Source organism: Salmo trutta, chromosome 12 (assembly GCF_901001165.1).
Source record: "Salmo trutta chromosome 12, fSalTru1.1, whole genome shotgun sequence".
NCBI lineage: Eukaryota > Metazoa > Chordata > Actinopteri > Salmoniformes > Salmonidae > Salmo > Salmo trutta.
The window spans coordinates 84,365,011-84,486,906 of record NC_042968.1 but is presented as its reverse complement, the minus strand read 5'-3'; the positions used below and the strand labels follow the sequence as shown (position 1 = coordinate 84,486,906).

Sequence of the window (121,896 nt, the reverse complement as noted above, 5' to 3'; positions counted from 1 at the left end):
TTCACTCATTTACATTTAAGTCATTTAGCAGACGCTCTTATCCAGAGCGACTTACAAATTGGTGCGTTCACCTTATGATATCCAGTGGAACAACCACTTTACAATAGTGCATCTAAATCTTTTAGGGGGGGGGGATTAGAAGGATTACTTTATCCTATCCTAGGTATTCCTTAAAGAGGTGGGGTTTCAGGTCTCCGGAAGGTGGTGATTGACTCCGCTGTCCTGGCGTCGTGAGGGAGCTTGTTCCACCATAGGGGTGCCAGAGCAGCGAACAGTTTTGACTGGGCTGAGCGGGAACTGTGCTTCCTCAGAGGTAGGGAGGCGAGCAGGCCAGCGGTGGATGAGCGCAGTGCCCTCGTTTGGGTGTAGGGACTGATCAGAGCCTGAAGGTATGGAGGTGCCGATGTTCAAAACCCAAATTGTTGCTTTTTTCCCCCTCATTACTTCAATCTACTGTTCAGAAGAGCGAACTGGAGCCTAACTACATAACAGAAATATGTTTCCCTGTTCCCCCCACAAATTATGAATAGTTAGGGATGAAATTAAACTAGGACGAGAGAACAGCCTATCCCAGCAGATCTCATTTATTGGCTGATGAGTCACTCCCTGGTTATACATGGCCTTTCTGTGTGCCGCAAAATGGACGTCATGGTTTCAAATATTACACTCACTGTCAGTACGAGACACACATTATATTCTCTGTGACATGAGCACATTCATAGTCGTTGGCTTGGAGGAACGGTACATTCCATACTAGTTTCTTTCCCCTAGCTCCTAACATTACTACGTTAATGTACACTCAACTGAAAGATCTTGATACAGTATGTGCCAGATGGCACTACACGCGTTACTTAGCAGAGTAATGTAGCGCCATCGTCATACTCCTTAAACCCATCTTCCCAGGGTTGGGAGAGTCATGGAAAAATGCTTTGAGATTTTTCATTCAATAATCGGAGGCAAATACGTAGCCTACTTATACAATCAACCTTTTATCTAATCGTCCTACTGCATCATGTGTGATCCTTTACACCGATACGGTAATTCTGTTGGTTTTACCAGCTCATACACAAACTGACAAAACAGGATAAATGAGTCGTGACAGCTTGTGACGGTTTCTTTCATTTTTATTTCAAGTTTGAGGACTTGCTTGCAAAATACTCAGTGCAGATAGCAAACAAGTGTCTTTAGGATGAACTGAGCTGATGCTGAAAAGATTGAGTCCCCCTCCCTCCAAACAAAGACATTACTTCAAACAATAATCATTCCCCCCCCCATCAGACATCATTGCACACATGATAGAACAGCAGAATGTCACTTTATTACCAGGACTCAGAATGCTCCTCTGCCCAGTTTAAAAACCCATAATGCACCTGCGGCACCCAGTGGTGCAGTTTCACCTAATCTGGATCCCAGCTTTGAGTTCTTTCATAAATAAAAAAATCTTTATTTTATGCCAAATTACAAACCAGACCAACAAATTACTTTTCCCTCAAAAACAAACAAACAAACATTTGCTTTGTAAAAATGCTATACACCATTCTGTATCCTTGAAATAAAAGTTCTGATTTAAACCCCCCTGGCTCAATCAGAAATCATCTGTTAAAGCCTCAATCAGTAGTTGAAACAAAGCGCTTTCCACCGTTTCATTAAAAAGATGATATGGGGTTGGAGAAATGTAACCACTGTCAAAAAGTCAGACAGCGGTATGGCTGCAAGGACAAACAATCCATGATATCAAAATGATAGTTCTACCAATGCTCTGAGGCTATAGTGTTAGTTTCCATTTACTTTGTTTACAAACATTGGAGTAAAATAAGTTCATATTTCAGGTTCTGATGGGGTACGACAGTTGAACTAAGCTCATGAGGCATTTATACATTATATTTTTCAATAATTAATGGGTACATATCATTCATTTATAAGTCACAAAATGGATGTAACAAGTACAGATTGAGTTATTCAGAACGTGGCTGACTCCAACAACAAATACAAGTTAGTTACGGTACATTGAATATTGAGCGATGACTTGGCCACAAGTTTGACGCTGGGAATGCATTTGAAAGGGTAGGACTGGAGTTGCAGAATTGGGGAGAGAGCAGTTGTTGAATAGGGGTCATGGACAATCACTCTGCTTTGGTACGCTTCAAAGCCCCAGGAAGCTTATCTTGAAGCCTGAAAAGGGGAAATAATGCTGTACTTCTCACATGTATGTACACTGCTACATTAGAGGTCACACTGCATCTAAATACTGCTACACTAGAGGTCACACTGCATCTAAATACTGCTACACTAGAGGTCACACTGCATCTAAATACTGCTACACTAGAGGTCACACTGCACCTGGTAAGACGAATCCTTTCAGATGGTTTAACCAAGACGAAGCTACTGATGCTGTGTGCTCCTGCATGCCATGTAGAAATTCTATTGCCAAAAAACAGAACATGGGAGTTCTGTGATTTCACCTCATCTACATATTGATGGTTAGAAAAAGAGGTGCCCTTACTTTGCAAGTGTGACTTCAACTCTGGTGCGAATCAGTTCAATGTATTTATCAATCTGGGTCTGAAAGAAAACAAACTGTTATACAACAGGTTCATAACAAACAGTAATTGTATGTAAAAACTTTCATTCTTACTTTATTTTTGTCATAAACCGGAGGCGTGCTGAATAAGATGACATCAGCTGTCAATGAGAAACAGAGTGAACTCTGGTTAGGAACATTTGTATCTCTGGAGGTTTCCAGATAGCATGGGACACCTCTAACATGCCCTTTCAACAAAGCTACAGTATTCATTGAATACTATGGACCTGTTTAAAGAGCAATATGTTACTGTACCTCAAGGCAATTTTAACCATGTCTACTGTACATCGTTCAGACCTTGTCCCCTCCCCACCCATCTTTAGAGTAAATGTAAGTCTGATTGCTCCTCACAAACGAGCAATTACTTAGGCAGAAGTACAGATCTGTACAATACAAGAACATAGACCAGGGATGGGCAACTTTGATGGGGTGCCCCCCAAAAAATCTGAACTCATGAGGGGCTGCTGTTGGCGTGTCTGAGTACCCACATGTGCATACACCCCATTTTTTACATTTACATTTTAGTCATTTAGCAGACGCTCTTATCCAGAGCGACTTACAGTAGTGAATACATTTCATGCATTTTTTTTTTTTTGTACCCCCACATTGCGAGCGAAACATTTTAGGAACCCCCCGCTTGACAGCAGGGAGAAATGTTTGAGTTAACTTTGAGCAATTCTACACATTCTGCCATGGGGTGAAGAGAAAATGTGGCCATTTTAAAGCAAGTTTCCTGCAAGTCTAGCCATTTCGCCATAGGGTGGAGACAAATGATTGCAGTTTTTAAATATGATACCCGAGTGAGACTGACTAACAAAAGCAAATGGGGGGCCCCCCAGACAGTAATTCAACCATGATAACAAGTTTAGATTGCTGACCGCTAGAATAATTTAAAATGTAAAAATGTTTAGCTGACAATGGGCTAAATGAGTGACTATCAGTGACTGCCATAAGAGAAACACCACAGATGCACAGGCATATTTCCACCTTGTGTATTCTACTATTCTAACTAAGCTGAAACCCCGACGGAGTAAAACATTTAAGCGGTAAGTTAATTTTTTGTTGTTGTTTAATCTGAGGGCAGCCAGTTGCCCATCCCTGACACAGGACAACCTACACAGCCCCAATAGTTATTAAAACATGACATGTAATGAGAAGTCTAGGTTCCTAGAGGACCGTAAAAAAAAGCAGATGTGCATTATTAGAACATCAAGTGTCTACGTGACCGGGTGCAGAACACTCATTTGTGAGCATTAGACAAATGGAAGACTGGACAGTGTGATTCTTACCCAGTATGAGGATTGTGATACCATTGAAGACAGCTCCCACATAAGTCATCAGCCACATAAAACCAGCCAGCTGCAACAGAGAAGGACCAGAACATTTCAGAAAACTACCACACCTTATGGATAAACGTCATGACAAGAATAAGGACCACATTTTCCTTGGCCACTATAGATCAATTGAATTATTATCTTCTTATTCAAACATTGACTGTGTTTGATATGAGCGTCCCACAATGTTTAGCCTCTATAGGAACTTACTGTTGGAAAAACACACTAGCTGCCTTCAGCTGTGTAATCCACTCCTTCCTTCATCTGATAAACTCTTAATCCCTCATTTGAACATCTGCCAGACATTTCTTTCTCTGCCACCACATGACAACTTTTCAGGCTTTCTTAGTAACAATACATAATAGAGACAGACTTCAGTGTTGTGAAAAAATATCTCCAAAGACAACAACTGACCACAGTTTATATAGACCAACAGCTCTTAAGGTGTGCAAAACACTACTTTTTATTTTTTACAATTCTAAGCACCTTTAAGTCAATTTCCCATCCAGTCAACATAAACCCTAATTTTGTCCCAAGAGCATTACCATTCAGCCCAGTAGATGAAACTGGTGAGATTCACAGAACTACTCCCCTTGCTGTACATGCCTGACAGAAGATTCTACATCAAGCACTTCTAGAATGAATCATTTAGAGCCAATTGAAGACCATAGCATTGGAAATCTCCCAGACTGCAGTAGCTTATAGCCTGATGAACGTTACCTTGAGTGAGTCCACCAGGTCCTCCACCAGCAGCAAGTGTCTGACCTGTTTAACGACTCGGTTCACATAGGTCAGGAACACATCCACATATTTACGGAACATCTCAGGCTGAACAGTTAAGTCCTGCTCCATCAGACCCCTGTGGGAGAGAAAGCATCACAGTCATCACCTAACAATCTAATCAGACAATGACTCCAAGGGGTCAAGTTCAATACGAGTAGACTCAGTTGTAATAATATATCCTTGTTTCCCCAAGCTGAGCGGTCATACTTGAAGGGGTGGCCCTCTCCAGACTTCTGCACTGCCTGAATGACAGACTTGTAGATGCGGAAGGTGATTGTGACACAGAGCAGGGCAAGGAGCAGGTAGGACAACACACTGATGACGCTGAAGGTGGCCAGGGACAGAAGGACCAGCAGGGACATGCCAAAGGCCACCGCAGACTTCTTGGGATCCCGCCAGTACACCAGCTCCATCACTGGATGAGGGACAAATAGGATGGAACAGGGGAGAGAGACAATTAATTCAAGCCAAACCTGACTGTCAGATGATCACAGATGTCATTTATAAATCCTAATACTGAAGGAAAGTTTTGATGAGAAACCTGAGAGCATAAAGTACCCAATTTCCCTCATATGATCTCAGGTATGACCATGATAATGTCAACATGCAGTTAATTCTAGTTGAATGGGTCATGGCTGTGAGGATTATCCATGTTACAACACACAGATCTCAGATTTTCTCAGGGTTCAAAAGACATGTTCAACTCCTTTTCTCCTTGAGGAACAATTGACAGTGCTCCATTAGTTGGTCACGTCATGTTAGTCTAATTCTCCATAGCACCAGGGCATCAGTCCACAATCAACACTGAAAAATTATTTCCCTCAGTTTTCGGGTGAGCGCAACTGGTGGCAAATGGTTATTATTATCCTGAAAAATTGGTAATCCAGTGGACGGTCTCATATCTAGTGAAATTTAGTGGGGACCTTCATTTCATTCATAGCTGTCCTATTTCAGGAGTTGTTCACACTTTCCCAATGGGCTGTAGCCTGCAGCCAGGGTTTTAGTAGTCTAGTGTCAAGTTGTTAGGAATGGTGCAAAAAACACGCGCTTCGACACAAAATGGCCCCTCATCTGTTAACTTGATGCCAGTTCAGGAAGCACTAGGCTACATCAATAGCTGGGTTTCCATGTGAATATTCTAAAATCCACATTAAGAAGATAAACACATTGTCCCACCATTGGTGTGTTTCCACTAGGGTTGCAAAGGGTCAGAAATGACCTGGTAAATTCCCTGAAATTTTCCATGGGAAGGTAATCCCTGAAATTTCTGAACTTTTGCTTAAATTCATCAAACAAGTTAGCGTATAACAGTAAACCTTTTTTGTGGGATACACAAGGCAATTCTAGGTCTTGTGGCATATTTTGGTTAAACTATCCCCAATTCGATGGAATTGCAACCCTCTGCATGCACAGTGCATTCTTCCATCACATGTGCAGTGCACTCTTCCATCACATGTACAGCTGATTCTCAAGATCTTGCACACTAATGAGATGCTACAGAGCCCACACTACTACACTGTCTGAGCCAAGGACTACATGCTTTCTGGTAAGTTTTCATTACAATACTGGGTGGGGTGAATATATTTTATATTACATGTTTTTTTGTTAACTAGTAAATAGTAGCCTACAGCAAAGTTTGTTTAAATCAATTCTAATTTGTTAACAATTTCTGCTAGTTAGTTTTTGCTACCATGTGGGTTTTAGCTTGCTTGAGCCTGCTAACCGAGGAGTGTTAATTCACCCGTTTCCATACGTTTCATTTTAAAACATTTATCTTACAAAAGGAGTTGTTTACTCTAACTGCTTAAGTATTTATCTGTACATGGAATTATTATTATTTTTTTACTCATTGTTTCCTAATCTTCACAGGAAAATGCCACAGGCATTATCTGATGTGTGGAGACATTTCACTGCAGCTAATGTAGAAGGAAAAGCTGTGTACATTTGCAAATACTGTGCCAAATTCTGTGAAGAATGCAACAAAGATGCAGAATCATCTGGCCAAGTGCATAAAGTTCCATAAGCGCTCACAACAAGCAACCTCTGACAAAAGTCCCTCTACTTCTATTTGAGGTGAAAATGATGAATCAGACACCTTATCGATAGCAACAGCTCATGGTCCTCCTGGAATCAGAATTTTTTTTGGACTCAATGGAGGAACGTAGTCAGAAATGCTGATGAACGTCTTGCTCGAGCGGTGTATGCAACTGGTTCACCTCTGATGCTCACATGCAATGTGTATTGGAAGAGATTTCTGAATGTTCTTCGCCCAGCATACACCCTTCCAACCAGACATGCTTTAGCTACTCATTTGCTGGATGCAGAGTTCAACAGAGTTCAAGTGAAGGTCAAGCAAATCATAGAGAAAGCATACTGTATTGCAATCACCTCTGATTGGTGGTCGAATGTTCATGGGCAACGAATAATGAACTACATCTTGTATTCTACAAGAGCAGACACAAGGGACAACAGACACACCAGTCTCTACATTGATGACTGCCTTCAGCTCATCTGCAATGACCTAAGACCACAGAAGGTATTTGCACTGGTGACAGACCAAGCAGCTTTCATGTTCGCAGCATTGTCTAAAGCGGAGGAGTCCTACCCTCACTGGTGTTATCATGTTTGACAGTCTCTTGGAGGGGAAGGAGTCTCTCCAGGAAACGGCCATATCAGTCAGCTGATATGGACAGCCGCATCAAGAGGATCCTCCTGGATTATGCATTTTGGGAGAGTGGTAAGCAGCCTGAAACCTATAGCAGTAGCCATTGCACGGATTGAGGGAGACAATGCCATCCTGTCTGATGTTCAGATTGCTTGCAGATGTAAGAGAAGAAAGCCGTACTGCCCTGCCCATTTCACTGTTGCTCCAAGCAGAAGAAACTGCAGTTCTGAAATACATAAAAAGCATGAAGACTTCTGCCTGAAGACCATACATGCCGCAGTGTACATGTTGGAGCCCAAGTATGCTGGCAAGAGCATCCTGTCTGGTGCAGAGATCAACAAGGCCTATGGTGTCATCACTACCATGTCTCGCCACCTTGGCCTGGATGAGGGCAAGGTTCTTGCCAGTCTGGCGAAGTACACTTCCAAGCAAGGGCTTTGGGATGGAGATGCAATATGGCAGTCGTGCCAACATATCTCATCAGCCACCTGGTAGAAGGGACTTTGTGGATCTGAGTCTTACCCCTGTTGCCTCCATCATCCTACAAATCCCACCAACATCAGCTGCCTCAGAGCGCAACTGGTCCTTGTTTGGGAACACCCACAAAAGCACGCAACAGACTGACCAATACAAGGGTTGAAAAATTGGTGGCCATCTGGGCAAATGTGAGGCTTTTTGAGCCTGACAACAAGCCATCCTCAACAAGGTTGGAAAGTGAGTGAAGATGAGGCCTCAAAAGTCTGATGTTCAAGAGGTGTGGACATTGAGGAGGTTCAGGGAGAAGACATGGAAGCCTGAGAGGAAGACAACCAAAGCTTTAGTTTCTAGACTATCATTTTACAGATGTATGTTGAAAATGTTTTTTGGGAGATGCGATGGATCATTGGGGATCATTCAATATTCCCTTTTGTTGTTCAGTGAAGTCATCCCATGTGAAGAGTCAACTCAATTAAAAGTTAAATTCGTAACTAAATAGTTTTTATTTCTATTGGAAGGATTTAATAATTTGCAATTATGTCTACTTAACACAAGGTAAAAGGATTATGTTTGTCTCCATATGATATGGTAAATAAACTCAGCAAAAAGAAATGTCCCCTTTTCAAGACGCTGTCTTTCAAAGATAATTCATAAAAACCCAAATAACTTCACAGATCTTCATTGTAAAGGGTTTAAACACCATTTCCCATGCTTGTTCAATGAACCATAAACAATTAATGAACATGCACAGGTGGAACAGTCATTAAGACACTAACAGCTTACAGATGGTAGGCAATTAAGTTTTCATAACTGTGACCTTAGGACACTAAAGAGGCCTTTCTACAGACTGATAAACACCAAAATAAAGATGCCCAGGGTCCCTGCTCATCTGGGTGAACGTGCCTTAGGCATGCTGCAAGGAGGCATGACTGCAGATGTGGCCAGGGCAATAAATTGCAATGTCCGTACTGTGAGACGCCTAAGAAAGCGCTACAGGGAGACAGGACGGTCAGCTGATCGTCCTCGCAGTGGCAGACCACGTGTAACACTTGCACAGGATCGGTACATCCGAACATCACACCTGCGGGACAGGTACACACCGTCCCTCCATCAGTGCCCAGACTCAACGCAATAGGCTGAGAGAGGCTGGACTAAGGGCTTGTAAGGCCTCTTGTAAGGCAGGTCCTCACCAGACATCAGCGGCAACAACATCGCCGACGGGCATAAACCCACCATCGCTGGACCAGACAGGACTGGCAAAAAGTGCTCTTCGCTGACGAGTCGCAGGTTGTCTCACCAGGGGTGATGGTCGAATTCGCATTATTTTCAAAGGAATGAGCGTTACACCAAGGCCTGTACTCTGGAGCGGGATCAATTTGGAGGTGGAGGGTCCGTCATGTTCTGGGGCGGTGTGTCACAGTATCATTGGACTGAGCTTGTTGTCATTGCAGGCAATGTCAACGCTGGGCGTTACAGGGAAGACATCCTCCTCCCTCATGTGGTACCCTTCCTGCAGGCTCATCTGGACATGCTGCCAGCCATACAGTAGTGCTCGTTCTGTGCGTGATTTCCTGCAAGACAGGAATGTCAGTGCTCTGCCATGGCCAGCGAAGTGCCCGGATCCTGTTGGATCAGAGGGTGAGGGCTAGGGCCATTCCCCCCCAGAAATGTCCAGGAACTTGCAGATGCCTTGGTGGAAGAGTGGGGTAACATCTCACAGCAAGAACTGGCAAATCTGGTGCAGTCCATGAGGAGATGCACTGCAGTACTTAATGCAGCTGGTGGCCACACCAGATACTCACTGTTACTTTTGATTTTGACCCACCCTTTGTTCAGGGATACATTATTCCATTTCTATTAGTCACATGTCTGTGGAACTTGTTCAGGTTATGTCCCAGTTGCTGAATCTTATGTTGATACAAATATTTACACATGTTAAGTTTGCTGAAAATAAACGCAGTTGACAGTGAGGGGACATTTCTTTTTTTGCCAAGTTTATATCCAATGCAAAAAACCTCTACATTTAGATGCGAGGTAATATTAATTCCCATATATTCCCACGGAAAGTTTCCACCTCTAAATATTCCCAAAATGTGCAACCCTAGTTTCCACCAAATGGACTTGTTGCAGATAAAAACCAGTGCGTGATGACGTAGTGCATGCAAAAATTTACTTCTCCTATTAAGTTCTCATATACCGAATAAAGTTCTCAAGTTCAATCTGTTTCCATCGTATTTTCAACTATTTCCCGATAGTTGTCACAAAAAAAACTGTTACATTAAATAGCAAATGTGCCTATTCTGGTCTTGGCACGTGTGCTCTAGCCTACAGCTTGCAGATAATGTGCGGGTAGGCAGTGTGGGTAGGCTAGCCTACATGAGATTACTATGGCTAAGAGCAAGAATATTTTTTTTGTTTCAAAACGGTTGCCAAGCATCAAGTCACCAGAATAAGACCCGCAGATATTGGAAAGCAGCATCAAGCTCATCACTGTGAACATTCACCACCCTGTGAAGTCCATAAATTATATAATCTTAGTCTAATAAACTGCATGGTTTTCAAGTCGTGGGAGGACCACACGCCATATCGTCGCATGACTCCCAAATTTACGATATGATGGTTATTATATCAATATTTGTGCATTAAAGCATTTCCACCGACCATATTTCACTTTTTTTTTTTAAATAAAATAATTGACACAGAAAGATACCACCACGCCTAATGAACAAATTCTGTCAGCATTTATAAAATTGTACCAAAACTTTGTTTTATATGGTATGACTTTACTCCAGGGGTGAAAGGCGGTCCAGTACAGCATCCCGGCAAAATACATAGTGGGGGTACACTTTTTGGTGTTGTCTAACAGATGTCCATTTCCATTCACCACTGTTCAACCAAGATCTCAGCAATCACTGCCTGCATCCGTAATGGGTCAGCGGTCAAACGACCTCCACTCATCAGTGTCAAACACTCCCTGAAACATTTCAGCGAGCAAGCCTTTCTAATCGACCTGGCCCTGGTATCCTGGAAGGATATTGACCTCATCCCGTCAGTAGAGGATGCCTGGTTATTTTTTTAAAATGTCTTCCTCATCATCTTAAATAAGCATGCCCCATTCAAAAAAATGTAGAACCAGGAACAGATATAGCCCTTGGTTCTCCCCAGACCTGACTGCCCTTAACCAACACAAAAACATCCTGTGGCGTTCTGCATTAGCATCGAACAGCCCCCGTGATATGCAACTTTTCATGGAAGTCAGAAACCAATATACACAGGCAGTTAGAAAAGCCAAGGCTAGCTGTTTCAAGCAGAAATTTGCTTCCTGCAACACAAATTCAAAAAAGTTCTGGGACATTGTAAAGTACATGGAGAATAAGAACACCTCCTCCCAACTGCACTGAGGATAGGAAACTCTGTCACCACGATAAACCCACTATAATTGAATATTTCAATAAGCATTTTTCTACGGCTGGCCATGCTTTCCACCTGGCTACCCTTACTGCAGTCAACAGCACTGCACCCCCCACAGCTACTCGCCCAAGCCTTCCCCTTTTCTCCTTCTCCAAAATCCATTCAGCTGATGTTCTGAAAGAGCTGCAAAATCTGGACCCCTAAATCAGCCGGGCTAGACAATCTGGACCCTTTCTTTCTAAAATTATCTGCCGAAATTATTGCAACCCCTATTACTAGCCTGTTCAACCTCTCGTGTCGTCTGAGATTCCCATAGATTGGAAAGCAGCTGCCGTCATCCCCTTCTTCAAAGGAGGGGACACTCTTGACCAAAATTGCTACAGACCTATATCCATCCTACCCTGCATTTCTAAGGTCTTCGAAAGCCAAGTCAACAAACAGATTACCGACCATTTCGAATCCCACCGCACCTTCTCCGCTATGCAATCTGGGTTCAGAGCTGGTCATGGGTGCACCTCAGCCACGCTCAAGGTCCTAAACGATATCGTAACCGCCATCGATAAGAAACAATACTGTGCTGCCATATTCATTGACCTGGCCAAAGCTTTCGACTCTGTCAATCACCACATCGGCAGACTCAATAGCCTTGGTTTCTCAAATGATTGCGTCCACTGGTTCACCAACTACTTCTCTGATAGAGTTCAGTGTGTCAAATCGGAGGGCCTGTTGTCCGGACCTCTGGCAGTCTCTATGGGGGTGCCACAGGGTTCAATTCTTGGGCCAACTCTTTTCTCTGTATACATCAATGATGTCGCTCTTGCTGCTGGTGAGTCTCTGATCCACCTCTACGCAGACGACACCATTCTGTATACTTCTGGCCTTTCTTTGGACACTGTTAACAACCCTCCAGAGGAGCTTCAATGCCATACAACTCTCCTTCCGTGGCCTCCAACTGCTCTTAAATACAAGTAAAACTAAATGCATGCTCTTCAACCGATCGCTGCCTGCACCTGCCCGCCTGTCCAGCATCACTACTCTGGACGGTTCTGACTTAGAATATGTGGACAACTACAAATACCTAGGTGTCTGGTTAGACTGTAAACTCTCCTTCCAGACTCACATCAAACATCTCCAATCCAAAGTTAAATCTATAATTAGCTTCCTATTTCACAACAAAGCATCCTTTACTCATGCTGCCAAACATACCCTCGTAAAACTGACCATCCTATCGATCCTCGACTTCGGCGATGTCATTTACAAAATAGCCTCCAATACCCTACTCAACAAACTGGATGCAGTCTATCACAGTGCCATCCATTTTGTCACCAAAGCCCCATATACTACCCACCACTGAGACCTGTACACTCTCGTTGGCTGGCCTTCGCTTCATAATCGTCGCCAAACCCACTGGCTCCAGGTCATCTACAAGACCCTGCTAGGTAAAGTCCCACCTTATCTCCGCTCACTGGTTACCATAGCAGCACCCACCTGTAGCACGCGCTCCAGCAAGTATATCTCTCTGGTCACCCCCAAAGCCAATTCCTCCTTTGGCCGTCTCTCCTTCCAGTTCTCTGCTGCCAAAGACTGGAACGAACTACAAAAATCTATGAAACTGGAAACACTTATCTCCCTCACTAGCTTTAAGCACCAGCTGTCAGAGCAGCTCACGGATCACTGCACCTGTACATAGCCCATCTATAATTTAGCCCAAACAACTACCTCTTCCCCTACTGTATTTATTTATTTTATTTATTTTGCTCCTTCGCACACCATTATTTATTTCTACTTTGCACTTTCTTCTACTACAAATTTACCATTCCAGTGTTTTACTTGCTATATTGTATTTACTTTGCCACCATGGCCTTTTTTGCCTTTACCTCCCTTATCTCACCTCATTTGCTCTAATTGTATATAGACTTATTTTTCTACTGTATGTTTGTTTTACTCCATGTGTAACTGTGTTGTTGTATGTTGTCGAACTGCTTTGCTTTATCTTGGCCAGGTCGCAATTGTAAATCAGAACTTGCTCTCAACTTGCCTACCTGGTTAAATAATGGTGAAATAAATAAATTTAATTAAAAATATGTAGACCTGTTTCTAGCTAGCAGGAGCAAATAGCTTTATCACTACTTGCATGTCATTTTGGGACAGGGAGCTTTAGCTATCATTATTCTAAGTAATAATTTAAGACTGCAATAATCTATAGGACAAGTAGTGTAAAGCTAATACAGTCATCAAGGCAAGACTCACTAACTTCATTCATACTGACAAATAACAAATGCCACATTATCCCTGTCAATAGGCCTAGTTGCAGTAGGATGCAGAGCACCCTGCCTCTCTCCTGATTCTAGTAGCCTGGTTGTAGTTTGTTTTAGACTGACAGGATTTTCATTTCTGGCTCAAACTACAATCGTTTGCTCAGATGTTGTGTGTGATTAATTCTTGTCTCTATGATCTATTTAACTCTCCTCTCCTGTGTGCTGCTCCCAGAGATCAACTAAGTGCTATTCACCAAGCATGGACTCAGCTGATTCGCTCTTGTGAGAAGAACCATCCTACTGCAGTTTGAACTAGCCCTGCCGTCACTATTAAATAATGAAACATGTTCAATTTGGTTTAAATAATGCAAAAACAAAGTGTTGGAGAAGAAAGTAAAAATGCAATATGTGCCATGTAAGAAAGCTGACGTTTAAGTTCCTTGCTCAGAACATGGGAACATATGAAAGCTGGTGGTTCCTTTTAAAATAAGTCTTCAATATTCCCAGGTAAGAAGTTTTAGGTTGTAGTTATTATAGGACTATTTCTCTCTATACGATTTGTATTTCATATACTATTGGATGTTCTTATAGGCACTTTAGTATTGCCAGTGTAACAGTATAGCTTCCGTCCCTCTCCTCGCTCCTACGTGTGCTCGAACCAGGAACACATCGACAACAGCCACCCTCGAAGCAGCGTTACCCATGTAGAGCAAGGGGAACAACTACTCCAAGTCTCAGAGCGAGTGACGTTTCAAACGCTATTAGCGCGCACCCGCTAACTAGCTAGCCATTTCACATCGGTTACACCAGCCTAAATCTTGGGAGTTGACAGGCTTGAAGTCATAAACAGCGCAACGCATTGCCAAGAGCTGCTGGCAACACGCACGAAAGTGCTGTTTGAATGAATGCTTACGAGCCTGCTGGTGCCTACCACCGCTCAGTCAGACTGCTCTATCAAATCATAGACTTAATTATAACATAATAACACAGAAATACGAGCCTTAGGTCATTAATATGGTCGAATCTGGAAACTATCATCTCGAAAACAAAACGTTTTTCCTTTCAGTGAAATACAGAACCGGTCCGTATTTTTATCTAACGGGTGGCATCCCTAAGTCTAAATATTCCTGTTACATTGCACAACCTTCAATGGCATGTCATAATTACGTAAAATTCTGGCAAATTAGTTTGCAACGAGCCAGGCAATGAATGCAAGAGCAGTGACAATTTCCTGTTAGCAGGCAATATTAACTAAATATGCAGGTTTAAAAATATATACTTGTGTATTGATTTTAACGAAAGGCATTGATGTTTATGGTTAGGTACATTGGTGCAACGACAGTGCTTTTTTTGCAAATGCGCTTGTTAAATCATCACCCGTTTGTCGAAGTAGGCTGTGATTTGATGAGAAATGAACAGGCACCGCATCGATTATATGCAACGCAGGACACGCTAGATAAACTAGTAATATCATCAACCATGTGTAGTTAACTAGTGATTATGTTAAGATTGATAGTTTTTTATAAGATAAGTTTAATGCTAGCTAGCAACTTACCTTGGCTTCTTGCTGCCCTCGCGTAACAGGCAGTCAGCCTGCCATACAGGCTCCTCGTGGAGTGCAATGTAAGGCAGGTGGTTAGAGCGTTGGACTTGTAACCAGAAGGTTGCAAAAACGAATCCCCCCTGAACAAGGCAGTTAACCCCCGTTCCTAGGCTGTCATTGAAAATAAGAATGTGTTCTTAATCTGACTTGCCTAGTTAAATAAAGGTGTACATTTTTTTATTTTAAAACAAAAAGGACTAAAAAATTATGTTTAAAAAAAAATTGGAAAAAAATGTAAAAACAAAACGGCTAATCGGTGGCCAAAAATACCGATTGTTATGAAAACTTGAAATCGGCCATTCCGTTTAATCGGTCGAACTCTAGTCCTGATTGGCCAAATAGTGTTAGTTGACACGCCAAAGTGTTATTTGACACACAAAGACCCAAACGGCATTCCATAGTATGAGAAATCGTGGTTGAGAATGAAACGATTGAACAAATGAACAAAACAGCACAGCAAGTAAGTGAAAGAAGGTTTTGATTATGTTTTACTGATAATGGGGACATACATAAATGCCAACAAAATAACTTTTTGGTCAGTGTGGTGTGTGTAACCTTTATTTAGCTAGGCAAGTCAGTTAAGAACAAATTCTTATTTAAAATGGACGGCCTACCCTGGCCAAACCCGGACAACGCTGGGCCAATTGTGCGCCGCCCTATGGGACTCCCAGTCACGGCCGGATGTGATACAGCCTGGATTCTGAAGCATGCGTTGATGGCTTTTGGCATAGATGGAAAAGCGTTTATTTCTGGACTGCAACATTGTATGATTTCTCCCCCCACAGCACTATATTTAGTGTAACCTACCTATATTTACACTATCCTTCAAATACTATGCAACACATTTACCATTTGTCTCTGTACTCCATAAGTGGCGAAACACTAAAATATGATGATCTTTGTTCAAATGTATATGCATGAAACATACATTATGGAACACATGCTTCACACTCAGTCATAGTTAGAGGAAATCAAAAGCTGACAATCTTATTGTAGAGCACATTGTGTACATTTTGCCAAGCTGTTTTTAGCTTCTGAAGCAGCCAAATGGACTTTCACAATAGCTGGCTAGGCTAGTCAAACTGTAACATGGGAGAGACTACATGGACATGCCTGGTGCCCAAAATGATGACATTTGTAGCAAGAGTCGAGTGGAGAAGAATGAATTCGGTTCAGTTCAGTCAGTCCTCCTGATGACCCCTTCCCAGCTAGTTAGTTATGCCTGTGCCTCGAAACTTCAGTGATTTTGAAACTTGTCTGCCAAAGTTGGGACTGTACAGAATCATTCATTTTGTGGGAATAATAGTTTTACAAAAAAGTTTAAGCCAGACGTTAATCCCGTAGTTGTGATTGTCACCTAATGTACTACAAAAAGTGCTTTAGCCGTCATCCTGGCCTGATATCGGCTACACCATCTTAGCTACTTCCCTCCCCTTAATGCGGAGCGAAGGACACTGTGCCCCAGGAGTTGCAGCGCAAACTCTCCCCATTGAGCAGTAGACCATCAGTGACATCCAGATGCTTACTACCAATACTACAAGTTATTTATCGTGTAGGCTGCTATCTTACTAAAAATAAAATCAAGTGGGATGGAACAGATTTGAGATTGTGACCAATACTACAAGGTATTTCTCCCTCGCTCATCAAAATAAACATCACTTACTTTTCCACGTAACTAGTGCCATGCTGCTGCCAGTAGTTCTAGCTGGAAGGGCTGATCAGAACGACTGACTGAACCCAATCCATTCGTCTCCACACTCAGCTGCATGACACACCCCATCCATTTGGGCACCAGGCCTGTCCATATAGCCTCTCCCCTGTAGTACTGGCTAGCTTTCAATAAATTGGCTAAGCGGTCAAGAGAGTTACCTCTACATACGATCAAGTCTAGTCACATTCCATGCTGCATGTTTCAGGTGCACTCGAGCTGATCAGAGGAGAGGCATGGGGCATGATGGGAAAAGGCATAGAGCCTGATATTTATCTTATTTCTGTCATCAGCTCGGGTTTTACGTTTAGATAAAAGCAGGACATTGGCCAACTTCATGACGAGTGGTATGTACAGGAGTTCTGACTGGTTCCAAGTTTAGGAGTTCAGCAAATTTGCCTAGAGTATACAGTGTTGAAATTTACTAATGAGAAAAATGATGTCATAAGATGGTTTTTACCGTATATACAAAAAACATCGTTTCTTGGCTCACCACTTACATTTCCTTGACGAAACCACTGAGCTGACAAGGTTGGTTTGATTAATGAAAGTAACCATGCCTTCCTTGGTCCAATCCTTGTCAAGGTGACTAGAACCATTTTTAAAGCATTCAAATAGGGCCATGTGCTCGCGGTCGTTGCTACCCGGGATCCTCGGTATGTCCCTACACTGATAATACACTGATAATACCGTGGCTACATAACGTTGGTCAGAGATCAACTCGGTGAACAAACGACCTATTGTGGGCTACGGAGCTACTCCAAAATACAAAAGGCTTTCTCTGGTCTTCGGCCTTTGCTAGCTACCAAATTATCCAAACAATTGCTTTATGGTATGGGCAGTTCACAACACTGCTAACCAGCATAGAGGGACTAACGTTACCTAGAATATAATAAACCAATAACTAGCTAACGTTAGCCAACATGAGTCCTGTTCAACATGTGATCAAATCGCTCTGAGGCATCGTTAGCATTCACACACACACGTAAACCCCCCACGACATCAATTGTTTGAACATGAATTGCATACGAGTGTATTTGAGCTGAGCTCGAGCTATTACGGTCAAAATGTTTGCATTCAAAATAAAACTATTCAACAAAAATAATTTTCCTACCGGAATATGTAGTTTCTTTTGTCGATGAAGCGTTCAGAGAGGACGAGATCTGTCCAGACTGTGTCATCGGATCTGCCATTTTTGGGATGATTTCTACCCAGACAACGTTGTAAAATCGAAGTGCGTAGTTAGCTAATATGTTCTGTTTAAAATTCTTTCGGATTTTTAATAGATGACTGATGCTAAATTGACTCCTCAAGCCCGTTTGACGCCTTGAAAATGATGTTTCTGAGCACAACGACGGACGTGCCTTCACCACGAAGGGGGGCTTGGCTATAAAGGTGTGGTCTCAATATGGTCTAGTCAGTACCATTACCTTATACCGCATATTTATACAGTGGCTTACTTATGCTACTCTTTTATAAATCACTGTTTAAAAATTCCTGAGTTCGTTTTTCCTATATCCATAAAATAACCTTACTAATCACCCAGTCAATCAACCAATCACCTCAAGAACCCCAGGGGCTCTCCCAAGTATATTCCCAGGGTTTACTACCTACCCCCTTGTGTGTGTGTGTGTGTGTGTGTGTGTGTGAGAGAGAGAGAGAGAGTGAGAGAGTGTGTGTGAGAGAGAGTGAGTGCGAGAGAGGGGATTATTATCACAAATATTTTTTACTGAAATAGAAAGAAAATATATAATTTAAACAAAAACCGAAATGGGGACCAATGACTATTTTTTTGACAAGGCTTTGGGTCACTGAAAAACCCAGAATGTAGATTCTGTTCTTCATTCAGGGGCAACAACAATGCCTTATTATTTACAAAAATGTCATGGCACCGGTAGGCTGCCGTTCTCTGAGCATCACAAGGCTGTATAGCTGCCATTTTTATTTCAGCTTTTGCTTCTGATGGTTTGTTGCAGAGGAAGTGCAGACATCTGGATAGGAATCATATAATTAGTGGCTAGAAAGCAGTAGTCGAGACATACAGTGCTGCGATGGATGCAATTGGTGTTTCCTACTCGAACCCATTGGAGGACTACGAGATGATTCACCGAATCGGTAGTGGTACATACGGAGACGTATTTAAGGTAGGCCTATTTGAAATAAACCATGCTTTGATATTTTGCAGTCCTTTAGTGAGAATTATGTCTCCTTCGTAGGCTACGGGATTTGTATCCACCCCCTGAATTCTAAGATAGTTTTGATATGGCTGTATTGGTATACCTGAACAGACGCACCTGTTTGAGTAAATGGTTAGTCATATCCGGAGTCTGTTCTATGTTGACGGGTTGCAGTCAACGTTTAAAAACAGAATGTGATGGTTTTATTAATCAAGAGTGATAACTTGTTTTGTCATTAAAAATGTTTGAAAAAATCCTGATATAATGTTGCCAGAAAAGTGATATTTCACCATCGTGGGTGTCATCAATTTGTGCATGGAGGCAGGCTGCATGGTCCCTCTCCATAACTGTATTGAATGTTTGGTTGTCATGTGCACAGAGTTTAACATCAGAATGGCTCATGTCAAAACAAGGCTCATTGAAATGCTGAAAAAGCCGTTTCTCTAGGTCTATGTGGTCATTTGTTGAAAAAGGTCCAGTACACCAAATTCTGAAATGCACTGTTATCTTACAGTATGGTTAGCTGAGATGGTGACTAGGAGGGAGCAGTTGGTAACAGGAAACTAACAATGAGTTGAGAACGGAAGAAGTGTCATCTGTGGGGAAACTCACTGTACACACGAAGCCAGTACCCTGACCTATAGCATAATATTTGGAAAGGCCAGCAAATATATAGGATTTTCACTGCAGCTTCACTGTCATAGCACATGACACCCAAGACACCCTTGTAAAGTATTGGAGAGAGTTCTGTAATGAATGTACTTTTTCTCATTGAAAAAATAAAATGAGTAGATCATTATGAAATTAGGGAAGGATTGGTTGCCTAGGTCCTGTTTGGTAAATGATCTTGATCAGACATTTGCAATAATAACCGATGAGGTAAAAGTTCTGCTGCAATATGATACATCCCTTACATCTCCGGAAATCTTTTACTACAGAAACAAAACAGGAAGTGAGTACCGCTCCGTAACAGATGTCTTTTTTTCAAAGGTAGCAGTTCTTCTATCGGTGACTGACACGAGCCTCATTGTTCCCGGGTGTCGGTTTGCTGCTTTGCTTGGTAACAGAAGCATTGTGTCTGTATGATCTGTAGACCAGTGGAAGCTGCAGAGGAGAGGACGGCGTATAATAATGTCTGAATGAAGCTAATGGAATGGCATCATGATCTGTAGACCAGTGGAAGCTGCAGAGGAGAGGACGGCGTATAATAATGTCTGAATGAAGCTAATGGAATGGCATCATGATCTGTAGACCAGTGGAAGCTGCAGAGGAGAGGACGGCGTATAATAATGTCTGAATGAAGCTAATGGAATGGCATCATGATCTGTAGACCAGTGGAGGCTGCAGAGGGAAGGACAGCTCATAATACTGGCTGGAACAGAGCTAATGAAATGGCATCAAACACATAGAAACCATGTGTTTGATACCATTCCACATATTCTGCTCCAGCCATTACCACAAGCCCATCCTCCCCAATTAAGGTGCCACCAACCTCCAGTGCTGTAGCCATACAGTGAGGGTGTTCTTTCCTTTATCACCCATGTTTTCTCAGAAAAAGAAAGTGTGAGCACAAGGCCCACAAATAGGATAATATATCTGGAACTCCTTTTAACTAGTGATGTGTGGTAGGCTGCTATTCCTTTTCCCATTGTAGAACTGAGAGGCTGTGACACTCATGACTTCAAAGGTCATGTCACTACCCATAATGTTCACAGCATGAAGTGAAATCACAATGTCATATGATCAGAAAAACATCAAACTTTTTTTGTACTTCTCTATAGGCACGAAACATCAAGACATCTGTGATCTCTGCAATCAAAGTTGTTAAACTAGATCCTGGTAGGATATTTATCCCAAAATGTGATTGTGTTTTTTTATCTTAAAGGCCCAGTGATTCTCCTGTGTTTAATATATATTTACACACTATGAGTTTGGAATAACAGTGCGAAATTATGACAATGCCCTTTTATAGAGTTGTTTGAAAGGACTGCCTGAAATTTCTGCCTGTTCTGATGGGATGGAGTTTTGGCCTGCCTGGTGACATCACCAGGCAATACGTTAGTTAATACACCAACAAGAAAAAGGGCTCCAAACCTATCTGCCAATAACAGCTAGTTTTCAGTTTCCCCCTCCCCACTCAGACCACTCCCAGACAGTCCTAGCTAAATTCTTGCTTGAAAAATTATCTTTGCTAAAAAGCTATTTTTGGTTATTGTTTTCAATTAAAATGGTCAAAAAATCACAGTAAGGTACTTAATTGTTACCCAGAAATGATATGATACTGAGAGAAACATTTCTGCATTGGACCTTTAATCACATTGTGATGAAGTAGTGATATTCCAGAATTTGTCTTTTCTCATCTCGCTCTTCAGGTGATGACATCTTATCTATCCAGCAGGAGATCACCATGATTAAAGAATGCACTCACAAGAACATTGTGGCCTATTTCGGCAGCTACCTCAGGTTTGGTCTGCAATCAAACATTACATTGAAACTTGATATGAAATGCAATGAGGTATTCCTTTAATAGTGGTGGGAAAAGTACCCAATTGTCATACTTGAGTAAAGGTACTGTACTTTAATATAAAATGACTCAAGTGAAAGTCACCCAGTAAAAGTCTAAAAGTATTTGGGTTTTAAATATACTTAAGTATCAAAAGTAAAAGTATAAGTAATTTGAAATTCCTTATATTAATCAAACCAGGCGGTTTATTTATCAATAGCCAGGGGTACACTCAAACACTCAGACATAATTTACAAACAAAGCATTTGTGTTTAGTGAGTCTGTCAAATCAGAGGCAGTAGGGATGACCAGGGTTGTTCTCTTGATAAGTGTGTGAATTTGACCATTTTCCTGTCCTGCTAAGCATTCAAAATGTAACAAGTACTTTTGGGTGTCAGGGAAAATGTATGGAGTATAACATACATTATTATCTTTAGGAATGTAGTGAAGTAAAAGTTGTAAAAAATACCCCCCAAAACTACTTAAATAGTACTTTAAAGTATTTTTACTTAAGTACTTTACACCACTGTCCTTTAACGGTATGCCTCTTCCTTTGGTAGAAATAACAAGCTGTGGATTTGCATGGAGTATTGCGGAGGAGGTTCCCTGCAGGACATTTATCATGGTAGTTGGAGAACAAGTCACACTCTTTTTTTTGGGGGGGGGGGGGGGGCATATTCATTTTCTCCAAATCATATATAAATACATGGCTCTGGTGTATATGAATGGCATCATCCAGTGTTCAAGTAAAGATTCAACCCGGAAAATATGTAAAAAATGTATATATTTACCCCCAAAATATGGGGGATTGGAAATGATGCAGACAATTACATTGTTGGAATCCACAATATTACAGCTGATCTATCCCTTAAAATAAACAAATGATATCAGTTACTACTGTGTACATCATTCATTTTTTAAAATGATGGCCCTGACATACTTAATTTGTATGTTTCCATAGTTACTGGCCCCCTGAATGAGAGGCAGATTGCATATGTGTGCAGGGAAACACTACAGGTAAGCATGAAATTATATGCAGCTTTATTCATTGGCTGAGGCGTTCAACCATTTTCTATTGTGAAACTTTCCATTTGGATATAACATTATTCACATTATAAATGCAGACATCATGCTTGACTGTTGCTCTGAGGTACAGTGCCATAGTCTAAAAAATAAAGGTGCAAGTTGGAACCAAATAAGGTTCTTGAGAGCAATGCCATAGGGCATGGGTATTCAACTCTTACCCTACGAGGTCTGGAGCCTGCTGGTTTTTTCTTCTACCTGATAATTAATTGTACCCACCTGGTGTCTCAGGACTAAATCAGTCCCTGATTAGAGGGGAACAGTGAAAAAAAGCAGTGGAACTGGCTTTGAGGTCCAGAGTTGAGTTTGAGGGCCATAGGGTAACCATTTTAGGGTCTCCGAAGAACCATGCAAAAATCCAAACCAGAAATGTTTCGGCCCTCCAGGACTGGAATTGAATAGACCTGCTGTAGTGTTTTAAGCCTTATTTGCATATTTCTCAGAGTGCCTTTTGAATGAATTTTTGAGTTACCAGTACCACCCATGACTGTGTTTGCAAATGAGACATGGTTGTTGCATTCATTCATTTACAGTCCTGTGGCCTTCACAAAGTGACAAAACAATACATATTTCGTAAGGACTTCTTTTAAGGGCCTAGTTTTACCCTAATACAGTGGCCTGAAACTCATAGTTTACAGGCCACATCAGGCCTTTTAAATGACATTAAGCTGGCTTTCAAAGTGACATGTAATTCCTATTGGAATCCAGCCAGAGTGGGGATATCCAACATTTGGAATTTTTATTCACATGCAACCTGCATTCAGAATGACTACCAGGGTTGAGAAGATTAAGGTATGAGACTACCTTAAACATCTTAACTGGAACACTAACTGATGCAATAAGTCCAAGTAACAGATTGGAATAGTTTAGGAAAATGAATGCTATATATTTGAGTAGCATGTGATTCAATTAATCAATCAATGTGCATGCAAAAACATAGATATTGAAACAAACAATTCTAAAAACCAACCTGCAATAGAGCATGCTGGGAAATATAATAATTATGAGCGTGGTTTTGGTTCAACTCTGGTTATTAACACCAACACTTAATGTATTTTACACCAGTGTGTTGTACTTTAACTCTTTACAGTGTTAAATAAACTTTTGAATCAACACTAGAAATGTTACACTGAAAAATCAACATTAGTTAAGACTGCCAAACTTGCTGTATGCTATGAAAGGAACACATCTGCAGGCTTCCATACATTTCAAGAACCTTTTAGAATTCTAAAGAATCATAGATGCCATGTCAGGAATTCCCCCCCCCCCCCCCCCCCTTAAATCAATGGTTCTTTATGGGGCAAGAGTTCTCCATTTATCCCCATTTAACAACATTCTTTTATTTCAGTGCAGTGTTATAGGGTTTTCTGTGTTTGCAGGGACTGCATCACTTACATGAGACTGGGAAAATGCATAGAGACATAAAGGTAATGTATAGAATCCTGTTGGATATAAAACATGTAAACAATTTATTCTACCCCTCATCTGAATTGAATCATTTTGGTCTGGCGCGTTGGAACTACTCCTTCATACTTACTGAAATCGAATATTTAAGTGTAGATGTGTGTGTGTATTTGGAGCTGTGGACGGTCCTCATGAGAGGGCATGAGACAGTGCACTCATTGTGTCACTGTGGGTTTTTCACAGGGAGCAAATGTTCTTCTGACAGAGCGAGGAGATGTCAAACTGGGTCTGTCAACCACCCTCACACTGTCACTCACTCTCACACATCCTCTCTGCCTCTCCCATAGACACACTCAAAAACAGATTTACAAAAATACTTTTTCTCCAACTCTCTCATGGCATCTTTTTTTCCCCAGCGGATTTTGGCGTTGCAGCTGAGATCAACGCCTCTGTTGCCAAGAGGAAGTCATTCATAGGCACGCCTTACTGGTGAGTGATCTAAGTTCATCCATGGTACCAAAACAAGGCCATTGATCGTGGTTTACCATAGTTATCCACGGGCAGCTTTGCTCTTCTAGGATGGCACCTGAGGTTGCAGCAGTGGAGAAGAAAGGTGGCTACAACCAGCTATGTGACATCTGGGCAGTGGGCATCACAGCTATCGAGCTGGCAGAGCTTCAGCCTCCCATGTTTGACCTGCACCCCATGAGGTGAGGGCACCGTTGCTGGGATGTCACCTCTCATTGTTATAATTATACAGATTAAATCTAGTTTCATCTATCCAGTCATATTAACAGATCAAATTTTGATAATTATCACTGCATCATGTTTCATCAACAGGTTAAGTACATAAGATTTTGTTGTTTTCTTCCAGGGCCTTGATGATGATGTCAAAGAGCAGCTTCCAGCCACCCAAACTAAAGGACAAGACCAAATGGTATAAGTTACTTCATAGTTAAAAAGTCATGAGCTACAGAACCGAAAGTATATACTGTATGTTACTGTGAGTGTCTAGGAGCTGTCGTGTCTTTGGGCACCGTTAAACTGAAGACATGTTTATCAAAATAACTCCCTGTTATCATTATTACGTGATTAAACTGATTCATCGTTTAACTGTAATTAACTAGGAGATCGGGGCACCAAGGAAAATATTCAGATTACAAAGTTATCATTTTCCTAATATAACTTTCCTATATTATAACATTATATATTATAGTATAGGCTGATTATCTTCTGGTTTAAATGATGTATTTTACCTCGCGTCCAGTCTCATTCCAAACGTCGTAAATTGTTGTATCTGCACGAACCCAGTCTTTACTAAAAGTCATCCATACATCAATTGTCTTAAAATCATTTATTTACTAAACTAAGTAATTCACAGAAAGCATACAAACAGTAGTTATCGTTACAAAGAAATGGTAGAGGAATGTGCCCTAGTGGGCTAAACCGGCATGGCGGCTTGTTAAACAAAGGGTGGTGGGGGTCAGCTGAGAAGACACTACAGAGTTGATAAATATTAACAATTGATATGCTAATCCTTTGCACATGAACGCTCACTCATTCGGAAACAATTGCAATCAATATATATATTTACGCTCAGTGTGTTGTCGTGATCTTCGTTGGAAAGGTCGTTCTGTTGGAGAGTTCTCTCTCTCTCTCTCTCTCGGTTAGAATGGATCTTTCAAAGCGACATTCAATAATGTCGTTATAGAATAGATGTTTCGTCGGTCTTCGCGCTCAATGATAGAATTTCTAGCTGCAGACTATTAATTAATATCAAAGACTTGTTATTATTCTGTCGGTATCGATAGTCTAAAAGTTTAACCACGTGGTATAGTTAAAGTTAAGTAGAGGGATGCAGGGTCAAACCTATTGGCCAACTCGTAATGGAGTGGAGGCCTGGTCTGAAGAAAGTAACCCTGGGTGGGGGTTTTATTCAGAATGACAGAAAAAGGCTGTCTCATGACGCCAGGTCTTGTCTGTGTCCCTGGGGGCGTGCCGATGACTGAGTTAAGCTTTGAACAGAAATACAATTCTATCACATTAACATCAGTACATAGCCTCTCAACATATTCCAAATAGCTTTAATCTTATTAAATCATTGTATACAACCATTTAGATGCAAGTCCCATAGCTGAGGCTATTATATAAACCTTAGTATGGTAATATGGCACTATTGTCTTCAATGAGTATCACAAAATTGTACCAAGCGGACCAGTTCAAAGCTGGGTTCTTCACCGATCTTTTATACCTTCTCCAGAACATAAATGTCGTTCGGTTCCCCAATTCTGTGAGTTGGAAGAATGTCCTTTGTCTCTCTATGAAACCCCTCTCTGTCTCGACTGGGCCATGCGGCAGGACATTCTCCTTTAGAATTTTTACGACCCCTCTCACCACAGCAGTGTCAGAAGTATAGAGGTCGGGGGATGGTGCATAGAAAAGGCCTGGTGCAGAGGGAGGAGGTTCAACTGTGATCTCTGTACCCAGAGAGAGGGCAACGTCATGACAGAGCCCATGTGGTAATAACCAATAACTATCTGTTTAGGTCTGCAGACTTTCACGGCTTTGTGAAAATATCCCTCACCAAGAACCCTCGCAAGAGGCCCAGTTCGGAGAAACTGTTACAGGTACTACCTCAGAGTTCTATCCTTTTAGAGGAGAGCAACAAGATAGCATCAACGTTAATAAAAAACTGGTGAATTCATGTCCCTAGTGGAAAAACTGTCGGGTAGTCCTTCGGGTGACAGACACTCCCCACATTATCTATGTTTTCTCCTCAGCACCCCTTTGTGAGTCAGCTGCTGACCAGGACCCTGGCCATTGAACTGCTGGACATGGCCAGCAACCCTGTTCTGCAAACCACACACACTATGGATGAGAGTGATCTTGACGTGAGCTTGTCCCCCTCCTCTATCCTATCCTATCCTCACCTTTCCTTTCCTGAAATGTATGCTTGGGCACAACAATATATGATATGGATTACTATACTACTAAGATGAATACGTCACTAATGATCTGTATGTGCTGTGTATGTTGTTGTGTGGTTTTGCAGATGTGCAGTGCATTCCCTGATAAGATCCATTCCTTAGCGAAACACCTGCCGGTCCAAAGGACTCAGTCTGAGGAGCAGTGTGAGTAACTACAGATGTAGGATCTTAATTTGATCACCCTGTTCTGGGAGAACATTCCTGCAATGCAGGAAATGTAAAACATGTAGTGTATTTGAGGTTCAAAAAGGCTTCTGAAGTTTGTGATTTCGCTTAAAAATTTCAGAATTGATTTTCCCTTACGAAAAATGTATCAACCTCTACAAATATGTCCATGTAATTATATTCCACATAATAACTAACATCCTGTTGCTGCAGGATTGTTTTCCTGAAGTAGCAAACTCACCTACTCAAATTAAGATACAGCATTTGTATAGCCTTTCAGATCCATGCCCTCTAAGCACAGCTCCTGAAGGACTCTGTTACTGATGAGCCATTGTTATGGCCAATGTAGCATTACATTACAGCATGCAGGGGCAAGCAGCCAAGGTCAGTAGAACACGAGGGGATAGTCACTGGCACCAAGACTAAGCATCTATTCACAGAAAATTAAAGAAGGTAGTGTGAGAACAAGTGTGTTTTTTGTTTACCGGTATCTCATATCATTGTCAGAACAAAAATATATGATTATAATGATGATGATGGTAATGATGATTATCTACTAGAGAGTTTATTTCAAACTCAGCAAAAAAAGAAACGTCCTCTCACTGTCAACTGCGTTTATTTTCAGCAAACTTAACATGTGTAAATATTTGTATAAACATAACAAGATTCAGCAACTGAGACATAAACCGAACAAGTTCCACAGACATGTGACTAACAGAAATGGAATAATGTGTCCCTGAACAAAGGGGGGATCAAAATCAAAAGTAACAGTCAGCATCTGGTGTGGCCACCAGCTACATTAAGTACTGCAGTGCATCTCCTCCTCATGGACTGCACCAGATTTGCCAGTTCTTGCTGTGAGATGTCACCCCACTCTTCCACCAAGGCACTTGCAAGTTCCCAGACATTTCTGGGGGGAATGGCCCTAGCCCTCACCCTCTGATCCACCAGGTCCCAGATACGTGCTCAATGGGATTGAGATCCATGCTCTTCGCTGGCCATGGCAGAACACTGATATTCCTGTCTTGCAGGAAATCACGCACAGAATGAGCACTATGGCTGGTGGCATTGTCATGCTGGAGGGTCATGTCAGGATGAGCATGTAGGAAGGGTACCACATGAGGGAGGAGGATGTCTTCCCTGTAATGCACACCGCCCCAGACCATGACGGACCCTCCACCTCCAAATCGATCTCGCTACAGAATATAGGCCTCGGTGTAACGCTCATTCCTTCGACGATAAATGCGAATCCGACCATCACCCCTGGTGAGACATAACTGCGACTCGTCAGTGAAGAGCATTTTTTGCCAGTCCTGTCTGGTCTAGCAACGGTGGGTTTGTGCCCATAGGCGACGTTGTTGCCGGTGATGTCTGGTGAGGACCTGCCTTACAACAGGCCCTCAGTTCAGCCTCTCTCAGCCTATTGTGGACAGTCTGAGCACTGATGAAGGGATTGTGCGTTCCTGGTGTAACTCGGGCAGTTGTTGTTGCCATCCTGTACCTGTCCCGCAGGTGTGATGTTCGGATGTACCAATCCTGTGCAGGTGTTGTTACACGTGGTCGGCTACTGCGAGGACAATCAGCTGTCTGTCCTGTAGCGCTGTAGCTCTGTCTTAGGCGTCTCACAGTACGGACATTGCAGTTTATTGCCCTGGCCACATCTGCAGTCCTCATGCTTTCTTGCAGCATGCCTAAGGCACATTCACGCAGATGAGCAGGGACCCTGGGCATCTTTCTTTTGGTGTTTTTCAATGTCAGTAGAAAGGCCTCTTTAGTGTCCTAAGTTTTCATAACTGTGACCTTAATTGCCTACCGTCTGTAAGCTGTTAGTCTTAAGGACCGTTCCACAGGTGCATGTTCATTTTAATTGTTTATGGTTCATTGAACAAGCATGGGAAATAGAGTTTAAACCCTTTACAATGAAGATCTGTGAAGTCATTTGGATTTTTACGAATTATCTTTGAAAGACGGGGTCCTGAAAAAGGGACGTTTCTTGTTTTTTTTTTGCTGAGTTTATTTTAAAGGTGGTTCTTCTGGATCATAATTGTATATGTGTTTTCCAGTTGATCTGCTGAAATTTGGGCCTCCCATGAGGAAGGAAACTGAGCTCTCTCCTGACCTGGTGAGAATTATCTGTCTAACCTCTATGTTCTACAAACAGCATGTTGAACATAGAAAAGCAATTCATTTATTTGTCATATTGTCAGTACATTAACATATTTTCCCCAATAGGGATCGTATGACGAATGGAGCATTACAGGAGATGAGGAGAACTCACCGTAAGCTATTATTTCTCACACTTCCTATGTGATGTCAGCCGTAATAAATCACTAATGAAAGCAATAATAACCGAATCTACTCTACATTTGAGGTGCAGAAGTCTACTGGAGTGTGTTGAGGAAGCGTTACTTGAAAGGTGAGGCTATAAGACATTCCATATACATCTCTTTATAGCACTTACCTACCTACTGTGTTGTGTCTGGAAGGTGAAATACCTAATACCTACTGTGTTGTGTCTGGAAGGTGAAATACCTAATACCTACTGTGTTGTGTCTGGAAGGTAAAATACCTAATACCTACTGTGTTGTGTCTGGAAGGTGAAATACCTAATACCTACTGTGTTGTGTCTGGAAGGTGAAATACCTAATACCTACTGTGTTGTGTCTGGAAGGTGAAATACCTAATACCTACTGTATTGTGTCTGGAAGGTGAAATACCTAATACCTACTGTGTTGTGTCTGGAAGGTGAAATACCTAATACCTACTGTGTTGTGTCTGGAAGGTGAAATACCTAATACCTACTGTGTTGTGTCTGGAAGGTGAAGTACCTAATACCTACTGTGTTGTGTCTGGAAGGTAAAATACCTAATACCTACTGTGTTGTGTCTGGAAGGTGAAATACCTAATACCTACTGTGTTGTGTCTGGAAGGTAAAATACCTAATACCTACTGTGTTGTGTCTGGAAGGTAAAATGCCTAATACCTACTGTGTTGTGTCTGGAAGGTGAAATACCTAATACCTACTGTGTTGTGTCTGGAAGGTGAAATACCTAATACCTACTGTATTGTGTCTGGAAGGTGAAATACCTAATACCTACTGTGTTGTGTCTGGAAGGTGAAATACCTAATACCTACTGTATTGTGTCTGGAAGGTGAAATACCTAATACCTACTGTGTTGTGTCTGGAAGGTGAAATACCTAATACCTACTGTGTTGTGTCTGGAAGGTGAAATACCTAATACCTACTGTGTTGTCTGGAAGGTAAAATACCTAATACCTACTGTATTGTGTCTGGAAGGTAAAATACCTAATACCTACTGTATTGTGTCTGGAAGGTGAAATACCTAATACCTACTGTGTTGTGTCTGGAAGGTGAAATACCTACTGTATTGTGTCTGGAAGGTGAAATACCTAATACCTACTGTATTGTATCTGGAAGGTGAAATACCTAATACCTACTGTGTTGTGTCTGGAAGGTAAAATACCTAATACCTACTGTATTGTGTCTGGAAGGTGAAATACCTAATACCTACTGTATTGTGTCTGGAAGGTGAAATACCTAATACCTACTGTGTTGTGTCTGGAAGGTGAAATACCTAATACCTACTGTGTTGTGTCTGGAAGGTGAAATACCTAATACCTACTGTGTTGTGTCTGGAAGGTAAAATACCTAATACCTACTGTGTTGTGTCTGGAAGGTAAAATACCTAATACCTACTGTGTTGTGTCTGGAAGGTGAAATACCTAATACCTACTGTATTGTGTCTGGAAGGTAAAATACCTAATACCTACTGTATTGTGTCTGGAAGGTGAAATACCTACTGTGTTGTGTCTGGAAGGTGAAATACCTACTGTGTTGTGTCTGGAAGGTAAAATACCTAATACCTACTATGTTGTATCTGGAAGGTGAACTACCTAATACCTACTGTGTTGTGTCTGGAAGGTAAAATACCTAATACCTACTGTGTTGTGTCTGGAAGGTAAAATACCTAATACCTACTGTGTTGTGTCTGGAAGGTGAAATACCTAATACCTACTGTGTTGTGTCTGGAAGGTGAAATACCTAATACCTACTGTGTTGTGTCTGGAAGGTGAAATACCTAATACCTACTGTATTGTGTCTGGAAGGTGAAATACCTAATACCTACTGTATTGTGTCTGGAAGGTGAAATACCTAATACCTACTGTATTGTGTCTGGAAGGTGAAATACCTAATACCTACTGTGTTGTGTCTGGAAGGTGAAATACCTAATACCTACTGTGTTGTGTCTGGAAGGTGAAATACCTAATACCTACTGTATTGTGTCTGGAAGGTGAAATACCTAATAACTACTGTGTTGTGTCTGGAAGGTGAAATACCTAATACCTACTGTGTTGTGTCTGGAAGGTAAAATACCTAATACCTACTGTGTTGTGTCTGGAAGGTGAAATACCTAATACCTACTGTGTTGTGTCTGGAAGGTGAAATACCTAATACCTACTGTGTTGTGTCTGGAAGGTAAAATACCTAATACCTACTGTGTTGTGTCTGGAAGGTGAAATACCTAATACCTACTGTGTTGTGTCTGGAAGGTGAAATACCTAATACCTACTGTGTTGTGTCTGGAAGGTGAAATACCTAATACCTACTGTGTTGTGTCTGGAAGGTGAAATACCTAATACCTACTGTGTTGTGTCTGGAAGGTGAAATACCTAATACCTACTGTGTTGTGTCTGGAAGGTGAAATACCTAATACCTACTGTGTTGTGTCTGGAAGGTGAAATACCTAATACCTACTGTGTTGTGTCTGGAAGGTGAAATACCTAATACCTACTGTGTTGTGTCTGGAAGGTAAAATACCTAATACCTACTGTGTTGTGTCTGGAAGGTAAAATACCTAATACCTACTGTGTTGTGTCTGGAAGGTGAAATACCTAATACCTACTGTGTTGTGTCTGGAAGGTGAAATACCTAATACCTACTGTGTTGTATCTGGAAGGTGAAATACCTAATACCTACTGTGTTGTGTCTGGAAGGTGAAATACCTAATACCTACTGTGTTGTGTCTGGAAGGTGAAATACCTAATACCTACTGTGTTGTGTCTGGAAGGTGAAATACCTAATACCTACTGTGTTGTGTCTGGAAGGTGAAATACCTAATACCTACTGTGTTGTGTCTGGAAGGTGAAATACCTAATACCTACTGTGTTGTGTCTGGAAGGTGAAATACCTAATACCTACTGTGTTGTGTCTGGAAGGTGAAATACCTAATACCTACTGTGTTGTGTCTGGAAGGTGAAATACCTAATACCTACTGTGTTGTGTCTGGAAGGTGAAATACCTAATACCTACTGTGTTGTGTCTGGAAGGTGAAATACCTAATACCTACTGTGTTGTGTCTGGAAGGTGAAATACCTAATACCTACTGTGTTGTGTCTGGAAGGTGAAATACCTAATACCTACTGTGTTGTGTCTGGAAGGTGAAATACCTAATACCTACTGTGTTGTGTCTGGAAGGTGAAATACCTAATACCTACTGTGTTGTGTCTGGAAGGTGAAATACCTAATACCTACTGTGTTGTGTCTGGAAGGTGAAATACCTAATACCTACTGTGTTGTGTCTGGAAGGTAAAATACCTAATACCTACTGTGTTGTGTCTGGAAGGTGAAATACCTAATACCTACTGTGTTGTGTCTGGAAGGTGAAATACCTAATACCTACTGTGTTGTGTCTGGAAGGTGAAATACCTAATACCTACTGTGTTGTGTCTGGAAGGTGAAATACCTAATACCTACTGTGTTGTGTCTGGAAGGTGAAATACCTAATACCTACTGTGTTGTGTCTGGAAGGTGAAATACCTAATACCTACTGTGTTGTGTCTGGAAGGTGAAATACCTAATACCTACTGTGTTGTGTCTGGAAGGTGAAATACCTAATACCTACTGTGTTGTGTCTGGAAGGTGAAATACCTAATACCTACTGTGTTGTGTCTGGAAGGTAAAATACCTAATACCTACTGTGTTGTGTCTGGAAGGTGAAATACCTAATACCTACTGTGTTGTGTCTGGAAGGTGAAATACCTAATACCTACTGTGTTGTGTCTGGAAGGTGAAATACCTAATACCTACTGTGTTGTGTCTGGAAGGTGAAATACCTAATACCTACTGTGTTGTGTCTGGAAGGTGAAATACCTAATACCTACTGTGTTGTGTCTGGAAGGTGAAATACCTAATACCTACTGTGTTGTGTCTGGAAGGTAAAATACCTAATACCTACTGTGTTGTGTCTGGAAGGTGAAATACCTAATACCTACTGTGTTGTGTCTGGAAGGTGAAATACCTAATACCTACTGTGTTGTGTCTGGAAGGTAAAATACCTAATACCTACTGTGTTGTGTCTGGAAGGTAAAATACCTAATACCTACTGTGTTGTGTCTGGAAGGTGAAATACCTAATACCTACTGTGTTGTGTCTGGAAGGTGAAATACCTAATACCTACTGTGTTGTGTCTGGAAGGTGAAATACCTAATACCTACTGTGTTGTGTCTGGAAGGTGAAATACCTACTGTGTTGTGTCTGGAAGGCAATAACACACCAAAGGAACAAAATATAATTTCCATTACAAACAAACCTACCAAGTAAAACAATACTGCACATTCACACCACTAGACATGTTTAATTCCCATAACATAGTATATTTGTGTCTGTTTGATGTTCTTTGCAGGAGGTTAACCATAAAGGGAGCGCCCTCTGCTGAGGTAAGAGAGAACTACAGACTATCATCAGCCTCTCAGGCACTCAACAATGTTTCTTTGGAACCACACCAGTGTCTGTGTTCATCTGTTGCAGCACTCTCCTGAAGATGAGGATATGGATAAAAGTGGTACCGTGAAGCGGAGTGGGGTCCTCAGCCCTGCCTTAAGGCATAACATCTCCCCATCCACTGACTCGACTCCTCCCACTGTCACACATCCAGACACAGACTCTGCCCTGGCTGAACCCTCTCTCTTCAACTCCACCATCTTCTCTGACCTCTCACTTTCCTCCAACTGCTCGTTTGAAGGTACAGCACCGCACACAACACATCCAGGAACGCTAAAACAATCTATGACATCATCGCGGAACAAGTAGTGAAATCAACTGCTTTTCATGTATACTCTCTGCATGACCAATTAAGAATAGTCTCAAACCCATAATCCTGAGACGCTATGCCGCACTGATGGGTCTGTGTGTTCCTGCAGAGGGCAGTGAGCCAGAGGGACTTTGGCCGGGAGAGACACCCTACATGGCCCTGGGGCCCCCACTGTCTCCAGAATGGAGCACACTGAGGAGGAAAACTGAGGACTCGGTGAGACACCATCAACAAGTCACTGACAACACTTTTCAATTAATATTTTGTGCACACATAATGACAGATTATCTATCGTGGAATTTGTTTTTTCTTCAGAGAGGTGATTGCCATGGACTTCCACCCACGCCCAAAGTCCATGTAAGTCAAGATGTCTGGATATACAGCCACCAAAAAAGAAAATACCTGTTTAGTTTTAATGTCATGTGCAAAAGTACAGTGAAACGCCTTTCTTGCAAACTCAAAACCCCAAAATGCAATGATCTATAACAATTTAATACTAGGGAAAAAAACACGTGACATAAGAACACAATAAGTAATTAAGCATACTACATCCAGGGTCAGTTCAATACCATATTTACAATGTGCAGGGATCCTGGAGGGATGGAGGTAGATATGTATAGGGATAAGCATACTATATCCAGGGTCAGTTCAATACCATATTTACAATGTGCAGGGATCCTGGAGGGATGGAGGTAGATATGTATAGGGATAAGCATACTATATCCAGGGTCAGTTCCAATACCATATTTACAATGTGCAGGGATCCTGGAGGGATGGAGGTAGATATGTATAGGGATAAGCATACTATATCCAGGGTCAGTTCCAATACCATATTTACAATGTGCAGGGATCCTGGACCTAATATTGTGTATAAGAGGTCATACAATACGTTTTTTTGTAGTGATTAATATGTTGATGATGTAAAGAATATTTGCTGGTCTGTGGTGTGTAATGAGGAGCAAGCAGATGCTGCGCTTGACACATTTATGAAATTGCTTATTCCAGTTACTAATAAGCACGCACCCGTTAAGAAAATAACAAAAAACTGTTAAATCTCCTTGAATTGATGAGGAATTGAAAATTTGTATGGTTGAGGGGGATGAAGCAAAAGGTATGGCAAATAAGTCTGGCAGCCCGACTGATTGGCAAACGTACTGCAAATTAGGAAATCATGTGACTAAGCTAAAGAAAAATAATCTATACAGTGGGGGAAAAAAGTATTTGATCCCCTGCTGATTTTGTACGTTTGCCCACTGACAAAGAAAGGATCAGTCTATAATTTTAATGGTAGGTTTATTTGAACAGTGAGAGACAGAATAAAAACAAAAATATCCAGAAAAACACGTCAGAAATGTTATAAATTGGTTTGCATTTTAATGAGGGAAATAAGTATTTGACCCCCTCTCAATCAGAAAGATTTCTGGATCCCAGGAGTCTTTTATACAGGTAACGAGCTGAGATTAGGAGCACACTCTTAAAGGGAGTGCTCCTAACCGCAGCTTGTTACCTGTAAAAAAGACACCTGTCCACAGAAGCAATCAATCAATCAGATTCCAAACTCTCCACCATGGCCAAGACCAAAGAGCTCTCCAAGGATGTGAGGGACAAGATTGTAGACCTACACAAGGCTGGAATGGGCTACAAGACCATCGCCAAGCAGCTTAGTGAGAAGGTGACAACATTTGGTGCGATTATTCGCAAATGGAAGAAACACAAAAGAACTGTCAATATCCCTCGGCCTGGGGCTCCATGCAAGATCTCACCTTGTGGAGTTGCAATGATCATGAGAACGGTGAGGAATCAGCCAAGAACTACACGGGAGGATCTTGTCAATGATTTCAAGGCAGCTGGGACCATAGTCACCAAGAAAACAATTGGTAACACCCTACGCCGTGAAGGACTGAAATCCTGCAAGGTCCCCCTGCTCAAGAATACATATACATGCCCGTCTGAAGTCTGCCAATGAACATCTGAATGACTCAGAGGACAACTGGGTGAAAGTGTTGTGGTCAGATGAGACCAAAATGGAGCTCTTTGGCATCAACTCAACTCACCGTGTTTGGAGGAGGAGGAATGCTGCCTATGACCCCAAGAACACCATCTCCACCGTCAAACATGGAGGTGGAAACATTATTATGCTTTTGGGGTGTTTTTCTGCTAAGGGGACAGGACAACTTCACCGGACGATGGACGGGGCCATGTACCGTCAAATCTTGGGTGAGAACCTCCTTCCCTCAGCCAGGGCATTGAAAATGGGTCGTGGATGGGTATTCCAGCATGACAATGACCCAAAACACACGGCAAAGGCAACAAAGGAGTGGCTCAAGAAGAAGCACATTAAGGTCCTGGAGTGGCCTAGCCAGTCTCCAGACCTTAATCCCATAGAAAATCTGTGGAGGGAGCTGAAGGTTCGAGTTGCCAAACGTCAGCCTTGAAACCTTAATGACTTGGAGAAGATCTGCAAAGAGGAGTGGGACAAAATCCCTCCTGAGATGTGTGCAAACCTGGTGGCCAACTACAAGAATCGTCTGACCTCTGTGATTGCCAACAAGGGTTTTGCCACCAAGTACTAAGTCATGTTTTGCAGAGGGGTCAAATACTTATTTCCCTCATTAAAATGCAAATAATTTTATAACATTTTTGACATGCGTTTTTCTGGATTTTTGTTGTTGTTATTCTGTCTCTCACTGTTCAAATAAACCTACTATTAAAATTATAGACTGATCATTTCTTTGTAAGTGGGCAAACGTACAAAATCAGCAGGCGATCAAATACTCCCTCCCCCCCCCCACTCTACTATGAAACAATGATAAATTATATAAAGAATGATAGTAATAAGCTTTGGGGAACCTTAAATGAAATTTTTGGGAAAAAAGCCAACTCGGCTCCTTCATTCATTGAATCAGATGGCTAATTTATCTCAAAACCCACTGATATTGCCAACTACTTTAATGACTTTTTCATTGGCAAGATAAGCAAACTTGGGGATGACATGCCAGCAACAAACGCTGACACTACACATCCAAGGAAATCTGACCAAATTATGAAAGACAAGAATTGTACTTTAGAATTCTGTAAAGTCAGTGTGGAAGAGGTGAAAAGATTGTCTATCAACAATGACAAGCCACTGGGGTCTGACATTCTGGATGGAAAATTACTGAGGATAATAGTGGATGATATTGCCACTCCTATTTGCCACATCTTCGATTTAAGCCTGATAGAAAGTGTCTGCCCTCAGACCTGGAGGGAAGCTAAAGTCATTCTGGTCCTTTGAATAGTAAAACCCCCTTTACTGGCTCAAATAACTGACCAATCAGCCTGTTACCAACCCTTAGTAAACTTCTGGAAAAATTAGTTTGACCAGATGCAATGCTATTTCACAGTAAACAAATTGAAAACAGACTTTCAGCACGCATATAAAGAAGGACACTCAACAAGCACAGCAATTACACAAATTACGGATGACTGGCTGAGAGAAATGTATGATAAAATGATTGTTGGGGCTGTCTTGTTAGACTTCAGTGCAGCTTTTGACATTATTGATCATAGTCTGCTGCTGGAAAAAACTGATGTGTTATGGCTTCATATCCCCTGCTATAATGTGTATAAAGAGTTGCTTGTCTAACAGAACACAGAGGGTGTTCTTTAATGGAAGCCTCTCAAACATAATCCAGGTAGAAGCAGGAATTCCCCAGGGTAACTATTTAGGCCCCTTGCTTTTTTCAATCTTTACTAACAACATGCCTCTGGCTTTGAATAAGGCCAGTGTGTCTATGTATGCGGATGACTCAACACTATACACGTCAGCTACTACAGCAACTGAAATGACTGCAACACTTAGCAAAGAGCTGCAGTTCATTTCGGAATGGGTAGCAAGGAATAAGTTAGTCTAAATATTTCCAAAACTAAAAGCATTGTATTTGGGACAAATCATTCACTAAACCCTAAACCTCAACTACATCTCGTAATGAATAATGTGGAAATTGAGAAAGTTGAGGTGACTAAACTGCTTGGAGTTACCCTGGATTGTAAACTGTCATGGTCAAAACATATTGATACATCAGTAGCTAAGATGGGGAGAAGTCTATCAATAATAAAGCGCTGCTCTGCCTTCTTAACAACACTATCAACAATGCATATCCTACAGGCCCTGGTTTTGTCGCACCTGGACTACTGTTCAGTCGTGTGGTCAGGTGCCACAAAAAAGGACTTGGGAAAATTGCAGTTGACTTAGGGTTAGGGCCAGCAAGGCTGGCCCTTGAAAGTACACGGAGAGCTAACATTAATGACATGCATGTCAATCTCTTATGGCTCAAAGTGGAAGAGAGATTGCATCATCATTACTTGTTTTCGTAAGAAGTGTTGACAAGCTGCATGTACCAAGCTGTCTGTTTAAAATACTAGCACACAGCTTGGACACTCATGCATACCCCACAAGACATGCCACCAGAGGTCTCTTCACAGTCCCCAAGTCCAGAACAGACTATGGGAGGCGAACAGTACTACATAGAGCCATGACTACATGGAACTCTATTCCACATCAGATAACTGACGCAAGCAGTAGAATCAGATTTAAAAAGCAGGTAAAAAAACAGCTTATAGAACAGCGGGGACTGTGAAGTAACACAAACAGAGGCACAGACACATGTACACACACACAATAACATGCACACAGGTACACATATTTAGTGTTGTAGATATGTGGTAGTGGAGTGTGGGCCTGAGGACACACACTTAGTGTGTTGTGAATAACTGCCTTAATTCTGCCGGAACCCAGGAAGAGTAGCTGAATGGGAATCCATAATAAATACATATATATGGAGTAAGGGGACTAGGTAACAGGATATAAGAAACAGAGTAGCAGCAGCTTGCATCTGAGTGGGTGTTTAGAGTCAGTATAAATGTCTTTGCATATTATGTGTGAGTGAGCAAATGATGGCGTGAGTGTTCGTGTGTCTGTTGGAGTGACAGTGTGTGGAGTGTGTGTGTGTGTGTGTAGGGCCCTGCGAGTGTGCATAGATGCAGTCTGTGTAGCTAGTTATCAGTCTTATTGCTTGGGGATAGAAGTTGTTCAAGAGCCTGTTGGTATCAAGAGAGAATAGTCTATGGCTTGGGTGGTTGGAATCTTTAACAATTTTCCGGGCCTTCCTACCACACCCCCTGATATAGATGTCTTGGATGGCAGGGAGTTTGGCCCCGGTGATGCACTGGGCTGTCTGCACCACCCACTGTAGCGCCATGTAATCGAGGGCGGTGCTATTGCCATACCACGCGGTGATGCAGCCAGTCAAGATGCTCTCAATGGTATAGATTTTTGAGGATATGAGGGCCCATGCCAAACTTTTTCAGCCTCCTGAGGGGGAAGAGGCGCTGTTGCGCATTCTTCATGACTGTGCGCGTGTTTGGACAATTTTAAATCTTCAGTGATTTGAACACCGAGGAACTTGAAGCTCTCGACCTGCTCCACTGCAGCCCCATCGATGTGGATGGGGGCGTGCTCGCCACCCCACGATCAGCTCCTTGGTCTTTCTGATGTTGAGGGAGAGGTTGTTGTTCTGGCACCACACTGCCAGGTCACTGACCTCTTCACTGTAGGCTGATTTATTGTCGCCAGTGATCAGGCCTACTACCGTCATGTCGTCAGCAAACTTGATGACGGTGTTTGAGTCGTGCGTGGCCACGCAGTCGTGGGTGAACAGGCATTAACGAAGGCGACTAAGCACACACCCCTATGGGGCCCCTGTGTTGAGGGTCAGCGTGGCAGAGGTGATGTTGCCTACCCTCACCACCTGGGGTCGGCCCATCAGGAAGTCCACGATCCAGTTGCAGAGGGAGGTGTTCAAACCCAAAGTCCTAAGCTTGGTGACGAGCTTGGAGGGGACAAGGGTGTTTTAACGCTGAGCTGTAGTCAATGAATAGCATTCTCACATAGGTATTCCTCTTGATTAGGTGGGTGAGGGCAGCGTGGAGAGCAATTGAGATTGCATCGTCTATGGATCTGTTGGGGCAGTATGCAAATTGGAGTGGATCTAGGGTGTCTGGGATGGTGGGGTTAATGTGTGCCATAACCAGCCTCTCAAAGCACTTCATGACCACAGAAGTGAGTGCTACAGGGCGGTAGTCATTGTGGCAGGAAGTCTTAGAGTTCTTGAGGACAGGAATGATGGTGGTCATTTTAAAACATGTGGGGATTACAGACTGGGACAAAAAGAGGTTGAAAATGACCGTGAATATGCCTGCCAGCTTATTCTGAGCATGCTCTGAGAACGCGCCCTGGAATAACCTCGGGACCAGCGGCCGTGCAGGTGTTGACCTGATTAAAGACCTTTCTCACATTGGCATTGGAGAGCAAGATAACCCAATCCTCTGGGTCGGTGACGGCCTTCACACCCAGCACAATGTTGTTGTCAAAGCGTGCATAAAATGCATTGAGTTCGTCAGCCTTCCCTGTGGCTCAGTTGGTAGAGCATGGTGTTTGCGACGCCAGGGTTGTGGGTTCGATTCCCACGGGGGGCCAGTAGGAAAAATAAAATAAAAATGTATGAAATGTATACATTCACTACTGTAAGTCGCTCTGGATAAGAGCGTCTGCTAAATGACTAAAATGTCAAATGTAAATGTCTGGTAGTGTCATTGTTGGGCAGATCACGGTTGGGTCTTCCTTTGTAATCCGTAACAGACTGTATCCCCTACCACATGCGGCTTACATTGGAGCCTGTGTAGTATGATTCCACCTTATTCCTATATTGCCTTTTTCTCGTTTGATGACCCTGCGAAGGTCATAGCGGGACTGAAATGATGCATATTGACCCACACAATCTTTTCCAGATGGGGGCTTGTTTTTCCAAGGTGTTTAATGGCTGTCCATTGAAGATTCACTGTGCTGTCACATGGGTCCTGCCAAAGACTAAAGGTACGCACAGGTTATAAAGACAAACGATAGGTAAATGGAGCTTCTGTCAAACCAGTCAGATCTCAGGGATAATGTCTGACTTTCCTCCCTCAGATCAACACCTCATCCTGGGGACGGAGGAGGGCATCTACACCCTGAACCTCAACGAGCTTCATGAGGACACCATGGAGAAGGTAGCTACCATCATTGTACAATTGGTTTAACACAAAAAGCAGTGTTGCTCTACCTGTCATTTGTTTTGTAATGTATTTTTATGTATATTATTTTTCAGTTACTACCCCAGAGGTGCAGCTGGCTGTATGTCATGAACAACGTGCTTATGTCTATCTCAGGTAGGGCCCTCCGTGTCTCCACAACACCCTAATACTTATGTTCTATCTAGATGTGTGTTGACTGTCTTTGTGCTCCATAGGGAAATCATCCCAGCTGTGCTCCCAGAGGCTGACCACCCTGTTTGACCGTAGACACCTGCAGAAGAGGCAGGGCCACCTGTACATCAACGCCCACCGCCTCACTGAGAGGATCAACTCAAGGTAGGGACACCCCACCACTGGTCAGAAGGAGGCTGTAGTGAAAATACCAATGGTTTATATATATACACTAGATAACTAAGCCACTGTTACTCCATCTTGGCATTCTCCCAATGTTCACAAAAATATTTTGGAAGCTATAGAAATCCATGTCTACATTTGGGTTTTCCACATTTATTCCATTACAGACACTTTTTAATGCATACTTTTAAATTATATTATGTGAGCTAAACATACAAATAGAAAATGAAAAAACATATACAAACATTTTCCTTAGTGTAATTTGTTTTAAATTAATGTAACTGCCCCCACTACAACAAGAACATACTAAATACATGTAATTTGGACCTTGAAACATTTAATTGGAATACAATAGAATTTCGTTCATTCCTATGGTGGACTACTCCTACTGGGGAGTGCCATTATGGCCAACAGGTGGCTTCAAATCCTCTCAATGGCCAATACATTGCATCAACATTCCAGGGTTTAAATACATCATTGGAAAATACCCGAGCACTGTTGCTTTTCACTGATACTAACATGAGAGGAAGGGAAATCATCCTGGAAATTGTACCAAAAAATGTCATGTTAATGTGTTTTCTGTTTTAGAAAGTTTTCTGTGTCTGGGAAGATATCAGACACCAAAGGCTGTCGACGCTGCAGTGTTGGTAAGAAACATGTTATTTTAGTCTAAAATGGAGGTGTACTGCACAGTATCTATTACAACATCTCTCTCTCCCCCTCTTCCTTTCTTTCTGTCTCCCTTCTGCCTTATCGATGCTTCTCAGTGCATAACCCGTACACTGATAGCACATTTTTGTGTGCTGTTGTACCAACTGGCCTTGTCCTACTTCTATGGTATGAGCCTCTTCAGAAGTTCATGCAACTCAAGGTGTGTGATCCCAATGCACATCTATACAATGTTAGCATAGCTTTTTTTATATATATATATATAACACATATGGAATCGTGTAGTAACCAAAAAAGTGTTAAACAAATCAAAATATTTTTTTATATTTGAGATTCTTCAAAGTAGCCACCCGTTGCCTTGATGACAGCTTTGCACACTCTTGGCATTCTCTCAACCAGCTTCATGAGGTAGTCACCTGGAATGCATTTCACTTAACAGGTGTGCCTTTTTCAAAGTTAATTTGTGGAATTTCTTTCCTTAATGCAAATCAGTTGTGTTGTGACAAGGTAGGGGTGGTATACAGAAGATAGCTCTATTTGGTCAAATACCAAGTCCATATTATGGCCAGAACAGCTCAAATAAGCAAAGAGAAACGACAGTCCATCATTACTTTAAGACATGAAGGTCAGTCAATCCAGTAAATTAAGAACTTGAAAGTTTCTTCAAGTGCAGTCGCAAAAACCATCAAGCACTATGATGAAACTGGCTCTCATGAGAACCACCACAGGAAGACCCAAAGTTACATCTGCTGCAGAGGATAAGTTCATTAGAGTTACCAGCCTCAGAAATTGCAGCCCAAATAAATGCTTCACAGAGTTCAAGTAACAGAAACGCATCTCAACAGCAACTGTTCAGAGGAGAATATGTGAATCAGGCCTTCATGGTCGAATTGCTGCGAAGAAACCACTACTACAGGAAACAAATAAAATGAAGAGACTTGCTTGGGCTAAGAAACACGAGCAATGTACATTAGACCGGTGGAAATCTGTCCTTTGGTCTGATGAGTCCAAATGTGAGATTTTTGGTTTTAACCGCAGTGTCTTTGTGAGATGCAGAGTAGGTGAACGGATGATCTCTGCATGTGTAGTTCCCACCGTGAAGCATGGAGAACGAGGTGTGGGGGTGCTTTGTTGGTGACACTGTCTGTGATTTTTTAATTAGAATTCATGGCACACTTAACCATCATGGCTACCACAGCATTCTGCAGCAATACCCCATCCCATCTGGTTTGCGCTTAGTGGGAGTTTCATTTGTTTTTCAACAGGACAATAACCCAACACACCTCCAGGTTTTGTAAGGGCTATTTGACCAAGAAGGAGAGTGATGCAGTGCTGCATCAGATGACATGGGCTCCACAATAACCCAACCTCAACCCAATTGAGATGGTTTGGGATGAGTTGGACCGCAGAGTGAAGGAAAAACAGCCAACAAGTGCTCAGCATATGTGGGAACTCCTTCACGACTGTTGGAAAAGCAATCCAGGTGAAGTTGGTTGAGAGAACGCCAAGAGTGTTGTCGTGTCTTTACTATCATTAAATGTAAAGACTGTTATTTTGTCAAATCAATTCTCTGTGTAATTATTATTATTTTGTGATGAAACTAATCATGTAAACTTTAATGAACTAGGAAGTCGGGCACCACGTGAAAATGTTTTTAGTCTCGATTTCCCGAATCGACTCTTCAGCTATTTTCATATCTTATCGAGTACAGTCTTCTTTTAATGATTGTTAATCTTTATCTTCTGTTAGTTTCGTTCCAAACGTCGTAAAATTCTTGGTTATCTGCACGAACCCTAGCTTAAATTATGAATCAGCGATATACAAATTGGCTTAATTATTTATTTACTAACTAATCAAATCACAGAAATACATGAAAACACACAATTAGTTCATACATTGGGTTACTACATGATACAAAGAAAAAGTACCTAGCGGGCTAAGCCGATATGACAGCTTGGTAGACAAAAAGATAGGGGTGGGACTGAGAGAGCAGGAAAGACAAATGGATTCACTACACACAGTCTATAATTATATTCATTAAAATGCTAATCCTTTGCACATGAACGGCCGCTCACTCGAGAATAATTGCAATATACAGTTGAAGTCGGAAATTTACATACACTTAGGTTGGAGTCATTAAAACTTGTTTTTCAACCACTCCACAAATGTCTTGTTAACAAACCTATAGTTTTGGCAAGTCGGTTAGGACATCTACTTTGTGCATGACACAAGTAATTTTTCCAACAATTGTTTACAGTCAGATTATTCCACTTATAATTCACTGTATCACAATTCCAGTGGGTCAGAAGTTTACATACACTAAGTTGACTGTGCCTATAATCAGCTTGGAAAATTCCAGAAAATGATGTCATGGCTTTAGAAGCTTCTGATAGGCTTATTGACATCATTTGAGTCAATTGGAGGTGTATCTGTGGATGTATTTCAAGGCCTACCTTCAAACTCAGTCCCTCTTTGCTTGACATCATGGGAAAATCAAAAGAAATCAACCAAGACCTCAGAAAAACAATTGTAGACCTCCACAAGTCTGGTTCATCCTTGGAAGCAATTTCCAAATGCCTGAACGTACCACGTTCATCTGTACAAACAATAGTACGCAAGTATAAACAACAAGGGACCATGCAGCCATCATACTGCTCAGGATGGAGATGCGTTCTGTCTCCTAGAGATGAACGCACTTTGGTGCAAATCAATCCCAGAACAACAGCAAAGGACCTTGTGAAGATGCTGGAGGAAACGGGTACACAAGTATCTATATCCACAGTAAAACGAGTCCTATATCGACATAGCCTGAAAGGCCGCTTAGCAAGGAAGAAGCCACTGCTCCAAAACCGCCATAAAAAAACAGACTATGGTTTGCAACTGCACATGGGGACAAAGATTGTAGTTTTTGGAGAAATGTCCTCTGGTCTGATGAAACAAAAATAGAACTCATTGGCCATAATGACCCTCATTATGTTTGGAGGAAAAACGGGGAGGCTTGCAAGCCGAAGAACACCATCCCAACCGTGAAGCACGGGGGTGGCAAGCGTCATGTTGTGGGGGTGCGTTGCTGCAAGAGGGACTGGTGCACTTCACAAAATAGATGGCATCATGAGGAAAATAAAAGGATGTGGATATATTGAAGCAACATCTCAAGACATCAGTCAGGAAGTTAAAGCTTAGTTCTTGGGTCTTCTAAATGGACAATGACCCCAAGCATACTTCCAAAGTTGTGGCAAAATGGGTTAAGGACAACAAAGTCAAGGTGTTGGAGTGGCCATCACAAAGCCCTGACCTTAATCCTATAGAAAATGTGTGGACAGAACTGTGTGTGTGAGCAAGGAGGGCTACAAACCTGACTCAGTTACACTAGCTCTGTCAGGAGGAATGGGCCAAAATTCACCCAACTTATTTTTGGAAGCTTGTGGAAGGCTACCTGAAATGTTGACCCCAGTTAAACCATTTAAAGGCAATGCTACCAAACACTTGTTGAGTATATGTAAACTTCTGACCCACTGGGAATGTGATGAAAGAAATAAAACCTGAAATAAATAATTCTCTCTACTATTATTCTGACATTTCGCTTTCTTAAAATAAAGTGGTGATCCTAACTGACCTAAGATGGAATTTTTACTTGGTTTAAATGTCAGGAATTGTGAAACTGAGTTTAAATGGATTTGGCTAATGTGTATGTAAACTTCCGACTTCAACTATATGTATGTATGTATGTATGTATGTATGTATGTATGTATGTATGTATGTATGTATGTATGTATGTATATACTGCTCAAAAAAATAAAGGGAACACTTAAACAACACAATGTAACTCCAAGTCAATCACACTTCTGTGAAATCAAACTGTCCACTTAGGAAGCAACACTGATTAACAATACATTTCACATGCTGTTGTGCAAATGGAATAGACAACAGGTGGAAATTATAGGCAATTAGCATGACACCCCCAATAAAGGAGTGGTTCTGCAGGTGGGGACCACAGACCACTTCTCAGTTCCTATGCTTCCTGGCTGATGTTTTGGTCACTTTTTTGAATGCTGGCGGTGCTTTCACTCTAGTGGTAGCATGAGACGGAGTCTGCAACCCACACAAGTGGCTCAGGTAGTGCAGCTCATCCAGGATGGCACATCAATGCGAGCTGTGGCAAGAAGGTTTGCTGTGTCTGTCAGCGTAGTGTCCAGAGCATGGAGGCGCTACCAGGAGACAGGCCAGTACATCAGGAGACGTGGAGGAGGCTGTAGGAGGGCAACAACCCAGCAGCAGGACCGCTACCTCCGCCTTTGTGCAAGGAGGAGCTGGAGAAGCACTGCCAGAGCCCTGCAAAATGACCTCCAGCAGGCCACAAACGTGCATGTGTCTGCTCAAACGGTCAGAAACAGAGTCCATGAGGGTGGTATGAGGGCCCGACGTCCACAGGTGGGGGTTGTGCTTACAGCCCAACACCGTGCAGGACGTTTGGCATTCGCCAGAGAACACCAAGATTGGCAAATACGCCACTGGCGCCCTGTGCTCTTCACAGATTCACACTGAGCACGTGACAGACGTGACAGAGTCTGGAGACGCCGTGGAGAACGTTCTGCTGCCTGCAACATCCTCCAGCATGACCGGTTTGGCGGTGGGTCAGTCATGGTGTGGGGTGGCATTTCTTTGGGGGGGCCGCACAGCCCTCCATGTGCTCGCCAGAGGTAGCCTGGCTGCCATTAGGTACCGAGATGAGATCCTCAGGCCCCTTGTGAGACCATATGCTGGTGCGGTTGGCCCTGGGTTCCTCCTAATGCAAGACAATGCTAGACCTCATGTGGCTGGAGTGTGTCAGCAGTTCCTGCAAGAGGAAGGCATTGATGCTATGGACTGGCCCGCCTGTTCCCCAGACCTGAATCAGAAACAGACTCCATGAGGGTGGTATGAGGGCCCGACGTCCACAGGTGGGGGTTGTGCTTACAGCCCAACACCGTGCAGGACGTTTGGCATTTGCCAGAGAACACCAAGATTGGCAAATTCGCCACTGGTGCTCTGTGCTCTTCACAGATGAAAGCAGGTTCACACTGAGCCACATTGCACCACAGACTGTCCAGGAGTTGGCGGATGCTTTAGTCCAGGTCTGGGAGGAGATCCCTCAGGAGACCATCCGCCACCTCATCAGCAGCATGCCCAGGCATTGTAGGGAGGTCATACAGGCACGTGGAGGCCACACACACTACTGAGCCTCATTTTGACTTGTTTTAAGGACATTACATCAAAGTTGGATCAGCCTGTAGTGTGGTTTTCCACTTTAATTTTGAGTGTGACTCCAAATCCAGACCTCCATGGGTTGATAAATTGGATTTCCATTGATTATTTTTGTGATTATTTTATTTTTTTTTGTCAGCACATTCAACTATGTAAAGAAAAAAGTATTTAATAAGATTATTTATTTCATTCAGATCTAGGATGTGTTGTTTAAGTTTTCCCTTGATTTTTTTGAGCAGCATATATATATATATATAATGAGAGAGGATCTACACCCAAAAAGGACCATGTCATGACAGTGTGTAAAACTTTCATCAAGGCATTGAAAATCAAAAATCTTTTTTTTTTTTTTTTGTTACTACATGATTCCATATGTGTTTTTTCAAAGTTTTGATGTCTTCACTATTATTCTATAATGTAAAATAAAGAAAAACCCTTGAATGAGATGGGGTGTCCAAACTTTTGACTGGTACTGTATATAGAAAAGCATCGCAAAGCATTCCGACGATGTCCATCCCACTCTCTCCTTCCCCTCTCAGTACATAGCTGTGAGTCTCCCAGAAACCCTCCCCATCTTTGAGCTGCTTGTCCTGGAGACTGATGAGCTGCCACAGGTGTGTGTAGGTGTGAGCAGGCTACAGACCCCTGTCAAGACCTGTGAGCGGGTCCACTTTGACATCATCCACCTGAATGACACACCAAGAGCCCAGTCAGGTACTGTAGATGGAATCGATGTCATTATTATGATAATACCCTCCATCACTAATTGGATATTTTAATGTAGTTTTAATCTAGACAAACACCAGCAGAGTGTACAAGCTGTGATGCTATTGTTTGTGACGTTTTCACAGATAGTCGATCTATGAAGGTGATGCAGGTAACCCAGCTGGACAGAGACACAGTCCTGATCGGTCTGGAGAGTGAGTTCATTCTTTTTTCATTTTTTTTTTCAATAGTCTTCTGTCAGTATCATTTGGTCAGGAACATTGGATGTGCTAGTGTTCTATTCAGAGCGATAAAGACCCTTGAATGAAAGAAAAAAAGCAATGATTGAATTGTGACTGTTTTTCCGTTGTACCTTTGCAGATACTGTGAACATTGTGCACCTGGATGGCAGCCCAAGCAAAGGGATGACCTCAATGTTGACCTTTGACTTTACCATTGAGACTCTTGGTAAGGGAATAGATGCGTTCTGCATTCTAATCATTTAGCTTGGTGTCTGGATTGGAGCAGAAGAGGCTGCTGGGGAGGGAGGGGGGGGCTCATAATGGCTGGAATGGAATGGTTTCAAACATGTGGTTGAGACCATTCCATTGACTCCTTTCCAGCCATTACTATGAGCTGCCCTCCCCTCAGTAGCCTCAAAAGGATTGGAGGTGATTAAATTGTTATTTGCAGTATGTTTGCAGGACAGTGTTCTGGCCTTCTGGAAGCATGGGCTTAAAGGTAGAAGCCTACATAGTGATGAGGTAAGGCAGAACAAGTTTTTCATGCCAGGCCAGCTTTTCAGTATTGTCAGACTCTCCTATTGACAATAAAATGATGTCGTGACGTCTGTGATATTTTTCATAGGTTACACAAGAGATCACGGATGAAAGTCGAATATTCAGAGTCTTGGGAACCTCAAGGCATGTCTCTTAATTATAGGAGTTTGATAGCAATTTGATAACAAAACATTTCTGTCAAATCATTGAAGCAAAATGTAAAAAATGTGTTGCACATTAACATATACTTTCATTCCTCAGGGACATTATCTTGCAGAGTACTCCCACAGACAATCCATCAGCTTTAAGCAACTTGTACATCCTGACAGGTCATGAGAGTAGCTACTGAAGAAATCAGATAATGGAGGACATTCTGTCTCGAGGAAGTACACAGCAGTCTCCTGCTACTCCTAAAAGGACAAGCGCAAAGTCAATAAGGATGGAACAAGGAGCAAAGCTGCTTACAATGGCGAGTTGTTTGCAGAAGAGACACTGCAGGAACTGTCTGAGTTGTGATTGGAGTGGGTCTCCTCAGGCTCTCTTCACATCCATGTGTCAAATGGACCTGTGAATATCAGTGGTTCTTAACATTACCAGTGGTCTAGGCTACATAAAGATCATGGCAAGGATTTAAAACCACACTTGTGTGCATTCATCTGACTGGTTGTGACTGGGAGAGGTTTTTTCCCCAACTGTATCTCAAGACTGTCTAAGTCTGCAGTAACCCAGTACCAGTCTTGACAATACTTCCCATAGGGCTGTGGTGTCAGCACTGAAGGGAAGAAAAGTAGAGGACACAGTGTCCATGGTGTGAGGTGGAAAGCAATGTTATCATGTAGTAGCAGCTCTGTGTGTAGGCTACCTGAGAAGAAGTTATATGCAGTGAAAAACACTTATTCACCATGGGTTGATGCATAGGAGGCTACTGAGGGAAGAATGGCTCATAATAGTGGCCAGAACGGAGCAAATGAATGGCATTAAACACCTGGAAACCATGTGTTTGATGTATTTGATACCATTCTACTGATTCCGCTCCAGTCATTAACACAAGCCCGTTCTCCCAGATTAAGGTTCCACCAACCTCCTGTGGCTGATAGAGAATAAATATGGAAAACATAACAGTGACAGCAATTTATTTTTATTTTTTTAGGGTTCTAATTAACAGTATCAAATGTCAACAATGTAATTTATAGAGGCCTATTAGATTTGTTGTGCTGTGAAGCTGGCTGCTATACTGAAAATAATAAAACTGACCAGATGGATATTTGGTTCCCTGTCAAGCAGGAACAAATCATTCATATACATATGTTTATTTTTTGTCCATATGTTTAAATATAGTCAATTGTTTTGTGCAATAGAAAGAGAAGTAGAGAGTTACTTCGACAACCCCCCAAAAGGTGACAGAAACAGTGACGCAAGTGTCTCTGTACATTCAGTATTCGGCTCCACCCAACTGCTGATAACTTCAGCCAGCCACATCAACGCAGGTCTGACTGACAAGTCGTCGACTGCGTTTGTACTCGCTAAATCCACAGATGAATAGCCTGTCGTAACATCTAAGACATTGCTTTACAACTATTAATTATATATTTTTAACATCTAGGTCGATTGTCATCATGGAACGAAATAGTCGCCTGTTGTTTTGAAGTAGCTAGCTGGGTAACGTTAGCTAGCAGTTAGCTACGACGACTTATTAGCAGTCAAAGATACTGGTAACTAGCTCCTATTTGAGGTTACGTTGTTTTTCCAAAGGAAAAAAAGGTTGCTACGTCTAACTAGCGAATAACAAAAAGCTAACTACGTTAGCTAGCTAGTCTAGCTAGCTAAAACTATTCAATTGGTTGGCTTTCTGTTATTCCTTTGGATGCGGAAGATGGCCCAGTCACCGGGTGCGGTGCAAGTGCCTGGGATGCAGGTAAGTGGAGGCCTCCAACTTTTTCTACAACGAAACCAGTTAGCTAGCTTGTGGCTAGCTGTGAAGCTAGTTAGCCAACGTTAGCTAACTTTCAAGGCGTTGCTAGTTAGTTCTAAAGTTACACACTAGTTAACTAACGTTACATTTTGTAACTAGCTGTCTCGGTGGTTGGCTTGCTAGATCGGTTTTGAGGGGCATTATGACACAAACAAATCAAAGTCAACTTGCTACCTTTTATTAGCACTCAGGACCGCAGGTATTCAACGACAGTTCAGTGGAAGGAATGACAAATGTCTGCCATTGTGTAACAGGTGAGCTAAATGACCTAACGTTAGCTTAGCTTGCGTGGACTATCTGCTTGCCATGTTTAGTATCTAGTTAACGTTAGTTGTCTAGAGAAGAAGTACCAGAGGTCTTTAGCTATATATTTTGAGGGTGGCGTTGGTCATCTTGGTAATCAAGGAAAGGTTAGTTGGCTAATTGGTAGGTGACGTTTCATAAAGGCACAAGTGTTCACCTCTGGTCGCCTGAAATTATATTTTGTGTATTCCTTGCCTTGGCAAATTTAGCTATACATGTCATTGTTTAGGCGGTCATAAGGTCACCGTTCCCTAGATTTGTGACTTGAAATAGGCCTAAGCCACTAGCTACAACTGCTGCTCTCCATTTACAGCCTGTAATCTGACATGGGTGAGAACCTTTAAGTGCAATAATGTTAGCGACATTATTTGGGCCCGTCTGTCATTGATGTGAACATCAGAGGGAAGATTGCTCCATGAGAACATGTGTGTGGAGCTATAAGACTACAGTTGAAACTGGAGCAGCAGTATGACAAGGTAGCATGTCAGGTGAACAGGTCAGGGTTCCATAGCCACAGGCAAAACAGTTGAAACTGGAGCAGCAACATGACCAGGTGGGACAGGGACAGCCAGGAGTCATCAGGCCAGGTAGTCCTGAGGCATGGCCCTAGGGCTCAGGTCCTCGGGGAGAGATGGGAGAAATAGAGGGAGCATACTCAAGTTCACACAGGACACAAGATAAGACAGGAGAAATTCACCAGATAGGACAGACTGACCCGAGACCCCCGGCACATAGACTATTGCAGCATAGATACCAGAGGCTGAGACGGGGGTCAGGGCAGACTGTTGCCCTGTGATGATACCCCCGGACAGGGCCAACCAATATAACCCTGCCCACTTTGCCAAAGCACAGCAAATGAATTCCTATCCAACTGTCTGTCTCCAGGGAGATCAGCAGCTCCCCTCTCCCATATGATTTCCTGTTGTTTTCTCATGTAGCCTGGTCATTAAGGCCTACCCGGAGTCCAAAGTCTGACGCTAAATCAGGCAGCAAGCCTTAATGTCTTGTGAAACTGGTATGATACTGCCAACTATGACCAGTAGCATTGGTCATGTTGAAGTGTTGTTCTGTAAGCTTGTAGAGGGTGTGGCCTGAGTTGAAGTATTCCTTACCCTCTTGTCATCACCCTGGCTTCCTGTGGGTAACACCTGAGGTGGAGCTAGGCTAGTTGTCAACAGTGCAGGAAAATTGAAACGGCTCATTAGGACTGTTTGTGCACGTGTGTATGTTAGGCTAAATGTTTAGCATGCTGCATATTCTCTCCACAGTGTGCATAGGGGCCTGTTCTCTAAAGCTTTTAGTTTTGAATATATAAAAAAAGTTGATGCGTGAGACAAGGGGGCAGGCAGGATACAGCCTCCTATCGCTGCTCTGGCCCTCTGTGACGCCATGAGCCGCGCTCTGCTCATCCAGACGTTGACACTGGTGCCATTCTAGGTAGTGCTGTCACACTGGAGCACAACACGCCCAAAGGTGTTGAAAGACAAGGAAGTCCTCTAGCCCTGCCTCTGTGCCAGGCAGTGCTATTAATAGTCAGGGCAGGGCTAAATCAAGGCTGATGCCTCTGACTTCTTCCACACTATCCAGATGAATAAATACACTAAGTCTGCCTTCTGGAACTGGAACCTCATTCTTCCTGTGTCAGGCGAGGTAGAGGGGTCGTGATGGTGTCATGATGATATCAAGAGACGTCTGCTTCCCAGTGTTCTCAAGGCAGCACTCTCTCACCTTTGCTGAATTTGAAATGTTCCACATTTTGAACGAGGAAAGTTTTTTTTATAATAAGCTTAACAGAGAAGAAAGTGTGTCATTTATTTGGATCCACCAGGCTCCTTTTGGAAACAGTGCAGATTTATATGGATTTTCCTAATTGGGTATTTTTTATAAAATAGTTGATCATCAGTTTTATGTAATGGCCTATCAATAAAATGTCTTATTTTTTTTAAACCTGATCCAACAGTATAAACTAGCTACATAACTTGTATGTCCTCGTCTCTCGACCTTCAGAACAGCCGGACGGACCCTGAGGAGCTGTTCACCAAGCTGGAGCGTATTGGGAAGGGCTCCTTTGGCGAGGTGTTCAAGGGCATCGACAACCGTACCCAGAAAGTGGTGGCCATCAAGACCATAGACTTGGAGGAAGCTGAGGATGAGATGGAGGACATCCAGCAGGAGATCACCGTGCTCAGCCAGTGTGACAGCCCCTACGTCACCAAGTACTACGGCTCCTATCTCAAGGTAACACACACTGCTTACTAGGAATTGATTGACAAATACCTGAACACAAGCAGTTAACAAAGCGTAGGCCCCACAGACTCTAGCATACAGCTTGCTGTTGCTTGGTGGAATGTTATCTCATACTTGGAGACCTCGGGCAATATTACACTCACAGCTGGGAGTGTAAATCAGCTACAATTCAACAGGTGTTAATGTCTGTTCCTTCAAAATGATAGTGGATCAGTCTGTACCACAGAAATACAGTGTCACTTATCAGAAGACCCCTCTTTTACTATTTTACAATACCTGTATTTCTAGAAGAGGGAGATGTGATTTAACCCTGGTTAAATACCCCAGGGCCTTGAAATTTTACAATAACTCAGTGGAGGCTTTCATAAAAATATTTTTTTATATAAAACTATTCTAAATATATTGTCACCAAATAACTGATTTAAAACACACTGTTGTACAATGGTCTACAGTAGCCTCAACAGCAGTCTGTAGGGTAGCGCAATGGTGTAGCCGGAGGACAGCTATTTTACATCCTCCTCTGGGTACATAGACTTCAATATAAAACCTAGGAGGCTCATGGTTCTCACCCCCTTCCATAGACTTGCACAGTAATTATGACAACTTCCGGAGGACGTCCTCCAACCTATCAGAGCTCTTGCAGCATGAACTGACATGTTGTCCATCCAATCAAAGGATCAGAGAAGGAATCTAGTACTGAAAGCACAAGCTACACCTAGCTACTGTAGCACTGCAGTGCATAAAATGTGGTGAGTAGTAGACTCAAAGAGAGAGCGGGACAATAGTTGAACAGTTTTTAACAAATTCCTTAAATTGAGGAGCAGCAGGAGTTTCATTTTCACACTGTGCTAGCTAATGCAGCTAATTTAGCCTACTCAACAACCTGACTCAGAGGAATGATATTTGTTAGCTAGATGGCTAATGTTATCCAACACTCCAACTTTTCCAAATCATTAAGTCCATGTAAGCTTTCGGTTTTATAAATGTATTGCCACCAGGGCCCGCTGGTGTAACTGCTTGTTGTACACTACTGCGTGATTGTACACATGGATTGGATTGTGGGTTTACTAACTCGTTAGTTTTAGTAGCTATTTTGACTATGATGGTGACTATCTAGGCTGTGTAGCGGTTATGGTATGAAGGTTTGGCTTATAGAGGTTTGTTCGCCTGGTCACAGACAGCTGTTGTGTTGTGCACAGAATTCCACAAGCAAAGGAAAAATGTGAGAGGCGAGCAGGTGGATGTGGTGTTGCTGTTTTATGACTATGAACGTGAACTGTGGGTGTATTCCACCAATTCTGTTGCAAAACATTTCTTGAATGAAATGAAATGGGAATGGATCTACCTGAATTTGTCCAAAATAAACTTGTTTGGACTAATGATTACATCCTAGATCTGCTAAATGCAGGCAAGAGTGTGCAAGGCGCTATTCAATGTGTCAATGTCTGTCACCTTGATTACTCCAATTTTTGTCGCGGCCTATTTTTATAAACATTAATTTGTAGGCTAGGTTGTAGCACCCTCATGATGTGTATAGGCAGGCCTGGCATTTTGTTATTTTTAGGGACAAGGGGATTTGGCCTTCTAGAGGTGCCCATCTGCTAGGGCACCAAGGCCATTAACCAAAATAGCCAATTAATTTGATTTGGAAAAACAGTAGTAATTCTTTTAAAAACATAAGCATATGTAAATGTCCATAAATAATTAGCCTACATGTTGAAGTGTAGGTGATAGCCTGTGTTGGCTACAGCCTGTCATGTCCAGACCAACGCTTACATGAGGGAGGCACCAGAAAATGTAGCCAGACTTTAAGGAGACTTTTAATTACATACAGTGCATTCGGAAAGTATTCAGATGCCTTCACTTTTTCCACATTTGTTTCATTTGTCTTATTCTAAAATGGATCAAATAATTTATCTACACACAATACCCCATAATGACATAGCGAAAACAGGTTATTAGAAATTTTTGCAAATATATATATATATATTTTTTAAGTATTTACATATTTATTCAGACCCTTTTCTATGAGACTTGAAATTGAGCTCAGGTGCATCCTTTTTCCATTGATCATCCTTGAGATGTTTCTACAGCTTAATTGGAGTCCGCCTGTGGTAAATTCAATTGATTGGACAGGCACACACCTCTCTCTATATAAGGTCCAAACGTTGACCGTGCATGTCAGAGGAATAACCAAGCCGTGAGGTTGAAGGAATTGTCCGTAGAGCTCCGAGACAGGATTGTGTCAAGGCACAGATCTGGGGAAGGGTACCAAAAAATTTCTGCAGCATTGAAGGTCCCTAAGAACACAGTGGCCTCCATCATTCTTAAAAGGAAGACGTTTGAAACCACTAAGGCTCTTCCTAGAGCTGGCTGCCCGGCCAAACTGCGTAATCGGGGAAGAAGGGCCTTGCTCAGGGAGGTGACCAAGAACCCGATGGTCACTCTGACAGAGCTCCAGAGTTCCTCTGTGGAGATGGGAGAGCTTTCCAGAAGGACAACCATCTCTGCAATACTCCACCAACCAGGCCTTTATGGTAGAGTGGCCAGACGGAAGCCACTCCTCAGTAAAAGGCACATGACAGCCTGCTTGGAGTTTGCCAAAAGGCACTTAAAGACTCTCAGACCATGAGAAACAAGAGTCTCTGGTCTGATGAAACCAAGATTGAACTGCATCAGCCTCATTGCCTTTTAAAATGTTATTGTATTTTTTTTTATGTACAGTGGTTGTATGAATTAGGGATCTATCACATCCCACAACTGTCCCAGTGTATGTTTTGGAATATTTGTTTCTCACACAGAAGGACAAGCTGATCAATAGAACCTGTTTTTTTTGTTTGTACTATGCAGGATAGTAGATTGACACAGGCTAGTGCTTTTTGCTGTTCTTTACTCATCTTGTTGGTTGACAGTCATGTGGACAGTTTTTCTAACATCTTCAATATGCGTATCGGAAATCTAGAAGGACACGTGCCTTTGCATCCCTATTGTCTGGCTTCGCTAGTCGCCTGCTTTGGCTTCGCTAGTCGCCTGCTTTGGCTTCGCTAGTCGCCTGCTTTGGCTTCGCTAGTCGCCTGCTTTGGCTTCGCTAGTCGCCTGCTTTGGCTTCGCTAGTCGCCTGCTTTGGCTTCGCTAGTCGCCTGCTTCGGAGTTGCAATGCCTGTGAGAAGAACTCAATCACGTGACTGGCGTTGGCTAATAAGAAGTGAGATATCTAAGAGAGCCGAGTGAGTGAGTGGTGCTTCGGAGCACAGCGATTGGCAGCTGGGAGAAGGGAATTCAAATTATTATATTCAGCCCCAGGGCATAACGGCCACTTTTTGGCCGCAAGGCCTAGATTTTATTTTTGAGGGCATTACGGTGATGCTGGGAAATTCGGGACTCATGTAGTACCCTAAACTCGATGTTACATTCAGCTGGGTGTATGGAAAATGAATGCCAGTCATCCAACATACTGTAGTAGAAGGCCATGCTCATCAAAAAGTAAATCGTCCTCCCTAATCTTAAACAGCACCGACTGCAACACCTGTATTTCTAGAAGAGGGAGATGTGACTCACCCCTGGTTAAATACCCCAGGGCCTTGAAATGTTACAATAACTGTATTTCTAGGAGAGGGAGATGTGACTCACCCCTGGTTAAATACACCAGGGCCTTGGAATGTTACAATACCTGTATTTCTAGAAGAGGGAGATGTGACTCACCCCTGTATGCTTCATTTTATAGCTAGAGGACTCCTGATATCTCCAGGAGTGATACGTATCTGTTGTTCAGTACTGCCTTTTTGATAGCTAGGGCCATCTACTTTAAGTGCTGCCTGTCTTCCCTGTAGCCTACTTGGTGTGTGAACTGCTGACTGTTCATGAATTGCAGATTGTTGACACATGAATCAAGGGGCAGGGCAGTTTGTGACTTGTTTTGGTAATCAGTGGCGGTTTTGGAGGGGGAGTGGTTTCTTCTCTACTACTTCAGTCTCCCCTGGTTTTTCAGCGGTAGGTGTAAGCAGCAGTCGTGTCAGTGGTGGTCTCATCTGCAAAACTAAGACCATCTTCAAAACAAAGATGGTTCTGCCTTAGTAGTTCGAGGAAGGAACGCGAGGAAGGCGCCACACCACTCTCACATCTTACCTAGTTATTTTCTGATCTCATTTTGCACTTTTGCCGCTTTGACAACTGTGTGGTTTCTAAACCTGTTCACTCCTCTCCCTGTAGGCTTTACAGATGCTCCCCACCCCTTGACTGTAAACCTTCTAATTTAGTGTACTCCGCACACAACCCATGTGGAATTACGGGTCTCTGGCAGTATTTGGAACTGCCGATCTGCGGTAAAGAACGCAGAGTTCATCTCGGCCTATGCTGCCCTTCGGTCCATTGACTTTTTTGGCCCTAATGGAGACATGGATCATCCCAGAGAACACTGCTACTCCAGCTGCTCTCTCTTCATCTGACTATGTTTTATCTCACAGTCCGAGAGCATCTGGTTGTTGCGGTGGTGGTACATGGCTACTAATTTCTCCCTCTATCACCTGTCCATCTCCTCATTTGAATTCCATACTGCCACTAACTTGTCCACTCAAGCTTAACATTGTCATCTCACCCACCAGGTGACCTTGAGTTACTCAATAAGCTTGACACCTTGATGAGCTAATTTCTTGACAACGGCTCACCGCTCTTTGTACTTAGCGACTTCAACCTCCCGACGTCTGCCTTCGACTAATTTATTTTTGAACTCACCCTTTCCCAATCCCCTCCAAATCACAAGGCAGGCAATACGCTAGAGGTTGTTGGCCTACTAATCTCACTGCAACCCCACTCCAGGTCTCTGATTACTACTTAGTTTCCTTTTCTGTCTCCCTTTCCTCCAACCCTAACCACTCAACCCCTACCCAGATGGTTATGCCCCGTCGCAATCTACTTTCTCCTCTCATATCCTATCATCTCTCCCTTCTACTAATTTCCCTCCCGTCTCCTCATTCTGCCTCTTCAAACCTACTCTCCTCCTTTTCCGCATCCTATCACTCGCACTGGCCCCTTTCCTCCCAGCCAGCTTGGCACTATGACAGAATGACTCATTGCGAGCTTACAGAACAGGACTGCAGGCAGCTGAGTGAAAACGGAGGGAAACAAACCATTTTGGAGGACCTAGCAAGCAGACTTGCTTGGGCCAAGAAACATGAGCAATGGACATTAGACCGGTGGAAATCTGTCCAAATGTGAGATTTTTGGTTCCAACCGCTGTGCCTTTGTGAGACGCGGAGTAGGTGAACGGATGATCTCTGCATGTGTGGTTCCCACTGTGAAGCATGGAGGAGGTGAGATGGTGTGGGGGTGCTTTGTTGGTGATGCTGTCAGTGATTTGTTTAGAATTGAAGGCACACTTAAGCAGCATGGCTACCACAGCCTTCTTCAGCGATACGCCATCCCATCTGGTTTGCGCTTAGCGGGACTATCATTTTTTCCCCAGCAGGACAATGACCCAAAACACACCTTCAGGCTGTGTAAGGGCTATTTGACCAAAAAGAGTGATGGTGTGCTGCATCAGATGACTTGGCCTCCACAATCACCCGACCGCAACCTTATTGAGATGGTTTGGGATGAGTTGGACCGCAGAGTGAAGGAAAAGAAGCTAACAAGTGCTTGGCATATGTGTGAACTCCTTCAAGTCTGTTGAAAAAGCATTCCATGTGAAGCTGGTTGAGAGAATGCAGAGTGGTTACTTTGAAGAATCTCAAAGATAAAATATTTTTGGATGGATCACTTGTTTTGGCTACTACATGATTCTATATGTGTTATTTAATCGTTTTGATGTCTTCACTATTATTCTACATTGTAGAAAATAGTACAAATAAGCAATGTCCAAACTAGATTGGTTCTGTTTATATGGAGACTGTTTGGTGCAAAAAATATTGGGTTAAATGCATGTCGAAAAATAAAAAAACAAATGTTTCCCGATCTTTCAGATTTAGGACAGACACTTCAGAACAAACTTCCTTTTTATAATTTTTAAGGTAAGGGGGTTTTATCAGTTCCAATGCAGGGACTCTGTGTATCTGGGCTTCGGTAGAGGGCATTGGTGAGGTTGCCACAGGTTATTTCTATTTGCACGTAAAATAATCTGAATGAATAATAACATCCCCAAACCACTAATTCCTACGATTTAATGGTGTTAAATAAGTGTGAATCAAATTTATTTATGAAGCCCTTACATCAGCTGATGTAAAAGTGCTGTACTGAAACCCAGCCTTAAACCCCAAACGGCAAGCAATACAGGTGTAGAAGCACGGTGGCTAGGAAAAACTCCCTAGAAAGGCCAAAACCTAGGAAGAAACCTAGAGGAACCAGGCTATGAGGGGTGGCCAGTCCTCTTCTGGCTGTGCCGGGTGGAGATTATAACGGAACGTGGCCAAGATGTTCATAGATGACCAGCAGAGTCAAATAATAATAATCATAGTGGTTGTCGAGGGTGCAACCGGTCAGCACCTCGGGAGTAAATGTCCGTTGGCTTTTCATAGCCGATCATTCAGAGAATCTCTACCGCTCCTGCTGTCTCTAGAGAGTTGAAAAAGTAGGTCTGGGACAGGTAGCGTGTCCGGTGAACAGGTCAGGGTTCCATAGCCGCAGGCAGAACAGTTGAAACTGGAGCAGCAGCACAACCAGGTGGACTGGGGACAGCAAGGAGTCATCAGGCCAGGTAGTCCTGAGGCATGGTCCTAGGGCTCATGTCCTCCGAGAATGAGAGAGAATTAGAGAGGGCATACTTAAATTCACACAGTACACCGGATAAGACAGGAGAAATACTCCAGATATAACTGACTGACACTAGCCCCGACACACAAACTATTGCAGCATAAATACTGGAGGCTGAGGCCGAGTATAGCCCACGAAGATCTCCTCCCCCACGGCACAACCCAAGGGGGGGGGTGCCAACCCGGACAGGAAGATCACCTCAGTGACTCAACCCACAAGTGACGCGCCCCTCCTAGGGACGGCATGGAAGAGCGCCAGTAAAGTAGAGAATCCCAGTGGAGAGAGGGGAACCGGCCAGGCAGAGACAGCAAGGGTGGTTCGTTCCTCCAGTGGCTTTCTATTCACCTTCACACCCCTGGGCCAGACTACACTCAATCATAGGACCTACTGAAGAGATGAGTCTTCAATAAAGACTTAAAGGTTAAGACCAAGTCTGCGTCTCTCACATGGGTAGGCAGACCATTCCATAAAAATGGAGCTCTATAGGAGAAAGCCCTACCTCCAGCCATTTGCTTAGAAATTCTAAGGACAATTAGGAGGCCTGCGTCTTGTGACCGTAGCGTACGTGTAGGTATGTACGGCAGGACCAAATCGGGAAGATGGGTAGGAGCAAGCCCACGTAATGATTTGTAGGTTAGCAGTAAAACCTTAATCAGCCCTAGCCTTAACAGGAAACCAGTGTAGAGAGGCTAGCACTGGAGTAATATGATCAATATTTGGGTTCTAGTCCAAGATTCTAGCAGCCGTGTTTAGCACTAACTGAAGTTTATTTAGTGCTTTATCCGGGTAGCCGGAAAGTAGAGCATTGCAGTACTCTAACCTAGAAGTGACAAAAGCATGGATACATTTTTCTGCATGATTTTTGTTATGCTACGTAGATGGAAAAAAAAAGTGGTCCTTGAAACAGTCTTGATTTGTTCGTCAAAAGAGCGATCAGGGTCCAGAGTAACCCAGTTTTATTTGAGACCACTGTACAACCATCAAGATTCATTGTCAGATTCAACAGATGCTTGTTTCTTGGGATCTAAAATGAGCATCTCTGTTTTGTCTGAGTTTAAAAGTAGAACATTTGTCTGAAACACAGGCTTCCAGGGAGGGCAATTTTGGAGCTTCACCATGTTTCATTGAAATATACAGCTGTGTGTCATCCGCATAGCAGTGAAAGTTTACATTGTGTTTCAGAATGACGTCACCAAGAGGTAAAATATATAATGAAAACAATAGTGGTCCTAAAATGGAGCCTTGAGGAACACTGAAATTTACAGTTGATTTGTCAGAGGACAAACCATCCACAGAGACAAACTGATATCTTTCCAACAGACAAGATCTGGCCTGGTTTAGATCTTATCTGTGTAGACCAATTTGGGTTTCCAATCTCTCCAAAAGAATGTGGTGAACGATGGTATTTAAAGCAGCACTAAGGTCTAGGAGCACGAGGACAGATGCAGAGCCTCGGTCTGACGCCATTAAAAGGTAATTTACCACCTTCACAAGTGCAGTCTCAGTGCTATGATGGGGTCTAAAACCAGACTGAAGCGTTTCGTATACATTGTCTCCAGGAAGGCAGTGAGTTGCTGCGCAACAGCTTTTTCTAACATTTTTGAGAGGAATGGGGGATTCGATATAGGCCAATAGTTTTTATATTTTCTTGGTCAATGTTTGGCTTTTTCAAGAGAGGCTTTATTACTGCCACTTTTAGTGGATAGGGAGCCGTTTGTGTTCAACATAGGAGGGCCAAGCACAGGAAGAAGCTCTTTCAGTAGTTTAGTTGGAATAGGGTCCAGTATGCAGCTTGAAGGTTTAGAGGCCATGATTATTTTCATCACTGTGTCAAGAGATATATAGTATTAAAAAACCTGAGTGTCTCCCTTGATCCTAGGTCCTGGCAGAGTTGTGCAGACTCAGGACAACTGAGCTTGGGAGGAATATGCAGATTTAAAGAGGAGTCCGTAATTTGCGTTCTAATGATCTTTTCGTCAAAGAACTTCATGAATTTGTCACTGCTGAAGTGAAAGCTATCCTCTCTTGGGGAATGCTGCTTTTTAGTTAGCTTTGCGACAGTATTAAAAATCCATTTTGGATTGTTCTTATTTTCCTCAATTAAGTTGGAAAAATAGGATGATCGAGCAGCAGTGAGGGTTCTTCGATACTGCATGGTACTATCTTTTCAAGCTAGTCGGATGACTTCTAGTTCAGTGAACTATTTTGTTATAGCAAAGTTGGTAGCAACATGAAAATCTGTTGCAGCTCAAGTTGACTACGAAACCCGCAATGCTTTCTCTGGGCTGACTGGCTAGCTAACGTAGCTACACACAATACCATAGTTAATATCAGCATGTGAAGTAGCTAACTAGCTAGACAAACTGCACTTATAATTTAGGAGTCATCTCAGAGTTCAAGTTGCAGTTCGTGTATGCCCAGAGCTTCATGTGTGTATATATATAGTCATTGGCCCAGAGCCAGTGCAGAGTATGTTGCTATGGCAACTACATCCCTTTTCCCACGTTTCCCATAGACACACAGGGCTCATTGAGACATGGTACTTGGAAGGAGAAACTGAGTTGAATAATTTGGTACAATGTTTAGGTTGAGCACATCTAAACCAAATATATATTTTGTCAGGTCGTAAACGGGTGGATGTGTTCTAGACAGTATGCCCATACCATCTAAGTTATTGGCTAATTATGGGGATCTGGAGTGCAGGTAATTGTTTTAAACGTTATGAAATGGGATACAACACTGTCCAGTGACGAGAATCATATGGCTATGACAGGTTCCTATACAATTTCCTGATTTTCAGACTGATCACTTAGCGGCAGGTAGCCTAGTGGTTAGAGCGTTGGACTAGTAACTGAAAGGTTGCAAGATCAAATCCCCGAGCTGACAAGGTAAAAATCTGTCATTCTGCCCCAGAACAAGGCACTTAACCCACTGTTCCTAGGCCGTCATTGAAAATAAGAATTTGTTCTTAACTGACTTGCCTGGTAAAATAAAAAAATATCATGGGCATTTTTATTTTACCCAAATTGACAGAAGTTTCATGATTTTTATTTCTGGGGGTGGTTTATCCCTTTGTCATTTTATGTTTATTGAATAGAGAGGTAGAGATGGCGTGGGCTGGATTCAAACCCATGCTGCAGCGGTACATTGTGTACCAGAGGCAACTGCCTAGACCTCTAGGCCATCCTAAGACATTCTGCATGGAACAACATGTTTACAGCCATGTGTATCCCCTAGGAAGAGGTTGGTATTAGAATGTCTAATGAGTCTCTCTCTCTCTCTGTACAGGGCAGTAAACTATGGATCATTATGGAGTACCTTGGTGGTGGCTCAGCTCTGGACCTGGTAAGAGATGCAATATGTGAACATGTACAATGTCTGTCGGTGGATTTGTCTACTGGGTGTGTTCACTGTGTTTTGTGTGTAGCTGCGAGCAGGGCCCTTTGATGAGTTCCAGATTGCCACCATGCTGAAGGAGATCTTGAAGGGCCTGGACTACCTCCACTCCGAGAGGAAGATCCACAGAGATATCAAAGGTGCGTGTCATCAGCATATAGGATATCTCGGACAGAGGCGAGCTACAGCAGTACAGGGTTAAAGCTGCCATGTCCGTTTTCCATATTGAAACAACAAGGACATTACTTCAAACAATGAACATGTTTTTTTCCTCCCCATCAGACATCATTGCACGGTAGAACAGCAGAATGTCCACATTTTTTGACCACGATTCAGAATCTAACTGCCCAGTTTAAAAACCCATAAGATGTACCTGTGGCGACCAGTGGTGCAGTTTCACCTAATCCTGGACCCGGTTCACACTATTCAACAGCCAGTGAAAAATCAGAGCGCCAAATTCAAAACAACAAAATGTCATAATTCAAAGTTCTCAAACATACGACTATTTTACACCATTTTAAAGGTACACTTCTCCTTAATGTAACCACATTGTCCGATTTCAAAAAGGCTTTACGGCGAAAGCATAAAGTTAGATTATGTTAGGACAGGTACAACACAAGAAAAAACACAGCCATTTTCCAAGCATGAGAGGGGTCACAAATACCAGAAATTCAGCTAAAATTCAGCACTAACCTTTGACGATCTTCATCAGATGACACTCCTAGGACTCAATGTTAGACAATGCATGTATGTTTTGTTCGATAAAGTTCATATTTATATCCAAAAACAACATTTTACATTGGCGCGTGATGTTCAGAAAATATTTTGCCTCCAATACTGCCGGTGAATCAGCACAACAGTTTACAAAAATACTCATCATAAACATTGATAAAATATTAAACTGTTATTCAAATAATTATAGATAACCATCTCCTTTATGCAACTGCTGTAACAGATTTCTAAAAAGCTTCACGGGGAAAGCACACTTTGCAATAATCTGAGTACGGCGCTCAAACATACACCAGGCAATACAGATACCCGCCAAAATCATAAATAGCATTATAAATATTCACTTACCTTTGATCTTCATCAGAAGGCACTTCCAGTAATCCCAGGTCCACAATAAATGTTGTTTTCTTCGATGAAGTCCATCATTTATGTCCACATACCTCCTTGTTGTTTGCGCGTTCAGTTAGCTGCTCCAAATGTAGGAAGCGCGCTCAAAATTTCACGACAAAAAGTTTTAAAAAAGTTCTATTTACGTTCATTGAAACATGTCAAACGTTGTATAGCATCAATCTTTAGGGCCTTTTTAACATAACTTCAATAATATTCCAATGTCTTGGGAAAAAAAAACGTTTTGGAACACATACCTCATCACGTGAATGCGCACCACAAAACTCATGTCATTTTGTCAGTCGCCAACTTCCCGGCCTCCTTGTTTGCTCTCTGTTCACTGCAAAAGCCTGAAACTAGGTTCTAAAGACTGTTGACATCTAGTGGAAGCCTTAGGAAGTGCAAAATGAACCCTAAGTCACTGTGTGTTAGATAGGCAATGACTTGAAAAGACTACAAGAACCAGATTTCCAACATCCTGGTTGGATTTTTCTCAGGTTTTTGCCTGCCATATGAGTTCTGTTATACTCACAGACATCATTCAAACAGTTTTAGAAACTTCTGAGTGTTTTATATCCAAAGCCCGAGTAGTAGGCCGTTTAATTTGGGTACGTTTTTCATCCGGCCGTGAAAATACTGCCCCCTACCCAAGAGAGGTTAATATATCAGGTTGTCTCACCTTTTGTGCCAGTAGTGTGTTTATTAATGTCAGTAATTGCTGTTGACATCATGACTGTGTGTGGTTTGGCAGCGGCCAACGTTCTTCTGTCAGAGTGTGGCGAGGTGAAACTAGCAGACTTTGGCGTGGCGGGCCAGCTGACAGACACCCAGATCAAGCGGGAGACGTTTGTGGGAACGCCCTTCTGGATGGCCCCCGAGGTCATCCAACAGTCTGCCTACGACCACAAGGTTACCAGCTTTCTGTTCTCTTTAGTTTCTTCCTAAATAGTGTCCTACAGATATAAATGATTCGTACAGACATCGACTTGGAGACATAACGCAGCTCTAAGCTCATGAAGGAAGGATAATGCACTAAGCTAACTATTGATTATACTATTAGGGGAAATAGATTGGGGTCATCGCGAGAGGTTGGGACTGCTTATCTAGGGGACTGGAGAGAAGAATGGGCTTGTGTTTAGTGGAAGACACTTAAGTTGAACTCTTTACTTTTCTACAACATAATGATGCTGCCAAATACTGCAATCTTACTCCCACACAATGACTACCTAACACACACTCCCTCCTCCAGGCTGATATCTGGTCTCTGGGCATCACTGCCATCGAGCTGGCCAAGGGTGAGCCTCCCAACTCAGACATGCACCCCATGCGGGTCCTCTTCCTCATACCAAAGAACACACCACCCACACTCAGCGGAGACTTCTCCAAGACCTTCAAAGACTTTATAGACTCCTGCCTCAACAAAGACCCTTCATTTGTAAGTAAAATGCCCAGCTTCCTCCCCACTTTGCGTTATTGAGTGGTAGTCCATTTGGTTGTTCTTGGTAAGCCTGCCTTTAATTGTGGGCTGATTGTCCCTCTGTATAGAGGCCAACAGCTAAGGAGCTGTTGAAGCACAAGTTCATAGTGAAGAATGCCAAGAGGACGTCCTACCTCACTGAGCTGATCGACCGGTTGAAACGCTGGAAGGCCGAGGGACACAGTGATGGAGACTCCAGCTCTGATGACTCTGACTCGTGAGTAGAGAAGGCTCTAAACAATGTATCACTGACTGACGGTTGGTAGAAATGTGATCGAAGACCCTGTCTGAACTAGAGTAAAGTTAAACCTGTAGATGATCCTTCCTGCTGTCTGTCGGTATGTTTCCAGGGAGTCCAGTAACAAGGAGAACAACTCCTCCCAGCCAGGCTGGTCCTTTACTACTGTTCGCAAGAAGAAAGACCCTAAGAAGGTGTCCAATGGAACGGTGAGTTGGCCTCTGTGGGAGGAGTACGAAGAGAATGTTGTGTGTCTATAATGTTGTCCTCTGCTCTCCATTTGATGACAGGACCAAGACCTCCTGAAGAAATCTACCAGCTTGACCACGCTGATTGCCCCAGTATTCACTGAGGTAGGGAAGGGTGAACTCTACATCCGCACTCTTTTATAAGTTGTAACGATGAGTAAATCCTCTATTGTTGTCTGTTTCCACCCCTTCTAGCTGAAGCTGCAGCGCAGGGATGGAGAGATGAAGGGAGTGATGGAGGATTTGGAGAAAAGCATCCACCTGGCTGAGGACATCTGCCCCGGAGTCACAGACAAGATGGTCAACCGCATCGTCGACAAGTTCCAGAGGTGAGTTGGGGGACAGGAGGGGAGTTGGGGGACAGGAGGGGAGTTGGGGGACAGGAGGGGAGTTGGGGGACAGGAGTTAGAGATATAGTGCCATAGACTAGGAGTGGTTGGGAGCTGTGGAGATGACATGTTATAACTTGGAGCAGGTGGCCTTCAACTGTGTTCTTCCTGTGGACTTTCCCATCAGATTGTCTGTCAGTTAGTGGCATGTGGAGGACAGGTTTAGACGCTTGATGAGGACCACGCCTCCAGAGTGCATCATCAGCCTCTATGCCTTTTCCCATCATCCCCCATTCCTTTTCCCATCATCCCCCATGCCTCTCCTCTGATCAGCTCCCCCAGGACCAATGGATGCAGGGAAAGAGGGAGGACTCCTGCTGTGCACACTCACTGATCTTATAACCAAAAGGATATTTTTTAAATGTATATTTGTTGAAATATGTTTTGTTATGCTATTTTATTTAATCCCTTTAAAGTAGGCTCAAGCTAGTGCCCAAAGCAGAGCCTGTTACTGTTATGGTAGTCAATAGTATTTTAGTTTTGTAATATTTTAAGTCTGAGACAAAAAATAAACTCTAAGGTTGCAACATCAATCTTCTGCTGAGTATAAGACATAGCTACTTAAAGATATTTCAATTTTGAATTTATTTTTTACTGCTACTAAAAATGTTTAAGTAGCTATATTTTAGATGTTCAGTGTACTGCACTTGTTTCTGATGTCTAGCTTACCATCTTCATCATGTCACTTGTAGCATTTAGAAACCTGCTGTTTGGAGAACTGCATATCTAGTCAAACCACAGGAGTTCAGTACCTCTCTGCTGAGAGCAAGCCATGGTTGAGGAAAGACTCACACCAGTGAATGTCCAGAGAATCAAAACTTCTGTTTGTGACAATTTGGAAAGGGGTCACTTGTTTGGGCATTGGGGAAAGATTGTATAGGAAATGGGTGGAGGACTTTGCTGCGCAAAAATGTATCACGCCCTCTCATTCCAAAAGATACAAATCATATCTATCTTATGGGATCTTAGCTCTATAAGGGGCAATCCTATTGGAACCTTCAGAGATCTGCTTCTGAAGGAAATATGCACTGCACACACTTTGAAGGGAGTGGAGCTTTTTCTAAATATGCTTGCTAGTTATTTCCCTGTTTCAGACTAGATCTCAAGGGAGACGGGGTACTTTTCTGTCTTAAAGACAATATGCTCTCCCTCTACCAAAAAATACTTGACGAGTGCTCAAGTGAAATGGCAATGTCGGTATTGTGGACGTGTAATGTTTGAAACATTGGTATGAGTCCTTGAGTACTCTCTACTGGGGAGTCGTGTATCTTTGAACAAATCCCAAATAAAGACTTTATTGGGAATTTTATCAGCCAAGCTCAAATGCATACAAAAGGGTGCCATCTTTGGTGTGGTGATGACACTGCCCCTTTTGGAGGAAGTATGCCAACTTAACATCCAACAGTGCCTAAAACTTAAGAATTGCAGTGATATTCTCTATTTAATTGTGGTCATGTATCATCAAATGCATTAAATGGTAATAATACATTTTGCCAGAGTGTTTCAAGTTTTTAAAAGCAATAAGGTATTTGATCATTGCATATTTTTATATTTCCTCAAATGACATGCAGATGGCAAAACTACGATAATTTTTTTTGTTTATATTTCTGTATCTGAACTTTATAATGGAAACCGTGTTGACTTAGCTTTACAGGAAGCTGTCAAATGTATATATTGGATAGTCATTGCTTCAATCGTTAAATTCATTTTGGTTTGGTCTTGAAAAATAAATATTTAAATTATGAATTCCTGTGTTTTATTGATGTAATACCCTTGTTAAAACCAAGTATTACGTTTATTTGTTATAATTAATTGGTTTTAGATTTAAAAGGTGATCGAATTGCTCCTGAATTGTAGTGTTAATGCGTTTCTTTTGAATAAATATTTCTTTAATGTACATGTGAATAGGTTGGTTTAAGTTTTGACCAATAAGGTAGTTTGTTAAGCTGTGGCCAATGGAAGAGTTGACCTGGTTAACAGGAGGCCTGGGAAAGAGAAGTTGAAGAAAGATGGAGAGATATCAGTGTTGGTGAAGAAAAACTATGAAAGAAGACTATAAAAATGGAACAAAACCCATATCTACTGAGATTTGAAGGGAAATACTGATTTTATTGTGTAGAAGAGTATAATTATTTTGTTAATTAAGAAGGACTTCGTAGAGACTGAAGCTACTGTCTCACATTGGAGGTATTTGACAGCTCGAGGTAAGCCTAGCATCGTGTGAGACTGGGAGAGAATTGCTTGTGGAAGATTAACGACTTTGTTTCCATGGGATATCTGTTGCTGCTTAGGAGTACTGTCTGTTCATTGATAGCTGTGGATCTTGTGAGGACACCTGCACGGAACTGCTTTACTTTGCTGAGGAAATATCTCCAAGTAATATAACCACAACGGTGGGGTGCTTCGGGACTTCGTGTATGTCGTTTTTTAGCTCCAACGTGCGCCAACAGGTTTAAGCAAGCTTGCCAGAAATTTGGACATGGGTTGTGAGAAGTAATTGGGGTTTATTTTTTTATTTTATTTTGTGGTACATGTACTATGTCTGTTTACAATAGGGATTCTTATTGGAGATGTCCTCACCTAATAGCCCATGCTGTTGCATCAGTGTCTTTGACATTCAACAGCTATGGTGGACAAGTCTAGTATTCACATTTGTATCTGTAGTCAGTACACTTTTCCTGTGCTGCTAAGTAATTCACAAAAATAAGTCCTTGTTTCTTCCACAATCCTTGCAGTTTTTGGAACCAATGTCTATGCAGAAACTCCATCAGGAATTATTCCAACAGTTTGATTCCCTAACAGCAAAATTCTCGTGACAACAGTATCTCAATGGTTGAACTCAACTATTACTCAAGCTTTGTCTATTTCCCAGAGGTCATAAATCTCCGGTTAATAAAGAATTAGACAAAGTCTCAGATTCTGCAATAGATCAGTCCTTTATTCAGAGAGCGCTCTGACTTCAAAATGAGAACAATCTTTTTATAGCACACACACACACACATTAACTCGCATCAATAGAAACCACCTCTTTTTAGGTGGGCTGTATTTTTCCAAAGTTCACATACATTATCACCCTTCTGCAACATGTTTCATCATCTTCTGCAAGACTAGCCATTTCTAACAGTTTTTCTCCTCCCTAGTGTGGGGAGGCCTCTTTCCAGTTATTAATTTCACCGTTATCACATGTCGACAGTTCAGTTGTCCTTGAATGTCTCAACTATACCCAGCTCATATTGCGAAATAGTAACACAATGGCCTAGTCACACACATTATTGAATTATGACTCTTAACACATTTTATACAATTATATGGTTTCAGGGTGGAATACTTTAGTCATTATCTTAAACATACAAATTATTCTATCAATTGTTGGTGAGGTTAGACCTGTACAGTAGCCCATAGGGGCTATCCATAGGGGCTATCCAAATCCTGTGGTGAGATGGTAAGAGTCAGGGAAGCAGGGCTATTTAGCTTTCATCCCAGTACTCATTCTATGTGTACAAGGAATTGTTGCAAACTATACCATTTGTTCATGTCAATTTTGTTCACCAAAATGTTATGTCTGACAGGGTTTCTTCAAGGCGTCCATCAGTTTGGAGTGTCTTTCATGTCATCTTCAGATGTGACCAGAACGGCTCACAAAAACCCTTAGATTTAATGGGTCAAGACCTCCCATTGTGCCCCCCCCCCCCCCCCCCCCCAACTGCCAATTGGATATTATGAAGAAAAGCAAATTGGCTAGGGATAACAATGGGGTTGTTCCAGTTATAGTACTGACACTCTGATTGGCTCATGGCTGCTTTGTAGCTGCAATGCCTTCAGGGTCACTTAAGTTGATGGAGTCTTCCTCGTCCAGCTGCAGACTACCAGATGAAATACACATCTGAGCCAAGGCGCCGGAGTGCAACCAGATTCCCCAGGCCTGGGCAGTAGTATGGGAACACAATGTAAGAGTTATTGAGGCGGAACTCTCCACTCCCTGTCCTGCTCCCTGCCCCCAGCGCACATAAGGAGGTGGTCTGCTCAGCCATGGAGGACCAGGTAAAAGGGAGGTGTGTTGGGTGTGCAGGCATGCGTCGTTATAGGTGGGGGTAGTGACCTAAAGGGTGGAACGCTGCTGGTGGAGGGCCGGAGGACCTTCATATCAGACTGGCTCCAGGAGCGCTTGGGCAGGCCTGTCTCATTGCTGGAGTCATCACTGAAGTGGGCTGCCGTCTCTTCTCTGTCAAACTCCCTCCGACCAGCCAGAGTGGCAGCATACAGCCCTGGAGCAATGTCCAGGCCTGGAAGCAGCGGAGGCCCGTTGTAGCGATGATGCTGGTGCCTCAGACAGGGAGTCAACGAGGACGGGCTGGAGAAACTGGAGGAGTGGATGAAGTCATCCAGGAGGGTGACATGGAGAACGGGCCGGGGGGCGTAGCAGAACAGAGGGAGTGGGGCTGGAGAGTAGTCCAAGGAGAAAGAGGAGCAGCCGGACATGTAGACCTGGGCAGAGGGGCAGGACGGGGTGCAGCTCCAGGGAGGAGTAAAGCAGGACCAGCTGCTATGGGTTGGCTATAAGTCGTCCCCTCTGAGGCCCCTCTGCCACATTGCTGCTGCGCATGAAGCTCTGTCTGGACCGGAGTTATATATATTTTTTTAAACTAGGCATGTCAGTTAAGAACAAATTGTTATTTACAATGACGGCCTACCAAAAGGCAAAGGGCCTCCTGCAGGGATGGGGGCTGGGATTAAAAATAAATGAAATAAAAATATAGGACAAAACACACATCACGACAAGAGAGACAACACAACACTACATAAAGAGAGACGTACGACAACAACAGCATGGCAACAACACAACATGGTACAAACATTCTTGGGCACCTTCAACAGCACAAAGGGCAAGAAGGTAGAGACAACAATACATCCCGCAAAGCAGCCACAACTGTAAGTAGAGTGTCCATGATTGAATCTTTGAATGAAAAGATTGAGATAAAACTGTCCAGTTTGAGTGTTTGTTGCAGCTCGTTCCAGTCGCTAGCTGCAGTGAACTGAAAAGACAAGCGACCCAGGGATGTGTGTGCTTTGGGGACCTTGAACAGAATGTGACTGGCAGAACGGGTGTTGCATGTGGAGGATGAGGGCTGCAGTAGATATCTCGGATAGGGGGGAGTGAGGCCTTAGAGTGTTTTATAAATAAGCATCAACTAATTGGTCTTACGACGGGTATACAGACCTGACCAGTTGACAGAGGAGTATAGAATGCAGTGATGTGTCCTATAAGGAGCATTAGTGGCAAATCTGATGGCCGAATGGTAACGATCATCTAGCCGCTCGAGAGTACACTTACCTGCCGATCTATAAATTATGGCTACGTAATCTAGCATGGGTAGGATGGTCATCTGAATCAGGGTTAGTTTGGCAGCAGGGGTGAAAGAGGAGCGATTATGATAGAGGAAACCAAGTCTTGATTTAACTTTAGCCTGCAGCTTTGATATGTGCTGACAGAAGGACAGTGTACCGTCTAGCCATACTCCCAAGTACTTGTATTAGGTGACTACCTCAAGCTCTAAACCCTCAGAGGTAGTAATCACACCTGTTGGGAGAGGGGCATTCTTCTTACCAAACCACATGACCTTTGTTTTGGAGGTGTTCAGAACAAGGTTAAGGGCAGAGAAAGCTTGTTGGACACTAAGAAAGCTTTGTTGTAGAGCGTTTAACACAGAATCCAGGGAGGGGCCAGCTGAGTATAAGGATGTATCATCTGAGAGAGCTTTCATCTGAGAGAGCTTCCTACTGCCTCAGCTATGTTGTTGATGTAAATTGAGAAGAGCGTGGGGCCTAGGATCGAGTCTTGGGGTACACCCTTGGTGACAGGCAGTGGCTGAGACAGCAGATGTTCTTATTTTATACACTGCACTCTTTGAGAGAGGTAGTTAGTAAACCAGGCCAAAGACCCCTCAGAGACACCAATACTCTTTAGCCGGCCCACGAGAATGGAATGGTCTACCGTATCAAAAGCTTTGGCCAAGTCAATAAAAATAGCAGGACAACATTGCTTAGATCAAGGACAATGGTGACACCATTGAGGACCTTTAAGGTTGCAGTGACACATCCATAACCTGAGCGGAAACCAGATTGCATACCAGAGAGAATACTATAGACATCAAGAAACCCAGTCAGTTGATTATTGACAAGTTTTACCAACACTTTGGAAAAACAGGGCAAAATAGAAATAAGCCTATAATAGTTAGGATCGGCTTGATCTCCCCTTTTAAATAAAGGATGAACCGTGGCTGCTTTCCAAGCAATGGGAACCTCCCCAGAAAGGAGAGACAGGTTAAAAAGGTAAGATATAGGCTTGGCGATTATAGTGGCAGCAACCTTAAAGAAAAAAGGGTCTAAACCATCTGACTCAGATGTTTTTTTGGGGTCAAGTTTAAGGAGCTCCTTCAGCACCTCGGACTTAGTGACTGCCTGCAGGGAGAAACTTTGGAGCGGGGCAGGGGAAAAAGAGGGAGGAGCATCGGGGCTAGTCGCGGTAGAAGGGGTGGGAGATAAGGAAATGTTGTACGGGCAAGGAGGCATGGCTGAGTCAAATAGGAATCCTGACTTAATGAAGTGGTGATTAAAGAGCTCAGCCATGTGCTTCTTGTCAGTAACAACCACATCATCAACATTAAGGGACATGTGCAGCTGTGAGGAGGAGGGTTTATTCTCCAGGTCTTTAACTGTTTTCCAGAACTCCCTGGGGTTAGACCCACAGAGAGAGAACTGCTTCTTAAAGTAACTAACTTTGGCCTTCCGGATAGTCTGAGTGCACTTATTTCTCATTTGCCTGAACGAGAGCCAGTCAGCCTGAGTATGCGTGTGCCGAGCCTTTCGCCGAATGCAATTCTTGAGGTGGAGTAACTCTGCAAGATCACGGTTGAACCAAGGGCTGAGCCTGTTTAATTCTCATTTTCTTTATGGGAGCGTGTTTTAAAAAATCACTGAAAATATCAAAAAAGAAGGTTCAAGCGTCTTCGACAGAGGGGATCAAGCTGATTCTATACCAATTTACAGAGGCCAGGTCATGAAGGAAGGCTTGCTCATTAAAGGTTTTTAGCAAGTGTCTATGACAAATCAGGACATGTTGTTTCACTGAGCAGCCATTACAAACACAGGCTGTAAAACAGTGATCACTAAGGTCATTACAGAAAACACCAGACTGATAGGATTATTTGTGAGGATAACATCGAGGAGAGTAGCCTTTTCTGGGTGTTTGGAATCATACCTTGTGGGATTGGTAATAATCTGAGAAAGATTTAGGGAGTCCCATTTGCTTTAGGACTTGGTCAGGTTGTTTAAGCATGTCCCAGTTTAGGTCACCTTCAGAACAAATTCAGACTTAGTGTAAGGGGCCAGGAGAGAGCTTAGGGCAGGTAGGGTACAGGCCGGTGGGGATGGAGGACAATAACACCCAGCAACAGTCAACAAAGAGCTATTTGAAAGTTTAATGCTTAAAACCAGCAAATCAAATTGTTTGGGGACAGACTTGGTGGAGACAACCAAGCACTGAAGGTGATCCTTGGTAAAGATTACCACTCCCCCACCTTTGGAAGATCTGTCTTGCTGAAAAAGGTTAGAACCAGAAAGGTTAATATCAGTATTCAAAACATTCTTTCTTAACCATGTCTCAGTAGTGACCAACACATCTGGAAAGGAGCTGTGAACCCACACTTCCAATTGACCCACGTGTGCCCCTGTAGCGCTGTGGGTCATGGCTTGGCCCCAGAGGAGGAGGTGTGCCCATCCGCATCATGGGGGAACAGGTCTGTTCATACACCTGGAAAACAAGTGTTACTGTAGGCTCCCATATGTCTGGCATGCAGTGTCAACAATGATTTGTCAGAAGAAGATTGTATTGGCAAGATGGATAATGACATTCAGAAGTGTAGTACACTCTCAAAGTGCTGTTTGCTTGATGGTACATATAATCATAAATGACTCCTCTGGCTGCAGAGTACAAGGCATGATGCGGGCCAATAGAAGAGAATGGAGGTAGCGTGAAGTACAACGACTTGAAAGAACATCCAGCTTCAGCAAGAACATGAGTCCATTTAACGGATTTAAATGTACCTTAAGAGGCAAAGGAATGCATTTTGAACACAGACTGGCACTGTGTCAGAGGTTTAAAACCGTAGAAACTGAACTGTCTGACACCTGGCTGTGCAGACATTGTTCATCTCCATATTGTATGCCTTGGGATATGTGGTCATACTGCAAACTTGCATTATCAAAACAAACTGACCAAAAAAATGCAGAAGTGAGCCATTGGAATTGGCTCACAGGAAATCTCCTATTGTACTTGTGCATCTACAGGTTTGGCTGTGAGCATGGTTCCTAACAGAAGGTATCTGTTTGGAGACATCAGTGAGGACGGCAGGTAAAGACCTGCGCTGCCTGTTGTCATAGTGGGCCATGTACAACTTCCTGGAACGTAGATGTTTAGAAGGGTTTGGTTATTGCTTTGCTTAACCGTATTCAAGCAATGTAAAGATTTATTGCACAGTAGGTCTAAGAATTGATTAAGAATTGTTTCTTTGGTCTAAAAAGCATTTTCAGTGGAGATTCTCCATTCAGCTTGCCTTTCAGTCCAGGACTAGGCTTACTCTATGTTTGGGGAAACTGCACCAATAAGTTTCAAAAGGCAGGTTCTTCCTCTCCTGACACAGTCCAACATTTGTTTCTGGGTCCTACCACTAGAGAGAGGAGTAGCACAGTGTTATCAAACTGAGTAAACGGTAAAATCTTTGTACAGATCCCTCTTGAAAAATGAGTGAATTCCCCCGTACCTATGTATGTAGTGCTGACCTGTGTCAAATGCAGGAGCCTTTACTGTAGAGGAGGGTCTTGTGTCAGGACTTGGGCTCCTCAGAGAAATGGAAGAAGGCATGGCTTTTTACCCACGACTTTCAGAAGGCCTTACACCCATCAAGGCTGGCCAGGGCTAGCTCTACCGTGTCCTTACGTGAGGGCTGGCCAGGGCTAGCTCTACCGTGTCCTGACGTGAGGGCTGGCCAGGGCTAGCTCTACCGTGTCCTTACGTGAGGCTGGACAGGGCTAGCTCTACCGTGTCCTGACTTGAGGGCTGGCCAGGGCTAGCTCTACCGTGTCCTTACGTGAGGGCTGGCCAGGGCTAGCTCTACCGTGTCCTTACGTGAGGCTGGCCAGGGCTAGCTCTACCGTGTCCTTAAGTGAGGGCTGGCCACACACACACACACAGAGAAAGAGATGTAATACGGGTCATATCTGAGGAAATAAAGCAGCATGTTAGAATAAAACCAGATGTAACCAACAAACACCTAACAAGGGTAACTACCCTCTATACTTCAAACCCCTGTCTCCTCTAAGCAGCCCTGCAGTCATTCTGGTCCCTCTGTACTTCAAACCCCTGTCTCCTCTAAGCAGGCCTGCAGTCATTCTGGTCCCTCTATACTTCAAACCCCTGTCTCCTCTCAGCAGCCCTGCAGTCATTCTGGTCCCTCTATACTTCAAACCCCTGTCTCCTCTAAGCAGGCCTGCAGTCATTCTGGTCCCTCTGTACTTCAAACCCCTGTCTAATCTAAGCAGGCCTGCAGTCATTCTGGTCCCTCTATACTTCAAACCCCTGTCTCCTCCAAGCAGCCCTGCAGTCATTCTGGTCCCTCTGTACTTCAAACCCCTGTCTCCTCTAAGCAGGCCTGCAGTCATTCTGGTCCCTCTATACTTCAAACCCCTGTCTCCTCTAAGCAGGCCTGCAGTCATTCTGGTCCCTCTATGCTTCAAACCCCTGTCTCCTCTAAGCAGGCCTGCAGTCATTCTGGTCCCTCTATACTTCAAACCCCTGTCTCCTCTCAGCAGCCCTGCAGTCATTCTGGTCCCTCTATACTTCAAACCCCTGTCTCCTCTAAGCAGCCCTGCAGTCATTCTGGTCCCTCTGTACTTCAAACCCCTGTCTAATCTAAGCAGCCCTGCAGTCATTCTGGTCCCTCTGTACTTCAAACCCCTGTCTCCTCTAAGCAGGCCTGCAGTCATTCTGGTCCCTCTATACTTCAAACTCCTGTCTCCTCTAAGCAGCCCTACAGTCATTCTGGTCCCTCTATACTTCAAACTCCTGTCTCCTCTAAGCAGGCCTGCAGTCATTCTGGTCCCTCTATACTTCAAACCCCTGTCTAATCTAAGCAGCCCTGCAGTCATTCTGGTCCCTCTGTACTTCAAACCCCTGTCTAATCTAAGCAGCCCTGCAGTCATTCTGGTCCCTCTATACTTCAAACGCCTGTCTCCTCTAAGCAGGCCTGCAGTCATTCTGGTCCCTCTGTACTTCAAACCCCTGTCTCCTCTAAGCAGGCCTGCAGTCATTCTGGTCCCACTATACTTCAAACCCCTGTCTCCTCTAAGCAGGCCTGCAGTCATTCTGGTCCCTCTATACTTCAAACCCCTGTCTAATCTAAGCAGCCCTGCAGTCATTCTGGTCCCTCTGTACTTCAAACCCCTGTCTCCTCTAAGCAGCCCTACAGTCATTCTGGTCCCTCTGTACTTCAAACCCCTGTCTCCTCTAAGCAGGCCTGCAGTCATTCTGGTCCCACTATACTTCAAACCCCTGTCTCCTCTAAGCAGGCCTGCAGTCATTCTGGTCCCTCTATACTTCAAACCCCTGTCTAATCTAAGCAGCCCTGCAGTCATTCTGGTCCCTCTGTACTTCAAACCCCTGTCTCCTCTAAGCAGCCCTACAGTCATTCTGGTCCCTCTGTACTTCAAACCCCTGTCTCCTCTAAGCAGCCCTACAGTCATTCTGGTCCCTCTATACTTCAAACCCCTGTCTCCTCTAAGCAGGCCTGCAGTCATTCTGGTCCCTCTGTACTTCAAACCCCTGTCTCCTCTAAGCAGGCCTGCAGTCATTCTGGTCCCACTATACTTCAAACCCCTGTCTCCTCTAAGCAGGCCTGCAGTCATTCTGGTCCCTCTATACTTCAAACCCCTGTCTCCTCTAAGCAGGCCTGCAGTCATTCTGGTCCCTCTATACTTCAAACCCCTGTCTCCTCTAAGCAGGCCTGCAGTCATTCTGGTCCCTCTATACTTCAAACCCCTGTCTAATCTAAGCAGGCCTGCAGTCATTCTGGTCCCTCTGTACTTCAAACCCCTGTCTCCTCTAAGCAGGCCTGCAGTCATTCTGGTCCCTCTATACTTCAAACCCCTGTCTCCTCTAAGCAGGCCTGCAGTCATTCTGGTCCCTCTATACTTCAAACCCCTGTCTCCTCTAAGCAGGCCTGCAGTCATTCTCGTCCCTCTATACTTCAAACCCCTGTCTCCTCTATGCAGGCCTGCAGTCATTCTGGTCCCTCTATACTTCAAACCCCTGTCTCCTCTAAGCAGGCCTGCAGTCATTCTGGTCCCTCTATACTTCAAACCCCTGTCTCCTCTAAGCAGGCCTGCAGTCATTCTGGTCCCTCTATACTTCAAACCCCTGTCTCCTCTAAGCAGCCCTGCAGTCATTCTGGTCCCTCTGTACTTCAAACCCCTGTCTCCTCTAAGCAGGCCTGCAGTCATTCTGGTCCCTCTATACTTCAAACCCCTGTCTCCTCTAAGCAGGCCTGCAGTCATTCTGGTCCCTCTATACTTCAAACCCCTGTCTCCTCTAAGCAGGCCTGCAGTCATTCTGGTCCCTCTGTACTTCAAACCCCTGTCTAATCTAAGCAGGCCTGCAGTCATTCTGGTCCCTCTATACTTCAAACCCCTGTCTCCTCTAAGCAGGCCTGCAGTCATTCTGGTCCCTCTGTACTTCAAACCCCTGTCTAATCTAAGCAGGCCTGCAGTCATTCTGGTCCCTCTATACTTCAAACCCCTGTCTCCTCTAAGCAGGCCTGCAGTCATTCTGGTCCCTCTATACTTCAAACCCCTGTCTCCTCTAAGCAGGCCTGCAGTCATTCTGGTCCCTCTGTACTTCAAACCCCTGTCTAATCTAAGCAGGCCTGCAGTCATTCTGGTCCCTCTATACTTCAAACCCCTGTCTCCTCTAAGCAGGCCTGCAGTCATTCTGGTCCCTCTGTACTTCAAACCCCTGTCTAATCTAAGCAGGCCTGCAGTCATTCTGGTCCCTCTGTACTTCAAACCCCTGTCTCCTCTAAGCAGCCCTGCAGTCATTCTGGTCCCTCTATACTTCAAACCCCTGTCTCCTCTAAGCAGGCCTGCAGTCATTCTGGTCCCTCTGTACTTCAAACCCCTGTCTAATCTAAGCAGGCCTGCAGTCATTCTGGTCCCTCTATACTTCAAACCCCTGTCTCCTCTAAGCAGGCCTGCAGTCATTCTGGTCCCTCTATACTTCAAACCCCTGTCTCCTCTAAGCAGCCCTGCAGTCATTCTGGTCCCTCTGTACTTCAAACCCCTGTCTCCTCTAAGCAGGCCTGCAGTCATTCTGGTCCCTCTATACTTCAAACCCCTGTCTCCTCTAAGCAGGCCTGCAGTCATTCTGGTCCCTCTGTACTTCAAACCCCTGTCTAATCTAAGCAGGCCTGCAGTCATTCTGGTCCCTCTATACTTCAAACCCCTGTCTCCTCTAAGCAGGCCTGCAGTCATTCTGGTCCCTCTGTACTTCAAACCCCTGTCTAATCTAAGCAGGCCTGCAGTCATTCTGGTCCCTCTGTACTTCAAACCCCTGTCTCCTCTAAGCAGCCCTGCAGTCATTCTGGTCCCTCTATACTTCAAACCCCTGTCTCCTCTAAGCAGGCCTGCAGTCATTCTGGTCCCTCTGTACTTCAAACCCCTGTCTAATCTAAGCAGGCCTGCAGTCATTCTGGTCCCTCTGTACTTCAAACCCCTGTCTCCTCTAAGCAGCCCTGCAGTCATTCTGGTCCCTCTATACTTCAAACCCCTGTCTAATCTAAGCAGGCCTGCAGTCATTCTGGTCCCTCTGTACTTCAAACCCCTGTCTAATCTAAGCAGGCCTGCAGTCATTCTGGTCCCTCTGTACTTCAAACCCCTGTCTCCTCTAAGCAGCCCTGCAGTCATTCTGGTCCCTCTATACTTCAAACCCCTGTCTCCTCTAAGCAGGCCTGCAGTCATTCTGGTCCCTCTATACTTCAAACCCCTGTCTCCTCTAAGCAGGCCTGCAGTCATTCTGGTCCCTCTATACTTCAAACCCCTGTCTCCTCTAAGCAGGCCTGCAGTCATTCTGGTCCCTCTATACTTCAAACCCCTGTCTCCTCTAAGCAGCCCTGCAGTCATTCTGGTCCCTCTATACTTCAAACCCCTGTCTAATCTAAGCAGGCCTGCAGTCATTCTCGTCCCTCTATACTTCAAACCCCTGTCTAATCTAAGCAGGCCTGCAGTCATTCTGGTCCCTCTATACTTCAAACCCCTGTCTCCTCTAAGCAGGCCTGCAGTCATTCTGGTCCCTCTATACTTCAAACCCCTGTCTCCTCTAAGCAGGCCTGCAGTCATTCTGGTCCCTCTATACTTCAAACCCCTGTCTCCTCTAAGCAGGCCTGCAGTCATTCTGGTCCCTCTATACTTCAAACCCCTGTCTCCTCTAAGCAGGCCTGCAGTCATTCTCGTCCCTCTATACTTCAAACCCCTTTCTCCCCTAAGCAGGCCTGCAGTCATTCTCGTCCCTCTATACTTCAAACCCCTGTCTAATCTAAGCAGGCCTGCAGTCATTCTGGTCCCTCTATACTTCAAACCCCTGTCTCCTCTAAGCAGGCCTGCAGTCATTCTGGTCCCTCTATACTTCAAACCCCTGTCTCCTCTAAGCAGGCCTGCAGTCATTCTGGTCCCTCTATACTTCAAACCCCTGTCTCCTCTAAGCAGGCCTGCAGTCATTCTGGTCCCTCTATACTTCAAACCCCTGTCTCCTCTAAGCAGGCCTGCAGTCATTCTCGTCCCGCTATACTTCAAACCCCTGTCTCCTCTAAGCAGGCCTGCAGTCATTCTGGTCCCGCTATACTTCAAACCCCTGTCTCCTCTAAGCAGCCCTGCAGTCATTCTCGTTCCTGTATACTTCAAACCCCTGTCTCCTCTAAGCAGGCCTGCAGTCATTCTCGTCCCTCTATACTTCAAACCCCTGTCTAATCTAAGCAGGCCTGCAGTCATTCTCGTCCCTCTATACTTCAAAACCCTGTCTCCTCTATGCAGGCCTGCAGTCATTCTGGTCCCTCTATACTTCAAACCCCTGTCTCCTCTAAGCAGGCCTGCAGTCATTCTGGTCCCTCTATACTTCAAACCCCTGTCTCCTCTAAGCAGGCCTGCAGTCATTCTGGTCCCTCTATACTTCAAACCCCTGTCTCCTCTAAGCAGCCCTGCAGTCATTCTGGTCCCTCTATACTTCAAACCCCTTTCTCCCCTAAGCAGGCCTGCAGTCATTCTCGTCCCTCTGTACTTCATACCCCTGTCTAATCTAAGCAGGAATGCAGTCATTCTGGTCCCTCTATACTTCAAACCCCTTTCTCCCCTAAGCAGGCCTGCAGTCATTCTCGTCCCTCTATACTTCAAACCCCTGTCTAATCTAAGCAGGCCTGCAGTCATTCTGGTCCCTCTATACTTCAAACCCCTGTCTCCTCTAAGCAGGCCTGCAGTCATTCTGGTCCCTCTATACTTCAAACGCCTGTCTCCTCTAAGCAGGCCTGCAGTCATTCTCGTCCCTCTATACTTCAAACCCCTGTCTCCTCTAAGCAGGCCTGCAGTCATTCTCGTCCCTCTATACTTCAAACCCCTGTCTAATCTAAGCAGGCCTGCAGTCATTCTGGTCCCTCTATACTTCAAACCCCTGTCTCCTCTAAGCAGGCCTGCAGTCATTCTGGTCCCTCTATACTTCAAACCCCTGTCTCCTCTAAGCAGGCCTGCAGTCATTCTGGTCCCTCTATACTTCAAACCCCTTTCTCCCCTAAGCAGGCCTGCAGTCATTCTGGTCCCTCTATACTTCAAACCCCTGTCTCCTCTAAGCAGCCCTACAGTCATTCTGGTCCCTCTATACTTCAAACCCCTGTCTCCTCTAAGCAGGCCTGCAGTCATTCTCGTCCCTCTATACTTCAAACCCCTGTCTCCTCTAAGCAGGCCTGCAGTCATTCTGGTCCCGCTATACTTCAAACCCCTGTCTCCTCTAAGCAGGCCTGCAGTCATTCTGGTCCCGCTATACTTCAAACCCCTGTCTCCTCTAAGCAGCCCTGCAGTCATTCTCGTTCCTGTATACTTCAAACCCCTGTCTCCTCTAAGCAGGCCTGCAGTCATTCTCGTCCCTCTATACTTCAAACCCCTGTCTCCTCTAAGCAGGCCTGCAGTCATTCTCGTCCCTCTATACTTCAAACCCCTGTCTCCTCTATGCAGGCCTGCAGTCATTCTGGTCCCTCTATACTTCAAACCCCTGTCTCCTCTCAGCAGCCCTGCAGTCATTCTGGTCCCTCTATACTTCAAACCCCTGTCTCCTCTAAGCAGGCCTGCAGTCATTCTCGTCCCTCTATACTTCTCGTCCCTCTGTAGGCCTCATCCTCTTTTTTTTTAAATTCACTTATTGTCTCTTCACTCGTCACATAGATGCACGAAATGCCCCATGGCTTGAAAGGAGAAATACTGCATGTGGTCAACAAGGATAATGGGGTCTTAAAAAGGAGGCAGATGAATTGCCAACAGAATACAGTGGGAGTAAGACTAACCCATTTAATTGTAACAAAAATGATAACATCTGAATATACTTGTGTTTACAATAAGCTGAGGCATTTAGGTTTACAAATACATAAAGCACCAATTACTGCCTTTTGGTCAAGTGTATGTGTAAATCAGTGGAGACTCCTCAGAGGAGGGGAGGAACATCCTCCTCAGTGAATTTCATTTTTTTGTATTGTAAAACATTTAAAAAAGTGATCCTTTTTAGATAAAACTATACTAAATATATTCACATCTACAAATAATTTATTACAATACCCTGTTTTCGAATGGTCTACAGTAGCCTCAACAGCACACAGTAGGGTAGCACCATGGTGTAGCCGGAGGACAGCTAGCTTCCGTCTGTTTTTTTTTTCTTTCAGTTTCACTAGTCCCACTAGCTAGTTTAGCCTACTCAAACACCCTGCTCAAACAGAGGGATGCTATGTTAGCGAGCTGGCTATGACTATCCAACACAACACTGGAATTCTTCCAAGTAAAGGTAAGCTTTTGGGTTTACTAATTTATTGCCTGTGTAAGTGCTAAACTGCTTACTGACTGTAGACTGTAACGTTACTGCATGATTGTAGCGGGTTTACTAACACGTTAGTTCTATTAGCTATGCTGACTATGATGTTACTGTAGCTAATATGGGGACAACGATGTAGGCTGTGTGTAGCGTTTATGACATGGTTTGGCTTGGAAAGGGTTTTTCACCTGGTCACATACAGCTGATGTGCTGTTCATTGAAGTCCACAAGAAGATAGCCCTATTTGGTAAAAGACCAAGTCCATATTATGGCAAGAACAGCTCAAATAAGCAAAGAGAAACAACAGTCCATCATTACTTTAAGACATGAAGGTCAGTCAATCAGGAACATGTCAAGAATTTTGAAAGTTTCTTCAAGTGCAGCCGCAAAAACTATCAAGCGCTATGTTGAAACTGGCTCTCATGAGGACTGCCACAGGAAAGGAAGACCCAGAGTTACCTTTGCTGCAGAGGATAAGTTCATTAGAGTTACCAGCCTCAGAAATTGCAGCCCAAATAAATGCTTCACAGAGTTCAAGTAACAGACACAGTGTCTTCTGATCCCTCCTGTCTCAGCCTCCAGTATTTATGCTGCAGTAGTTTATGTGTCGGGGGGCTAGGGTCAGTCTGTTACATCTGGAGTATTCTCTTGTCTTATCCGGTGTCCTGTGTGAATGTAAATATGCTCTCTCTAATTCTCTCTTTCTTTCTTTCTTTCTTTCTTTCTCTCGGAGGACCTGAGCCCTAGGACTACCTGGCATGATGACTCCTTGCTGTCCCCAGTCCACCTGGCCATGCTGCTGCTCCAGTTTCAACTGTTCTGCCTGCGGCTACGGAACCCTGACCTGTTCACCGGACGTGCTTGTTGCACCCTCGACAATTACTATGATTATTATTATTTGACCATGCTGGTCATTTACGAACATTTTAACATCTTGACTATGTTCTGTTATAATATCCACCCGGCACAGCCAGAAGAGGACTGGCCACCCCTCATAGCCTGGTTCCTCTCTAGGTTTCTTCCTAGGTTTTTGGCCTTTCTCAGGAGTTTTTCCTAGGGAGTTTTTCCCAGCCACCGTGCTTCTTTCACATGCATTGCTTGCTGTTTGGGGTTTTAGGCTGGGTTTCTGTACAGCACTTTGAGATTTCAGCTGATGTACGAAGGGCTATATAAATAAATTTGATTTGATTTTGATTTGATTTGATTTAACATCAACTATTCAGAGGAGACTGCGTGAATCAGGCCTTTAGGGTCGGATTGCTGCAAAGGAACCACTATTAAAGGACACCAATAAGAACTCTTGCTTGGGCCAAGAAACATGAGCAATGGACATTAGACCAGTGGAAATCTGTCCTTTGGTGTGATGAGTCCAAATGTGAGATTTTTGGTTCCAACCGCTGTGTCTTTGTGAGATGCAGAGTAGGTAAACGGATGATCCTCCGCATGTGTGGTTCCCACCGTGAAACACGGAGGAGGTGTGATGGTATGGGGGTGCTTTGCTGGTGACACTGTCTGTGATTTATTTAGAATTCAAGGCACACTTAACCAGCACGGCTTCCACAGCATTCTGCAGCGATACGCCATCCCATCTGGTTTGCGCTTAATGGGACTATCATTTTCTTTCAACAGGACAATGACCCAACACACCTCCAGACTGTGTAAGGGTGATTTGACCATACATGAGAGTGATGGAGTGCTGCATCAGATGACCCAATCAAATCTCTTATCACTGCCATCCAAGAAGATGACCTGCAGTTTGAATGTACTCTTTGTTTGTTGTGCACAGTGATCATTCTGGCTGGAGTTCAGTTCCATATATTGACACAAAACAGCAGAACTGCTCAAATGCTCAACGTCTGGCCCCTCTTACAAACACTTTGTCAAGGAGAATAGATTATAAAAGTATATTTGTGTTGTGTCAAAATATGACTGAATAACTTGTAAGTTGGATGGAATCATGGAAACTTTATGGACTCCCCTCAAGCTATTCAACAAAATTTGTCACCAACCTTTTTCTCATCATCTCCTCAATGATACATCCTCACTAAAGTCCAAGTAACATCTTGTAAAAGCCACTGTGAAGAGGAGTACCATTCCCACTAACGTCTCCAGCTATAGCTCCAAATAGAATGCTACACGGGTAAAAGGGATCCAAGGAAAGAGTCACGCCAGTTGTGCATCTGTCGAAACGGGTCGCACACGTTAAACACACACACACACACACACACGGTGTGATTGCTGAGGCATGTAAGGTCAGGTGGTCACTATGGTAAAATCATCGGCATCTATTTAGAAAAATAAAGAACCAGTACTGTGGACTGCCACTAGATGTCACCAAGTGCATGCAACATGACTGCCAGCTTCATTTACATTTACATTTTAGTCATTTAGCAGACGCTCTTATCCAGAGCGACTTACAGTAATGAATGCATACATTTAATTTCATGCATTTGTTTTTGTACTGGCCCCCCGTGGGAATCGAACCCACAACCCTGGTGTTGCACACACCATGCTCTACCAACTGAGCCACAGGGAATGCCTGTGGCTCACTTATGATAGTGAGCTGGAAAGGGCTATCATCTCTTCTATACAATATTTTATTGGAAAGTAACATATAACCTGTTGTATTTTCCATAGGCAGAATGGCCAAGGATGTTTAATCTTTCAAATGAGATCATTCACTTGATCGAACCATATCGGTCAATATAAATAAGCTAGTTAAGAATAAGCCATTGAAAGATAATTAATTACTTACTGTACAGGGCTTTTATCTAGTAATTTCACTGATTTCAGTGTTCAGTAATGGCCATGTTTGCAACAAGTTTACAATGTTTGAATTACTAGGGAACTCTTATACAGAAGTCATCTGAAAAGGATGCCTGAAGTAAATGAGATAATCTCTGAAGAAATCTACAGAAAAACCTTGACTGTAACAAGCATCTACTGTGAACATACGAGCTCATTCTCTGCAGTCTGCGAATGTGACCCTCACAGAGTGAGTGAAATCTCCCAGCTAGGTGAGTGAAATCTCCCAGCTAGGTGAGTGAAATCTGCCCCGCTAGGTGAGTCAAATCTGCCCCGCTAGGTGAGTGAAATCTGCCCCGCTAGGAGAGTCAAATCTGCCCCGCTAGGTGAGTCAAATCTGCCCCGCTAGGTGAGTCAAATCTGCCCCGCTCGGTGAGTCAAATCTGCCCCGCTAGGTGAGTCAAATCTGCCCCGCTCGGTGAGTCAAATCTGCCCCGCTCGGTGAGTGAAATCTGCCCCGCTAGGTGAGTGAAATCTGCCCCGCTAGGTGAGTGAAATCTGACCCGCTAGGTGAGTCAAATCTGTCCCGCTAGGTGAGTCAAATCTGCCCAGCTAGGTGAGTGAAATCTGACCCGCTAGGTGAGTCAAATCTGCCCCGCTAGGTGAGTGAAATCTGACCCGCTAGGTGAGTCAAATCTGACCCGCTAGGTGAGTCAAATCTGCCCCGCTAGGTGAGTGAAATCTGCCCCGCTAGGTGAGTCAAATCTGCCCCGCTAGGTGAGTCAAATCTGCCCCGCTAGGTGAGTCAAATCTGTCCCGCTAGGTGAGTCAAATCTGTCCCGCTAGGTGAGTCAAATCTGCCCCGCTAGGTGAGTCAAATCTGCCCCGCTAGGTGAGTCAAATCTGCCCCGCTAGGTGAGTCAAATCTGCCCCGCTCGGTGAGTCAAATCTGCCCTGCTCGGTGAGTGAAATCTGCCCCGCTAGGTGAGTGAAATCTGCCCCGCTAGGTGAGTGAAATCTGACCCGCTAGGTGAGTCAAATCTGTCCCGCTAGGTGAGTCAAATCTGACCCGCTAGGTGAGTCAAATCTGACCCGCTAGGTGAGTGAAATCTGCCCCGCTAGGTGAGTCAAATCTGCCCGCTAGGTGAGTCAAATCTGTCCCGCTAGGTGAGTCAAATCTGTCCCGCTAGGTGAGTCAAATCTGTCCCGCTAGGTGAGTCAAATCTGCCCCGCTAGGTGAGTCAAATCTACCCCGCTAGGTGAGTCAAATCTGCCCCGCTAGGTGAGTCAAATCTGTCCCGCTAGGTGAGTCAAATCTGCCCCGCTAGGTGAGTCAAATCTGCCCCGCTAGGTGAGTCAAATCTGCCCCGCTAGGTGAGTCAAATCTGCCCCGCTAGGTGAGTCAAATCTGCCCCGCTAGGTGAGTCAAATCTGCCCCGCTAGGTGAGTCAAATCTGCCCCGCTCGGTGAGTCAAATCTGCCCCGCTCGGTGAGTCAAATCTGCCCCGCTCGGTGAGTCAAATCTGCCCCGCTAGGTGAGTCAAATCTGCCCCGCTCGGTGAGTCAAATCACCCACTAGGTATCTAGCCTGCAGTTCACTTTACCCTTTTGCGTTTTAATGTCACGACTCTCCATGCAGAAAACAGATTTCCAACGATTCCATTGATAAGCTGGGTCACAGTGGAGAAGAAAAAAAACAAGAACAATGATTCAACAAAGACTAAATGGTGAGTGACACTAAATAAGGAAAATATCCAAGAAATTCAGGCGATATTAAAGTGGAAGGATATGTCAGTTTGATTTGACGTTCTTAAAGGTCTGTGACTGGCCGAAATGATGAGGGTTTGGCAGTGCAGAGTGCTTGTTGATGTTATTGAGACAGTGGAGCCTTCAGGCCCAGACATCCAGCACAACAGCCATGAATAGTCTCCAGGAATAGTCAGATAAACAGTACCAGTCAAAGGTTTGGACACACCTACTCCTTCAAGGGTTTTTCTTTATTATTACTTTTTTTCTACAGTGTAGAATAATAGTGAAGACATCAAAACTATGAAATAACACATATGGAATCATGTAGTAATCACAAAAATATTAAACAAATATTTTATATTTGCGATTCTTCAAAGTAGCCACCCTTTGCCTTGATGACAGTTTTGCACATTCTTGGCATTCTCTTAACCAGCTTCATGAGGTAGTCAACTGGAATGCATTACAATTAACAGGTGTGCCTTGTTAAAAGTTAATTTGTGGAATTTCTTTCCTTCTTAATGTATTCAAGCCAATCAGATGTGTTGTGACAAGGTAGGGGTGGCATACAGAAGATAGCCCTATTTGTTAAAAGACCAAGTCCATATTATAGCAAGAACAGCTCAAATAAGCAAGGAGAAACGACAGTCCATCATTACTTTAAGACATGAAGGTCAGTCAATCAGGAACATTTCAAGAACTTTGAAAGTTTCTTCAAGTGGAGTCCCAAAAACCATCAAGAGCTATGATGAAACTGGCTCTTATGAGGACCACCACAGGAATGGAAGACAATATTTTTTTTTTCAACAGGACAATGACCCAACACACCTCCAGACTGTGTAAGGGCTATTTGACCATGCAGGAGAGTGATGGAGTGCTGCATCAGATGACCTGGCCTCCACAACCATCTGTCCTCAACCCAATTGATATGTTTTGGAATGAGTTGGATAGCAGAGTGAAGGAAAAGTAGCCAACAAGTGCTCAGCATATGTGGGAACTCCTTCAAGACTGTTGGAAAAGCATTCCTGGTGAAGCTGGTTGAGAGAATGCCAAGAGTGTGCAAGTAGTAAAAATGAGTAGGTGTGTCCAAACCTTTGACTGATACTGTATGCGACACTAAACTAACCATAGCAGAACATCTACCATGGGGAAAATACTACTACTGTATATATATATACAGCTTGATACCCCTCCATGAAGTGGTTGAGTTTTATTCTCTCCTCCAATAAGAGTATCCTTGCCAGCTCTTAATGACCCAGCCATGTGTTTTATAGTAATTCATCCCCCTTCAATCTGTAAATACTCTCAACAGAGCGGAGATCAAATTATGGCAAAACAAAGCCCTATGAGCAGAGCGAGGAGAGACTGTGCATTCACAGGCGTAATGAGCCATCTGTTCCGTCACACCACCGCAAAACAAATGTCATCAAACCCTTGGTTCTCACCTCCCTTTCTTTCCAGGTAAACTGGGAGCTTTGTTTGTTCTGGAAGCAGGAACACCTTGCTAATGTGAGACTTTGCTGTGCCCTGCCGACAGCTGCTGTCACCACACATTGTGACAGTTGTATCTGATTTTTCCAATGGAAATTGATTCACACCTGTCGACGCCACAGAGTGTGTCATTGGAGCTTTCTCTCTGCTGTGGTTGCTTCTGTTCTGTGAATTCTCCTCTTCCACTCCGGCTGGAAACTGATCTCCAATTTCAATGTAAATTACATTGTAAAATGAAATAATAAAAACAGAAGTTTTCCAGTAGCACATTAATGTTGTCAACTTTTCTAAAAAGATAGTGACAGCAACACAAAATATGAGAGAACAGAGTTAGAATACTAAAACATATTAAAAACAGACATGGGTTTTTGATGGCACAGTAGAGCTTGTAAAAAAACATGCAGGTTGAATTGCGGCTATCCCTGTCCCAGTGTTTTGGAAGGGGTTCAAATTGAGGATGAGGTACCTCATGGTTCCTGTAAGCGTTACTGTAATCCCTAAACACTCCCAAAACCATTCCAGACATATACAAGAGAGCAAAAAAACAACATCAGGCTGAGCAAAACTCAAATTAAACCAACATCCATGAGAGTGCAAAAAGTATAAGGCAATGATTTCTTCAGTCACTTCACCATATATACACACATTTATCATAATGCTATGGCTTTTACACAGAACAGGCTGCTGCAACAGATGTCATGAGTAGCAGATGGCAAAACTGGGACAAATATAAATAAAAGACATGTCAAGAAAAGTGGGCCGAACCCATTAAAACCAATCATATCCCCAAAGCAGAGCTGAAACAGCATTCCCCCACTCATTGGAACCTTTACACCAACCTCAGGTGAGAGGAGAAACACAGCGTCTTCTATATACTGCCCAGACTCCATTCATATGCTGTGCATGCCAATGTACATACAGTATGTATCTATCTATCTACATAGATATTATACATATATACACACACATACACACTACCGTTCAAAATGTTGGGCTCCCTTAGAAATGTCCTTGTTTTTGAAAGAAAATCACATTTTATGTCCATTAAAATAACATCAAATTGATCAGAAATACAGTGCAGACATTGTCAATGTTGTAAATGACTATTGTAACTGGAAATGGCTGATTTTTAAGGGAATATCTACATAGGCGTACAGAGGCCCATTATCAGCAACCATCACTCCTGTGTTCCAATGGCACGTTGTGTTAGCTAATCCAAGTTGATCATTTTAAAAGGCTAATTGATCATTAGAAAACCCTTTAGCAATTATGTTAGCACAGCTGAAAACTGTTGTTGTGATTAAAGAAGCAATAAAACTGGCCTTCTTTAGACTAGTTGAGTATCTGGAGCATCAGGATTTGTGGGTTTGATTACAGGCTCAAAATGGCCAGAAACAAAGAACTTTCTTCTGAAACTCGTCAGTCTATTCTTGTTCTGAGAAATGAAGGATAGTCCATGTAAGAAATTGCCAAGAAACTGAAGATCTCGTACAACGCTGTGTACTACTCCCTTCACAGAACAGCACAAACTGGGTCTAACCAGAATAGAAAGAGGAGTGTGAGGCCCCGGGGCACAACTGAGCAAGAGAACAAGTACATTAGAGTGTCTAGTTTGAGAAACAGACGCCTTACAAGTCCTCAACTGGCAGCTTCATTAAATAGTACCCGCAAAACACCACTCTCAACGTCAACAGTGAAGAGGCGACTCCGGGATGCTGGCCTTCTAGGCAGAGTTGCAAAGAAAAAGCCATATCTCAGACTGGCCAATGAAAAGAAAAGATTAAGATGGGCAAAAGAACACAGACACTGGATGTATATATTTAAAGTGCCTTTGGAAAGTATTCAGACCCCTCAACATTTTGTTACATCACAGCCTTATTCTAAAATGGATTGAATAAATGCTAATCCTCATTAATCTACACACAGTACCCCAAAATGACAAAGCAAAAACACATTTTTATAAACTTTTGCAAATGTATAAAACAAATAAACAGATAACTTATTTACGTAAGTATTCAGACCCTTTGCCATGAGAGACACAAAATTGAGGTCAGGTGCATCCTGTTTCCATTGATCATCCTTGAGATGTATCTACTACAACTTGATTGGAGTCCACCTGTGGTAAATTCAATTGATTGGACATGATTTGGAAAGGCACACACCCATGTATATAAAGTCCCACAGTTGACAGTGCATGTCAGAGCAAAAATCAAGCTATGAGTTCGAAGGAATTGTCCGTAGAGCTCCGAGACAGGATTGTGTCGAGGAAAAGATCTGGGGAAGAATACCGAAACATTTCTGCAGCATTGAAGGTCCCCAAAAACACAGTGGCCTCCATTCTTAAATGGAAGAAGTCTGGAACAACCAAGACTCTTCCTAGAGCTGGCCGCCCGGTCAAACTGAGCAATCAAGGGAGAAGGGCCTTGGTCAGAAAGGCGACCAAGAACCTGATTGTCACTCTGACAGATCTCTAGAGTTCCTCTGCGGAGATGGGAGAAGCGTCCAGAAGGACAGCCCGCTTGGAGTTTGCCAAAAGGCACCTAAATGACTCTCAGACCATGAGAAACAAGATTCTCTGGTCTGATGAAACCCAGATGAAACTCTTTGGCCTGAATGTCAAGTGTCAGGTCTGGAGGAAACCTGGCACCATCCCTACGGTGAAGCATGGTGGTGGCAGCAGCATCATGCCGTGGGGATGTTTTTCAGCGCCAGGGACTGGGAGACAAGTCAGGTTTGAGGGAAATATGAACGGAGCAAAGTACAGAGAGATCTTTGACGAAAACCTTCTCCAGAGACCTCAGGACCTCAGACTGGGGCGACGGTTCCCTTCCAACAGTATAACGACCCTAAACACACAGCCAAGACAACACAGGAGTGGCTTCGGAACAAGTCTCAGAATGTCCTTGAGTGACCCAGCCAAAGCCTGGACTTGAACCCGATCGAACATCTCTGGAGAGACCTGAAAATAGCTGTGCAGCGTCGCTCCCCATCCAACCTGACAGAGCTTGAGAGGATATGCAGAGAAAAATGTGAGAAAGTCCCAAAATACAGGTGTGCCAAGCTTGTAGCATCATACCCAAGAAGACTGAAGGCTGTAATCGCTGCCAAAGGTGCTTCAACGTGCCTTAGGCATGCTGCAAGGAGGCATGAGGACTGCAGGTGTGGCCAGGGCAATAAATTGCAATGTCCGTACTTTGAGACGCCTAAGACAGCGCTACAGGGAGACAGGACAGACAGCTGATTGTCCTCGCAGTGGCAGACCACGTGTAACAACACCTGCACAGGATCGGTACCTACGAACACACACCTGCGGGACAGGTGCAGACAACAACAACAGCCCGAGTTACACCAGGAACGCACAGTCCCTCCATCAGTGCTCAGACTGTCCACAATAGGCTGAGAAAGGCTGGACTGAGGGCTTGTAGGCCTGTTGTAAGGCAGGTCCTTAACAGACAACACCGGCAACAACGTCGCCTACGGGCACAAACCCACCGTCGCTGGATCAGACAGAACTGGCAAAAAGTGCTCTTCACTGACGAGTCGCGGTTTTGTCTCACCAGGGGTGATGGTCGGATTCGTGTTTATCGTTGAAGGAATGAGCGTTACACCAAGGCCTGTACTCTGAAACAGGATCGATTTGGAGGTGGAGGGTCCGTCATGGTCTGGGGCGGTGTGTCACAGCATCATCGGGCTGAGCTTATTGTCAATGCAGGCAATCTCAATGCTGTGCATTACAGGGAAGACATCCTCCTCCCTCATGTGGTACCCTTCCTGCAGGCTCATCCTGATATGACCCTCCAGCATGACAATGCCACCAGCCATACTGCTCGTTCTGTGCGTGATTTCCTGCAAGACAGGAATGCCAGTGTTCTGCTATGGCCAGCGAAGAGCCCGGATCTCAATCCCATTGAGCACGTCTGGGACGTGTTGGATTAGAGGGTGAGGACTAGGGCCATTCCCCCCAGAAATGTCCGGGAACTTGCAGGTGCCTTGGTGGAAGAGTGGGGTAACATCTCACAGAAAGAACTGGCATATCTGGTGCAGTCCATGAGGAGGAGATGCACTGCAGTACTTAATGCACATGGTGGCCACACCAGATACTGACTGTTACTTTTCATTTTGAACCCCCCTTTGTTCAGGGGGGGTTCAAAAATATTTCCACATGTTAAGTTTGTTGAAAATGAACACAGTTGACAGTGAGAGGACGTTTCTTTTTTGGCTGAGTTTATTATGTACAATATTCAATCATGTTTCTAAACTTGGCAAAAAAAGAAACGTCCTCTCACTGTCAACTGAGTTTATTTTCAGCAAACTTAACATGTGTAAATATTTGTATGAACATAACAAGATTCAACAACTGAGACATAAACAGAACAAGTTCCACAGACATGTGACTAACAGAAATGGATACTGTGTCCCTGAACAAAGGGGGGGTCAAAATCAAAAGTAACTGTCAATAACTGAAACGCGTTCTCTGGAGTGATGAATCACGCTTCACCACCTGGCAGTCCGACAGACGAATCTGGGTTTGGCGGACGCCATGAAAATGCTACCTGCCCGAACGCATAGTGCCAACTGTAAAATTTGGTGGAGGAGGAATAATGGTCTGGGGCTGTTTTTCATGGATCTGGCTTGGCCCCTTAGTTCCAGTGAAGGGAAATCTTAACGCTACAGCATACAATGACACTCTAGACGATTCTGTGCTTCCAACTTTGTGGCAACAGTTTGGGGAAGGCCCTTCCCTGTTTCAGCATGACAATTCCCCCATGAACAAAGCAAGATCCATATAGAAATGGTTTGTCGAGATCAATGTGGAAGAACTTGACTGGCCTGCATAGACCCCTGACCTCAACCCCATCGAACACCTTTTGGATGAATTGAAACCCCGACTGCAAGCCAGGCCTAATCGCCCAACATCAGTGCCCGCCACACTCCGAGTCCCAGCAGCAATGTTCCAACCTCTAGTGGAAAGCCTTCCTAGAAGGTGTATATAGTGTATATTGCTGCTATACATATGCAGCTCATGTCTGCCATTGAAACAAAACCCTGAAGTACGAGACAACATGGTATCTGTGACAGTGAGCAATTTAATCATTAATGCAATTCATATTTTCGTGTAGAAATACTCAGCCATAATTGTGTCAATTTAGTTTTGTAGGAATATTTTAGTCAGTGTGTGAGGAGAGAAAGGGAACTTCACAGACTCCTTTCAACACAGCTTATTTGTAAGGAACTATGATTTCTGTAAATGGGGTGACATTTGGTTTGCCGACCATGGCACACGGAAAGTGTTTCTTGACACTCTTTGATCGGCCAGTGAGTGAGACTTAAAGCGGTCCAACAAAACAAGAGAGGATGATTTGGAGCTGTCAGAAGGCTGCAGGTTTTCAGAGTGTAAAACCGTCATTCTATATCATTACTCTTTAAAAAGCCTGGGATCAAAAAAAGGTACCCAAAGAAAGAGAGAGAAAAAGGTGTCAGTCTGAAGTGTCAGTTTGATCATTACCAAAATGTCAAACAATCATAATAGGTGTTATTTTCCTGCCGTGGGTAGCGGAGTGATTTAGTTCATTAGGAGAGTAGCAGAATACACTGTCCCCTACACCCCTCTGTCTGTCCACGCATACACACCAACACACACCTGACCAGATACACACCAACACACACCTGACCAGATACACACCAACACACACCTGACCAGATACACACCTGACCAGATACACACTCCTGACCAGATACACACCAACACACACCTGACCAGATACACACCAACACACACCTGACCAGATACACACCAACACACTCCTGACCAGATACACACCAACACACTCCTGACCAGATACACACCAACACACACCTGACCAGATACACACCAACACACTCCTGACCAGATACACACCAACACACTCCTGACCAGATACACACCAACACACTCCTGACCAGATACACACCAACACACACCTGACCAGATACACACCAACACACTCCTGACCAGATACACACCAACACACTCCTGACCAGATACACACCAACACACACCTGACCAGATACACACCAACACACTCCTGACCAGATACACACCAACACACACCTGACCAGATACACACCAACACACACCTGACCAGATACACACCAACACACACCTGACCAGATACACACCAACACACTCCTGACCAGATACACACCAACACACACCTGACCAGATACACACCAACACACTCCTGACCAGATACACACCTTGTTAGACATCATTGTCTAGTTTTTCACTCACACACGCGCACACGCACATGCACACACACATGCACAGCCCCATCACAGATGTGAGAAAAGTCAGATTAGCATTGAGCTGTGCCTTCTAGCTCCACAGCCCCAAATATCAGCCAGCTCTCTGCCTGGGAGGCCTACCACCCTACACCACAACACACATCTACACACCAACACTCTCTTCTGGCAATCATTCTTAAAGTTGGAATCAGGAGTTGAAACAATAACAAATCACATTCCCCACCCCTTTTGGTTAAAAAGCAAGAGAAATGTAACCACTCAAACTCAGACAGCGATATGGATGCAAGGACAGACCATCCATGATATCAAAATTATAGTTCTAACCATGTTTTGAGGCTAAACAGTGTTTGTTTCCATTTGTTTTGTTTACAAACATAGCAGTGAAACAAGGTTATATTTTGGGTTCTGATGGGGTACGACAGTTGAACTAAGCTCATGAGGCATTTATAACATAAATTATTCAAGAATCATATGATTTTTTACATTATTATTATCATCACCATCATCATGATGATGTAGCAAGTACGACTTTGCTTCTTGAAAGTTCAAAAGACATCAAATCTATGAAATAACACGTATGGAATCATGTAGTAATCACAAAAATGTTAAACAAATCAAAATATATTTATATTTGAGATTCTTCAAACAGCCACCCTTTACCTTGATGACAGTTTTGTACACTCTTGGCATTCTCTCAACCAGCTTCAGGAGGTAGTCACCTGGAATGCCTTTCAATTAACATGTGTGCCTTGTTAAAAGTTAATTTGTGGAATTTCTTTCCTTCTTAATGCGTTTGAGCCAATCAGTTGTGTTGTGACAAGGTAGGGGTGGTATACAGAAGATAGCCCTATTTGGTAAAAGACCAAGTCCATATTATGCCAAGAACAGCTCAAATAAGCAAAGAGAAATGACAGTCCATCATTACTTTAAGACATGAAGGTCAGTCAATACGGAACACTTCAAGAACTTTGAACATTTCTTCAAGTGCAGTCTCAAAAACCATCAAGCGCTCTCATGAGGACCGCCACAGGAATGGAAGACCTAGAGTTACCTCTGCTGCAGAAAATAAGTTAATTAGAGTTACCAGCCTCAGAAACTGCAGGCCAAATAAATGCTTCACAGAGTTCACAAAGTAACAGACACATCTCAACATCAACTGTTCAGAGGAGACTGTGTGAATCAGGCCTTTATGGTCGAATTCCTGTAAAGAAACCACTACTAAATGACACCAATAAGAAGAAAAGACTTGCTTGGGCCAAGAAACACGAGCAATGGACATTAGAACGGTGGTCTGGAGTCCAAATGTGAGATTTTTGGTTCCAACCGCCGTGCTTTTGTGAGACGTGAGGTGGGTGAAAGGATGATCTCCGCATGTATATTTCCCACCATAAAGCATGGAGGAGGAGGTGTTATGGTGTGGGGGTGCTTTGTTGGTGACACTGTCTGTGATATATTTAGAATTCAAGGCACACTTAACTAGCATGGCTCCCACTGCACTCTGCAGCGATACACCATCCCATCTGGTTTGAGCTTAGTGGGACTATCATTTGTTTTTCAACAGAACAATGACCCAACACACCTTGAGGCTGTGTAAGGGCTATTTTACCAAGAAGGAGAGTGATGGAGTGCTGCATCAGATGATTTGGCCTCCACAATCCCTGACCTCAACCAAATTGAGATGGTTTTGGGATGAGTCAGACCGCAGAGTAAAGGAAAAGCAGAAAAGTGCTCAGCATATGTGGGAACTCCTTCAAGAATGTTGGAAAAGCATTCCAGGTGAATCTGGTTGAGAGAATGCCAAAAGTGTGCAAAGCTGTCATCAAGGCAAAGGGTAGCTATTTGAAGAATCTCAAATATAAAATATATTTTGATTTGTTTAACACTTTTTTGGTCACTACATGGTTCCATATGTGTTCTTTCATAGTTTTGATGTCTTCACTATTATTCTTCAATGTAGAAAATAGTAAAAATAAAGAAAAACCCTGAATGAGTAGGTGTTCTAAAACTTTTGACCGGTAGTGTATATGTGGACCTTTCATTAACTGCTCCAGCCCCTGCTGAGCCCCCCCTTCCAATCCCCCACCACATCTCCTACCCAGTGGATGAATGAAGAGCCTTCAGCCAGTCAGCCAGGTGACTTTGTCTCTTTGACCTGTTCTGGCCCACTGCTCTCCTTATCTAGTGATTCATCCTCAATAACTCTCACAGTATTTGTCCTGACATTTTAATTAAAATACTACTACCTCCTTCCTGTGATAAAAAGGGTGGCGTCACAGAGCAGGGCCCCACACTCACTGCGCTGGCCTACTACCTGACCACCTCGCATACAAGTGTACACACACACACACACACACACACACACAGGAACAGAGATGGGGTGAAAGAGAAAAAAGAAAAGGGGAACAGAAAGAGATGTGGTGGGGGAAAGAGAACGTCAGAGAAAGAGAGGAGAGAGACGAGACAGAAACAGAGATGTGGTGGGGGAAAGAGAACGTCAGGGAAAGAGAGGAGAGAGACGAGACAGAAACAGAGATGTGGTGGGGGAAAGAGAACGTCAGGGAAAGAGAGGAGAGAGACGAGACAGAAACAGAGACGTGGCGGGGGAAAGAGAACGTCAGGGAAAGAGAGGAGAGAGACGAGACAGAAACAGAGACGTGGCGGGGGAAAGAGAACGTCAGGGAAAGAGAGGAGAGAGACGAGACAGAAACAGAGATGTGGCGGGGGAAAGAGAACGTCAGGGAAAGAGAGGAGAGAGACGAGACAGAAACAGAGATGTGGTGGGGGAAAGAGAACGTCAGGGAAAGAGAGGAGAGAGACGAGACAGAAACAGAGATGTGGTGGGGGAAAGAGAACGTCAGGGAAAGAGAGGAGAGAGACGAGACAGAAACAGAGACGTGGAGGGGGAAAGAGAACGTCAGGGAAAGAGAGGAGAGAGACGAGACAGAAACAGAGATGTGGTGGGGGAAAGAGAACGTCAGGGAAAGAGAGGAGAGAGACGAGACAGAAACAGAGACGTGGCGGGGGAAAGAGAACGTCAGGGAAAGAGAGGAGAGAGACGAGACAGAAACAGAGACGTGGCGGGGGAAAGAGAACGTCAGGGAAAGAGAGGAGAGAGACGAGACAGAAACAGAGATGTGGCGGGGGAAAGAGAACGTCAGAGAAAGAGAGGAGAGAGACGAGACAGAAACAGAGATGTGGTGGGGGAAAGAGAACGTCAGGGAAAGAGAGGAGAGAGACGAGACAGAAACAGAGATGTGGCGGGGGAAAGAGAACGTCAGGGAAAGAGAGGAGAGAGACGAGACAGAAACAGAGATGTGGCGGGGGAAAGAGAACGTCAGGGAAAGAGAGGAGAGAGACGAGACAGAAACAGAGATGTGGTGGGGGAAAGAGAACGTCAGGGAAAGAGAGGAGAGAGACGAGACAGAAACAGAGATGTGGAGGGGGAAAGAGAACGTCAGGGAAAGAGAGGAGAGAGACGAGACAGAAACAGAGATGTGGTGGGGGAAAGAGAACGTCAGGGAAAGAGAGGAGAGAGACGAGACAGAAACAGAGATGTGGAGGGGGAAAGAGAACGTCAGGGAAAGAGAGGAGAGAGACGAGACAGAAACAGAGATGTGGCGGGGGAAAGAGAACGTCAGGGAAAGAGAGGAGAGAGACGAGACAGAAACAGAGATGTGGCGGGGGAAAGAGAACGTCAGGGAAAGAGAGGAGAGAGACGAGACAGAAACAGAGATGTGGCGGGGGAAAGAGAACGTCAGGGAAAGAGAGGAGAGAGACGAGACAGAAACAGAGATGTGGCGGGGGAAAGAGAACGTCAGGGAAAGAGAGGAGAGAGACGAGACAGAAACAGAGATGTGGCGGGGGAAAGAGAACGTCAGGGAAAGAGAGGAGAGAGACGAGACAGAAACAGAGATGTGGCGGGGGAAAGAGAACTTCAGGGAAAGAGAGGAGAGAGACGAGACAGAAACAGAGATGTGGCGGGGGAAAGAGAACGTCAGGGAAAGAGAGGAGAGAGACGAGACAGAAACAGAGATGTGGTGGGGGAAAGAGAACGTCAGGGAAAGAGAGGAGAGAGACGAGACAGAAACAGAGATGTGGTGGGGGAAAGAGAACGTCAGGGAAAGAGAGGAGAGAGACGAGACAGAAACAGAGATGTGGTGGGGGAAAGAGAACGTCAGGGAAAGAGAGGAGAGAGACGAGACAGAAACAGAGATGTGGTGGGGGAAAGAGAACGTCAGGGAAAGAGAGGAGAGAGACGAGACAGAAACAGAGATGTGGTGGGGGAAAGAGAACGTCAGGGAAAGAGAGGAGAGAGACGAGACAGAAACAGAGATGTGGCGGGGGAAAGAGAACGTCAGGGAAAGAGAGGAGAGAGACGAGACAGAAACAGAGATGTGGCGGGGGAAAGAGAACGTCAGGGAAAGAGAGGAGAGAGACGAGACAGAAACAGAGATGTGGCGGGGGAAAGAGAACGTCAGGGAAAGAGAGGAGAGAGACGAGACAGAAACAGAGATGTGGCGGGGGAAAGAGAACGTCAGGGAAAGAGAGGAGAGAGACGAGACAGAAACAGAGATGTGGCGGGGGAAAGAGAACGTCAGGGAAAGAGAGGAGAGAGACGAGACAGAAACAGAGATGTGGCGGGGGAAAGAGAACGTCAGGGAAAGAGAGGAGAGAGACGAGACAGAAACAGAGATGTGGCGGGGGAAAGAGAACGTCAGGGAAAGAGAGGAGAGAGACGAGACAGAAACAGAGATGTGGTGGGGGAAAGAGAACGTCAGGGAAAGAGAGGAGAGAGACGAGACAGAAACAGAGATGTGGTGGGGGAAAGAGAACGTCAGGGAAAGAGAGGAGAGAGACGAGACAGAAACAGAGATGTGGTGGGGGAAAGAGAACGTCAGGGAAAGAGAGGAGAGAGACGAGACAGAAACAGAGATGTGGTGGGGGAAAGAGAACGTCAGGGAAAGAGAGGAGAGAGACGAGACAGAAACAGAGATGTGGTGGGGGAAAGAGAACGTCAGGGAAAGAGAGGAGAGAGACGAGACAGAAACAGAGATGTGGTGGGGGAAAGAGAACGTCAGGGAAAGAGAGGAGAGAGACGAGACAGAAACAGAGATGTGGTGGGGGAAAGAGAACGTCAGGGAAAGAGAGGAGAGAGACGAGACAGAAACAGAGATGTGGTGGGGGAAAGAGAACGTCAGGGAAAGAGAGGAGAGAGACGAGACAGAAACAGAGATGTGGTGGGGGAAAGAGAACGTCAGGGAAAGAGAGGAGAGAGACGAGACAGAAACAGAGATGTGGTGGGGGAAAGAGAACGTCAGGGAAAGAGAGGAGAGAGACGAGACAGAAACAGAGATGTGGTGGGGGAAAGAGAACGTCAGGGAAAGAGAGGAGAGAGACGAGACAGAAACAGAGATGTGGTGGGGGAAAGAGAACGTCAGGGAAAGAGAGGAGAGAGACGAGACAGAAACAGAGATGTGGCGGGGGGAAGAGAACGTCAGGGAAAGAGAGGAGAGAGACGAGACAGAAACAGAGATGTGGCGGGGGGAAGAGAACGTCAGGGAAAGAGAGGAGAGAGACGAGACAGAAACAGAGATGTGGCGGGGGGAAGAGAACGTCAGGGAAAGAGAGGAGAGAGACGAGACAGAAACAGAGATGTGGCGGGGGAAAGAGAACGTCAGGGAAAGAGAGGAGAGAGACGAGACAGAAACAGAGATGTGGTGGGGGAAAGAGAACTTCAGGGAAAGAGAGGAGAGAGACGAGACAGAAACAGAGATGTGGTGGGGGAAAGAGAACGTCAGAGAAAGAGAGGAGAGAGACGAGACAGAAACAGAGATGTGGAGGGGGAAAGAGAACGTCAGGGAAAGAGAGGAGAGAGACGAGACAGAAACAGAGATGTGGTGGGAGAAAGAGAACGTCAGGGAAAGAGAGGAGAGAGACGAGACAGAAACAGAGATGTGGCGGGGGAAAGAGATATGTCAGAGAAAGATGGAGAGAGACGATGAGACACAAAAAGAGATGTGGAGGATTAAAGAGAAAGAGGAGAAAAGGAGAGGGATTTCAATCACGTCTGTCACTTTCATGATGACATTGTCTCACAGCTGGAAGTAAACAGTAGTAAAACAATGAAATGGATTCAAGAGGCGATTGTGAACCTCGGTGTTGGTTTGGGTCAGAATGGAGCTGCTTCTGGCTTGAGAAAAGCCTTAACTTGCCAAACAGATCCCTGCCTCAGTAAAACTACTGACTACTCCAATATATTAGATATAGCATGTAGACATGATAGGTTTCAAATCCAAAATAGCAAAACACATTCAATATGGCAAAAGTTATGGGTTCTAGAAGCAAATGTGTTCCCCATGAGGTGATGGAAACATACATTTTGAGTGCAGGCTAAATGAGATCCTGGAGCTAATCAAATATTACGGATTTCCATAGAATTTCTTGCTAAAGAAATATTGTGTCTCATTGGAACCAAATTCCTTGTATGGATGTGGCATGTGGACTTGTATCCTTCTGTTCTGCTCTGCTCTGTTCTGTAGGTGAAATTAAACTGGTCCAAAACCTAGGGGGAAAAAATGACAACGTTGACCAAAACATTGCATCTTCACAACAAGGAATGAACCCCTAAGGATATAGCTAGGTCTATAAAAACATCTCCACAGAGACATGTTGAAACAGTTTTTCCATCATTTCTTGTAATAAGGAGGTTCTATCTGAGGTCATGTGCTAACTTACTATCAAGGAACCAAGCAGAGCCTGACAGAAGGTAATGGAATCAATGGGACAACAGCCTGATGCCAGTCTGGCACGCAGCCATCAATATCAATCATTGTTATTACTGATAATGTCTCCATGCAACCCCGATAAATGTCAGTGCAGTCTCACCCAACTACAAACCAGCCAGATCTCTCTTCTTTAAGAAAGGATATTATGAGCTACTTAGAAACGCACATTATTTTGTATCAAGTATTGACGGTGAAGGTGATGATATGGAAATCAATCAAGAGAGATGAGAGTCAGATGAGAGTTTCCTAGTTTACCTTCCGTAGGTTCCTCTCCAGGACTAGCTGGTGTGTAGAACAGCCTGGACACCACAGGAGCCAAGTCTTCTTGGGCAGAGGCAGAGCAGGAGGAACACGTCAGGTGCATGTACACACAAATACAACCCTGTATTATTAGCCAAGCAGAATATCATCGGCTCCTCATTAGCAGATGTTCTCCATGACTACATCAGCCCATTTTCCATCTGTCCTGTAGAGAGTGAGACGAACCTTCCCTAAAGAGATGGAACATTGTCTAATTACCCTCCATAGTCAGCTCCCAAACAACCTGTTCCTTAACACACTGCCGATGTAGGGATTCAGTTTCTCCTCCGCAGCATGGCAGGGACTATTCCATGAGAAGTGGCCAGAGAGGGTGGGTTGGAGGGAGCTGGGCTCTGGATGTATGGTGTTGGACCTCAGAGGGGGTTCAGCTCCCCTCCTGGAGGGCAGTACGCTGAACACTATGTCAATGGTGGCAGGTTTGAGGATTGAAAGGGAACCCGATAGCTCCTAACTGTCCCGTGCTGGTTTGGGAGGGTTTGGCAGATACAGGTTCTCCCCAGTGGGATACGCGGTGCGTCATTGCCATAGGGTCCATGGACATAGGGAACGTCAGTGCTCCAAGATGCAGCTCAGAGGACGTGTCACACTCTCCTCACACTGGGACACTACTCTGTCTAGAGGACAGACACTGCTCTGTCGGGAGGACAGACACTACTCTGTCTGGAGGACAGACACTGCTCTGTCGGGAGGACAGACACTACTCTGTCGGGAGGACAGACACTGCTCTGTCGGGAGGACAGACACTGCTCTGTCGGGAGGACAGACACTGCTCTGTCGGGAGGACAGACACTGCTCTGTCGGGAGGACAGACACTACTCTGTCTGGAGGACAGACACTACTCTGTCTGGAGGACAGACACTACTCTGTCTGGAGGACAGACACTACTCTGTCTGGAGGACAGACACTACTCTGTCTAGAGGACACACACTACTCTGTCTAGAGGACAGACACTGCTACTCTGTCTGGAGGACAGACACTACTCTATCGGGAGGACAGACACTACTCTGTCTAGAGGACAGACACTACTCTGTCTGGAGGACAGACACTACTCTGTCTGGAGGACAGACACTACTCTGTCTGGAGGACAGATACTACTCTATCGGGAGGACAGACACTACTCTGTCTAGAGGACAGACACTACTCTATCGGGATGACAGACACTGCTCTGTGTAGAGGACAGACACTACTCTGTCTGGAGGACAGACACTACTCTGTCGGGAGGACAGACACTACTCTGTCTAGAGGACACACACTACTCTGTCTAGAGGACAGACACTGCTACTCTGTCTGGAGGACAGACACTACTCTATCGGTAGGACAGACACTACTCTGTCTAGAGGACAGACACTACTCTATCGGGATGACAGACACTGCTCTGTGTAGAGGACAGACACTACTCTGTCGGGAGGACAGACACTACTCTGTCGGGAGGACAGACACTACTCTGTCTGGAGGACAGACACTACTCTGTCGGGAGGACAGACACTACTCTGTCTGGAGGACAGACACTACTCTGTCGGGAGGACAGACACTACTCTGTCGGGAGGACAGACACTACTCTGTCGGGAGGACAGGCACTACTCTGTCGGGAGGACAGGCACTACTCTGTCGGGAGGACAGACACTACTCTGTCTAGAGGACAGACACTACTCTGTCTAGAGGACAGACACTACTCTGTCTAGAGGACAGACACTACTCTGTCTAGAGGACAGACACTACTCTGTCTAGAGGACAGACACTACTCTGTCTCTGTTGTACAGCAGGGCTGTCGACTGAGACACTTGATGTTTATTCTGTGGAAAATGACCGAAGGAGATGGAGTATCTGGTGCATATGTGTTGTCTACAGGCTTTTAAGTTTTAAAGTACCCAGGGAGAGAACTCCTTACTGTTAAGACAGCTCATTTCGTGGCTAATGTTCTATTTGAAATGGCACAACACCATTGTTCCCATAGGGTTGCTAGTTAAAATCCCAGGAGGCCAAGGTGCCATTGAGGAAGACACTCAGAATTTTTATTTTATTTATTTCACCAGGTAAGCTAGTTGAGAACAAGTTCTCATTTACAACTGCGACCTGGCCAAGATAAAGCAAAGCAGTGTGACACAAACAACACAGAGTTACACATGGAATAAACAAGCGTACATTCAATAACACAATAGAAAAAAAGAAAGTCTACATACAGTGTGTGCAAATGGCGTGAGGAGGTAGGCAATAAATATGCCATGGTAGCGAAGTAATTACAATTTAGCAGGGCATTCCCCTAGGATAGGGGGCGCCACAGCGCATTTTGAAAATAAATCGTGCCCATTTTAAACGGCCTACTACTCAAACTCAGAAGCTAGGATATGCATATAATTAATACTTGTGGATAGAAAACACCCTAAAGTTTCTAAAACTGTTTGAATGGTGTCTGTGAGTATAACAGAACTCATATGGCAGTCAAAACCCCGAGACCGATCGTAACAGGATGTGGAATTCTGAATTGTGGACTCAACTTCACATCTTTGCCTATTAATCACACCGTGAGCTATGGTTCATTGAGCACTTCCTATTGCTTCCACTAGATGTCCCCAGTCTTTACAAAGTGGTTTGAGCCTTCTACTGTGGAAACTGAATGAATGAGACGCTGTTGAAATTGGTCACATGAGGAGGGCCATCACCATTATGACGCCGGCGGCCCTGTCTACCCTCCCCTTTCGAAACGTTTTGAAACACAATACAATCGTCCCCCTCGAATCTTATTGGCTCTCTTGTTGAAACAGGCCCTGAAGATTTATGTTATACAACGTTTGACATGTTTGAATGAACCTAAATGGGAAAAAAATGTTTTTTGTCGAAATAGCTGTCCCGCGCCCGACGGAGCTTTTGGATCAGCCTTCAGACGCGCTAACAACAACAAGCTAATGGAACATAAAGGATGAACTTTTTCGAACGAAAATACATTTGTTGTGGACCTGGGATACCTGGAAGTGCTTTCTGATGAAGACAACCAAAGGTAAGGGATTATTGACAATAGTATACAAGACTAGATGTGATATGCGATTGTTCCAAGATGGCGCAGAGCTGTATTTACTAGGTAATTTTCTGAGTATCGCATCCCCTTTTATCGCAAAGTGTGATTACCCAGTAAAGTTCTTTTTAAATCTGGTATTACAGGTGCTTTCAAGAGATATTCATCTATAAATCTTAGAATGACAATATTATATTTTAAAAATGTTTTCGAATAGTAATTGAGTAAATTGTAGCACTGTTTCCCTGGATGCATTTGAGGGAAAATAGTTAGTCAACGTTACGTGCCGATGTAAAATGCTGTTTTTATATATAAATATGAACTTTATCGAACAAAAGAATGCATGCATTGTGTAACATGATGTCCTAGGTGTGTCATCTGATGAAGTTTGTAAAAGGTTAGTGCTGCATTTAGCTGTTTTTTGGTTATTTGTGATGCATGTGGTTGGTCGGAAAATGGCTATGTGGCTACTTTTATGATATACTCCTCTAACATAATCTAATGTTTTGCTTTTCCTGTAAAGCCTTTTTGAAATCAGACAACGTGGGTCGATTCAGGAGAGGTGTATCTATAAAACGATATGTGACAGTCCTATATTTGAAAAAGAAAAAATATTAAATTTCGTTATGCTAATGTCGATAGGAGTTTTTCGCTGGATGTTCGCCCCGCTTACGGGACGAGACCGTCAAGAGGTTTTAAATGAGCAGATGATGATGTGAAAGTAGAGATACTGGTGTGCAAAAGAGCAGAAAGTAAATAAAAACAGTATGGGGATGAGGTAGGTAGATTGGGGGGGTTATTTACAGATGGACTATGTACAGCTGCAGCGATCGGTTAGCTGCTCAGATATCTGATGTTTAAAGTTAGTGAGGGAAATATAAGTCTCCAGCTTCAGCGATTTTTGCAATTCGTTCCAGTCACTGGCAGCAGAGAACTGGAAGGAAAGGTGGTGCTGGCTTTGGGGATGACCAGTGAGATATACCTGCTGGAGCGCGTGCTGGAGTGGGTGTTGTTATCGTGACCAGTAAGCTGAGATAAGGCAGAGCTTTACCTAGACTTATAGATGACCTGGAGCCAGTGGGTCTGGCGACGAATATGTAGCAAGGGCCAGCCGACTAGAGCATACAGGTCGCAGTGGTGGGTGGTATAAGGGGCTTTGGTAACAAAACGGATGGCACTGTGATAGACTGCATCCAGTTTGCTGAGTAGAGTATTAGAAGCTATTTTGTAGATGACATTGCCGAAGTCAAAGATAAGTAGGATAGTCAGTTTTACTAGGGTAAGTTTGGCGGCGTGAGAGAAGGGGGCTTTGTTGCAAAATAGAATGACGATTCTAGATTTGATTTTGGATTGGAGATGTTAAATATTAGTCTGTCAGAAGAGTTTACAGTCTAGCCAGGCACCTAGGTACTTGTAGTTGTCCACATATTCTAGGTCAGAACCGTCCAGGGTAATGATGCTAGTCCGGCGGGCGGGTGCAGGCAGCGAACGGTTGAAAAGCATGCATTTGGTTTTACTAGCGTTTTAGAGCAGTTGGAGGCCACGGAAGAAGTGTTGTATGGCATTGAAGCTCGTTTGGCCAGAAGTAAACAGAATGGTGTCATCTGCATAGAGGTGGACAGAGAAAAGAGTTGGTCCGCGAATTGAACCCTGTGGCACCCCCATAGAGACTGCCAGGGGTCCGGACAAAAGGCCCTCTGATTTAACACACTGAACTCTGTCTGCAAAGTAGTTGGTGAACCAGGCGAGGCAGTCATTTGAGAAACCAAGGCTATTGAGTCTGCCGATAAGAATACGGTGATTGACAGAGTCGAAAGCCTTGGCCAGTTCGATGAAGACGGCTGCACAGTACTGTCTTTTATCGATGGCGGTTATGATATCATTTAGTACCTTGAGCGTGGCTGAGGTGCACCCGTGACCAGCTCTGAAACCGGATTGCACAGCGGAGAAGGTATGGTGGGATTCGAAATGGTCAGTGATCTGTTTATTAACTAGGCTTTCGAAGACTTTAGAGAGGCAAGGCAGGATGGATATAGGTCTATAACAGTTTGGGTCTAGAGTGTCACCCCCTTTGAAGAGGGGGATGACCGCGGCAGCTTTACAATCTTTAGGGATCTCAGACGACATGAAAGAGAGGTTGAGCAGACTGGTAATAGGGGTTGCAACAATGGCGGCGGATAGTTTTAGAAAGAGAGGGTCCAGATTGTCTAGCCCAGCTGATTTGTACGGGTCCAGGTTTTGCAGCTCTTTCAGAACATCTGCTATCTGGATTTGGGTGAAGGAGAAGCTGGGGAGGCTCAGGCAAGTAGCTGCAGGGGGGGGGGGCAGAGCTGTTGGCCGGGGTTGGGGTAGCCAGGAGGAAAGCATGGCCAGCTGTAGAGAAATGCTTATTGACATTTTCTATCATCATCGATTTATCGGTGGTGACCGTGTTACCTAGCCTCAGTGCAGTGGGCAGCTGGGAGGAGGTGCTCTTGTTCTCCATGGACTTGACAGTGTTCCAAAACATTTTGGAGTTAGAGCTACAGGATGCAAATTTCTGTTTGAAAAAGCTAGCCTTTGCTTTCCTGAGTGACTGCCTGTATTGGTTCCTGACTTCCCTGAACAGTTGCATATCGCGGGGACTATTCGATGCTATTGCAGTCCGCCACAGGATGTTTTTGTGCTGGTCAAGGGCAGTCAGGTCTGGAGTGAACCAAGGGCTATATCTGTTCTTAGTTCTACATTTTTTGAAAGGGGCATGCTTATTTAAGATGGTGAGGAAGTTACTTTTAAAGAACGACCAGGCATCCTTGACTAACGGGATGAGGTCAATATCCTTCCAGGATACCCGGGCCAGGTCGATAAGAAAGGCCTGCTCGCAAAAGTGTTTTAGGGAGCATTTGACAGTGATGAGGGGTGGGCGTTTGACCGCGGACCCATAGCAGATGCAGGCAATGAGGCAGTGATTGCTGAGATCTTGATTGAAAACAACAGAGGTGTATTTGGAGGGCAAGTTGGTCAGGATAATATCTATGAGGGTGCCCATATTTACAGATTTAGGGTTGTACCTGGTGGGTTCCTTAGATTAGATTGTATGACTGCCAGGGTGTTAAGCATATCCCAGTTTAGGTCACCTAACAGAAGGAACTCTGAAGACAGATGGGGGGATATCAGTTCACATATGGTGTCCAGGGCACAGCTGGGAGCTGAGGGGGTCTATGACAGGCGGCAACAGTGAGAGACTTATTTCTGGAGAGATGCATTTTTTAAATTTGAAGTTCGAACAGTTTGTGCATAGAACTTGAAAGTATGACAGAACTTTGCAGGCTATCTCTGCAGTAGATTGCAACTCCTCCCCCTTTGGCAGTTCTATCTTGGTGGAAAATGTTGTAGTTGGGTATGGAAATCTCAGATTTTTTTGGTGGCCTTCCTAAGCCAGGATTCAGACACGGCAAGGACATCAGGGTTGGCGAAGTGTGCTAAAGCAGTGAGTAAAACAAACTTAGGGAGGAGGCTTCTGATGTTAACATGCATGAAACCAAGGCTTTTTTGATTACAGAAGTCAACAAATGAGAGTGCCTGGGGACACGCAGGGCCTGGGTTTATCTCCACATCACCCGAGGAACAGAGGAGGAGTAGGATGAGGGTATGGCTAAAGGCTATCAAAACTGGTCGTCTAGTGCGTTGGGGACAGAGAATAAAAGAAGCAGATTTCTGGGCGTGGTAGAATAGATTCAGGGTATAATGTGCAGACAGGGGTATGGTGGGATGCGGGTACAGTGGGGGTAAGTCCAGGTACCGAGTGATGATAAGAAAGGTTACATCTTTGGCCCTGTCCGGGGGTATCATCGGATGGGGCCACAGTGTCTTCTGATCCCTCCTGTCTCAGCCTCCAGTATTTATGCTGCAGTAGTTTATGTGCCGGGGGGCTAGGGTCAGTCTGTTTCATCTGGAGTATTCTCGGTGTCCTGTGTGAATTTAAATATGCCCTCTCTAATTCTCTCTTTCTCTCTTTCTTTCTTTCTCTCTGAGGACCTGAGCCCTAGGACCATGCCTCGGGACTACCTGGCATGATGACTCCTTGCTGTCCCCAGTCCACCTGGCCATGCTGCTGCTCCAGTTTCAACTGTTCTGCCTGCGGCTACGGAACCCTGACCTGTTCACCGGACGTGTTTGTTGCACCCTCGACAACTACAATGATTATTATTATTTGACCATGCTGGTCATTTATGAACATTTTAACATCTTGACCATGTTCTGTTATAATATCCACCCGGCACAGCCAGAAGAGGACTGGCCACCCCTCATAGCCTGGTTCCTCTCTAGGTTTCTTCCTAGGTTTTTGGCCTTTCTAGGGAGTTTTTCCTAGGGAGTTTTTCCTAGCCACCGTGCCTCTTTCACATGCATTGCTTGCTGTTTGGGGTTTTAGGCTGGGTTTCTGTACAGCACTTTGAGATTTCAGCTGATATACGAAGGGCTATATAAATAAATTTGATTTGATTTGATCTTTGGATGTGCTGGTTATACTGGGTAAGGTCACCGCATGTGTGGGAGGTGGGACAAAGGAGGAATCTGAGGCATGTAGAGTGGGACTAGGGGCTCCACTGTAAACTAAAACAATGATAACTATCCTAAACAACAGTAAACAGGGCATATTGACATTTGAGAGAGACATAAAGCGAGGCATAAAGCAGCCACAGGTGTTGATTGGGAGAGCTAGCTAAGACAACGGGTAAGACCACAACAGCTAATCAGCTAAGACAACAACAACAGGTAAAATGGCGATGAATGGGCAAAGAGGGTCGGTTAGCTACACACAGGGCCTGAGTTCACGGCTGGGGCCGACAGATAAACAAAAATAAACAGAATGGAGTACCATGATTAACGAACAGTCCAGCAGGCATCAACTATGTAGCCAAGTGATCATAGGGTCCAGTGAACAGCAATAGATGGAGCAGGGAAGCCGTGGGGTGTTTGTTACTACGCTGGCACGCAGGAGACACAGCGTTTAAAGTTAGCAGGCCGGGGCTAGTTGAAGCGTCTGCTCCGACGTCCGACAGAGGCCGGTTGCAGGCACAGCGGATGGAGTATTCGTCGGCAGACCAGTCGGGTGGTACGATGGGGCGCCGTGTCGACAAGGGGTCCAAGCCAGATGGTGAGAGAGGTATTGTTGTTGTAGTAATTTCCTTTGCTAGCCGGGAGATGCGCCTGGCTTGCGGCTACCTGGTGCTAGCTTCAGGGTAGGGGCGTTAGCCACTATAGCCACTCGGTAGCAGCGATGATCCAGTGCCAGGGTCCAGAGCTTACGGCAAGGAACCGTTGGAGTAGTGGATTCTAGCCGTGTTTGGTGGAGTCCGGGTGAACACTGAGTAGACCGGGAGGTGGGCCTGGCTCAGGGCTAGCTGCAGGGCTGGGTCACTCGGTGGCAGCTAGCTAGCTGTGAAGATCAGGTGTATTGGTACAGGGTTTACGGCAGGAATCCGGCATTGTAGTGGAGAAACAGTCCGATAGTGGTAGGCTGGCAAGTATTATCCAGGCTAAAAAAGGGTTGGTGTCTGTGCAGAAGGTAAAGGCCGCTAGCAGTGGCTAGCAATGACTAAATATCTAGTAGCTAATTAGCTGGTTAGCTCCTGATGGCTAGCTTCCGATAGAGTTCTGGCTATAAGGTCTGAAAAGAATAGCGGTTCCGTAACTGTAAGGTTCGCGTAACTGGTGGCAGGGAAGTCAGACGCAGGAGAGCAGAACTAGGCAATAGCCGGAGCAGTTTAATTGCAAAACCAACGGCATAAAGAATAACAAACATGGGTACAAAACCCGTCGCGCACCAGTAAACATGTGCGCAAGCACTTACAACAAACAATTCCACACAAAGACATAGGGGGAACAGAGGGTTAAATACAGACTTAATGTGGGAAATGAAAACCAGGTGTGTAAGAAAACAAGACAAAACAAATGGAAAATGAAAAGTGGATCCACAATGGCTAGAAGACCGGCGACGCCGAACGCCGCCCGAACAAGGAGAGGAACCGACTTCGGTGGAAGTCGTGACAGTAACACATTGGGTGAGGCAGGTTACCGGAAGGTATAATTAATTGATAATGGAAAAGAGATTGAAAATAAACTTGAAATGTATACAAAAAAAGACGGAAAATACAAAAGTACACGAGAGGATGTGTCACGACCGTCGGATGAAGTAGACCAAGGTGCAGCGTGGTGAGCGTACATTTTTCTCTTTATTGAATGTCGCCAGCAAAACCAATACAAAATGACCGTGAAGCTTACAGGGCAAAGTGCCACAAACAAAGTTAACTACCCACAAGGACAGGTGGAAAAAGGGCTACATAAGTATGGCTCCCAATCAGTGACTACGAAGTACAGCTGTCCCTGATTGAGAGCCATACCAGGCCAAAACAAAGAAATACAAAACATAGAAAATAGAACATAGAATGCCCACCCAAATCACACCCTGACCAAACCTAAATAAAGACATAAAAAGGCTCTCTCAGGTCAGGGTGTGACAGTAACCCCCCCCAAAGGTGCGGACTCCTGGTGGCAAAACCATAACCCATAGCGGAGGGTCTGGGTGGGCATTTCTCCGCGGTGGCAGCTCTGGAGCGGGACGCAGACCCCGCTCCACCACTGGCTCACCCCACTTTGGTGGCACCTCTAGAGCGGGGTCACTTGCCGCGGGCCACTTGCCGCGGGCAACTCTGGCAGCGCCGGACAGGCGGGTGACTCGGCAGCGCCGGACAGGCGGGCGACTCTGGCTCAGGACGCACCAGGCTGGGGAGACATGCAGGAGACCTGGCTCTGGGAGCAGGCACAGGACTCACCAGGCTGGGGAGACTTGCAGGAGACCTGGCTCTAGGAGCAGGCACAGGACTCACCCGGATGGAGAGACACGCAGGAGGCCTGGCTCTGGGAGCAGTCACAGGACTCACCAGGCTGGGGAGACTTGCAGGAGGCCTGGCTCTGGGAGCAGGCACCGGATACACTGGGCCGTGGAGGCGCACTGGCGGTCTCGAGCACAGGACTGGCACCACCCGTACTGGCTGGGTGCCCGCTTCCCCCCGGCAAATTCGGGACACTGGCACCGAGCACACCGGCCTGTGGATGCTCGGCCTCGACACCGTGCGCATCACCCCATAGCCCGGGGCCTGACCAATCAAATGCTCGCCACGGTAAGCACGGGGAGTTGGCTCAGGCCGCACTGGGTTCTCCAGGCGAACTGGGGAAACCGTGCGTGGAGCGGGCGCAGGACTCACCGGGCTGTGGAGGCGCACTGGAGGTCTGGAGCGCCAAGCTGGCACAAGACGTGCAGGGCTGGGGAGGCGCACAGGAGGCCGGGTGCGTGGGGCTGGCACAGTCTTCCCCAGATGGCTAGCACGCACCTTAGGACGAGTATGGAGAGCTGACTCAGCTGTCATCAATTCGAGGACACGCTCCGTAGGGCGAATGTCGTGCCTCATGCACCAACATGGCAGCTCTCTCATAGCTCTCTCCTCCAATCTCCCCATCAACTCCTTCACTGTCTCTGCTTCCATCCTCGGCTCCGCCGACCGTCCCATGTGCCCCCCCCCAAAAAAAAATCTTGGGGCTGCCTCTCCTGGCCACGCTGCTTGGTCCTTTGGTGGTGGGTAGTTCTGTCACGACCGTCGGATGAAGTAGACTAAGGTGCAGTGTGGTGAGCTCACATTTTTCTCTTTATTGAATATCGCCAGCAAAACCAATAAACAATACAAAATGACCGTGAAGCTTACAGGGCAAAGTGCCACAAACAAAGTTAACTACCCACAAGGACAGGTGGGAAAATGGGCTACCTAAGTATGGCTCCCAATCAGCGACAACGAAGTACAGCTGTCCCTGATTGAGAGCCATACCAGGCCAAAACAAAGAAATACAAAACATAGAATGCCCACCCAAATCACACCCTGACCAAACCTAAATAGAGACATAAAAAGGCTCTCTCAGGTCAGGGCGTGACAGGATGAACAAAAACACGTCTGCATTGCTACGCCATTTTGGAGATGAAATTGGTCTGGTATATATTCATCAGTATAAATTGATAATCTGTAAACTGTAAACTCTGCAAGCATTGTTCAATGCAGATTAATGATATAAAATATGTCCCTCTCCTTTTGTGTGTGTGTGTGTGTGTGTGTGTGTGTATCGCACGCCTGTCATCATCATCTCATGATTTCAACTGATCCACTCAGGTAGAACTACATTACTTAAGGGACACTCCAGCTATCCATCACACACACACACACACACACACACACACACACACACACACACACACACACACACACACACACACACACACACACACACACACACACACAAATTCCCCAGAGTGAGGGAGTGGAGAAGTTCTGAGGAGTCCCCCCCCAACCCCATGGAGATGGCCACTGGACAGACGTCACCATTGCTCATCTATCTAAGTATGATGACTGACTGGGAAATAATACCAGGATTGCTAAAAACAATAACACTCATAAATAACTATACAGTTAGCGATATAATCATCATCATCACTGTCACCACAATTCAAATGGAAAATGGGGATTTATTGTTTGACCCAAAACCCTACACACACACAAACAGGAGATGGAAGGTTCAGGAACACTATCATTCACTCACCCGACCTACTTCCCTCAATCTTGGTTTTCTGTCTTATTTTCTCCATTAATTCTAGTCTGCCTTACAACCCTGATGTCACCTGGTCGGCCAGAAACACTGCCTCGTCTAAGCATCATGGAATTACATTTCTAAAACAACGGCCCTCTATGTAAATGGCTCTGTCTAATATCACTTCCACCCCCTCACCCCCTCTCTCCTTCCGTCTTATCCCCTGTCCTGGGCGGTGGGTGGTGGGGTGCAGCTGGACTCACAGGTGCCTGGCATGCAGGTCATGGTGGAAGAGCAGAGCTCTGAGACGCACCACTGGACCGCCAGGCTCCACGGGAGGCACAGTGACCAGGGAGATCTATAGTAGACACACAGACACACAGACAGACAGACAGGACAGACAGACAGGACAGACAGACAGGACAGACAGACAGACAGGACAGACAGACAGGACAGACAGACAGGACAGACAGACAGACAGACAGACAGACAGACAGACAGACAGACAGACAGACAGACAGACAGAAGTACAGCACCTACACACGTAGACCTGATAAAGTCTGCCAGACAATCCTAAAGCCTATTACCAAACTTCAGATCTAAGTAATGGATCCCTGTAATCCTTTTATATAAATCCTGTGGATGTTACTATAACGTCCTTCTGGCTGAGGCCGAAGTGAAATCACTCCTTTTTAATCAAGTGGACAAATTTAAGGAAGCAAAGTCAGTGTATCCCATGTGGGGAGAGAGCAGGGGACAGAGAAAGAGCAGGGCCAATCTCCCTTTGTATCTGCCTGGGTCCACACTGTCATTCCACAGGACCATCCAACAGCTAATTAAAAAGAGAGTGAATATTTAATTCCGTTTTGTCACACAGTCATGTAATATTCCATTTCCACACTGTGTCAAGACACAGAAATTAATTTCATCTTCCCCCTCCTACCTAATGAGCAGAAATTACACACGGTTTTCCCTGTCTTCTTTCTGAGTGATATTCAAAGACGGATTTCAGCCGGAAAACCAAACTTGTGTCACGAAGAGGGATGAAAATTCTATGGATATATATTCTTTATGCAGACACTTTAGGGAATTGGATTGATCAGATTTCTTTCAGCGTGTTCTAAACCATTATTCCATGTTTTTCATATTCATATTGAAGACTGGCACTCAAATTAGCGTACCTAATGCTAGCATGTCAATTCCCATTCTCCAGCCAGTAAGATTAGTTCATCAAATTCTAAACCAGTCACAACAAACAGCATTAGGGAGCTTTCATTGAACTGGTTACTTTTTTCACAATGGATTTGAGATCTTCATGGTAGACAGCTGCATGTCACGACTACTGTAATGATCTCTCAAATCAGCTCTGATGTTTTGTTGTTCTTGGACGTGGACCAAGAATCTATACAAATCTGATCGAGCACAAAATAGAATGCAATGCAAAACAACACAAGTAGCTAAAGTGCAGACCTGGCAGTAATACCGCTAAGCCACACTGGATTTCTGAATTTAAATGTATGTGTGTGCCCTTTGAATATGTCATAAAGTCTCACTGTATGGAGAGGCATAGGGGATGAGCTGTATGGAGAGGAAAAGGGGATGAGCTGTACGGGACAGAACAGGGGATGAGCTGTATGGAGAGGAACAGGGGATGAGCCGTATGGAGAGGAACAGGGGATGAGCTGTATGGGACAGAACAGGGGATGAGCTGTATGGAGAGGAACAGGGGATGAGCTGTATGGGACAGAACAGGGGATGAGATGTATGGGACAGAACAGGGGACGAGCTGTATGGAGAGGCACAGGGGATGAGCCGTATGGGACAGAACAGGGGACGAGCTGTGTGGGACAGAACAGGGGATGAGCTGTATGGAGAGGAACAGGGGATGAGCTGTATGGGACAGAACAGGGGATGAGCCGTATGGAGAGGAACAGGGGATGAGCTGTATGGGACAGAACAGGGTATGAGCTGTATGGAGAGGAACAGGGGATGAGCCGTATGGAGAGGCACAGGGGATGAGCTGTATGGAGAGGAACAGGGGATGAGCTGTATGGAGAGGAACAGGGGATGAGCCGTATGGGACAGAACAGGGGATGAGCCGTATGGAGAGGAACAGGGGATGAGCTGTATGGGACAGAACAGGGGATGAGCCGTATGGAGAGGAACAGGGGATGAGCTGTATGGAGAGGCACAGGGGATGAGCTGTGTGGAGAGGCACAGGGGATGAGCTGTATGGAGAGGAACAGGGGATGAGCTGTATGGAGAGGAACAGGGGATGAGCTGTATGTGACAGAACAGGGGACGAGCTGTATGTGACAGAACAGGGGACGAGCTGTATGGAGAGGAACAGGGGATGAGCTGTATGGAGAGGAACAGGGGATGAGCTGTATGGAGAGGAACAGGGGATGAGCTGTACGGGACAGAACAGGGGACGAGCTGTATGGAGAGGCACAGGGGATGAGCTGTATGGAGAGGAACAGGGGATGAGCTGTATGGAGAGGCACAGGGGATGAGCTGTATGGAGAGGAACAGGGGATGAGCTGTATGGGACAGAACAGGGGACGAGCTGTATGGAGAGGCACAAGGGATGAGCTGTATCGGACAGAACAGGGGATGAGCTCTATGGAGAGGAACAGGGGATGAGCTGTATGGGACAGAACAGGGGACGAGCTGTATGGAGAGGCACAGGGGATGAGCTGTATGGGACAGAACAGGGGATGAGCTGTATGGAGAGGCACAGGGGATGAGCTGTATGGAGAGGAATTGTACACTCACTACCTGCTGGTCCGATTCCAACGGCAGAACTGACCGGTCTGTGACAAGAACCGCTCTGGATATCTGCCTGTGAAATGAGAAGATGGATGAAAGAGAGGAAATGTGAGGGAGGACATAAGAAAAACAGCAGCACCAATATTAGATTATTACTGCACTGTTTTCCTTTTATCTCTGTTCTTTGTTGTGGTAGATTTTGGCTGTGAGACAGTCCAGTCTAGGCCATGCTACAACAGAACAGTGGCTGGGTTGGTTCTGGCCAGCCGGGCCTGTCATTCTGCGCTGCTGTCTTTAAGAGCATTAGTCATGCTCTAATTGGGGTCAGTGGTGTAAATGTCAAGGTCTCCATTGATGGAGGCAGGCGGGCGGGCTGGTGGGCGGGCGGGCTGGCGGGGGGCGGACGGACGGACGGACGGACGGACAGACAGACAGACAGACAGGCAGGCAGGAGCGGTGTGGTGGGCAGAGCAGAGCAGAGCAGAGCCCAGTCACCTGCAGCTGGGTCTGTGGAGTGTGTCTGGGATAATCAGCCCTTTCACCATGACGCCACTGAAACTGTCCCACAACATAAAGACCTGAGGAAAGATCCCTCTTATCGGCATTGAGACCCTCCTACCAAGTTGACTGCAAGGAGAAATGCCACCTCTATGTAGGCTATGCACTGTTCTCACTAAATGAAGCCTGAAACAGTGAGTGAGAGCAGCATCAACGAATATGAAGGGAAGGTGATGAGGAGTACTGGAAGCCAATCTCACCTGGAATAGGTGTTCTTCCTCTGGTCTGCCCCGATGTAGTCATGTTCCACCACAAAGTGACTGCAACTGATTCTCTGGCCATGAGTGTCAATCACAGTTTTGCACCTGGAACAAGGAAAAACTGAATGAAATGGGCCTAGTGAAAATATGTTGCTGCTGTTTTCATTTACATCCATTGAAAAACACATAAAAATAAAAAGGGGTAACGCTTAATAAAAACGTCATTGTTATAACAAACACCCGTGAAACTTAGCTGTATGTATGATTCATGACACAGGTTTAATGAAAGACCTCTGTCAGGAAAGGGAGTTGGCATCTGTGCCTAAGAACATTACAGTCCATAGTCCAGCACAAAAGAGAAGTATTGTTTTGGCAGCTTCTCAATGCACCAACGTCAAAACACACATCCAAATGGCCTGGGCCGATTCACTCATCTTTATAAGAAAATCCAGAGCTGGATGCCGTCTCTTTTATTAACAAAACAATGCCAGCACAAAACAGAACCCACAAAATTAGCCAGATTGGTGCCATCTGAGTTAGCTGGGGGGGAAACTGGGTGCAGTCCTCTCTGCACCCCCAGTCCTCTCTGCACCCCCAGTCCTCTCTGCGCCCCCAGTCCTCTCTGCGCCCCCAGTCCTCTCTGCGCCCCCAGTCCTCTCTGCGCCTGCAGTCCTCTCTGCGCCTGCAGTCCTCTCTGCACCCCCAGTCCTCCCTGAGCCCCCAGTCCTCTCTGAGCCCCCAGTCCTCTCTGAGCCCCCAGTCCTCTCTGCACCCCCAGTCCTCTCAGAGCCCCCAGTCCTCTCAGAGCCCCCAGTCCTCTCAGAGCCCCCAGTCCTCTCAGAGCCCCCAGTCCTCTCTGAGCCCCCAGTCCTCTCAGAGCCCCCAGTCCTCTCAGAGCCCCCAGTCCTCTCTGCACCCCCGACCTCTCTGAGCAGCAGCGGCAGTGTGACCTTACTGCCTTGCTCGTCTCAGATAGAGGGGAAACGGTGGGGAATCTCACTGCTTGTTATGTCAAGAGTTATAAATGTGCTTTATAGGGCTCATTATCCAAACTAATGGGCTAGGGTTGACATCCTTGAAATGGACTTCCACAATAAAGGAGAAGGCAAGCTGCACTCCAAAACGCCCTCTCCCACCCCACTCCAAACCACACCCCTCCGAATAATCCACGCCTCGGAGAGATTGACTGCAGGATGGACTGTTTATGTAATTGAAGATGTATTTACTAGGAGAGGGCTTGGCAGTGGGCGATGGCAGTTCAAATCAATCCTAAACCAATGGAGTGAGATGTGGGATATAGGAGATGGGATCGCTGGTTTTTAAACAAAAATACTGCACACTCTGGAAAGTACCTTCACAAGTGGTATATAATAGCAATAAGACCTGAGGGGGTGTGGTATTTGGCCAATATACCACGGCTTTCAGCCAATCAGCATTCAGGGCTTGAACCACCCAGTTTATATAGAAGAAGTAGAAATGATGGGTCGATAATGTGAATGGATGTGTTTCAACACTAATCTATATCCTCTGTCATCCACACACCTGTACACATAACCCTCAAACTAACCACTAATCTATATCCTCTGTCATCCACACACCTGTACACATAACCCTCAAACTAACCACTAATCTATATCCTCTGTCATCCACACACCTGTACACATAACCCTCAAACTAACCACTAATCTATATCCTCTGTCATCCACACACCTGTACACATAACCCTCAAACTAACCACTAATCTATATCCTCTGTCATCCACACACCTGTACACATAACCCTCAAACTAACCACTAATCTATATCCTCTGTCATCCACACACCTGTACACATAACCCTCAAACTAACCACTAATCTATATCCTCTGTCATCCACACACCTGTACACATAACCCTCAAACTAACCACTAATCTATATCCTCTGTCATCCACACACCTGTACACATAACCCTCAAACTAACCACTAATCTATATCCTCTGTCATCCACACACCTGTACACATAACCCTCAAACTAACCACTAATCTATATCCTCTGTCATCCACACACCTGTACACATAACCCTCAAACTAACCACTAATCTATATCCTCTGTCATCCACACACCTGTAGACATAACCTGGGAATAAACCTCAAACTAACCACTAATCTATATCCTCTGTCATCCACACACCTGTACACATAACCCTCAAACTAACCACTAATCTATATCCTCTGTCATCCACACACCTGTAGACATAACCCTCAAACTAACCACTAATCTATATCCTCTGTCACCCACACACCTGTAGACATAATCTGGGAATAAACCTCAAACTAACCACTAATCTATATCCTCTGTCATCCACACACCTGTAGACATAACCTGGGAATAAACCTCAAACTAAACACTAATGGTAGCTCTAATGATTACTGACCCCCTACCCAGAAGGCCACAGCCGGGCAGGCTTTATTTATCATAACTATAAAGTGTTCATAAAACATGCAGATCCTATCCATAGCAATCAGGGTCACAGCCTTGTACACAGCCATGCATAGTTCTGATTTTGATCAACATCTCAACCGGAAGGAACTCTTTACTGTGGCAGAGTAGTGAACCAAACTAACTCCACCCATGACCTACATTACAGTCACAAATAGTCAAGTTTTCTTCTGTTGTTTATTTATTTGCTACATCTACTCACTTCCAGTTGAGATGGCTATGATAAATACAATCCCACTGGGCACAACACGTCATTTCAATGTGGAGAATATTGGGTAATATTTGGTTGAGATGTTGATCAATGAGATTCCAACCTATTTTTATCCACTCAAAAAGACAGCCCCAAAAAAGTTTGTTGAATTCCCAAATGTGTTATTACTATGCTTTCAACCATCTAAAAGCACAACAAACTTCCAATGGGAATACAACGTCAGATATTTTTAAAGGAGAAGTTTCTACTGCTGGGAAAGTTCCATCTGCGCCACTGGCTTAATCCTGTTCTTTAACTTTTTGAATGAGATAGAGACGTGAATACAACTTAGAATTTGTTAACAATTGAATAGACTATTTGCCGTATTACAAAAGTGCTACTGAATTGTGTTTTGTTGTCAACGCAACCAAATATCACCATTTGAAGGAGATGTATCTTCTGATTGGATAGCTCCATCTGAGCCACTTAGTCTGGCTTTAATTCCAGTTAGTCTACAAATTAATCATTTATATGTTGTTTTCCCGTCTCCATTTCAACCAAAAATCTAACTTAAAAAATAGGACTAAATAAAATCAAACCTTAAATGCTGTAACGGTCGTCGTATGGAGTAGACCAAGGCGCAGCAGGTTGAGTGCTCATATTTACTTTTATTGAACACTTACAAAAACAAAACAAGAAAACGAACGAACGACAAACTGAAAAAAGGGCTACCTAAGTATGACTCCCAATCAGCAACAACGATGTACCTGATTGAGAGCCATACCAGGCCAACAAAGAAATACGCAACATAGAAAAACCATAGAAATACAAAACATAGAACACTACCCAAAAACCCTGGAACACATAAAACAAACACCCCTTTTACATAAATACATATCCCAACAAACCCCGAACCACATAAAACAAACACGCCCTGCCACGTCCTGACCAAACTACAATAACAAATAACCCCTTTACTGGTCAGGACATGACAAATGCACTTTACATAGTTTGATTAGATGTTTCATTATTCTTTAGCTTTGATTTTTGGTCAAGTTGGAAACGTGAATCCAACATATTTATTATTAACTTATAGATTCCATTAGAAATCAACTGAAGCTTGAAACCCCAGGCCTACAGTATATGTACTGTCTGTTTTTAGTTGAATCCTGGGCTTAATTTAACCTGTTATGGATAGGGGGCAGTATTTTCACGGCCGGATAAAATACGCACCCGATTTAATCTGTTTATTACTCCTGCCCAGAAACTAGAATATGCATATAATTGTTTGATTTGGG

The 121,896-nt window shown here is 44.3% G+C and overlaps 4 protein-coding genes across 6 annotated transcripts; 3 read left to right on the top strand and 1 right to left on the bottom strand.

Moving 5' to 3' along the window:
* Positions 1-1,103: 1,103 nt before the first annotated feature.
* On the bottom strand, positions 1,104-18,241 carry LOC115204495 (reticulon-3). 2 transcript variants are annotated; one of them, XM_029770124.1, is made up of 7 exons: positions 17,935-18,241; positions 4,906-5,113; positions 4,636-4,774; positions 3,871-3,940; positions 2,636-2,682; positions 2,504-2,562; positions 1,104-2,172 (listed from the first exon to the last, which is right to left on the bottom strand). In XM_029770124.1, the coding sequence occupies exons 1-7, from the start codon at positions 18,011-18,013 to the stop codon at positions 2,124-2,126; spliced, it is 651 nt and encodes a 216-aa protein (XP_029625984.1). In that variant the 5' UTR covers positions 18,014-18,241; the 3' UTR covers positions 1,104-2,123. The 2 variants fall into 2 exon arrangements, with proteins under 2 accessions (XP_029625984.1, XP_029625985.1); XM_029770125.1 differs by lacking the exon at positions 17,935-18,241 and adding an exon at positions 16,776-16,907.
* A 202-nt stretch (positions 18,242-18,443) lies between these two features.
* Positions 18,444-50,414, top strand: LOC115204493 (mitogen-activated protein kinase kinase kinase kinase 2). 2 transcript variants are annotated; one of them, XM_029770122.1, is made up of 32 exons: positions 18,444-18,964; positions 20,779-20,836; positions 21,370-21,460; positions 22,061-22,125; positions 22,462-22,517; positions 23,963-24,010; positions 24,231-24,273; positions 24,404-24,476; positions 24,566-24,697; positions 24,862-24,924; positions 26,533-26,614; positions 26,768-26,878; positions 27,040-27,118; positions 29,203-29,261; positions 29,372-29,418; positions 29,517-29,555; positions 33,844-33,877; positions 33,969-34,182; positions 34,361-34,467; positions 34,567-34,608; positions 41,080-41,164; positions 41,258-41,337; positions 41,436-41,496; positions 41,577-41,697; positions 42,304-42,362; positions 42,483-42,586; positions 48,168-48,342; positions 48,480-48,548; positions 48,715-48,801; positions 49,027-49,097; positions 49,201-49,256; positions 49,374-50,414. In XM_029770122.1, the coding sequence occupies exons 1-32, from the start codon at positions 18,872-18,874 to the stop codon at positions 49,459-49,461; spliced, it is 2,592 nt and encodes an 863-aa protein (XP_029625982.1). In that variant the 5' UTR covers positions 18,444-18,871; the 3' UTR covers positions 49,462-50,414. The 2 variants fall into 2 exon arrangements, with proteins under 2 accessions (XP_029625982.1, XP_029625981.1); XM_029770121.1 differs by having other exon boundaries at positions 33,960-34,182.
* Positions 50,415-50,558: 144 nt separating this feature from the next.
* On the top strand, positions 50,559-69,137 carry LOC115204494 (serine/threonine-protein kinase 26). Its single transcript, XM_029770123.1, has 11 exons — positions 50,559-51,027; positions 53,395-53,625; positions 63,667-63,723; positions 63,806-63,914; positions 65,642-65,799; positions 66,140-66,325; positions 66,436-66,584; positions 66,718-66,814; positions 66,896-66,958; positions 67,049-67,182; positions 67,370-69,137. Exons 1-11 carry the CDS (start codon positions 50,977-50,979, stop codon positions 67,383-67,385), a joined length of 1,251 nt encoding a protein of 416 aa, XP_029625983.1. The 5' UTR covers positions 50,559-50,976; the 3' UTR covers positions 67,386-69,137.
* A 30,149-nt stretch (positions 69,138-99,286) lies between these two features.
* LOC115202645 (golgin subfamily A member 6-like protein 22) lies at positions 99,287-118,861 on the top strand. The gene is made up of 2 exons (XM_029766726.1): positions 99,287-101,467; positions 118,529-118,861. The coding sequence occupies exons 1-2, from the start codon at positions 99,287-99,289 to the stop codon at positions 118,859-118,861; spliced, it is 2,514 nt and encodes an 837-aa protein (XP_029622586.1).
* The last annotated feature ends 3,035 nt before the right edge of the window (positions 118,862-121,896 follow it).

Excerpts from the sequence above, each read along its gene's own strand:
- LOC115204495 (XM_029770124.1), bottom strand. The coding sequence starts at position 18,013 with ATGGCAGATCCGATGACACAGTCTGGACAGATCTCGTCCTCTCTGAAC. Across the intron at positions 3,941-4,635 it reads ACCTGGTGGACTCACTCAAG|CTGGCTGGTTTTATGTGGCT; the intron begins GTAACGTTCATC and ends TCTCTGTTGCAG. Across the intron at positions 2,173-2,503 it reads GTTGAAGTCACACTTGCAAA|GCTTCAAGATAAGCTTCCTG; the intron begins GTAAGGGCACCT and ends TCCCCTTTTCAG.
- LOC115204493 (XM_029770121.1), top strand. The coding sequence starts at position 18,872 with ATGGATGCAATTGGTGTTTCCTACTCGAACCCATTGGAGGACTACGAG. Across the intron at positions 27,119-29,202 it reads GACTCAGTCTGAGGAGCAGT|TTGATCTGCTGAAATTTGGG; the intron begins GTGAGTAACTAC and ends TGTGTTTTCCAG. Across the intron at positions 41,698-42,303 it reads ACTGAGAGGATCAACTCAAG|AAAGTTTTCTGTGTCTGGGA; the intron begins GTAGGGACACCC and ends TTTCTGTTTTAG.
- LOC115204494 (XM_029770123.1), top strand. The coding sequence starts at position 50,977 with ATGCGGAAGATGGCCCAGTCACCGGGTGCGGTGCAAGTGCCTGGGATG. Across the intron at positions 51,028-53,394 it reads TGCAAGTGCCTGGGATGCAG|AACAGCCGGACGGACCCTGA; the intron begins GTAAGTGGAGGC and ends CTCGACCTTCAG. Across the intron at positions 53,626-63,666 it reads ACTACGGCTCCTATCTCAAG|GGCAGTAAACTATGGATCAT; the intron begins GTAACACACACT and ends CTCTCTGTACAG.
- LOC115202645 (XM_029766726.1), top strand. The coding sequence starts at position 99,287 with ATGTGGCGGGGGAAAGAGAACGTCAGGGAAAGAGAGGAGAGAGACGAG. Across the intron at positions 101,468-118,528 it reads TGTGGTGGGGGAAAGAGAAC|TCCTCTCTGCGCCCCCAGTC; the intron begins GTCAGAGAAAGA and ends CTGCACCCCCAG.